Source organism: Aphis gossypii, chromosome 2 (genome assembly GCF_020184175.1).
Source record: "Aphis gossypii isolate Hap1 chromosome 2, ASM2018417v2, whole genome shotgun sequence".
Taxonomy (NCBI): Eukaryota; Metazoa; Arthropoda; class Insecta; order Hemiptera; family Aphididae; genus Aphis; species Aphis gossypii.
The window spans coordinates 27,806,665-27,948,977 of NC_065531.1; the positions used below are offsets into that span (position 1 = coordinate 27,806,665).

Consider the following 142,313-nt stretch of genomic DNA (forward strand, 5'->3'; position numbering starts at 1 on the left):
ATACAAAATACAATCAGAACATACCTATGACTACAGCTACAGGTAAACTAGAAAATAAGTAGGTAAGTCTAAAATAAAAATCTCCAATACTTTTTGTAATTAGGAAAAACAATTTAATACAAGGTTTCTCATAAATAGTTCATAGGTACTGAAACTCAATATTAAAAAATGTACAAGATTAATATTGAGTAAATATATGGTGAAGGAAAAAACATTGTGCAATTAAAGGATGCTACAAAAAGATAAATTATAAGGTTTTTTTTATTTTAAATGGGATTGTATTGTATGTTTTAAAATTAATTTGATAAATGCTTCAATAAATACAATAAGATTTTCATTTTTTTCTTTAAATAAAACACAAAATGCATTATATATAATTTTTTAACCTTGAAGCTGTAATATTAAAAAAAAACACATCAATCAACCAACATTAATTTATACAATTAAGGATGGTGGCGATGGTGCAATGGCTGTATATATGGGTATGGTATGGTTTAACATTGTTTAATGTTAAAAAAATAGAATTCTTAAGTCTATTTTATACTTTTATATTACACTTAATATGAGATTAAAGGTCTATGAAATATCTATATATTTTAGAAATTAAAATGGTTTAATTAAAAATAAAATTTTAAATTAATAGCTATAAAATATAAAAATAGGTACTTATATAAAAATAAATTGCCAAAACATAGGTCATTCAATAGTAAGTTATTTATATTCAAAATATTTCAATTGGTAATGTTAAATTTTTGAAAAAAATCCAAAAAATATCAAATTAACGGTACGTGTTGTATACTCTCTAGTATCTACACGAAGAAATATATACTAAACTTACCTACAATTTATTATTGGAGCTCATAGTTTTACAGTTTTCATTGAAATTATAATCATTTTAGACAAATATGTAATATGTATCTTTTATGTCTTGTATTTAGTTTTAACTAATTGACTGTTTGGATTTTGTTTTTAACTATTTTTTAATGTTTCTTTCATGTCAGTATGTCACCATATCACCCGCAGCATTTAATTTAGTATATATATTTAAATTCGGTAATAACCCACTTTCTTTTAAAAAGTTGACACAAGATTCATTTTTAAAAATAATGTTCCTGTAAAATTCACCCAAATTACTAATTTTCATAAAAACTCAAATACACAGTAAATTACAAATACGGACGCATTTTAAAAGTACCGAACACATACTAGACAACGAAGCATGTGTGAATACAATCATAAAGATAGTTTAGTGTTAAAGATAGAATAGGAAAATGCGTAGATAACCTTATTAATGTAAATAGCATACAACACATGCACTAAATTAACTATATGTTTTTTTTTATGAACAATAAATTATTAAAATTAAGAATAACAGTTTAAAACATATTTTTTTACAAAAATGTCAGTTTAATTTATTATTGTAAACATATTTTAAAGGTATCAATATAATAAATTATATTTAAGATAAATTATTTCCTAATGTTCAGTCTTTATCACTAAATTAATTAAATATGCCTTCTAAGCACTTGAAAATGAATTCTACTTAAAATTAAGTGAGTATCGTTTTATAAAAAATAATAAATGCCTAACTAATACATATCATTTACTTATATAATAATAATAAAAAAAAAAAAATCATACAATCTATAATAATTATAATACATTATAATTTTGTTAGGTTCGACAATGTAAATCCTTTTTAAATCGTTCAGCAAAAAATGTACTATTTAAAAGTGACAAAGAACTCAATTGATTTTCATTGCATATTTTAGCAAAGCATTTGAATTTATGTTTTAGAACCATTAGCGCTACTTCAGGTGCTAATACTGTGTATACATATTGAACGCTCTAAATAAAAAAATAAAAGTTATGTCATTACTCATCGTTTAATACACAAATAAATATAAATAATATATTTTACCTTAATTAACCCTTTAACTTTGCTGTCATATTAATACTTTCTTCTAATTTATAGTACATAGAATAAAAATCTCCAATTAAAAAAAGTAATAATGAATAAAATTAAATTGATACAGTTGCAGTTACAGCAATATATTAGTGAGGCAGTTAAAGGGTTAATAATATTTTAAATTGCAAATAAATTTACTTACTTTAAATTCATGATGTGGGATATTTAATACTTCCCTTATTTGTGAATATATCCAAACTTTCTGAACAGGATTAAATATTGTATTTAGCAAAAGTTTAACGACATATAAATGAGACTAAAAATAAAAAGAATAATAGAGTTAAATAATAATTTATTGGATCATCAATAAAATGGCTTTAAAGGCCCTTAAAAATATAAAATTGTATTAAGAAAGTTGTAAGTGATTTACCAAGGTACTAATTGAAATAGGCTAAGTTTAATATAGTGTTCAATTTAGTAAGGCACTAGGGCCCCAAATTTTAATTGTATCTATTTTGAATAAAAATGACATATTTACCCGATCTGGACGACGTTTAGCTATTCTTATTAATTCAAATTTATTTTGTTTTATAACCCTTTGAAATGTTGGTAGTTTTAATTCACGTATTACCTTATAACTATACATAAATAATAATAGATTTATATTATTTATACTTATTGAATTTAAAATTATAAAAATTAAATAATAAAATTCTTACACGTGATCAAGAGATAATTCAGAACTTGGTGTTTTTTTGGTTTGTTTTAACTCTTTTGTTTGTTCTAAAATAATAAAAATAAAATATAATTGATTAATAAGTATTTTGATATTTAAAAATTACCTCACTGAATTACATTTAGTCTATTGTTAAGTTTATGAATTTATTTACCTTTTATTGTTGTTTCTTTATTCTCTTTTGGTATTATACTATAACCTTTAAATTAATAAAAAAATTTTTTATTAAATAGTTTGCATAAAATATTTATATTTTTGCAATTTATTCTTACTTGAATAATCAGGTTTTCCGTTATCATCATCAATCTCACAGTCAACAACAGGTCCAACTCCTAGTAAAATAAAAATAAATTATAAAACTGTACAATTTTAATTGTAAATATATTCTTACCATAAGGCAAAAATGGTCTTTTCTCAGGTGATGATCTAGATTTTTTTGTTGATTTGATAACATATGCTACAAAATATAAATATTAATTATAATTGTTATCTGTAAAAACTAATAATTATATTATTTATAATACTTTCTATAATACCTAATTCATTATATCTCAAATTATAAAAACCAAAAATTCATATAAATTATGAAATTATCTTTTAATTACTTAGTATTTACCTACTATTATTCACTTTCAAGTTATTTGAACAAAAATAAAAAATGGAACCATACAATTGTATTTTATTTTATTAAAAACTATCAATTTCAGATATTATTAAAAATAGTAACTTTTCTATTGATTAAAAATTGAAATTAGGAACATTATTGGGATTTTTTAAAATAATAATGAACAGTTCAGGAGACAAAATGCAACGTATAAACTAATTTAATACTAATGTCAAAGTTGGGCAAGTTCACCAACCTTTTTAACTATTTTAAGCTAAGCTATCCTAAAAAAATAACCAAGGTAAGTCAAAGTTAATTTTAAAATATAAATTAATTTGAGTAATTAACTTAAATTACAAATTTTCAGGAACATAATAATTTATACAAGTAAAAACTTAAAAGTCAAGTTACTTTTTTAAAAAAATTCTTTTTACTATACTTCTTTTAACATTTTTCTCATAAAAAGAAAAATGACTAGTTTATATTATATATTAATATTATTATTACTATTTCTAATAAAGAGACTGGTTTTGTCCAGACAATTTGGGTGACCACAACAATAGAAATACTTATATTACTGTGCTAGCATAATATTTACAATTACAATATTGCTCAGTTTTAAAATGTAATGAAAAAAAATTACTATAGAAATCCCTAATAGAATTATAAATATAATTCACTTGCAAAATGCAAGATTAGAATGGAACCCGGCGTTGCTATAACCCAGGGGCGGCCAATTTCAAGGTCAATCATGTTAGAATTTATTTTTAGGGCCCTATATGTTTTTTAATAATTGTAGTTATTCAATAATAAAATAAAATTTTCTATAGAATTCAATCCTCAAAGGTGAAGTATATTTTTAGTAGATCGTGACCAAAAAAAGTTTGGCCACCCTTCCTGTAACTCATAATATATGATTGTCGCAATAACTTATATGTGGTCCGCAGTAGTCGTGATAACGCACAATTACCAATATTATTATTAATTGAATATTTTGTACCAAACTGTACATATTGATATACTCTTAGTTCTTCACTTTTTGTACACCCCTAAAAATATTGGTCTACCTAATTGTGCTTATGATATAGTTAACTATATTTATTACAATTTTCTGTATAAATATTATTAATAATTAAGTTAAAATATCCATAAAATTAAAATCTTTATAAATAATAACCTGCATATCTGACTTCATGTTCACCTATTTCCGGTTCTGCATCCCAATTCAATTTAGAAACTTTTTTTGTCATACTTATCTTAGTGCACAGAACCTGATCAAAACAAAACACAAAAACAAAATATAATAAAAGTAACATATATTTTTAGTACTTCCTCATAAAAAAATAATTAAGTTTATAATCGTGTTTATATTTTATTTGTTTAAATGTGTATTTTACATAATACTTAAGCATCCTATTCCAATCAAATATGTATTTAAAGATATAATGAAAACTTCAAGTAGTATTATAATGCAGTAAAGCACAAAAATTATTTTAATATAATCTATATTCCATAATAATAATGTATTCAAAATTGAAGTAAAATTAAAAATATAAAGCCATCAAATATAAATAACTGTAAAGATAGTTTATAAAAGTAACCCAATAAAGTTGTTTGATAAATCCTAAATAAAATACAAAACTTCATCAAATAGGATCATAACATGGGCATAGCTAGAATTTCAATCAGGGGGGGGGGCAAATTAAAACAAGATTATAAAAATGCCAATAATAATTAAATAAAAATTTGTTTTAATTCATTTTGAGGTACAGGGATGGGCAAGAGCCCCCTGCCCTACTCATGGAATCATAAGATATTTATACGGCTGATGTATTATGATCTAAAATTAAGTTAAATAATAAATCAATTAGTAAATTGGAATTCTCTTTGTTTAATTTTTAAATTTTTATAAAGCTTTTAATATTTTTGATATAATAAGCATGTATGCTTTGAAAAAAATACTCAATTTTTACTTACATTTCAAGGGACAGAATACAATTATTACAGATTGGTATTGTAATTTATTATGATGTACCAAAGTTATTATTACTATTAATCAATGCAGTTATAGGTAAATTAAAAATATATTAATAATATGCATCTCATTTCTTAAGATAAGTTATTCATACAAGTTATAATAATCAATAAATTTAATGATTTGTTTATCTTTTGACTAAACTTAGTATGTAGGTTATTTAAATATATAATATCAGTATTTACTTTATATGGCAATTAAAAATAGTCATCAGTCCTAAAAATATTTATAATTTAATAAAATGTAGTTAGTAGGTATTGCAATAAATGCAATATTAACTAAAAAATTATTCAACAAATCTTTTCATAATAAAATAAATTATATCTACCCTTGAAATTATTGATATCTATAACCAAAGGTATACTCATTAAATATTTATAGTAATATACCTGGTAATATATGCTCATGTAGATACATGATTACAAATAATAACACTCAATAAATAAAAGTACTTAAAAGTATTATACATTATAGAAATATATAATTTAACAATAATATAAAATAAAAATTTAATAGGTGAGTATGAATTTGAACCGAGTAAAACTTTAATCAATACATCAACTTCGTGCTAATATTTTTATATAAATACGAAATTGAATTTTGTTACATTTAGAACAAATTATACCAAATACAAATTAAATGAGTAGGTAGTTTATATTTTCATTTGTCAACTAAATTAAAAACAACAGTAAAACAAGCCACACATAATATTTTTTTAATATTATCAATAAACTAATAATATTGTACACTAGATTCTTGAAAACATTTTCATTGCAGTGAGAAAAATGTTATTTTGATATTTAATATTTATAAAAATACCTATATAGTAGATAGTAAATCTATAACAAGCACATATTAAATTACAAGGTAGTTACCTGAATACAAAAATAGAAATTTTAAATACTTAAATACCTAGGTACCTACTCGTATAAATAGGAATATTTTTAAAATCATTATTAATGCAAAATATGAACTCTACTTGTCTACCCATTGAACAAATAAATTTAAATACAATAAAATATCATTAGTCAAGTTTAAATTGATAAACTTTACCAAATTCAAAATAGCTTGATTAGTAAATTAAAACCATGTTTATTTCTTCACTATTTCAAATAAAATGAAGTATATCTACGACTATAACAGTAGTAAAGTACTTAAACACTATACAATATTATTTACTTACCAACTTAATCTTTAACCAATGAAAAACATATCATATATACGTTTTTTACGATATAGGTGTAAAATATGAACCTATATTATATTATAGTCGATGGTGTACTTTTGTAGATTACGAAAATCCGTCAAGACCCTACTTGATTCGTTTAGCGAAACAGAGTTAAATTGAAAAATCGTTAACTAAAAAAAAAAAAAAAAAAAACACTGACTTTGTATGAACTCAGAACGAGCATAAATGAGTAAAATCAATGATGGCTAAAGACTAAAGAGTAAAGACGTTATTTTCTATGCAAAATATTAAATTAATGTTTAGTGTTGTGCCTCGACAGTCGACGCGTTTATTGTTTACTGTTAACGCTGTATGGGATATACAGTAGTACACCCATTTCCTTATCGCTTTCCAAGTTAGAATGGCGGTTCGTGCTACTGATAACCTATAATGATTTTTTTATCTTTAAAATTTTATGTAATTTTATATAATAATTTTATAACTGTGTAGTGTGTACAATGGTTCTCGGTCGATGATAGGCCATGGGCCCATATTAAGCTGACAGACCGTCAGAGCGGATAACTACATCATAGCATCATAGACCTATAAACAAATGTATAGGCCTATGAACTACCTATGTACACAATAATATTACCTATAACAATTACTACCTATTATTGGCTACGATCCTATAAGGCTATAATCATACTTCATAGTCAATTCATTGAACAATAAAATTGTTATAATTTAGTATTTAGTATTTAATATTTAACCTAGGTATGAGGACATAACTAGGTGTATGACCAACGTCTACAGTATTGTTCTATGGCATATTATCTCTACGTCTAGAGAGCCTAGATAATAATATCTAGGCTTTCTACCTACGTCAAAATGCATGTAAACCGACATAGGTCCCGTATGCGTTTCCGAAACAAGTGAACGCGAAAAACTTTTTTTTGAAAAAGATCCGACTTGAAGACTTATTATCTGTTGAGAATGTATTCTGCGCGTTGAGGTTGTTGGTGTTTTAAGTAGGAGCACTGAATTAACACACAGTTCAGTGACGTAGAAGACATATTATTATTTTAATCGCCCATCCTTCGACTTTCCGAGACGATGACTGCTTGAAAAAAGTATATATATTGTATATTATTGTAAATTGTAATATACATAATAATATCACAGAATAGCGTCATTTTGGTTAGGTACGTCGGTTACGAGGGAAGGAGATGCTATGTTGACGTTAATTCTATATTTTGTCAGTTAAAATCTAATAATCATCACTTAAAAATAAAATTAAAACCAAGATAATGTCCGTCCGGATTTGATACAATATCTAAATAGGTACTATTTAAAATGTAACGTAAATAAACTATACCTACCTAAGTAAATAAAATTCATTTAATAGGTAAAATATTAAATAACCGTCAACCGATGATAATGAATTGAGTCCATGCTACTTTTATGTGTTTGAATTGAGTTCAACTTATTATCTTAATATCTTTGAATCGATTCCGTATAGATAAAATGTCATAAAAAAGGTCATGAACCTTGCACATCATAATACTATACCGGATACTCAACAATTACGGATAATCGTCAATAGCCCAGTAGTATTGCAGTCGTGCCGAATATTACTTCATGAACACACAATTAATTAATACTTATTAATTTTTTTGTTGTTTAGCCCTAACCATAAAAAAATCCTACCTACACCTCTGTTGTACTATGTGACTTCAAACTTATTATTTTATGTCAACACCGTCTCCGTGTGGCGTGTGTTGATGTAGCTGGTGTGTCTAGGTACATGGCCTAACTTAACTAGGTAGTAAAACAGCCAACAAGTATAAATCGAAAATAAACTAAACAATTTTTAAATATTTATAAATTACTATTTTGAACATAATAATATTGTCTTAAAAACGCAAAATAAATGTTAAAATCTGTTGATTTCTTCAAGGCTCTGCAATTATTTTTTTTTTAAACCAAAAAAAAAAAAAAAAATCGTTTACCCCTTATTATTAGAAAATAACTAAATATTTTTATTTTGCATTCCCCCTAGGGTACCAATAACTAAATCTGATGCATTTCTAAAAATCTATCCCAAAAATCTTTAAATATAAGAATATTTCTACTTTTCATAAAAGCGGTGTAGGAGATAAAATAAAACACACTTATCATTGTAAAAGTTAAATTTATACAACTATACATTCATTGCTACGTTTAGAATCTCCAATCTTAAAATATATACTATAAAAGCTATATTTTGATTAAAAACCATTACCTAATTATCTTTAAACTTACGTATTATGGATTTTATGTTTCACGAATTCAAATTATGTGCAAATAAATGAACAATTAATGTTTAACATTTTTAATGATCAAATTAAATATAGTCGTATAGGTTCATACCATAATACTTAGGTATTTTAGAGTTTTATGTTTATTTATTTATATAAAACTATTTACGTTACAATTCTTTCTTTTTCTATTCGACATTTCGAACCTGGTTGAAACTTGAAAGCAAAAGATTTATTATAAGTTATAAGTTATAACAATGTAATATCTAATGCTACTAGAATAGTAAAAAACTTAATAGATGTTTTAGTTTGCATTTATCAATTTAAATGTTGCTATTATTGATTAATACTACCTAGTACCTACTATTAAATTAAACTACTTTAAGTGTTAAAATTTATATCGATAGTTGTTATGTATTTTTCGTTTTACATCATGTTGTTGAAAAATGTTAATTATTGCAAAATATGGATACTTAGGCAAGGTCTTCTAAGAATTTTTATTAAATTTCTAAACGGTTCTTAGAAATAAACCAGTTTTTTTTAACTCGCAAACGATGCATACGCATCATTATCAATATGAATAATAATAATTACTAGTTAATAGCTCATTGGTATTATTAGGGAATTTTTATACTTACTTTATTTAAAAATTAAAAATCGAATTTCTTTAAATACATTTTATTTGCTAGTTTTTATAAGAAATCAAAATAACAGATATCATCATTTGTTTCTCTTAGAACAGTTCAAATTAATAATATACACAAATAAATGAATCGTCTGCAATCGTTACCACTAACCAGTTGATTAACAAATAAACATAAGTTTTCCATCCACTCGGATCCACTGATAATTAATTTGTAGTCATAATATGAGCCATGAGGATGTGACCTCGACTACTCAATGGAAATATTCTTAAGTTAGGTATAAAATATATATAATATTGTATTTCATGGTCAAGAACCAGTATAGCGAAGTGGGGTTTATTATCATAGTGTATGTGTGTGTCTGTGTGTGTTTGCTGTATAATTAACTAATTTAAACGAATCTACAATAAATTTTAGGTCTGTAGACTGTAAGATTATTTAGTTGATTATTGTAAACAAAAATATTAATAAACTCTTTGTTAGAATAAAATATTAAAACTATTTTATTAATGATGAGAAGTTATACAACCTTACAATATTTTTTGACGGTGTTAATATTATGTCTTATGAATTTGGGATACAATGCACAAATATTGGAATTATATGAAGGTACGATTACGTTTTAATATATATATTATATAGTTCAAATTACTAAATAATTATCGGAGATAGATATTGCGAAGTGTGGACCTATTGGCTTTAAATTTTAATGTTTATTTTCTTCAAAGTATATAATATAATATAACTATATAAGAGTTAAATATAATAAAATGCCAGTTCAAAAATTGTAAATTCAATACAGATTGTTTTTTTTTTTGATAAATCATAGGAAGAGATATAATATTATACTTTAATCTACTAAGCAAATTTTCATATGCCATAAATCATAACAAACTTATATTTCATGCGATACTTTATTTTAGATTCTTGAGTGGAGAAATGTATTTACCTACTGATTTTGTAATGATGAGTCATGAGTGTGTGATACTTGTGTATGTAAACACGATTTATATTATAGAAAGTACTTGTATTTTTAATTGCATTTTATTTACTAATAGTAAAGTGATAGCTAATATTTTTAAGAGGTCAAAATTAAAATTTTTTAGTATTTTCTAAATTAAAAAACCTATAAAACCTATCAGGAATAACAAAAATTTTTATTGTTATAAAACAAGTAACGATATACGTACTTGCATTTTTCATCAAAAGCTTCTATCAGAATTTTCTAAATAATAATTATAGGTACATGGTATAAATTTCAAAGTATTTTGATTGTTTTTTAGCTATTTATAGATTATAAATAGGTGCAATTTTTTTATGACAATTTCAAAATCTATATAATTAAACTAAGTAATATACTTTGTAATATATTAAAAATCGATAGACCGTCATCGTCCAGGTTAGGGATTAATAATAATTTATTACTAAATTAAAATTTTACTCAGATATTTCAATTGTTTGTACTTTACACTAAATTACGAGATACATTAGATACCTAATGTACAACACATTACATAGTGGTTACCCGTTTTTATATTTTATCTTTATTTATTGTAAGGATTTGTAAAGGTAAAAACTATTGGTTTTAAAGAAATATGATAACAAGTGACAATATTAACTAAGTATGTGTATGTTAATAACTGCATTCAATATATTTTTAAAAAAATCTATTTTCAAATTCTAATTTTTTTATTATCTCTACTATGTCTAAATTTAGATATATATTATTCTTGATTTCGTTTTCATGTAAAAGTATAAAAACTATAAAATAAAGATAGTTTAATTTTGATAATTTCAACAAATTGTCATCTGCAGGTTATACTATTTTCGAGATATTTGTTGATCACCTAGACGTTATAAATATTGTATTCAAAATTTAAATTTAAAAGACAATACACATTTACCCTTAGGAATGAATAAAATAGTGTTTATATTTTGTAATTTTGTAATTTTAGATTAAAGTATATTAATTAATTGACTATAAAAATAAACTGAAGTATTGACATATAGTTATTTTTGTAATATTCATTTATAGGAGATATTTGCCGCAAAGGCGATGGAAAATCTTCCAACTCCATTTGTCGGAACATTGAAAACTGTCCGGTAGCAAAGGAAGGACTTAAGAAAAATATTATACCACAATTATGCTCATTCAGTGGATCAGTTCCAATAGTGTGTTGTCCGCCAGAAAATAAAACCGTTACCGTTAATCCATCTACATCTACTTCTACAACCAAAAAACCAAGTGTGATGCAAGCATACTCAGCCACTGAAAGTATGTATATACTACTGATTACTATTTACTAATGTAATGAGTAATTTACTTAAAATATTATCGTATAATAATTTATTTTATAATTATTCTTTTATATTTTTGTTTCGTGCATATAGAGTGTACTGAGTATTCAGAATTAATTTATTATAAGATTAAAGACCCAATATTAATATCAAATCAGAATAATTACCTCAAAGTTAAAGATTGCTATGATGCCATTACTTTAATTACCAACGGCACAGAAGCTAAACCAAAAGAATTTCCTCACATGGTGATAATATTAAATAAATAATATTTATTTTTATTGTATTTATATTTTATAATTACAGGCTTTGTTGGGTTATAGTGAAAAACCAGACATCTATTCGTGGTTATGTGGAGGAACGTTGATAAGTAAGAATTTTGTACTAACAGCAGCCCACTGTGAAAAATTTGGCAGTAAACTTACACAGTATGCTTACTTATACATACATACATTATATTTACTTTATAAACTGTTATAAAAAACCTTTATTTTCAGGACATACGCACAATGGGTCCGCTTAGGTGATTTAGATTATAACTCGGAAACTGACGAGGCTAGACCTAAAGACTATAAAATAGTAGAACGCATAGTACATCCAAATTACAAACCACCATCTTTGTACAATGATATAGCATTATTTCGACTAGAAAGAGATGTAGAATTCTCGCCATTTGTACGACCTATTTGTCTCAATACAGATCATTCTTTAAGACCCCCATCAATAATAGCTACAGGATGGGGAAGAACTGAAGTAGGTAAGTTCGTTTTTCTATTCGAAATTTTATATAATATACATATATACATTTATAATTTTTAAATATAATAAAAATAAAAATATTTAGCTTCACTTCCTAGCTCACAGTTATTAAAAGTACGTATAGACACTATTCCGGCTAAAGAGTGCGATAAAAGTTTCTTATACCTGACAAATAGAAATAAAAAATTATCACAAGGAATAGTTGATGACCTTATGGTATGTGCTGGCAATGCAGAAGGTGGAAATGATACTTGTACAGTAAGTATTTTGTATTTTTATACAAATAATTAAAGTTTAACATTATAAACTTTTTTTTTATTATTATTGTAATTTATTTTTTACGTCGTTATAGGGCGATTCAGGTGGTCCGATTCAAATAAAACACAATACATACATGTGTATGTATTCACAAATAGGAATAACATCATTTGCGGGAGCATCTTGTGGAGAAAAAGATTCGCCTGCTGTTTATACTCGGGTATCGAAATACATATCATGGATTGAACAAATCGTTTGGCCAAAAATTAAATAACTATACCTAATGACTATTAAAATAATAAAACACATATTTGAATTAAATGATATTTATCTCCATTCAAAACCATATAATTATGTTCAATTTCTTTTTTTTATTGTTGATAGTAGTTGTGAATGATGTTAATACTTTTTAGGTCTATACTGACTATATCTCAATATCGTCTGTATCAATAGCATAATAGATGTAGAATGAAGAACTCAAATATATGTAGGTATTTTATTTAATTTTTTGTTGTTTTTTTTTTAATAATATAATCCATTTTAATCTTCCACCTATCAACTTTACCTAATAAACTACCTATATAGTGATAAATATAAACTACAACCATCATTTTCAAACATTTTTAGGAAAAAAAAACACATATTTTAAAATTTAAATGTAAAAATATAAAAAATAAATACGTTAAAATAATAAATTATTCAATAATAGTTATTGAAAATAAAAATGTGCGTGATTCGACAACATTGTTTACCGCACATAGAATTATAATAGAACGAACATTTATGTAGACTCGTAGTTGTATTGATCTATTCTATAGATTAAAATGTATCCAATAACCCATTGTTACATCAAACACGACCTATTGCCCATATTACAATGGACAGAAAGATGAACGATTAGCAGCAAATGAATAACTGAAAATAAGACAACTCAGATACTCAGATGACCCCACCTTTAGTCATAATCTGTGCACATCAATGTCAATTGCCAAGTTCAAGTCGGTCAGTACCCTTAACCGAGCATATAATAAAAGTCAACAAACGCAAAATCGTTTGAGAGTACCTACATAAGTCCGAGCCTAATATACATAAATTAAAAATCGTATAATAAGTGATAAATGATAATAGTTATAACTTATATAAATCACACAGATATTATCAAAAATTCTAAATTGATCATTTGTAGTTGCGTGCCTTTTGTATTTTTCTTTATGGTACAAAACATTTAGAGATGCACACCTCGTAAATACATCTTGTAAAAATAATAGTTTTTATATACATAAAAATTGTTTTCTATTGTTGTATTTTAATGGTATATATAGTATATACCTAATTACTTATCTATGTTTTGTACATGAATAAAATATATTACAGGTAGACTACACTAGTTTAACATAGTGACATATAATACGATAATATACTGATAAGTGATAGTGCGCAATATATTTAAAAAATATTATATATCGTTAAAAATAGTTACCTATATCTATATTTTTTAAATATTTTGTTATCTTACATCTCGATGAAAATAACTTTGTCATTTGTATTACAATTTATATTATTAAACAACACTTTGATGTTTATATAATTCGTTAATGTATTATTAAATATCTATAAAATGTACCATAAATGTATAATATAACATTAAATATTTGATATTATATACTGTTTAAAATGGCCAAAGTTAATAGCTATAATAAATTATGATTTATTGTTAACAGTAAATATTATTTAGGTTTTAGAATTTTTAAACCATATAAGTTTTGATTTGTTCCTCGGCATTTTAATTTAGTCAACCATTACATAACTATCATAAAGTAAATAAATACTATAATATAAAATTAAATTAAATTTTCAATATTTTAGTTAAAGTATAAAAAAATAGTAAGTAGGTGTAACTACCAACTAGTAACACGTATATTAGGGAGATGATAGTCAAAATGTAGCTAAGTGTATAATACGATATAGGTAATATTGTATAATACTAGTATACTACCATTGTTTAACTGATAGTAATATTATAGTAGGTACTAGGTAGATAGATATTATTATACTAAGGAAAATCACATAGGTAGAATATTACTGACTACCTACTGTATAAATGCAATGTTGTAAATTATAACTTATTTAAGTTATAATAAAAATAAACAATTATTTATTTTGTAATTTTGTATTATTGTGTCACATGTTTATAATTGTATAATGTAATGGCAATTTATAATTATTTTTACGTTTGCGGTCTACATTAGACATTAGTACAAGACAATTTTTTTAATTGTTATCTTTATTACAATAGGTACGGTTTATACAATAGTACTTTTTTATAATTAGCATAATTTTTGTTAATTATTAAATTTGTACATTAAGTTAAGAGAAAATAAGTTACTTATCCCTAATGGCATTTTCATTTTTGAAATTTTTCTATTCAAAGTTGTAGCACTATCAAGTACTATCAGTATACGACATTCGTAAAAAAACTAAAAATAAAATGTAAGCTGTACCTATGCCTATTTATAAATATAAAAAAAAATTAGTGTTGTCATTGAGTGGCCATTTTTATTATATTAACAATTAAAATATATTAGGTACAGTAATCACATGTGGCTAATTATAATGCATTATTATAATTGCACATGTGTATATTATAATTATTGAAAATATTACGTTTATAGATTGGATATAATATATTAGATATTAAAAATAAGAAAAAATAATTAAGAGATATAAAACACAAATTGTATACAAAAACAATATTTACTTTTATTTTGAATATATTTGAATTCAAATCAAAAGTTATTTAGAAGACCAATTTGGCTGTAACATCCTATTTTTGTATTTTTTTATTTAAAACTGTTACCTAATAAAAACCTTTATTTAATACACATAAGAACATCGTCTTAACAATATGCGTGAGTTAATCATAAAAAAAACTGAAATATAATTTAATATTACTTCAATAATACCTACTTTATATAGCAATCTTTATAAAGTTAAAACTTATTTCTATGTTGGATTTTTAATTTGCATACACATAACGCATGCAAACAAAAAATGTGATTAAAATGTTAATTCAATATACACGCCAATTATTGACTAGTCATCAGTCATCACGGACAATTCTTTTGTGTCGCCGGTAGATTCTTAAATTAGATTTTAAATCCAAATGAACCAAATGCACAAAAGTGTCATTAATCATAAATCATATTATATATAGGCACATCCCAAACCCTTATACGCATCGAATATTGCAATGTTCACGCGTCCTCCTACTCAAGTTCAACAACCGTCTCGAATATGTTGATGATGACTAGTTCACACCATTGTTGGAGGTTGATTGGTACGCCTAATTCATTGTCTTATGATAAATAATGATAAAAAAACCGTTGTAAATACTTTGAAGGATATATTGGGTCTTCGTGAACCACTATATAAAAGCCATCGTACAATTTGCATTCACGGTCAGTGTTCAACAAGAGGTTTGAAAATACACACTACACAGCAACAGGCATTACACACAATGATGATCCAAGTAAGCAGGACCATTTATATATTTCATGTATCTTACATATTTGAATTTAAGTGACGACGAGTGTTTATTGTATTTGAGTATCTACTCTTTTAATAATTATACCTATTACAATTTACGGTAATATTAAAGTATATATACCTATCGTATTTGTATAACTCTCGTAACTGTACTGCTTAAATTATAATAATTAAATTGTTAGTATACGAACCTCGTGTCTACTTAATTTAACGCGTTTATAAAATTACAATTAACAATACAAACGAAAAATACTCTTATTGCGTTTAGGTACTTTCAATTCTGCTGGTGGTTATATCCGGCATCCTTTGCAGTGGAACACAGCAAGGAGTATCTAGTACTCAAACTGGACAGACATTGCAAATTCAGCCCAATGTAAGAAAGTATAACAAACACACTGCCACGGAAAGTAAGTCTTTAAAATATAAATTAATAATTATTAATTATTATTTATTACATATTATGAAAATGTATGACCAACTTCCCATATAAAATTGTTTGTGTATAATATATTATATTATACTATAATAAGTATAAACATAATATGTAATTATGAAATCCATCATTTTTATTTGCTATAATCTAGGATACATATTCTATATATTTCATGTTTCAATACATAATGGCATACCTATTGGCTATTGGCTTAAAAATTATAGATACTTTAATATTTTCAATTATTTGTAGCTTGTAGCTACTCGTAGAATATTTTAATTTATCCAATTATTAATATTTTATACATAATGTGTATAGTACACATACATACATAGTTTATATACTATAGATACATATTATCTACTAAAGTACTAACTGACTTATGAAGTTAAAATATATATATTATTTAGTATTAATTCTAAATTTGATCTAAAAAATTGTATCAATTTCTTTTCTTTAAATATGCTATCAAAAAAATTTTAATATAAAAATAAAAATATTTTTTTTTGCACTAAAAAAAAATAAAAAATAACGCATCAAATATATCAGTTGATAATTTATTGACTACAATCATTCTTCCTGAGCGGTCGCTGTAGTAGACTTGTTTCTCTCTTTCTTCATTAATATTTTAATATCAAATATTATTTTATATTATCCATTTTATTTTCTAACTTAAATTTCTAGCGTAGGTGGTAGGTTGCAACCAATTGACACGATAATCAAAAACTACAATATTATAATTATTTATAAATTGTTCTTAACCTCGAAGCACAAAATAAACAGCTATAGGTTCTTAGGTAATATGTATTCAAATATCAAAATATATTTTATTATTTTCTAGTCATAATGATTAATTATTAATTTCGTCGATACTAAAATAAACTTGTAGCTTGTAGATAATCCAAGGCCGTACTCGTACCGGTTTTCTTCGGTCATTTGTCTAAGATCTGGACCTAAACTTATTTTTAAAGAGCCCGTACTTACAAAATAATTAAAAATCCTATAATGGACCTCCACCGTAGCTTAGGTAATAGGTCCTAACTCCTATAACCATTTTTAAAAACTTATTCGTTTATTAATATTGTATATTTGTATCAACGAGTCACGTATTATCGTATATAAATGAATTATTAGTTTTTTGTGGGTATATTATAATACGGCAAATTTGTTTTTAAAAATTTAAGCTTAACTATAAGGAAAGTAAGGGGGCCCGGGAAATTTAATTTGCCAAGTGCCGGTCAAAGCTGAGTGCGATCCTGCGCCGCTAGCGGGTGGTATATACTTAACCGAAAATGATCGCATAGGAATAGCATAATAGGTACTTAGAGAGTAAAGCGTTATTAACGTTATATTAAATATGATAAAAAATAAGTCATTGTAGTTTTATTAGTACACAAACTAAACGAACAAATCGCTGTTATCATTATTAATTTTACCTAAGTAAAAACAAACTACTATTATAACCGCGTTGTTTTCGATTATTTTAAGAACCTTGTACAACTGCAGGCTCACCGACGGGCACGCGAAAGGACAAACCGGACAACTATTCAGACTCGCAGGACTACGTGCCCATCGGCGGCGCGGCCGGTCCCGGATATCCTTACCCGTACCCGTATCCGTATCAACCGTTGGGCCCTTACCAACCGGTCGGCCCTTACCTGCAGCCAACCGGCCCTGTGCTGGTGCCGAGCGGCAATCCGTATCGGCCGCTACAACAGTACCCGTACGAACCGCAATACGCCGTGGACGGGGCTGCGCCGCCACCACTGCCGCCGTACAACTACGCGCCCTACTACCCCGCCGGGCCGCCGTACGTGGCGGCGCCCCCTCCGTACTACCCGGCCACACCGCAGCCGCTTTACGAACAGCCGACCGTGGTGGACGCGTATCGCTCGCCGCTGTACCAGCCGCAGCCGGCGGAACAGGCTCAGTTTTTCAGACAGCCCGCCGGAGGTTTGCCGCCGTACTACTCGTCGCCGCACTTCAGAGCCCACGCGTACAACAGACCTGCGCCGGCGTTCCTCCAACAACGGGACGCCGCGTTTCTCCAGCAACGGGACGCCGCAGCCACTCCCGCCACCGCCACCGCGGCCACAGGTACCAACAACGCTGAACCGCAGTACGAACAACAGCAGTCCGGACCGTTCGACGGCAACCAGTTTCATTACTGACGCGGTCGATCGCATCAAAAACGTTTACTACCTGGTAACCGCCGCGCCTCACGATAGACTTAGTTTGGTTCTATACATTATTCGCAATACCATAAACCATTATTGAACGTCTGCCGAGTGCAGCGCCGCCGTATATAGTATAGAATATCGTCTGAATACCTAAACAGTATCAAACTCTCAATAATAATAATATATTATATTATATTATAAACTATAAATAGTTCGATTAAATTAAAATATATTACAGTGTAAGTAGGTATTAAAGATGTATGTGTTTTACAGACATCAGACGTATAGATACTTACACAATACTCGGATTAAAGCTGCGTTTGTCTGTATAATAATATTCAGGACATCGTATATATTATTATAAACGCCGTTTCCTGAGTCAATAATATCGTATTATATTGGTTTAAAATATTTTTGTCGGTTCTATGCCACTGCATACAACATTTAGGGGTTAGCATTCATACATAACTATAAATAATGATATTTTATTAATTATGTGTTTTACACAGGACATTGTTATAATAAGAAATTTGCAATTATACGTATTTTATACATTCTTAGTGGCGTTTGTATTTTTGAAAATACAAACAATAATCGTTCATCGCTGTATTTTATAACAAATAATTATTAATTTAAATAGTACAATATTTGTTTACGTTTAAGACGGTATCATACGTGTAATTTTAATGTATTGTGATTTTATTTCTCCAATTAAAAATAAAAATACCATTTACCTACTTATTATATAGTTGTATATTATTTAAATGGTGTATACAATTGATATATTTTTGTTAGTTTTGTACAGGAATTTCACTAATCCCGAGTAATGTTGCACTTTCCTGTATTGAAAAGTAACTTGCGTGGATTAGAAGGGATTAGTATATTTCAACTAAAGGTATACTTACACATTTATACATCATTTTAGCTTTTATTTTTAAATTTTAAACATCTAACAGATTTTATAATCGTAGTTAAATATTATACATTTATCATAAGTTAATTTGACCCGACAAATTAAAAATATAGTTTGACTATTGTGAATCAAACATTCTATAATCACAGAACTCATTCACAGGAGTAATAATTAATAATGCCTATGTATTGTATAGGTGTAGTTTTTTCGTATAATATTATATTCAATCCGTAACGGTTTATGGATACAACTATACAAGCACATGAAATGTATAAAAATATTTTGTACATGCGTCGCCGTGTGAACACTAGCTGTAAACCCGTATGAAAATGTACAACGAGCTTTGACTTATAAGTTATAATAAAAACCCGTCATAAGTCATAATCAACGTCACACTGAATAGTATAAGTCTAAAATAATTAGTCTTTATTTGGATTTGACAACTTATTGCCTACTACCTACGTTACAGTTGTATTTATACTGCAATCATAATTAAATATGAATGCATAATTAATATATTTTACCCCACTGTCCACATGTGAAACAAAAAAATATTGCAGTCATAGCTCATAATAAATTTAGAGCCCTCAGTAAAATACTTAATATATTTGACTAATTTTATAATAATGCGTTTTTTTAAATATTTTAGTCATAGGTCTAATTATCATTAATATTATTTATCATATTAGTAATAACCAACATACAATAATATACTATTAAAAATATTGCAAAATTCTATTATTGTAAAAATTATAATATAATAGTTGTGTTTGACTCTCACACTATGAAATATTTTTTCAATGAATCTCTTAGACAGTTAGACGCACCGCACATTAAAACGTACTTTATTTATTATGCTTTCAAGTTTCAGAGAGGACTCGTTATTACCTATGGCTTGTTCCCCAAGGCAAGTATATTGACGTATTATGTTCATTAATAAATATTCCGTTGTCTTTTTAATACAATATCTATCTTCGAAACAAAATTAAGTGGCGATATCATTTTTCAAAAAATAAAAAATCTAGTCAAATTAAAAATAACCACAATTATAAATCATTAACGTATTTAATAACACAGCATAGCCTCTAATGTGCAATAGAAATCATACTATTACATAGTGATGTTATTTGTCTTTTTTTTTTTGTCAACACATATTTTCTGCGTTGTTGAAACGAATTAGTTATGAAGAAAATCTTATGTATTAATCATAGCAACCAGGCGCTGTAATTAATGTAGGTACTCGTAATAACACGATAACGACAGTATGTATGTACGTTAAGCAATATTTTTATAAACTAAAATACAACTAAAATACTGGAATGCGTGACACTTTCAATATCGTGGGTACTGGGTATTAAATTGGATTTAGTTGATTCTTAACGAGAGAAGTTGAAAAATAATATGTGATAAAATTATACTTGAAACTATTATTAATACACAACTTTTTGTCAATCAAAAATCTTGAAATATAGCTGTACAAGATTGTGCGCTCGCGCACGCAAATGCGCGTGTGTGTGCTTCCCAGATAACAATTTCTCAACATAAATATTCTGAGAACTTTATAACTAAGTTTCATCGATAATGTTATTTTTTTTATGTTCTTATAATTTTTTAGAAATATTTAAAATAAAATATTTTAAATACAACTTTTTCAAAATGTTTCAAATGTATTATTTTGAATTTAATTTAGTGACAACATTTAAAAAAAATTTAATTGATAATGTTGAATAACATTATTTTTAATATATTCTTACAAGATGCACATCAAATTAAATTTGTAGGTTAAAAAATAATACATAAAAAATATTTTGAAAATGACATATCAATAAAGTTAAATAATGTTAAAATAAAATATATTCTTTAAATGTTCTCCCGATCCTTTTTTTAAAGCAAAAAACATAAAATGTAATTTTAAATAAAAATGAATCATGATGTCCCCAGCCTGTCCAGCTAGGTACATGAAAACACGAGGTAAAACAGTTAATTGAATACAAAATATTGTAAAAAATTTACTTATAAATTATAATAGGTCTCGGATTCATATTTATATTTAAAAAATCTATAAATGTGTAAATAAAAAATTTTTGTATGTAAAAAAAAAAAAAATGAAAATATGGAAGTTTATAAATAAAAAGTGGGCAAGTGGGTATCGCTCTGCTGTATAGTAAAGATTGAGATTAGGTTACTATAATGGATGTGTTAAATTTGAATGCAATGGTAGGTATCATTTTATACGAATACGAAAAACGATTCTAAATGGAGATGATTAATATTTAATTGTCAGTCTATATAGGATATTATTATATTACCTATATTTAAATTACATAATTTATGTTTTTTTGATAAAAGTAATTAATTTTTAAGTATGATTTCGGACGAGTTGCATATTTCTTTACGGCAAGGATAAAAATATGTCAAAATCACTAAAATTTTATGGATTTCTCAATTTATTCATAATCCCAATGCAAATTTTCGCGATGCTTATTAACAAAAATTGTGATTAACGATTTTTGATTTTTTTTAGTACGATAAGTAAAACTCATAATAAACCTTGTATTCAATTTTAAAGATTTTTTGGATAGCCAATTTTTTTTATAAGCATTAAAAAAAAAAACTTTTATAATTTCTTTTGATAATTTAATCGTAAACAGGTAACGCTTATTATATAAACATTAGATGAAAATATCAAGTATTTCACAATAATTTGTTTTTGAGTTACAGCAAAATAAAAAAATTAATTTTGTCGATACCCTAACAGATAATGCGTAAAAATCCTGTTTTTTCGTTACTTTTTTAAGGTTTTTCCTCACGCTTTTGAAAAAAAAATTGAAATTTTTTACGTTTGACCCCTCCAGAGTACCAGCTAGATAAATTTTCTTTTTAAAGAGGGGCTGAAGTAAAGAATCAAAGCATTATTTCTACTTCAAAACGTAATGATGGCAGACTCAAATAAAAAACATACATTTTTGTAAAACCAATGCATTCCTCAGAATCTAAAATGCAAAAATAGTACGATTATTGCATAGAAGCTGATAAAACTAAATCTTATTCAGAATTTTGATTGAAATGAGATACTTAATCAAATTTTTATAGTTAAATGCTCTATGGTTTGATCTTCACATAGATTTTTACTGACCAACAGACTCCACTCGACAAAAGAGCTAGTGAGCTCAGTTTGCAATAATACCATATTTATTCCCCAATTTCAAAATATTGTATTATTTGATCTAAAATTTAAGTTTTCTTCTCCTATACAGTTATTTATTGATTTATAAATTGTATATTATTTTATCTTATAAGATTCCTAAAATTCTATGATGCGTTCGTGTAGGGCAGAGACGGAAATTCTGTGTACCTATAATAATATTCGGTTATTATAACATAATGATATTTCTATTAACTACCATTAGCTACTTTAGTACTAACTACTAATAGAGGTATCCAGAAAATATGTACAGCTCATTCCATACTATAAGTTCACGTATTGAGTTGATAATTTAATAGTTAATATCGCCTAGGCCCTAGACAATTATGATATTATATAACGTACGCGCGTTTCGCGGATATTATTTATCATACCTACCTATCTATAATTCTAATAGGTTTTGAAAATCCAAGAAACATTAAATTTATTTCATTTTTTCCAAATATCAGCTGTTATCATTATTCTGATGAATTATTTTGAACACGGCAACTAAATAATTACTCTTTGTGTCTACCATTTTGGTATTTGGACATTTGCTGATCATCGCGTACAGTGCAGTTCATCGTTCGTTACTATTAGTTTACCTCTACTCTAGTGTACAGTGCGCTTAATGCTTATATAGTTAAAACATATTTGTTTCAAACAGACAAGAAACAATAGATTGATCATTACAGACCTCAAACTTACGTAAGTACAACATAATTATTCAATTATTTTATTTTATTATTGTTTTTACATGTTCCCATCATTTTTATTACTATTATCTATAAATATTCAGTACCTGATCAATTAAAATCTGTTTTTTTACAAAATTATTATCTCATTCTCTTTATATATGAAATAGCAAAATGCTTTAATTTTAAAGTCCAATAAAAAACTAAGCCTCTAATTTAAATATAACAATATAATATATGTTTAATTTAAAACAATTTTTTACTTTACCAAATCAGTGTTTTATTTTTTCATGATTTTGATCTAATATGTGATGCGTGTCACAATTAAGAGGGTGTCAGCGTACTGTTTATTATTTCTTTCTCATTTGGCTCATTGGTATGTAGAAAATCGTATTTTTTTCGTTTTTAGTTATTTTTTAGAGTAAAATCACTAATTACAATAATGTTTAACAAAAATATTTTTGAGGATACCTATGATATATCGATTTATCTGAGTATTATCTTATTATTATCTTAAAACAATTTAAACACCGTACAAAACATGTACAAAAAAATTTACCTCCCTATATTTCTATTTTATTAAAAACAAGAAAATTAATTTTAAAATGTCAAAAAGTAAATGGTAATTTTATTCTTGTTGGGTTCTATCACTGGATAACCTCCCTCCTCATCATGTTATCATTGTTGATATTATTATTATTTTTGGTTTTATTCACTAATTTACCTAAATAATGCGGTATTATAATAATATGCCTTAGTATAGCATACATTGTAAATATTATTATTTTTTTTTAAATCTAAAAAAAAGTGTATGCAAGTTATAAAATAAATATTTAACACTAATTAAACAGTGTTTTAATAGGTACAATTAATTTGTGTATAAATAGGTATCTACATTTTATAATATATTAATATATAACATCTATGTAATAAAATAATTATAAATGTTTAGATCAATTAGATATTTAATAGGTACAATTAATTTGTGTATAAATAGGTATCTTCATTTTATAATATATTAATATATAATATCTATATGTAACAAAATAATTATAAATGTTTAGATTAATTAGATATTTAATATTTAAACTAAATTATATGCACCTAATTTATTTCATAAAGGTATCATAAAATAATTAAAGTACCAAGTAGACAAAAATTACTTATTAATATATTATGTAGGTACAAATAAAACTGGTCCAATATTAATGTAGTTTATTTTATTTTATAACTACATATTGATAAATGTTTTAAATTATACACTATAATAATATTATAGTAGTATTTCTTAAATTTTAATACTCCTACTACAAAAATTTAATTAAAGAGTTTAAGTTAAGCCTAACCTAACCTATTAGGTACCAATAGTAGTTTTGTTCAAAATAGATAAAAGCATACATGGAAAAAATGTTTAAACGAGATAAATCAGTAATAAGGCGGAGTGTGAAACGAGAAATGAATATAATTAAAAACTTATACTTCAAAAACACTAGTAGTACTAGTAGTGGTACAATAACTCATACAATAAATGAAGATCAAGTAATATTTACAGCTACAATTATTACTTAGACAATTAAATCAAATTGTCTGTCATCAACTAATACAGATTGTATATTATAGATAACATGCAATGAAGAAAATGAACTGCCTAACTCTGTATCGTCAAATTTGTCACCTCATTATTCAAATAGTGAACAAAACATGCTTCCTAACTCCACATCTCCAAATCTATTTTGTTTATATTCACATAAAGAAGTAAATGAGCTTCCAAGCCCAATATCACCTCTTTATTTAAATGACGAATTTTCAAGTAAAGATATGTTAGCACCAATGGAAAATAATTCTTTTGAAACTGACCTTGGTTATTGGGCTACCGAATGTAATGTTCCACAAATTACAGTTAACAAATTATTAAAATTAATGAAACGCTATGATATAATAAAAACAGAAAAATTACCACAAGATTGCCGAACTCTCTTAGCAGCAGGCCCTAAGTTAACAATGGGAAGTATCCGAAGTGTTACTCCTGGTCGCTATTACCATTTTGGGTTGAAAAATGGTATCATACAATTTTTATCAACTACTAATTTGACTGAAATAAATCTTGCTATAGGGGTTGATGGATTGCCTCTAACCAAAAGTAGCAACAGCCAATTTTGGCCGATATTAGCCTATATAATAGGAGCAGAAAAAATAGTTTTTCCGGTTGGAATCTACCACGGGTACATGAAACCAAAATGTTCAGATGAATTTTTATCAGAATTCATAATAGAATCTAAAGAATTATTAACTGAAGGTATTGTTTTGAATGGAAGTAGAATAAAGGTTGGAATTAAATTATTTATCTGTGATGCACCAGCCAAATCATTTATTTTAAATACTAAAGGCCACTCTGGTTTTTATTCATGTAGTAGATGTATTCAAGAAGGTGAATATTATGAAAGACGAGTTTGTTTCCCATACTCCAAAAACAAGTCTGCTAAAAAAACACACGAAGACTATTTAAATATGACATATGAAGATTCACATATTGGAACAATTTCAAAACTTGTAGAGTTACCTGGTCTAGATATAGTTCGTGCATTTCCTCTGGACTATATGCATTTGGTGTGTCTTGGGGTTACACGAAAACTTATTACACTTTGGATGCATAAGGGACCAATGCAAACTCGACTTCCAAGTAAAAGTATTCATGCATTAAGTAAATCACTTTTAGATCTCAAACCATTCATCCCGTCAGAATTTGTGAGAAAAACCAGACATATTCAAGACATTAGTAGATGGAAAGCGACGGAATTGCGTTTATTTATATTATATATTGGTGTTGTTGTACTTAAAGACATTTTAAATAAGAATATTTATACTAATTTTATGAGTTTGTATGTTTCGATATTGATACTACTGAGCCCCGACTATGAGTGTTATATAGATTATGCTGAATCATTGTTGGACTATTTTGTGAGAACATTTGATGAAATGTATGGTCGTCAGCATATTTCTCACAATATTCATGGTCTTTTACATATAGTTGACGACTATAGAACTCATGGACCACTGGATAATTGTAGTGCATTTCCATTCGAGAACTACATGAAAACACTCAAATCAAGAATTAGGAAACATGATAAGCCACTGGAACAATTAATTAATAGATATAATGAAATATATAATAATCAAAATATCAATTCAAATTTATCAGAACAACACTCAACAAATCAACAAACATTATTATTAAAATGTCATAAAAATGGTCCTTTAGTAAAAAATATTAATGGATTACAGTATTACAAATTAATAAAAAACTCCTTCAATTTAAATACTAAAGTTGATCGTGAAAGTTATATTTTGACTAAATCCGGAGAAATTATCAAATGTTTGAATATTGTAAAGACTCCAAATAACAAAATTATGATTATTGGAAAATCATTTGAAAGAAAAAAATCACTTTTTGAAAAACCAGTAGATTCAAAAATATTTAATATTTTCAGTGTGAAAAATTTGGATGAAAATTTGAAATGCTTTGAAGATTGTGAAATTCATAAAAAAATGTTATTCTTAGTTCATAATGGAAATTCAATCGTTATGCCAATAATTCATACTTAAACCCTTTTTCTAAAACAACATAATTTTTTTTTTTTAAGTAGTTTCATAGATCAATAATTTAAAATTTAATCAAATTCCATTACCTCTAAATTGCATTTTTCAATAATTTAATACAAAATTTACATGGGTACCTTTATGATATATGTATATATAATATGGTTCAAAAGCCAATAAATTTAGATTTATATGATTCTTATTAATTTACTATTAAAAGTTTTTTTTTTTTGTTAAAAATGTATTGTTATATAACTTTATCTACGGCTATGCATAATATTAATTTGGTGACATCTCAATAAACATATTATATTGTTTAAATTTAAATTTAAAAGGTATCAAGTAGTTAATTATGTGGATTGTTGTTCATTTCTTGGATGAAGACGCTGTCGAAACTGTGCCTGAAACATGGTATCACAGAAAAAGTAAGACGTGTGCATGGCCTAATGCAAAGAATCGGGCAAAAAAGTTAATCGAAAAAAGAGCATATCCAAATAAGTTGGAATATAATTGGTTGCCAGCGAGGATTTTAGGACGAAAATATGGTAAGATTTAAATGATATTTAAATAGTTTGTTATAGGTACATAGATAGATATATAAAATACCTATATATACATAAATAAATGTTTAAATATTTTTTTTTTAAATATAAAATTGTATAATGTATCAATATAGTTATACAAGAGGTAAATATTGTTTTTAGGAAGCTTAGAAGAAGCCCGAGCTAAGACAAACAAGGCCCTTATCCTTTCAGATTTATCTGCAAATGATGAATATATGAGCAAAAAAGTTACTACAAAAAAACAGTTTGAAAGTAGAAAAATAGAAAGTCCTCCAAGTTTAAAATCTAGTAAGATATATTATTTACGTTTAATTTTCTCTGCATTTTAAGACTTAAGTAACTATATATTTGCATTTAATACATAGTTTCTACATAACTTTGCAAAAAAAAAAATATATATATACCTATGCTCCTACAAAAGTTTTAAAAATATGAAAAATGTTTTTATTCAATAATACATTACAATTATAATTAATAACTAGTTAATTTGTTATATTGATATTTTATATTAATTTATACCTATATAATTGTCTTGTATTATTTTGTTAAATATACCTGCTATAATTTAAATAAATTGATTTGTAATAATTATAGCCAAAATAAATTGTTAATATTATTTATTTAAAAAATTAATAGAAAAAAGGAAAATGAATTATGACAAATTTATTGATGATGAAGATGAAGATAATATGATAATAGATACATATGACTCTGATAAAGATGCAGAATATAAATTACCCGGAGTTTCAAATGGTAAGTTAGATATAATTATTTATGTAACTTCTCATATTATTATTATTAAAATCTAGCTGTTCAGTTTTATATTATACAGTATGCTATGTAATTGTTTGTTATAAATTATTTTCATTACTTAAATTAGATTATTCAAGTCCAAAAAGTCCAGCAATGATTGAAAATGATAAAAGTGTTCATTCAAGTCCAAGCATTTTCAATTCTCCTATTGGGAAGTTTGTGATTGAGGACTATGTTTCTGATTCTCCTAATCGAAATGATGATTTGATGATTTATCCATCTCCAAAACAAAAAAAATCAACAATATTTATGTCACAGCCAAGCAGTCATCCAACCCCAGTGTTAAAGACAAATAATGTAAAAAAAAAGTTATTTTCCTCACAGCCATCAAATCTATCAGAAGGTATATAAATATAATATAGGTACTTTTCTATTTATTTATTAGTATCATATATTATGTATTAATCTGTTACTATTTTTCATGAGATAAATTGGTTTATGTAAACCTTTTTATTTCAAAATCACTCTGCTGATAATTTTAACTGTATCTAAGTATCTTATTAGAGACAGATATTGAAATTTAAATTAATTTTCAGGTATACAAACATTACAAACGCAACAAACTGAAAACAATAGTAATAATAATTCTTCTACCTGTAACATAGAAATGCATAATGGTGGTATGTTACTGTTATATATAAATATTTAAGCCCCCATAATTAATTTTAGAAGTATTATGTGGTAAATAAGTATACCAATAATCATACATCTATTAGTATTAATAAAATAGAAAAAAATATTCAAGACAAAATTGTAGTTTAAAGATCTAAATATTAATAGGTACAGACTTTAAAAAGTAATCTTTGAATAAAATTATACAGTGCATATATTGCAGTATAATGTTTTAAGTTGTATGCATACCAAAAATGTCCATGTTAGATAACTATTACTTAAAAAGAACAATATAGGTATCTTGATTATTTTTATAAACCTAAATTCTATTATTATGTAATTTTTTATATAGTTTGATTTTTAATTTATTAATAAATAATAATATATTTATTTTTTAGATTTTCAAAATCTTGTCCTGGCTTTATTAAATAAAATTAAGTATGAGATATCTAATTTGAGCTCAACAATAAATATACAACAAAGTACTATTAACGCATTTGATACATTTTTAAAAAATACTGGGCAAACAATTGCTTCTCAAATGTCTAATCAAAATTCTTCAATAACACTCGATGACATGTTTCCAATAAAAACTGAGGAGGAACTAGAAATTTTTGAAGAAAAAATTAAAGGAGATAAAATTTTTCGAAATACTGCGGTAATTTGACATAATTAACCTTATATAATTACTATATTATAGTATAATTAGTTATAAACTATAACTAATTATAATAACTCTTTATGTTCTATTTAAATTTGAAAAAGCACTTTTACATTATTATTATAAAAATTATTAAATACCTACCTAGGAATTTATAATGTGGTAATAATGAACATATTTAAATGCATTAATTTTTTCACAGACAGCAAAACTCTCTGTACTAATTGGTATTAAAGATATTGGTGATAGCACTAGGCGTTTGATGTCCAAAATGTTTGAAGATGAAGTACTTTGCAACTATTCGTTATTAGGATTCAAGAAAAAAAAGAATTTTTCACAACTATCAACCTACCGTTTACTAATTGGTAAGTAGAGAAGTATAATTAATTAATTTATACAATTAATGTTATATCCTCACAACATTTAAATATCAAATAATACAATTCATAAGTTATAACTATAAATCACATTTAACTTATTGAGTTCTAAAACAATATAAAAACATTAAAAACTTAAAAGTGGTAACTACAATTTTGATAATAATTATTATTTATTAATTACATTTTTAAAGAAAATTGTATCACAGTATTCGCAAAATAAATAAATTAAAGTATTATAACCACACTAACCAAATAAGACCCTAACAGACAACAGTATACAACTGCCTACAGTGCCTACTATTTTTATTTTGTGATAATTACATATTATCATTTTTATTACAGAATATTCTGTTAAAGTCACGACCACGGTCTTAGATAATATACAGGTTAGGTTAGGGTCTTAAATCATGGTATCAATATATAATATAATATCTTTAATTCAATGATAACTATTCTTATTTCTTATCACTCAAAAATACTAAATAATACTAGCATAGATTATAGAATAACTGGAATCTGGAATAACTGTGATGCTAGTTAGTACTTACTAGTTACTATTTTAATTTTAATTTATAGTATATTAGTAGTATAATTGGTCGGGATGTCATGAAGAAATTTATTCACTACCATTACCACCTTTTAACTTTTTAATACAACACCATGTTTAAAAGTTTGAAGATAAAGCTTAAAGCCAGCTATGGCTTTACACTTTTCCAACTTGCATAAACAATAATACAATAATACTTCAAAATTGCAATAACATAATTATTCAGTTAACTAGTATATTTACTAGGTATTAAACATTACCATTATTATACATGCTATAGAATAACCATCACTCATCTAAATTAAATTTATTTTATGCGAGGTGCCAACATTTTTCTTTTTAATTAGGTACCTACTATAAGTGTATATATATATATATATATATATATAAATAATAATTATTTATGTTTCAGACACCATACGACTTAATCCTAAGTTCCAAAATAAATTGGATAAAGAAATCGACGTGCCATTGGCCACTTGGTTATCGCATGCTAAGTTTCGACTTCAGTCTTCGCTTCCAAAATCCTAATACATATATGCAACATTTCCACATACCAACTATAGTTACTATATTAAATAATAATAAAATGCATACCTAGTACTTAAAAATCAAAGTTTTATTTATTCAGTTTACCTATTATATTTTGACAAGTTTCTTAACTATAAATATATATATATATCATACATTCATACCTAAACAAACATAAGCATAATAATATTATGTTCTACCTTTGCCATATTATTGTAGTGTAGGAGTAGGACCTTAATAAAATATCTTATATCAATATCTATCTATAATTAGGTAAAACATAATATTATAAGCCATATAATGTTTAACCTACCTACCTATTTGTTTAATATTTAGTATTTTATTTACTAAAAACATCACTAAATTATAAATATATTTATTGAATTCAAGTAAATAATGAACGTATAATTTAAATACATATTTCTGGAGAACATGCATAAAATGTTTAATTTACAATATTCTCAGAAAGAAATATGTATAACATTTCAAAAATAGTTAATTTTATGGTGTTCTTAAAACATTTTAAGCATAATATTTCAAACATGTCATATTCATAACATTCTCAAAACATTAAAAAAGCGGACCATTAATGAAGTGAGAACATTTAAATAACATTTGAATAATCTTATAAAACCTGAGTCAAAATATTGATATTGCTATTAAAATGTTGTGTTAAGATTCTCAGAATATAAATTTGTTATCTGGGTTGTTTGAATGAGTGCAAGTGATCCACAAGTATGTATGTACTTATACATATATTATATACGTAAACTGTTCGTTGACAAAATAATACCTATTTAACGTATTACAATGTTATGGCCAACTTAATAACTATTGACCAAAAGGTAATAATGGTCTTTTTTACAAATCAGTTTACGCCACCGTCACCGCCACGCGGTCTAGGGTTTAACGAAGGAGCGATACGTTCCTGTATGATAACACCTGCACATATTTTAATATCATAATGTTTTTTTTTCAGGCAATATAAAATTGTTAGATATGTAGTTTAATTATCGGGGTTTAATGTTCATAAGGAAAAATATATCAAATAAAATATGTATTAAGAAATTAAACATTTTTGAAAGCCTGGGTCAGTGCCCCCCCCTCGGAGCCGCGCCTGGTTATAACAATTAATAGAATAAACGGTATTAAGAAAGATGTTGAGTAATATTGAGGGTCAATAGGAAGTCACGTGACTATAGTACTATACCTATGTAGAGGATGGATGAAGTAAACAATTGACTAACAAAACTGCTTATACTTGAGTAAAATTGTATTCAGATTCCAGGATAGAAGTGACACACTACGATTTATAACTGATAGCTAGAGCACATACTATACCAAGAAACTATCCAATCAAAGATTTTTGAAAAGTCAGTACCTATATAGACTAGAGACCGACTTGAAACTTGAATTTAAATACTTAAAAGACTTACCTTTATCTTACACATGTGTTATATAGGTAGCAAATCTACATACTGAATTTGTATTGGTTATTTTTATAACAGTAAATTTATAAGCATGCAGTTACATTAGAGCAAATTTATAACCCATATTGATTACAGAAAGGACTAAAATTATCAGATTCAAATATCTAATTTTTATACATAAATTTGTTTCAAGTCATTCTGATTCTAAATTAACCAATTAATTTTTACTTTTTTTTTTTGTAAATGCTTTTTATTTTTTTCAATATTATTCTAGCTGTGATTTTTTTTATATGCTTATTATTTTATTGTTACAATAATAAAAAAAAAATGAATTATAAATGTAAAATCCCAGAATGCGTTATAGGTATTGGATTATTATTGTTTTCGTTATCGGCTTGTTTATTAAATATATTAAACATATTTATTGATCTATAAATAGTCTGCGGTACCTATAAGGTCAGTATGTCTATAACATCGATATTGATCATTTCAAAATTTAAGATTTAGTGTTGTAATTTGGAACTTCTTGTATGAAATATGCACCGATCACTTCAATTTTCAGAAGAATTCATTTTCTACGTATAAAAATATTCTGTCGGACAATAATATCAGCTTTACTACTGAAAATCTAGGAAAATACATGGTAGTTAATTATTGTTTTAATTTAAAGTGATATTTCAAATTTTTCTTATTCATTTTTATAACTAGTTCATGTTAATTTTTGGTCATCCTTTTTTTGCTTTTTAAAAAAAAATAAATATGTTTCTTTTTTGCTTTTCTAATTGCTTATTATGCTTTAAAATCCGAGCCCTAGTTATTAGTTATGTTTAGTCTTTTAATGTTTACCAATGATAAAGATGGCATTTGAAAACAAAATATTACATTAATTTTTGTTTTTAATTTTTTATTAACATTTCTTTTAAATTGCCTATATCAAACGCCTTATAGATTAGAGAATTATCGTTGGGCCGTTTGGCAGCGTCTTCACTAGGTACAAGTATTTTAGTATTTTACTACGACAATCGAAAATATATTCGTATGATATTTTTACAAGGTAAATAGGATTTGCAATTGATTTTCACTTGTGGCCAAATAATTATTTACATAATATTTGACATTGTAATATTAATTCCGTCATATTATATCATGTGGACTGCGCATCCCCTATACTATACCATACCATACCGGCAAACCATACTAAGTAGTAGGTTGCCTAGTACTAAAACGAATAAAAGATTTGTTATTTCATTTTTTCCAGTATCATTTGTTTTCTTGATAAACTTCTAAATTTCTCTCGCTATCAATGGCTATATAGAGTATGCAATATTTTTCTTTTCTAATAGGTAAATAATAATTTTGTTCCCAAAATTTGCAGTCTGCTTTCAAACCATATAAATTATAATATTTATATGCCCATGACCTATAATTTATATTTGATTCGTATTGACTATTTAAGTCAGTGATCAGTGATTTGTATTTATTCATTGACATTAAAATTAAACTAATGTCTCCTATAGGCCCTAATTGAACTCTAATTTCTATATTATATCGATTTCATCGTGTACTGTATAATATGTATCAATATATACATTATTCAATAACGATTATAGATTATAAACCTATAATATATGGTTATATCATAAATAATATACCTATTATGAATCCTTATTATTATCTAGGGTTACTATACGGTGTAATTCAAGGTTTATAGCTCGGACATAGATAATTGATAATTAATAAAATTAAATAATTTTTATGATTTTTATTAAATAATTAACTAATTTTACTTATTAATAGATAATTGACTATTATGTATATTTTGGGTGTAATTTTCATACCACTGATATGCAAAATAATACGAATTTGCGGTTCTTTTCACTGCTACTTTGGCTTTACGTTCCTATATATTATAGCCAAGTGCGTAATGTACGTAGAATTAATTTTATGCACTTCTAATGCTTTTAGTTGGAAACTTCGATAACTACTACTAGTTATTGAAATTATCGTGATTTTAATATTATCTATATGTCTATATCGCGGTATTTACGATTTTAGATGAAACAAAAACGTTTGAAATTTGTTTTTTTAATAATGAACTTAGCGGACTTGTACAATTTAATGATTTACAAATGCCAATTTCTATAAAAATATATAAATCGTTTTGATTATTATTTTATCATTCAAAATATGAGTAAATATTATATTTTAGAGTTTCAATTCATTTAAAAAAGATATTTAACTGCAAAACGCGGTTTTAAAATATTGGTGAGTACTATTACCTTATCAAAGACGTATGAAATAATCACCAAAATCTTATTCCTCCATGATATTTCGTCAGGGCTGCAGATAACACTTTAAACAGATGTTTATACATCGAGGTAATTTTTTACCAAACGCAAACACTGAAGCAGCAAAGCACATAATACCGAAATTCTTTAATCTTTACCATTGCCTATTTGCTCCTATTCGAATATTAATTTGATTTGTGCTTGTGATCATTTTCCTTCTCGGAAAGCATTTAATTGGATAACTACATTCGCCAAATTGGTAAATATAATTTAAGTAATTTTTATAGACATCAATGTTTTTTACTTTGGACAATGTTCGTAAATTTTAGTTGATAATGTGAAGGTCAATCTTTGGAATTTTGTAAAAGTTCAATTTATATAGTTGCGATTGTTAAATATTCAAATAACAATATATTGATTCGTAAGATATTCATAAATGATTAAGAATTATTTGTTTTTAAAAAAATGTTGCATATTAACTTATGTAACATATTATATTGTATTTCATTAATGATGTTATAAGTAGTTGCTTAAAATATCATACTTGAAATAACATTTTCAGGAATGACCAATGTGTGGTGCTTAAAAAAATCTTATGGATTATTAAATTATTATAAATGCAATAATATAAATTGAATATATCAGAAACTAAAGATTGATCAACACTTTTCTTTAGTTTTATGACGTAATTCTATCAATTGTAAATTTTCATATAAAACAACACCCCAAAATATAGTAAGTTATTTACTTTCTACTTACAGTTAATTGTAGAATATACCATACCATTTTTATATATTTAGGAATTTAATAATATAATACACCTTTAAAATAATCTTACATTTTTAATTTTTGGATAAAATGTTAAGATAAGGTCATTATAATTTACCTTTCAAACAAGGGATAATATTATTTGCAGTAATTATCTTAAAATAGTATTTATTTTCTTATTATTGTTATATTAATATTAATTTTACATCAAATTGTATTTTAGAACCATGTCTGCTGGAGCTGTAGTACAAAAAATAGCAAAACCACAATTACGTGGACTTTACGATAAGAAAACCAAGTTCCACCTTGTGTTTAGTGTTGTTTTATCTATTGGAGTTGGTTTGGCATACAAATATGGCATTGGTGAACCTCGTAAGAAGGCTTACGCAGAATTTTACAAGTAATTTATAAATCTCTTTAGCGTGAATAGTTATTAACACATTTAATCTTTTATTTTATAGACACTATGATGCCGAAAAGGATTTTGAAAGAATGAGGAAATTAGGACTTTTCTCATCTTGCCCTGTTGATGATTAAAAATTAAAATAACCTATGTCATAATGTAACTAACTAGTTGTTCTATGTAAATTTTTTTGATCAGAAGTCAATGAATACATTTTTGTATTGATAAAATATAATTAATTATTATGTGCTACTGATTGTATTCTACTATTTATGTGTGTATGTTTAAAAGCCACATTGTTTAGTTAATTTGTAGCTATACTTAATCACTGAAAGCATATTATAATACACTTCAATATTATAAAGCTAACAGTATAATTTACCTTTTTAAATGTCTCTACTGAGAAAACAATTGATATATGAAAATACTTGGTGATATTTATAAGTTTTCTCTTATTCAAAAAATAACATCCTCAGAATTCTGAGTATTGTTTTACAAATACTAGTTAAGCTACACATTGAGTGAGTACGACGAGATGATTGGATAATAATTACTAACCAACTAAAATACTATTATACAGTAGGTATATTTATTTATCACTTTATGGCTTTTGGCTAAAACTTAATTTGGCCAGTGCACACTGCACGAACTAAGATTTTGGTCAATTTGAACCATACGTTCATACTGAAATCATTCATTTATCGAATTTCGATTTTGGGATTTCAAGTCAACGTTATCTATCACCAATTAATAAATTTGAGATTTTATATGATTTTTGACAAGGTGAATTAGCGATAACGTCAGGTGCGCCAACTCATTAGAGCTGGAGGTAACAAAACAGTCATAGGGTTAAAAGTCGTTAGTCGTTACTATGCTGGATTTTTGCAATGGTGAGGTCCACTACCAAATTCGTCTTTTTTTGCTGTGCCGGGACAATTTGTTCAGCAGTAATAATTTATTCGATTATTGCATTGTTCTGTGCTTGTGGCGGGGTGACCGAACATCGAAAGCGAAGTAAACAGCATATTTTAATATTCGAATTTGCGTGATTTGCATCAACTATATAGCACGTGCAGTGCGACCAACCGGTCGGTGGCTACCGCCGATCCTTCCGGTTGGATTTTCCAAAAAGAACGAAACTTGATGAAGCGCAAACCTAGCACCTCCCCGAAATAGGGTCCATTTGTCCGCAATTTTTGGCACTAGCGAATTCGGTTGGGTTCGGTCGGCGAACGGGATCATCGGCCGCGGCGGCGTAGAACATCGCTACCGCCGGGACATTTAGCGCGTCGACACGTTGGCCGCACTGCGACGGGCAGTGATGTGCATTGCAAATGGCCGATCTTGTTATTGTTCCGTAGTCCCGTAGCGTTTCGCGATTTAACACGATAATATACCCCCGGACTCGCGAAAGCCCGTTGTCGCCGTCTTCATCGTCGTCCCGCACGGATAACCGTAGTGTTGGTGATCGCCGTCGCGTACGTATCGTTTGTTAATCGTTCGTCCGCCGAAATATAAACGTCTTCGCCGCGAACGCATCGGCGGCGTTTCTCCCGTGTGTGTGTGTGCGTGTGTACGTGAGTGTGTGAGCGTAGACCGCGATATTAATATTATTATTGCGACTTTCTGTGTGTGTGTGTGTGTGTGTGTGCGCGAAAAGTGTCCGATGTACAGAAATAACGTCCATTGGATTACACTCCGGCCGCCAGGAACAACATGTACGTAACAGATCGGTTGACACCGAGCTTTGTGTAGGGTTTTTGTTGGCGGCGGCGGCGGCGGCCGGGCGTTTCGGGTTGGCCGTTTCACCACTGCCGTCGCTCCCTTGGGCCATCACAAAATGGTGGTCGGGTCCATCGGACGACAACGTAGTCCGCCCATATAAAGGATTCGATTTTTCCGTGGCCGAGTGGCCGAAGGAACCACCTTGGCCACTCGACTTGGGGGCCCCCGGCCGCCCGCCTGCCATAGCCGTGTTATTATTATTATTATTATTATTATTATTATTGTGATGGTCGTACATAGTCGGGGCCACGTTCCTTAGCGGGGAGGAGAGGGGTTGAACATTTTTTCGAGTTTTTACGAGACACTGATCGAATTTGGAAATATTTATCGTGCTCACGGACCAAAACGATTTTATTTCAGTTTTTTTTCGTTGACTTGTGTTTCGAGACAAATGTGTTCGACACGCGCCCAACTGATGTCAATCCTAAACGAAGTCGATCCAACACTACTTAGTTAGTGTCGCGTTATTTCGATAATTTTTTTTTATCTCGCCATTCGCCAATAATTTTATCGTGTTTGTAGATTTATAGAATATAAATTAGTATAAATAATCATCTCTATTTGATAACCATTACATGATCATAATAATATGATTGTCTTAGTTGGTAAGTAAAGTTTATATGATTGTATATCTCATAACTGGCATGAACTAAGAGAGACCATTGCTTTACGATCGTTGTCTAATATGTGATTACGTATTTAACTATATTTATCGTAATCTATTAAAAATCAATAGTTTTAAATTAAACACTCAATAATTGTAAGCATTTGCATTTCAACATTGGTAGGTAGTAGAGTAATATTTAATATTTAGTAAATTTTAAATACTCTACTTGTTTAATTTGTCAGTGGTTGTGTTGCTTTCCATAGGTAACAGTTATTTGCGTGTGAATATCTTGGCTCATTAGGTATAGTTTCTTTTGTTAATACCAAAATGTTTCTTTTTTTTTTGATTACAAAGTCATGATTATCATTTAAATTATCTAGATAATAAAAATAATCTTAACTATCGATTCTACCACCCATGTCTATAATCAAATTAAAACAGAAATTATTGCATTGCTTAATTCTTCAACTGCTCATAATATTTTAAAATTTAATTTTTATTTATTTAGTAAATAAAGCAATTACCTATTTGTATTTTTAGAATACAAAATGTACTAGAAAATATGTAAGATTATATTATTATAATGATTTAAAATGCCTTTAAGTATGAGTGCGGCGTTCAAATTGTGACCACTGACTCAATTAAATAAAACTTAATAAAAAAAATGTTTAAAATTTGTGGATGAAGTATAATTTTCTATTGAGCAGTGATCTTGTATCCAATTGTTATATTCATAGGTATATAATAATTATATTTTAATAATAATTCCAATGCCCGATATTTCCATTTTCACTATAATATTTTAATATATATATTTCAATCAAGTTAAAATAAATCCATGTATAATACATTAAAGACTATTAATATAATATACGTTAATAACTATTCCTAAAATAATTTAATTGTAGATCATGACTAGTTTGATACCACCTATTTTATGAAATCTCTTTACTAGAAAGGTACCTAACAGTTTTATTTCAATTATTATTTTTCTAAAATACCACTTATTAATACCTATTATCAATAATTTTAAAACTTACCATCTAGGTATCAAGTAACCAGATGTTTTTTTTTAAATTACGTAATCCATTTTTGTTATTGTAACATACTATAATTTAAAAAAAATATATAGTTATAGGTAGTATTATCAAAAATATAATTTATAGGTATTTTTGAGGTGCCTATTGATAAATTGTTCCTTGATGAATTTGAAGGAAGCAACTTTATCATGAAGTTTAAAATAAGAACTCTGGCATTGTAATTCAATGAAGTCTCAAATCTCAGTTTTTTTTTTTAAACCCCATGACTGGCACTACAATAAAAATAATAATTGCAAAATTATAATTTTTTCTTAAACAAATTATATTTTAAAATAAAAATAAAATAACTTTTACATCCATTACATAAGGTTTCTTTGTAGTTGGTTCCTAAATGTATAACTTAACAATTTACACATCTTGAAGTTGAATCAACTTGATACAGCTGGATCATCCATGGTTAATGTTTATCGAGATGTTTATATATTGAAAATTTAAGTTTTTATAACCTATTTATATAACTTATTACTGAGTGAACCTATTCTAAAAAAAAAAATAATGAACACAAGTTTATTTTAATCTCAATAACTAATATTCTAAGTTTTATATCAACATAAGATAATATTGAACTTTTACTATTTTTTATACATTTCATTTGTCTGTATTAAGTGTTAGTTTAATCTACTTTAATCTTGATTTCTATTTAAAGTACCTAATAAAATAAAATATTAATGGTTAGGTGTACAAATATAAAATTGTATAAATATCCGTTTAAATATATATTTTTTAAATAGCTTTAAATGAAAATAAATTTTATTGCTGAATCGTACTTATAAAAATAAAATTATTTCTTTTAAGTACAATTGTATCTTGTGTGCCTAATATGAAATTAATTACTCATAGTTGTAAAACACTGATTACTTACTAATATTTTTTTATAATCAATTATTATAATTTTATTCAAAATTAATTTTAGATAAAAAACTTTTAGTAAAGGTAAAAGTAATTAAAAACTTATTCCAATATACCAATTGTTTGATTTTTTTAATACATTGCCTCGATTATTATTTATAAGTTATCCACCTAGGTACCTGTAATCTATTTTATTTTAATCTTTAGGTATGTACTTATTCAAAATAAGTTATATTAAATTCTTGTATTTAATAATTTTGGGTTTTATTATAATTACCTATTTTATTTTATTATAGGCATGGTCGCCCATAAGTAAAATTTTAGGAGAGTTAAAATGAATAATTCTCTGTAAAGAAAATAATTATATTATGGTAATATTTATTATTTATTGAGTTACAAGTTTTTAATATTTTTTATATCCAAGGGGGGGGGGCAAGTGCCCTATCTTGCTCCTCCTAATGGATGCCCATGATTATAGGTAGTACATATATTTTATATTATGAGATAAAAAAGTTAAATTTGCATACAGATAATATATTTTTTTTAAATTTAAGAACTAATATTTTATAAACCTCTATAAATATAACCACAAATTGATTTAAAAAGGTTAGTTATGCGGTACCTAGTTACTTTTACTTGTTTTAGTAAATTAACTAGGAATCTAAATATGTTCTAATAAAAGTATTTAAGTATAATATATATAATATACCTACTAATTAAAACAGAAAATTTCACATAAATAAATTGCTTACATAATATGATAATTTATTCCTATAGGTAGCTATCTTATGTTTAGTCTTTAATAGGCTCGTGTTTTTAAATAAAAAAACAGTTAAGCTTCATAATTTAGATAGGTAATTTAATTTTCAAATATTGTTAATTAATATCTAGTGAATTCTATAAAAAGACAATTATAGGATTAATTAAGCACCTATTATAGATTCTGAGTATCTATTATATTGGTTTTATATTAATATTTTATAAATTACCTTTTAGAGCAGTTTAAAACAGTTCTAATTTTCTCTTTGGTGGGATTTTTTTGTGGTAGTAAATTTAATCTTGTTGACTTATACTTGAAAAAGTCAATATTACCTAACTGGTAAAAAAAAAAAATAGTCTTTGGCAAAATAAATTTTGTGCTAACCTATGTATTTATAAATATTTGAAATATCTATCGATTTGGTTTTTTCTTTGTTATATGTATGACAAATTTTTTTTTCTTTTTAATTAAATTTACTAATAACTTAATATTTTTTTGTTTAAAGTTCATGGAATTTTTAATTTTAATGTTTATGATAGTTTTAATAATGTAATACTGAAAATTAAAAAAAAAAAAAATAGTGTAGTCACATATAATATTTTACCTAAGTGATAAGACTTCAAATTTGGATAAGATTGGATAGGTACCTAGGTATCTAATCAAATGTATAGTTAATGTTTTCTATACTTAAAAAAAATATATTAGCTGAGGAAACTATGTATAGTACAATGATTATACAATATGATAAATTTTCTTAAGTTTTAGTGTAGGTAATTGTAACTTATAAACTATTGCTTATTTATACCATTACCCTATTTTTATTATTTTATGTTAAGTTTGTATTATTTCAATAGTTATCTAAAGCTTATATTATACTGAGTGTCACATAATATAATATATTGTAACCCAACATTTCTGACACTCATAATTTAGTTAATAGTTTAAGTATTTTTTGGACTATTAGGTGGTTTATAATAAATAATATGATAAATGCAATGTGTTCAATAAACATTTATTCAAACTACTCTATTACAATATGGAACAATATATGTTATAAATTTATAATATAAACATAATAAATTACCTACCTATAAATACAACTATAGATAGGTACCTACCTTCAATATTTTTTTTATTATTATTAATAAATACATTAATATTTATAATGAATTATTGTGGATTACAATATTCAAGTATAATTATTTAGAAGCATCTACTTTAAATTATTTTATATTCTTTCATTTGGTAACTCTTTTATTTTTTATGTTTTAGGTTAAACAAATAGTTGGATTTAAACCCAATTTGTAAGAAAATGGAAGATCTGGTTATGGTATGCTTATATTGTTTAGGTCTAGTAAAATTTATATTAAATATATTATTTCTTAATTTCAGTGAAATGGCCGCAAATAGCGATGGTACTACTCAGCTGGTTACAACCATTGTCACATGCGAAGGGGATCTGAATGACCCTCAATTTAACCAACAGTTTGATAAGATTGTGAAAGATCTAAACAAACTTCTATTCCAAGGTAAATTTATAATTTTTTTATTAAAAAATGTCATTATTTTATTAAGTTTAATATTTTTGTTTTTCTTTTGTTTCTTTTTTTATTAGGAACTATACAAGCACCTGTAGATTATTTTAAAAAACCCATAGCATGCAATGTAGACTAGACATGAATGGTACTTACTTAAGATAAATAATAAATTAACATAATACAAGTTATTTTATTTTTCTAAAATTGAATAATTTTCATTTTTTATTTTTTTAGGTTCGGCTGAAGAGAAAGGGATTTATGTAAACAAACTTGAGCCATGGAATTCTGTAAGGGTAACTATAACTGTGCCACGAGAAGCTGCTACAAAGCTTCAGCAGTTGGCACAACAAGGGGATGCAGCTCTTTCCAGGCTCGGAATTTTGTCTGTCCAAGTCGAAGGCGATCAGGTTTGTTAAAATAATAGTATTTAATATATTATTCTATGAAATTTTTGTGCTTAGATGATTTCCTTAAGACTTGGCGGCAATCGGTTTGGTGGAGAAAGCCAAGAGTTGGTGTTAAGAACATCAGCTGGCCCATCAAATACCAGTCAGCCAACTGCTTCAGAAGAAAGTGCTGCAGTGAATTCGTTGATCAAAGCTATGGCGTCTGCAACATCTCCTGCTCTGCAGTCTCCATCGCCTCAATTGTCGACGCCCCAGTTCAAAAGCCCCAATGTAGTGGCTGTCGATTCTACCCCTTTGCCTCCGATTCCACCTTTGCCCTCCACGGCAGAACCATCCCCAAGACCCCACATATGGCCGTTTGTAAGCATGAACCAAGCTGCTCAGACCATACACAACCGAGAGTCAATGCACACGGGACCTCCACCTCCACCACCTTATCCAGGATCTCAAAATGGAGTGTATAAAACCCAAAGATCAGGGGATGCAAATGCATCAGTGCACTCAAGTCCATTGTTGGTTAATTTGTTACAAAACGAAGGTGCTGGAAAAATGCCCCCACCAATGGATAAACATAAGAAACCGTTAATACCTTCCCCAAATGTGGTGAAAAATCAAGATGGTTTTTCTGGTTCAGAGTTTACTCAGTCTGCGTTTGCTAATGTTGCTTCGGATGTTCAAGTTGTCCAAAGGTTACAGAAGCTACCAGATTCAGTTACCAACAGTGCTCAGAATCGAGTAGATTCCATTGGATCTCCTAATGGACCAACTGCTAGGTTGGTTAACAAACACAATGTGCCTTCCCAAGAGCTCTCACAAACCCAGAAGATTGTCGGCTCACCAAATGTACAAACTTCTTATGCTGTTAGGCATACCTTTTTGTCAAGCTCACCAATTACCCAAAACCGTTTACAAACTGTTCCCCAAAATGTCACTATCACTACCAATCAATTAAAACTTAACCAAGGTTATATCAATCAAATGAGGCAAGGTTCAAATCATCTGATGACTAAGCCGAATATTACTCAACAATTTATTCAACCTCAAATTAGGTTACAAACACAGTATAGCCCAGCAGGGTCGCATAAACCAATTCAGACCAATGCCATATTGCAACAAAGGACAGATTTGATGTCTACTCAACTGACAACTGTTAGCAGCCATGATTCTACCCTTATGCTAAAAGGTCCATCGGTTTCAAGTCAATCCCAAAATATCACTTCCAATAATTCATTCCATCCTGTACCTAATCAGATAACAAATGTTTCTCAAACCCCTTGTACATATAGTGAAACGTCTCAGCAAAATTTTAATAATCTTATACAGGGTACTCATAATCATAATCAGGCACAAACTATTACTGTAAATAAAAAACCTGATGTATCATCCAATGAAATCAGTTCGCAACAAAAATTGGTTACTCAGCAATCTTCAGAAAATACATGTCAAGAAACTCAAAAAAGTGTGGTAACTAGTCAACCGATAAAATCTCCACCTTTAACTTCTTCTGGTAAACAGCGGCAGTTTCTCATAAATCCGTTGACTGGAGATATGGAACCTATGTCTAGTGATAGTAGTTCGGAAAGTGATACAGAAGAAAAAATTAAAAATTTGCCAGTAGTAGATGATAGCTTTTATAATTTTTCTTCTCCGATAACAAATGATAGGTCCAATTCTGTATTTTCGGACGATGAGGATACTGGTTCTCCTACTTCGCGTCGTAATGATACTACTACTGATCAATCTGATTCTGAAGCCACTGTAAGATCAACAAACAGTGAAGCATCTTCTCGTCATCGATCAAGTCCATTACCTGCTCCCGCTGAAAAAATAAAGTTGCGGTTGAAGAAATTGACTGAAAAGAAAGAACCATATAAAGTTGATGTTTCATTTGGTAGTTCTCCTTTATGTAAAGTAGATAAAAGACACTTTGGAAATCCATCTACACCATTAGCTGGGTCTTCTGCTGAAGGACTTCGTGTACCACCATTACACATTTCATTAAGAGGAAGAAATGCTGCTGTTGTAATTGGTTCAAGAAAGGAGAAGAAATGGAAAGACTCTGATGATGAAAGTAAGAAATCAACAGGGTGTAAAGTAAAAACTAGTGTAAATCACTTAAAAGTTAAAAGTTCAAACCAGGACTTGTTAAAAATTTGTTCAAAACAAATAAAGCTAGAAAATATTGAAGAAGACGATTCTAGGGTAAAACTAAAAAGAATTGAAGAAAGTGTAGAGCCTGTATCGTCATCAGTTGATTCTAATGAACCCACCAGCAGTTACAATCCTGTTCTACCCCCTGGAAGGATATATCCAACTGAAGCTGAAGTGGCATCAATTTTAAGGTCTATGCCTAGTGATAAACATAACAAAATGAGCTTAAGCTTTAATAAAGTTAAAAAAAGAGAGTCGAAAAAGAAATGTTTACCTAGAGAAAGGACAGGATCTGTAGATAGCCCTAACTTACATAGAATTGTTGAAAGAACCCATTCTAAAACAAAAATAAACAAGAGTAATGCAGTTTCGCTGTTTAAAAATGTTGTGAAATCATCAGCAGTTAAAGAAGCAAGAATGCTTGCTGCTGCTACTTTTGGAAATAGAAACAATTTTCATGAAAAACAACGGGCTCTAAACAATGGACTGGATACTGCAACTCAACCTAGTGGATCACAATCAAATAATCAAAGACGAACTAGTGTTGATATACCATTTACAGGTAACTTATTTTTACTATATTGAAATTAATAATTATTTGATAATTGCTAATTATGTATTTATAATTTATTTAGGTACACATACATTGAATTCTTCAATGACAAAATTGAACAGATCTCTTAGTGGTCAGTCTAATGATACATATCTACCATCTAGCCACTTTTCCAATCACCTTTTACCTGGTCAAAAAGTGCAGGGACCTAATACCTTTCATAAAGATATGAATAAAAAACCATTAACTGTAGTCAGTCGAAAAGTGACTAATTCAAAAAGTAAAGACAGTAGAAATTCTAAACTTGAAAGTGGAGTAAAACGAAAAGAATTTCAATTAACTGCTAAACGCAACGATCATTTTATTCAAAAATTTGATGTTGATAAACCTAATTGTGTCACTGTTGGGTGCGTTCAAATAGAAAAACGTGAAGAACATCTAACACTACCTATTACAGATATTGATGTATCCGAAAAAAATTTAAAACAAAGGTTACTAGAAGATACTATACCACAAATTAGAAATGTTATGAGGATAGAAACTCCTACCATTGAAGATATTAAATGTGAACGTGTTCAAACTGAAACTAAAAACATGAACGGAAGTGAAAGTCCTGCTGGTCATGGTAACACTCAAGGAGAAGATTCAGGTATTGAATCAATGGATGCTTTATCAGAGAAAAGTCCTAACCAAGGAGAAAGTCCTTGTCGGAAAGATGATCAAACTGGTCAAAAACCGGCTGTTCCATTGAAACAAGAAGAAACTAAAATACCTGTTGCATCTATAGATCAGCAGACCACAGTAGATTCTCCTGATTTAGATGATATTCAGCCATTTCGTGTAACACCAGCTCTATATACATATTCTAATCCAGAAAAAATTAGAGACGATTCTCCTCCTGTTTCGCCTAAATTGGATATTGAAGATGTTTTAGATCCAACAGAACCACACCTTGTTTCTTCTTCAGAGACTGATGGAGATTTACCCTCTGTTAAATTAAAGAAAAGGAAGCGTATGGATTCTGAAGACAGTAAGACTGATTGTGATGCGCCTGTACTAAAAAAACCAAGTAAGTAACAGCTTTTATGGACCATAAACAACATGCAGGAAAACACTGAGCAGATTATATAATTTCAGTTAAATTTTTTTTAATGTTTTTCTTTTATAAAAAATATATATCTAACATGATTAATCTTGGTTTTTATTTATTTATAATAAAATATAAATTATTTTAATTTTTAAAGATATTGAAAATGATATGATTGGAAAATCGGATATAGTATCTATGAATGTTGCCTCAGAAAAATCTCTATTAGAACAACTTTTGATAGATATACCAATTGATTCCGATGGAGCCAAAAAATCAGCAGTTACTACAAGAAGCACGCGTTCTCATAGGTACTAAGCATATAATTTATAAATAATTTATTTCATTGAATAACTTTTTTTTTTTTTTTTACTGATAGAACAAATACGCGAGTATCTGTACAAGTTACCTCGGGAGCTCCATCTCAACCAAGCTTACCATCACCCACGCGTCGTTCTAATCGTAACACACATCCACCTAACAGAACGTGTGCTGGAAAGTCTTGTGATAGGTCTACACCTAGTAAAACAATTGAAAAAAAGGAGAAGAATGCACCTTCTACACCTACTAAACTTGATAAAACACCTCTCCGACCTCAATCAACAGCTGTTACTATTAACACTAGGGCTGCAAGTGCTTCAAAGCAAACAGTTACAATAACATCACCTTCATCAGAAATTATGACTGCTGAAGTTGATAAACAGACTACTAGAAGGAAAACAAGGAGCACATTGCCTAATAGTAAGTAAGAATTTCGATTATTGATTTTGATATCTATTATTAAGTTCCCTAATCCTGTTGTCAAATAAATAAAATCTTAAAAAAGAAAAAATTATTGTTTCATTGTTACGCAAATTTTAAAATTTAAGAGAATGTCACTATTTATTTTTCTCATCCATAATAACAAATTTATGTTCTGCAGAATCAATCTTGTGTTGTATCACAAAATAAAAATTTAATTTATAAAGTATCGTTTATGATCCTCTGTACCAATTGTGGCCAAGAGAGGTACAGATAATTGATTTGTACCAATAATCAAATAATGAATAAAAATATACAATAATTAGTGTGAATTTAAATATTTTATAATGTAATTATAAATAAAACATTGTATGTAAAATGTGTAAGAGTATAATGTTAAAATAAATATAGGTATATAAGTATTTTTAAAAGTGATGTAATTAATTTAAATTTAAAATAAATATACATTTTTTTTTTTTTTAAATCCGTTCAGTGGATAATTGACGCGCCTCTGTAATTATAAACCCTTTAAATAAAGATATAATGTTTTCAGTTTTAAGTTTTATACAATGTCAATGCACTGTAATATTACATTATTAAAAAAAATGAATAATTAGAAATTCGATGTTTTCGCCAAATATTTATATAGCAATTTTTGGATCATATATAAAATGTTGATGATATCAACCAATACTATGTATTAGAAAAATCATTTTTTCCAATCAAAAAGAATAAAGATTGTATAATTGTTTATAAATCATTTCATTATTTTTATTTTGTTATTAGTGGATCCAGAGAATGTAGCGAGACGACGGCGAGCGTCACGTGATGGTAAATGACATACACAACCGGTGCCGACGCCGACGACACATAATACTGCGTCATCTCCGGCCATCGTCGTCGGACCCGGGTAATCTTTATTAAGTTCTTTTTTTTTTCACATAGCAAAATATTGTATCCCGTTTTTCTGTTTGTTAAATTTAATGTGTTTGGATTCTATTAAGCTTACAATTTGAGGTATATATATATATACATAATATATATATATATACATATATATATATATTTATTTTTATTATTATTATTATTGGTATATCATAACATGTACGAATGTCTGTATCTGTATGTGAATGAATATATGTTTGTATGTATAATGTATATGTATATGTATATGTATATATATATAATATATATATATTTTTTTTATACTAAAAATGTATTCAGATTTTATAAGAGGTGTAGAACTATTCAATCCAGTTTCTCATATAATTTATTACTAAATATTTTTTATTCTTTTATTTTCAATAAATAGTTATTTGTTATTTTTATCATTGCTGTCTATATACTTATATATATATATATATATATATTTATACACACATAAATATATATAAATACTGTTGGTTGTTGTCTTAGGAATATTATTATTAGAGCAAAAATAATTGAGATACTAAATTAATTTTTATTTACAATTTGCTTGAAGTATTTTTTCCTTTTTTACATCAGTGTTTCTTGTTATGTAAATATTAAATGTAAAATAATGTTGGACATTTTGTTGCGTTTTCAAAAAGTAAAATAAAATTTAAAAAAAAATATATATATATATATTGAAATGAATATTCATAAATTTTAAATTTACACATGATTTTTGTATAATGTGTCATAGGTGTCTTGTGCATTTTGTTGTCCCTTAAACATTTTTATGTAAATATTTTCATGTAATATTAAGTTAAACATTCTTGTAAAATTTAAGTAAACCTTGTTACTCGTGTTTTTTTTCTTTTTTTTTAATGGGTGAAAATAATGTGTTTCTTCTTGAGCTTTATTATTATTATTATTATTATATTATTATTATTATTATTATTATTATTATTATTATATTATTATTTTATTTTATTTTATTATATTATTATTTTTTTTTATATATATACAATCTGATCGTTGATGACGATTAGTGACAATAAAACTTTAATCTAAACAATCTTAACAGTAAAAAAAGTAAGTGCAATAATTTTGTGTGTGTAAATAATTTACCTTTTTTATAGTGATAATTATTATGATTAGCTACACATTTTTAAAACAAATTATGTTAAATTTCCTTTTTTCTGTCATTGGTGCAATTATCACATGTACACTATTGGCAGCTTTAACGAAAAAATCAAATTTCGAAAATTAGTTTTCGAGTTTATTACATTTTTAAATTACATATTTTGTTTGCATTACACCTTCTTAATGATAAAAAAAAACTAGAGAATAAAAAAATTGTAATTGTTTAATTTTTTTATAGTAATTATATATGGTATTGTAGATTCTATTTATAAATAATTAAACAAAATTGATGTATAAATCAATATACATACATATGTACAATTATATATTTGAGACGACATATACACATTTTATTATTGTAAATAGTTGTTCAGTTTTAAGAAATATATATGTTTCAGGTAATCATATTTTATATTTTACTTGATAATTATTTTATAAGATCCAATATTTTCTAAGAAGAAATTGATATATATTGATACGTATCAGTTCAACATCATCTGTTTAAGAAGTTAAATATACAATACATTAGTAACACATACAAATCATCAGTATGTAACTGATACGTATACAATTTCTCTTCTTAAAAATCTTGATCTTCAACTATAATGGTAACCTTTAAGTTTTCTTTAATATTACTTAATCCAAAAATTTATAATTTTTTTAGATTATAGTAAGTCTAAAATATTATTTATTCCAAAAACTGTCCATCTAGTTATTATTATTAGAGTTAGAAACCATTTTTTATAAAAGACAATTATTTAAGTGGTTTAATTAATGCATATATCAATATTACCTTTGAGAGGAGATTTTCAGGAAGAAAATATTTCTTTATTGCTTCAATGGATTTTATTGCAAATTTAAATTAATCGTGACTTGTGTTGTATGTGCAAATTTCTTTCTGAATATTTTTTCAAATATCAAAATTTGAATTAAACATAGAATATTATCAGTATTTGACATTTGTATGCAATTTGATATATTTTTAGTTTAGTATCTTGTGTTCGAAATTTTATTGAAAAAATCCTTCAATTATTTATTTATATGATATTTTCTATCTTTTCAAATGGCTGTATTACAACGTACCAGTGGTGACATGGACCTAGGCAGGGGTGGAGGTGTTTCTATGGTTAGAGGTTATCCCCCCGTGACCTTTTTTTTTTATACTATATACATCATACCGATTATAGAAAAAATTAACTAGTTTTTTGGGGTGTATATATTCCCTCCCCTTCCAATGAAAATTCCTGTCTACGCCACTGAGTAGCGAATGCTGACTTTAAAGTATGGGTATTGTCATTTATCTTAATGTATTATACTTTTATTTAGTTTATAATTAATTAATAATAAATAATTTGTTTTTATTTATAAATAAATAAAAATTAATAAAATTTTCTAACACGTACGTGTAAATAATTATACTACTATACAAGTCATTGACGAAGCACAACACAATGATCATGTCTTGGGTGGTTAGTATCGCAGTTGCTACTTTGCTAGTGAAGAGTGGAGCGGATCTCGGTCACAGAATAACCGAAATTTCACAGGGATAACAAGCGTTGTATAAAGTTTGCGTTCACGGCTATCGCATGCTCTGTCAATAAATGTTACGATCAAGATTAACAGAAATAAATGGCATTTCTTGTATTTTTACTATTTAATAATTATGTTTCTATTCTTGAGTATACGGCGCGTTCTAAGCTTGACCTGAGAATTCGCCACTGGAACGTCTATAAAATATTACAAAGAAAAACACAGGACACAGACAGATCATATTATATAAGTATAAATTTCAATTACAAATTAAATATTTAGTAAAATATCAGCATACTATTAAGTATTTGTTATTAGTATTTTCATCAAAGTATTCTAAGCTCATACTCATTAGCTATTTAGCTATTATAAGCTTTTAATTCCCGTTTACACAGTGACAATTAACTTAAATAGTTACTCTGTCATAGTGTAAATCATTCAATAGAACAACAGTAGCTATTGTGACTTATTGCAGCGGTTACCAACCTGGGGCACGCGCACCCCTAGGTGTACGTGACATGATCTCAAGGCGTTCGCGAAAAAATTATTTTTCGTTTATTTATATTTTAAATTGATATTTTGGGGTACGTGAAATAGTGGTGAGAGAGGTCAAGATTCAAGGGGTACGTGAATGAAAAAAGGTTGAGAACCGCTGACTTAGTGCATAGCTAACTGCTAACTGTTCTCATTGAATTTCACCATATAAACTCGATTTAATTAAGTACCTAAAGCGGCTAAAGCTAATAAGGTTTACATTCTAATCGCAATCATATATGTATATCCAATAAAAAAGATTTATAGTTGTTAATGTCCTACTGTCATAACAATAAAGAACGGTGACCGGTGAGAACAGGGTAATATGATTTAACTCGACGAAAGAGGCGCAGCTGTATCCCTAAAGCCCGGACATTAAAGAGGGCTAGGGTGTGGCCAAAGTAACCAGATTCTATATATTTCACCTAATTTTTACTTAAAAATAAAATTAATCTGTTGTTGAACGATTGGTTTTTACTGTTTAATGAGGATCAAATAATCAATTACTAATTAGTTACTCTATCTTGTATTTTGTGAGTTGTGACAATATGATAAGATTATTTAAGCACTTGTCTATGACAATGTGAATTGAATCACTATTCAGTATTCACTATGTAATTTTTCCTAATGTATGTAATGATGTACACCCTCCGATTATTCTGCCAGTTACAGTAGCTGAAGCACTAAGCAAAAGTAAAGAATTTTCATCGATCAACCATGGCTTAAGATAAATTTTCAAGCTTGGGTTATAGAGTACACTTGTTATGGAACTTAATCTTACTAACTGTCAAGTCAACTAGATGATAAAACATGGGTAGGTACTTTAAGTTTTAATTTTAGTAAGCAAAAAAGCTAGAATAGCTATTGCCTATTTTGTAAGCAACTATTTTGATCAGGCACGTACACAAAAAAAAATTCTGGGAGGAGGGGTTCATAAAAAGATTTACAATAATCAATATTTATCGATGAATGATGATATAAATAAACTACAGTGTACTACAGTGTTACTACACAACTATTAATTTTCGGGGGGGGGGGGGGTGAACCCCCAATACTCCCCCCCTGTATGTGTGCCTGATTTTGATAATATAATAATTTGTTCTATATTATACTTACGTATTACACTGTATCTGTGTAAGCAATAATATTTTTGTTTGATGATTTTGAATACCTTATTACACATCAGTTTTAAATCTTTTTTTTTCAACACATTTTAATGGACGACGCTAGATATTAGTATTCAGTTTAATAATTTACATTAGAAAGTACCTAGCTCATAATATTTAGTGATTTAAACTATTTTCACAGATATGACAATCGTATGTAGACATAATATAATGTATTATGTGTTGTAGCTTGTAGGTCATCCTAAAAATAATATCTATGTACTAAGTTCTAAATTCTAATTATTTGGTTTAGCTCGTAGGTACTTGAGTACTTCGGATACCTACCTATATCGGTATCTGATTTAGGCCCGGTTTTTCAATCATCCAGTTATTCGACAAATAACTATTCGTCGAATAAACTGAATCAGCGAATTAATTTCCAAATAAAACAAAAATCGTTTACAAGTGTTTTTCAATAAAAATTTATCTTCCGAATACTGATTTAGTCGTTGATACGTAAGTATATTATAACATGTGATATGTCTATGGTAGATACTATAATTCGTTATTACCTACTAAGATTTATAATACGTATTATTTACTTACTTATTATTATCTTTATTTTGTAATTTAACCACAAAATACAAATATAATTTATTTAAATATTCTCTACATAGTGAATTCTTGAATTAACTCGATGTTATTAGATTAATTATTACATATAAGGTATAACCTTGGATTAAATTATAGGGTTAATTCAATACCTATTTAGATTAATTTTTAAAATCAAACTATATAATCTAGATTCTACACTATGGTCTTAGAATTAATTTCTTGATGCCGATTAATAATTTAATATCAATTAAGGCCTATGAAAGAATTGAGTTAATTGACTGATTGGTGAAGGACGGTGGCGTGCTGAGTGCTCATCACCGACATCAGTAGTTACTTCAAAGAAACTGATTCAGACGATTCAGTTCATCACCAAATGTATCCTCTCCGAAACTAAACAGTCAACCAAAAGTATAAAGTGTCAAATGTTATCCTTTATCCATATTCTATTTCACGGTCTTAGAAGATATTTTCTAAGGCCGCGCTCTATTTCAACTATAAACGGGAGTCGACCGTCGACGGCTATTTGACTATTTGAGTAAACTAATCAAAATATTAATATTACAATTATTTATTCGTAGATGGCGTTGAAAGTTGACCTCCGATATTGGTAAACATTTTGTTTTCAAATAATACCATTTATCATAACCACGGTAATTTTAGACTGTTCTTCGGGGTAAAAAGATAAAATGTTGTTTATTCCTCCATGAAAACCCCCATCGACAACACATTCGTGATTTGCAATTTTATAAAACAAGGTAATAACTATTTTAATGTTGATATGAATTAAAAACAGTTTTAAAGATTATTACTCAACACTCTTCTTGGTTCTTTCAGTTCTTCGTTTGTACTACGTAGAGTGAATTTGATTTCAAATTTAAAAACTTATCGTTTAACCAATAATATGTAAGTAATATACTATAGGTAATACCCAATTAATTTACTTGCATCTTAGATTTTTGTTATGTCTCATTTGTTAAATGATAGTATTACCATAAAAATGATATTTTATTAAAAATGTAGATCAAGATGATGGACAATTTGGAGCCATTGACCACCGATGGGGGTCGTATTGTGAAAATGGAAGTGGACTACAGTGCTACATGCGATGAAAAAATTGCTATTGCTGAGAGTTTGGCAGCTAGTGGTAAACTACAAGAAGCATTGGATACATTACTCATGCTTGAAAAACAAACTAGAACTGTAAGCTATTCTTCTCTTTTTATACCATTACAACTACATATCTGATCAGTGATCATGTATTTTTATTACTTATTAGTATTTATACTTTCAATGTACCTATGTACATTGTATCCAATGTACTTATTTTATACCTTTATAATATTAAGTAACTTAGTATGTCACCTATGTCTTATAGACATCTATTTTAAAAGATTGTTATTGGTTTAAATTTATTGAGTTAACATTCATATTTAAAATACTAAAATACGTTGGTAGGTATGTCGAAATATGCAAAAATTGTATTCCTTGAAAATAATTTTAATCTTACCTAGAGCATTCTACAAGCATTACAAAAAAAAAACTTGCAAATGTAAGAATTTCCGAACCCTAGTTATGACCTATGTTTGAAAGCCTCTGATGTTAATATATGTTTTATCATAAAAAGTAAAAACTTGTTTAGATAATAAATTATATAATCATTTAATTACCAACTTTTAATTAAAAATAAATTTTCTAATATATTATATTTTTTAAGGGATGTGATATGGCTTCAACTAGTCGAGTTTTGGTTGCTATTGTAAAATTATGTTTTCAAGCTAAAGAATGGGCATTACTTAATGAACATATTGTTATGTTAACTAAAAGAAGATCACAGTTGAAACTTGCGGTTGCAGCTATGGTCAGAGAATGTTGTACATTCATTGACCAAACACCGGATAAAGAGACAAAATTGAAATTAATTGAATCCCTTAGAAATGTCACCGAAGGAAAGGTAAATAACTCAGTTTTTATTTTAAATTAAAACAATCTGATTGTACAAATTTAAATGTTGTATTTTTTAATTATTTTAGTTTATTAAAACTCTAATATTGTGTGTATTTAATTTAAAAGTACAATTTTTGTTTTCGTTATTTAGATATATGTAGAAGTTGAAAGAGCTCGTCTAACACAGAAATTGGCTCAAATTAAAGAAGATGAAGGTGATGTAACTGGCGCTGCAAATATTATTCAAGAATTGCAGGTGGAGACTTATGGTTCAATGAAAAAACAAGAAAAAGTTGAACTCATTTTAGAACAGATGAGATTATGTTTGGCTAAGAAAGATTATATTCGTACACAGATTATTTCCAAGAAAATAAACACAAAGTTTTTTGATGATGATAAACCTGAAATACAACAGCTTAAATTAAAATATTATAAGTAAGTATTATTAAATTTAAATTTTTAAATATTTATTGTTTATCATTAATTCATTTTGCAGATTAATGATTGAGCTGGGTGAACATGATGGTTTGTACTTAGATATTTGCCGCCACTATAGAGCTATTCAAGTCACTCCTGAGATTAGTGCTGATGAAACAAAATGCAATGCTGCTTTGCAAAATGCAATATTATACCTCATATTAGCTCCATATGATAATCATCAGTCTGATTTAACTCACCGAATTCTTGAAGATGAAACTTTACAAAAAATACCTAAGTACAAGTAGGTATTTTTATACTTAATGTATATATCATATCTATGTCCCTATTGTTTTAATTTTGTTATTATGTCTAATAGATCATTTTTGCAACTATTTACAACCATGGAATTAATTCAATGGAAAGAATTGAGCAAGGATTATGAAAGTGAATTGAAATCTGGGTCTACGGCTACAGATGTATTTTCAGAGGGCACTGAAAAAGGAAAAAAACGTTGGGCCGATCTTAAAAATAGAGTTGCTGAACATGTATGTATTCAAATCCGTGTTTAAGTGTAATATAAATTTTATATTAATATTTATAGTCCCTCTCACTAATTATTGCTTATAGAAAATTATAATTGTTACTTTTATTTATTTTTATGTATAGAATGTACGTGTTATGGCCAAGTATTATTCAAGAATCAGAGTTATTCGAATGGCTCAGTTATTAGATATGACTTTAGAGGTTAGATGAATGATATTCTTCATTATTTTAAATTCAAATCATTTTGCCATACTAAATAACTAAATATTTGTTTTAGGACACCGAACAATTGTTATCTAATATGGTCGTAGATAAATCTGTAAAAGCAAAAATTGATCGTCCTTCAGGTGTGGTTGAGTTTTCAGTTGCCAAATCTGTTAACGAAGTATTGAATGAATGGTCATTTGGACTCAATGACCTCATGAAGCTTGTAAATAATACTACTCATCTCATCAACAAAGAACAGATGGTTCATAAACATTTACTGTCTCATTAAAAAAATAATTAACATTTTGTAAATTTCCCCAAAAACACAAATTTAATAATAATTTAATTGTTATATTAATTACGATTTATTATACTCATCCAAAAGTTTTTTGCTCGTTTTCAGTTTAATAGATTGAATGAGTATAAACAATTTTTATTTTTTACAATAACTATACACATTAAACATTGATAGGGGCGAATAAGGAGAAAAATACATATTAATGAGTGAAAAAAAAATTGTGAATATTATAGGAATAAATTCAATATAATATAATATAATTAAATTAATAAGTGCTTGTTATGTCTAAGTACGGCTGGCTTTAAATTATTTTGTTGTTTATAATCCTGCAATAATTATTCTAGGATCCTCGATGGCAGCTTTAATTTTGCGTAAGAACAATACAGCTTCACGTCCATCTACAAGCCTATGATCGTATGTTAAGGCTATGTACATCATGGGTCTTATGACAACCTAATTAATAAAATAAAAATAAATTATCAAGAACAAGAAACTGCAACAATAGTTTTACCTGTCCTTTTACAGCAATAGGTCTTTCAAAAATTCCATGCATTCCCAAAATAGCAGATTGTGGTGGGTTGATGATTGGTGTTCCCATTAGAGATCCAAAGACTCCACCATTACTGACAGTAAAAGTACCACCGTCCATATCTTCAACATCAATAGCACCTCTTTTTGCTTTTTCCCCAAGAGCAGCAATTGTTTTTTCAATATCTGCATAATTCATGTCTTGTACATTGCGCACGACAGGTACTAATAAACCCTATTTATAAAGTGTTATACATTTAAAACAATTTTTCAAATTGTGCTGTTAGTATTTAAATGTATACTTTGGGAGTTGCTACAGCTACAGATATGTCTACATAATCTCTGTAGATAATTTCATTGCCTTCTATTACAGCATTAACAACTGGTTGATCTTGTAGGGCATAAGCAGATGCTTTTAAGAATGCAGACATGAAACCTAATTTCAAACCGTGCTTCTTTTGAAAAGCATCAAGGTTAGTTTTACGGAAGTCCATGATTGAGCTAAATTAGAATTTTAAATTGTAGAAATAAACTTTTATAATAGTAATGCTTTAAAAAGTTGATAATTACCTCATGTCTATCTCATTAAAAGTGGTCAACATGGCATTAACATTTTGAGCATCCTTCAAGCGTTGGGCAATACGTAATCGCATACGATTCATTTTAACACGATATTCTGTTCTAGTTCCACCAATTTCTTTAGTGGGATCGGCTGGTGGTATTTTAACAGTGGCAGTTGGTTGTTTTGATATTTGAGGGGCAGCTGCAGGTGGTGCAGCTCTTGGAGGAGGAGGTGGTGGCGGCGATTGTTGTGCCTGTGGGGGTGGTGGTGGTGCAGAAACAGGAGTAGCTACTGCTGCAGCCGCAGGTGTTTCCGGTTCTGCAGCTTTAGGGGTATCTTCAACTTTAGGAGCTGCTTTGGCTGGTGCAGGTGCTCCTTCTAATAATTTATTGAAACATAATATCTGTGACTTCAACTATAAAAAATTATCTTTACCTGTGATGGTAATTGTACATAAATCTTGTCCAGCTTTAACAGTAGCACCATCTTCAACAAGTCGCTTTTCAATAATTCCATTGACTGGTGAAGGAACAGGAACTGATGTCTTAAAAAATTATTAAAAGAGCAGTTTAATATTATTTGATATCAATTTAAAAGAATAATTTATATTATAAGTATTTTCTCACTTTATCTGTTTCGATTTCACAAACCACTTCGTCTACTGCTACTGTATCTCCAACATCTGTAAAAAAAAAAATAGTAATTTTTCAATACACATATTTCATTGAGTTATACACGTTAAGAGTTATTGTGCACAGCTACTACAAGCCAGGTTAGTAAAGTTCCATTTCTGTATATGATTTATTTCACAAGAATAATTTAATACAATTATATTTGATCAAAAATTAATTACTATCATGGCATGTTACAATATACTTACTTTTTTCCCATCTCATGTCACCTTCTGACACTGAATCGGCAAATGCTGGTGTCTTTAAAACATGTTCTTCCCCTAATAATAAATATAATATACTATATTATTTACAATATATGTAAAATTTATATGTTATGTTTTTCTTACAGAGAATTGCGCTTGTTTGAAAATAACGGCATTGATCAAATGACCGTCTATTGGATGAACTATAAAGCGATATCCTGAGAAAAATAAGTATATAATTAAAACAATGTAATGTAAAAATCTCTGCTGGGTATTAATAGAGTACTCACGGACAAGAAGTAGCAACTGTTGACAATCTTCTCGCTGGACAGACAGGTTCGAACCTTTGGTGGACTCTATGTGTCTCGTTTGAAACCTGGTGGTGTGATAAAACAGAGGGAATGAAACAAGAAGATAAAATAATATATTAGTTCAATGCAGTCGATTACTAGGGCTTTCACCTTTTTGGATAGTAATCTATCCGCCGTCAACATCACATAACTTACCTGAAATTGGGCCGTCCGTCTGACGGCTGCGGTAGTCTTCAGGGCATTCTTGGGCAGACTTCTGACGACGTGCAACATACCGTAGGCCATTTCGGCTTACAGTGATCAATCGCGAAACGCGTTCGGGGAGAGGAGAAAAAAAACCGTGGACCGTGTTCGTCACGTCGTTGGCCTTTGACTTACCTCTGTGTGAAAACGGAGGGAGGGGGCCGGATAGAGATGACGAGGTCAGTGTTTTCGTCCGCTCCTGTCTCTCAGAACCTCGGCGAGAGATAAATAATTTTTCGGGTCACTTTTGTCGTAGTTTGTGTAGCAGCGGCAAGCGAGAGGTCAGTGTAATCGACGACTAGGACACAAGAGTAGATAACAGTCGGTGATAAAAAAAACCTAACACATGTTTCGTGCACTCTGACACTCTTGACTTATTTTGTTATATTCGCGACATGGCTGCGCGGCAATTACGAGTGAATTCAAATCGAACGAAGTCGGAAACTTCAAAAGATACGTAAGTACGTATAGATACGCGATGTAAAAACTCAAAAAAATGACGATTTACGAATAACGACGATGGCGAAACGGAGAGATTAATCGACATACAGTAGTTACTCACAACGAATGTAAATTACAAACACTTTCATAGCGATTGTTCTTCGCGATGAAATCAATCGTCGTCGCCATACCTACTACGAAATATAAATATAATTATACAATAATCATGACTACCGCTGAGGTTTTGCACTATTATTATTATTACTCTGGCGTTGACCCGATAGACCGTTTAATCGTTGTTATTATTTTTTTTTTATTATGATTAAATTAGACTGTAAAAGAATAATAATTAGTCTCGACAACGCGGGCATATCGCAAGCTCAAAAAAAAGCGATTAAAATAGCTACAATTATACCTATATACACATTCCACCCTAATTATATCAATTATATATATCATATGTACTATATTATATGTAGTTATATTACATACAACATGTAATAAACTGATTAACAATAATAATAGTTGAGTATAGAACTAGCAATAGTATAGGCTCGTTTTTAGCCTTTATCTTTACTACAATATAAATTAGAGTTTATGTATATTATACTTAATAGTGTATGCATATTACATATATATATATATATAATGAAATTAACGAAAAATATCTAAAAACAATTGCTATGTATATATGCGGTCATAATTTATTAGGTACAATCAATCCTACACACTCCACGATGAATAATTAACATAAGATAATTAAAACAATTTTCTTATAAAAAAACTGAAAAAATGCAACCAAATTTATACCTAAACTATACAATAAAATACCATTTATTAATACGTTACATTTTTCAATTAATAAGATAATTTAATATTTAATCATATACCTATTAAATGCTTGTATATTATAATTATATATTTTATATAATTTGATTTAGAACTCTTGGGCCTCTACACGAGTCTTCTTTGAGGAACCCATCAGAATTCTTATGTAGGTATATGAAATTAAATTAAATAAATAAAAATATATTTATGTCTGATAGAATAATTGGGTGTACATTTTTATACATAGGTTATAGGTACCTACACAGAAATGAACAAAATTATTGTCAATCTAATTCGGCATCAATTATTTTATTTAAGTCATTCAAATATTCAATGTAAAATTATTCAAAATTCATTCAAACAGCAAGTAACAATTAAATATTTCTGCGATTAATATTCTTTTGAATTTCAACAAAATAAGAGAAATCGTTTGAGGATAAATCGCTATTTTACGTTATTTCCAGTCTACACCTTTACACTATAATACATAATACTATATATTATATTATAATACACTAGCTGCCACCCGCGTGCTCCGCCCCCCGTGAATAGTTGTTTGCAAATTGTGGGGCTGTTTCTTTGTTTTATAATCATTTCGATTATAAAATGCTATAAAGTGTACATACCTTACACCAATAGTTCTCAATCTTTTTTTATTCATGTCATCTTAGACCACCCTAACATCAAAATAATAAATAATCTTAGCTGTATATTTAAAAATTGTTTATTATAAAAAAAAAAAATAAAAAAAATAAATACAGTACACAGAAAAAAACGTTCAAAACGTCAACGTATATCAATATTATTACAAATAGAATAATATGATTTTTTCGCAAGAATTTATTTATTTCTAATTTTTTTTTTCTTTTCTCGTTGATTTTTCTAGTTACTCCTAAGCTGGGTCCATGTCACCCCGGTTGAGAACTACTGCTTTACACCTACGCAAAATAATAATAATTCAAGATGTTTACAAATTCTCATAAGTATACCTACTTATAGATAATAAAAACAATTTTTTTCTCACAATAATATCATTTTTCTTACACCCGGGAAATATATTGTACCTAATAATATTATAATGTCGTTAAATAAATAACAATAATAATGATTATTAAACAACAACATTGCGCATTATGTAGGGTTTCGCATCATACAGCCAATCAGCGCTCTACAGTCAGTAGAGTAAGTAAGTATAGTAAGTCATACTATACAACTTTTCTATAGGTTATTATTATTAGATGCGTTTTAACCTATCTTAACTACCCTTCTCTCAAGATCAAGTACGACAGTCGTAGTTAGAACCCAGTGATCAATACTTCTAACCACGTAAGACCGTTCAAAGCATCGAGCCGTTGTCACATCTAATATACGTCGACAGTAATAATTGATTCATCGTCGATTCTATATACATTCTAAGGTAAGTCGGGGGGGAATTGCTGAATTATACGCTTTAAATTATTATTTTAATATATTAAAATATGTAATACATATACATCGAAATTCAAATTCTACAGGAGAGACACAACATTTATTTTGTGTGACTTATTATACTCACTTTTTGAATTAAATGAAATATAGATAAAAAAAAATAAACACATCATTACTTATAAAATCAATAAATTCATTTCTTTGCTTAAAATCTATCAATTGTAAATAATTAAAAATATCTTCAATACACAGCTATACAAGTTTAGCCACATTAAGTAATATAATATGAAAATTAAGACACACCATACAATTATTCAATTATACATATATTTATAATATTATAAACTATACTAATAATAGGTATCACTGTTAAGTGTTTATTAAGTCAACGAATAATAGCTTTCAGATGGTCAATGGTAGCTATTCTTAGTTGTATTTCTATGTTTTCGTTGGTTATTTCGTCTTTATACATTTTTTCTTGTTCTTCTGAGTGCATTTTTTCCAATATAAGTATTTCATTTCGTTCATGTATCTTTTTATTCAGTAAATAAATTTCATTTTCAAGTTTGTTGGTTTTTTCTTTAGTGTTCTAATAGGTAACGTAAATAATAAATATACATAGCTAGTTGTTTTAGTTTTTTATGTTTAAAATTATTTATTTATTTTTATTAGTAGTATGGAAAAGAGAGTTCTAGCCACTCATCCTGCTGGCTCATCGCTATACCGCCTTGCGCATCCCGATTCAAACACCGCATCCCGCATCCCACCATCGCCGCCGCCCGATCGCGTACGTGCGCGACTTGTATTATCAGTTATAACATGTTATCATTTGTTATCATATACGTATGCATACAACTAGTTATCATTTGTTATCACATACAACCAGTTATCACATGTTATCAGTTATCATTTGTTATCATATATTTGTTACTTGTTGAACTACTTTACATTTTAAATAGGCAGGGTAGACACAGTGTGCTAATAAAATGATAATATTCATACCTAATGGCATGAATTGTATCTTATTATTGTCGATACAGTTAAAAGGTATAATGGTCATTATAATGTACAGGTGGTGGTTTTGTTTACTTTACCCTCGACGTATATATATATATAACTCTCGCACGGCATACAAATCGCCACCGTATTGTCATTACCAGACATCACTTAAAGAACAATTATAATCAATATAATAATTGTCACAGATATTGACACGTCAATCAAATAAATACAACACCATATTGTCAGTATAATAAATAATATAATATAGTAATATAGTAATATAATATAATATAATAATATAGTAAATAATAAATAATTTAACACATATCGAGTTCTATTACAAATATTAAAATTCGATATTAACGTTAAATCATATTTATCTAGATTGAAAACAAAATCGCGAATACAGGTTTCGTTTGCTACCTTTTCCAATATATCGATTATTTCGTGTTTATAATTATTCGGTACAACATCGCGTAATAGTTTAGTTTTAAGACCAACCGCTATCTCCGTGCACAGCGTTCCAAGGTTAACGGATGGTGATTCGACGTAAATTGAAAACGATTTTGAAAATATTTCGAATAACACGCCGTTCATACAATTAGTAACGTCATCGTTATCGAAATAATGTGTGAAATCATCTGAAACAAAAAAACAATGGAAACATGTAATCGGAGAATACTATAAATAATTACACGTTATTATTAAACGTTTAAAAAATGATAACATTTGATATTTAATGACACGTTTAAAAAATGACTCGTATTTCATTTATCAAGGTTATCGGTAACGTGATATTTTTTTTCTATATTTAATCTCGATATAATATTTTTATATAAAAATATTTATGCGTAAATAACGGATATCGACGATAATAAACGTGATATTTTTTTTCTATAATAAAATTTGATATTATATAAACATACCATTTATATTGACGCCGTCCCGATTTGGTACAGCATTTGAATGTCCGGTGACGTCTTCGGTATATATCTGGTGAAACTCCAAAGCAGTGACTGGAAATGAATTGGAGATACACTTGACGAATGCCGATTTCAAAGACTTCATTTTCCACGTTATTGTACGGAATTCTTCATAATCGCAAACATCTTTGACGTAAATGGCTCGAGCTACGTCGTCTACTAGTTCAGCGTTGAATAGGGCGTTATAATGCTGATGCGCGGATTTGTAAACTTCTCCAGACACGGTAGCGTAGGTAACGTCAACGGAAATCAATTTCTGATAATATATTAAATTATTTAATATATTATAGCATTGCTGATTATGTAACGATTTAAGTTTATGCAGAAAATCGTTAAGCATAAGGTGCGTATCACGATTGATGATGACGTGCGTGGTTATAATGTTGTTTGCAGACATGATGATTTGTAAAAAAAAATAATAACGAAACACGGGGTGCGATGTATTCACGTGTGGAAATCGACTAAACGACTAAATCAGTGTTGTACCCGCACCGGTTTTATAAAATGTTGTGGCGATTCAGATATACAGACAATTGGAGCAAACTAGAAGAGACAAGTTTACCACAGAAAGAAGAATTTTATAGCACATTAACAGAGTCAAATATTGAAAACGCAGATTACGAACACGCAAAAACAGTATGGGACCACTTCAATTGTCGATCACTCGGTGAATATTCAGATCTGTATCTCAAAATTGATGTCTTATTATTGGCTGATGTTTTTGAAAATTTCCGTGATCTGTGTTTGAGCACATATCACCTCGACCCGGCATTCTACTACACAGCACCAGGTTTCAGCTTTGACTGTATGTTGAAATACACGTCTATGAAACTTGAATTACTCTCTGATTATGATATGCTGTTGATGATTGAAAAAGGTAAATTATAAAGCGATTGTTTATTTATAAATTATGTTTTATTTTTTTTATTAAAGGAATTCGTGGTGGTCTAACTCAAGCAAGCATGCGTTACGCTAAAGCAAACAACGAAAATACCCCAGATTACGAACCGTCAAATCCTAAATCATGGCTGATATACCAAGACTGTAAGTATATTTTTATAATTTCCTTTAATCAGTTGATAATATATTTCAATATTTAGGTAATAACTTATATGGCTGGGCTATGTCTCAATACATGCCATATGGAGGTTTTAAGTGGGTCAAACCATCACTAGACGGTCTAAATGATTTAAACGAAACATCTCCCATCGGCCGAATATATGAAGTTGATTTGGTTTATCCGGCAGAACTTCATGGTCATCACAATGATTTACCCTTTCTGCCTCAAAACAGTATTCCACCAGGTTCTAAAGTGAAAAAACTTATGACGACACTAGAATCAAAGAAAAATTATGTTATACACTATCGAAACTTGCAGCAAGCTATAGCCAACGGTCTCATAGTTGAAAAAGTAAATATATATATATACACTTATTTAGATTTTAATATATTAATTTTATCATAGGTGCATAGAGTAGTACAGTTTAATCAGTCTGCTTGGCTAGCTGAATATATCAGTCTTAATACAGAGTTGCGGAAGAAGGCAGTAAACGACTTTGAAAAGGACTTTTTTAAGCTGATGAATAATGCTATTTTTGGTATGTTATTATAAGTTATAGTAAGGTTTTTTTTTTAATTAATTCCTGTCGTTTATCCAGGAAAAACGATGGAAAGCATGAGGAAAAGAATTAACATACAACTAGTGTCTAGTGAACAACGTCTCCAGAAGCTGATAAATCGTTCAACATTCAAATATTGCACGACATATAACGAAAATCTAAATGCTGTCTCATTGGAAAATAAAATAATCGATTTTTGTAAACCTATTTATATAGGTAAATTTTCACTTTAATTTTTTTAACGGTAGATTTTTATTTTAATATATTTATTTTCACAGGTTTTGCCGTGCTAGATATTTCAAAAACATTAATGTACGATTACCATTACAATGTCATGAAAAAACACTACGGAGACAAAATCAATCTCATGTACACTGACACTGGTAATTTTGTTTAAACTAATCTCATTTTTATATACTAATTTATAATAATTATTTTAGATTCACTGGTGTATCATGTTTTGACTGACAACTTTTACAAACATAAGAATATAACCGGTACGTGGTGAGCTGGTCATTTACGTGTTTCGGACGGCTTGATTCGGTCGCTGGGTGGGAGAAACGAATCGCCACAACATTTTATAAATTAAACCGGTGCGGGTACAACACTGATTTAGTCGTTTAGTCGATTTCCACACGTGAATACATCGCACCCCGTGTTTCGTTATTATTTTTTTTTACAAATCATCATGTCTGCAAACAACATTATAACCACGCACGTCATCATCAATCGTGATACGCACCTTATGCTTAACGATTTTCTGCATAAACTTAAATCGTTACATAATCAGCAATGCTATAATATATTAAATAATTTAATATATTATCAGAAATTGATTTCCGTTGACGTTACCTACGCTACCGTGTCTGGAGAAGTTTACAAATCCGCGCATCAGCATTATAACGCCCTATTCAACGCTGAACTAGTAGACGACGTAGCTCGAGCCATTTACGTCAAAGATGTTTGCGATTATGAAGAATTCCGTACAATAACGTGGAAAATGAAGTCTTTGAAATCGGCATTCGTCAAGTGTATCTCCAATTCATTTCCAGTCACTGCTTTGGAGTTTCACCAGATATATACCGAAGACGTCACCGGACATTCAAATGCTGTACCAAATCGGGACGGCGTCAATATAAATGGTATGTTTATATAATATCAAATTTTATTATAGAAAAAAAAATATCACGTTTATTATCGTCGATATCCGTTATTTACGCATAAATATTTTTATATAAAAATATTATATCGAGATTAAATATAGAAAAAAAAATATCACGTTACCGATAACCTTGATAAATGAAATACGAGTCATTTTTTAAACGTGTCATTAAATATCAAATGTTATCATTTTTTAAACGTTTAATAATAACGTGTAATTATTTATAGTATTCTCCGATTACATGTTTCCATTGTTTTTTTGTTTCAGATGATTTCACACATTATTTCGATAACGATGACGTTACTAATTGTATGAACGGCGTGTTATTCGAAATATTTTCAAAATCGTTTTCAATTTACGTCGAATCACCATCCGTTAACCTTGGAACGCTGTGCACGGAGATAGCGGTTGGTCTTAAAACTAAACTATTACGCGATGTTGTACCGAATAATTATAAACACGAAATAATCGATATATTGGAAAAGGTAGCAAACGAAACCTGTATTCGCGATTTTGTTTTCAATCTAGATAAATATGATTTAACGTTAATATCGAATTTTAATATTTGTAATAGAACTCGATATGTGTTAAATTATTTATTATTTACTATATTATTATATTATATTATATTACTATATTACTATATTATATTATTTATTATACTGACAATATGGTGTTGTATTTATTTGATTGACGTGTCAATACCTGTGACAATTATTATATTGATTATTTTATAATTTTCGACTAGCGTGCGAACAGATGTCTATTTTATCCTTTAATAATTGTTCTTTAAGTGATGTCTGGTAATGACAATACGGTGGCGATTTGTATGCCGTGCGAGAGTTATATATATATATACGTCGAGGGTAAAGTAAACAAAACCACCACCTGTACATTTATATAATGACCATTATACCTTTTAACTGTATCGACAATAATAAGATACAATTCATGCCATTAGGTATGAATATTATCATTTTATTAGCACACTGTGTCTACCCTGCCTATTTAAAATGTAAAGTAGTTCAACAAGTAACAAATATATGATAACAAATGATAACTGATAACATGTGATAACTGGTTGTATGTGATAACAAATGATAACTAGTTGTATGCATACGTATATGATAACAAATGATAACATGTTATAACTGATAATACAAGTCGCGCACGTACGCGATCGGGCGGCGGCGATGGTGGGATGCGGGATGCGGTGTTTGAATCGGGATGCGCAAGGCGGTATAGCGATGAGCCAGCAGGATGAGTGGCTAGAACTCTCTTTTCCATACTACTTTTATTATATACTATTCTGTATTTGGTATTTTATTTTATATTATTTATTGAAATGTGTTAGAATTTGTGTTCATATAAAAAAAAAAATAATAATAATTTAATCCGAATTCGTGGAGATATACTATTTATTGTTAATTATTTCTGGATTTTAATAGTTAACAATATTCAAAAATTACATCGATTGAATTCGTTTTATTCTTAAATGTATACTCGCATTTGATTAATTATTATTTAATTAAATTTTAATACATCATCGTTTTCAAATTTCAAACAAATAATTATTCTATTTTTTTTGCTTGTTTTATATATTATCATAAAAATACTTACAAAAAGTACGCATGTTATAAATAAACTAAAAAACACTGTCTATGAAATATCAAAATAAGTTGAATATTATTCTTCAACATCCAAAAACAAAAAAATCTTACACCTATTATTATATTCTATAGTCATTAGTCTAATTAATAAAGACCTGCATGATTAGGTACGGATTCAACAAAATTCAAACCGTTAACCGAGCCAAGTTGATTAGTTATAGGTTTATATCATTGTTCATTGTTATTAATTGTTATTTGATAAAATGATGCGGTAAAAAGGTTATAAAAAAAAGCCAAGTCGGCTTCTCTTTTATTTTAAGCCATAGGCACTTTATTATTGTATCATTTATATGTATGTTTAAAACTCGCTATGCTTTAATTGGGGACTTTCTGACGAATTTAAATCAACAGGACTAGTGTGGTAGTATATTAATAAGTTGATGACAATATGTTTTGATAGATGTATTGTTTATGTAAAAATGTATTTTAGTCTACTTAATTATTAAAAAAGAAAATACTCAAAAAATGGAATATTCTCTATTTGCCAATTTATGAAAAATTGTATCTGAGCCGATCTATCAAAAAAGATTACTGGATTGAGTGCAAATTTTTAGCCCGTACAGGGTACCTGCAGGTCTTCACTAATTAATCTATAATCTATATATATATAATATTTACCTTAAAACGTCTTTTTGCTATATCAATTTCATTTTTTATTATTTCCAAAAATGTGTTGTTGATATTTTTGTAATTTACAGTCAATTTCAAATCTTCAATTTTTAATACTTCCTCGTATTCTCTAATTACTCGCCAAACTCTAAGCCATTCATTTCGAGCGGCTTGATAATCACTTAAACCTCGTCTTATCGAATCTTTTAAATCTCTATACATCTCACTTATCACATTTTCCAAACGCATTTTGATTAACTGTATTATGCGTTTTTTTTCATTAACAATCATTATCTTAAATCTAAAATTACACAATAGTTTAGATATTGTATGAACATATTATTATAATAAAATAAAAAAATTAATTATTTAGAAATTGACTGGCTGATAAGTTTTAAATTTGTAAAAGTTAAGTAAGTTATATTTTGTCTCTGGGTTGATTTTTTCAGGTGTCTGAATATTAGCATTATTAAGTAATTAACATATTATAACCAGTTATATTATAATAATTATTATTTTCTTTTTCTTTTTTTATATTATTATTATAACTTTGTTTGTAAAAGTTTTCGTTACAAAAATCATTCAGAGTTTGACAACAATTTTTTGTGTATCCTAGAATCTACGATATTTTTACTTTTGCCTTAACACATACGATTATATATTATTAATGTTTTCAATTTGATAGTTTACCTATATCTGTATATTATTTATTCAGTTTATTGCAATTTAAAAGTCATATTCGATAAAAAATTTGCATATTATATAATATAATTTGTATAATAGGTATTAGGTACCTACCTACCTAGTTAGTAATTCAAATACTCATAAAGATAATGCTTACGGTTAAAAATATTAAAACCTATTCAATTTGATCTCATTTTAGGCATTCATGAGAACCATAAAGACGTAAACAACAATAATTTTGTTTTTTAAAAATAAAGTTTATACATATGCTTACATTTTTACCACACACGAAGGATACTGTGTTAAGGGAAAATCTTTAGATGTTGGGATCATTTTAAGTGCTTCCCGTAATATCATTTCAGATATATAGCTTGAACAATTTATCGATGGATGTAGATATAATTGCATTTTAGGCATTGTTAATGACTTTTTGACTTCTTCAAAAAACCGTTGTCTGGTTTCAATCTATTATACAACAGGTCTTTTACATCATCTATACGCTCAATAATAGCTATATACAACAATCAATAATATTATATAAAAGCATGATTATTTGTAAACAAAATATTGACTATTTATGTAATTCAGTGTATTGATAAATTATAAGCTATTATAATTGATATATAAAAATATTTAAAATGTAATGGTCATGATTAAAAATCGTACTTCAGCTATAATAGCTTTGACTCGTTTTTTTAACATTGATAATTGATTAATTCGACGAAACACCGCAGTGTCTCGTATACCCTCAGCTATTAAATCTTCCACCAAGAAAAATATCAGTCTTTTAACAAAAGGATCTTGACATTTGGTCCCGTGTAGATTATTCTGTTCGTCAAGCATTTCTTGTTTGATAGTGGTGTACAGCGTGCGATAAAAATCACCAGCACGTTCCCTGATGTCCGGAGTCTGTCGTTCAGATAACACATCCCATATTTTTTTTGTTAAAATGTCTAGGCCTTTACTTGCCTGCTTGTCCATTATATCGAGCTCGATTCCTTGCGAGTTCTCTGTTAAAGGAGAACTCACTGGTAAATCTTGAAAAGTAGGAATTGGACTTTTACTAAAGAACATATAAGTATTACACGATTACTAGCTACTTAAGTGCCTAATTTTTAAACAATAACTAATTCTGAATTTCCGTCAATTTCTCATATATAACTGTTGTAAAAACATGATGTTTTTTTCTAATTTACTCTAGTTAAAAATTGAATAAATCACTTAGATATTTTATAAGTAAACAATTATTGTAAATCATTAAATTATAAATTATTCATCCTCCACTGTATAAGTTTTTTTACAAATAAAAAAGGTGGATTCGTATATTTTTATTAATTGAATGTGTTCTGGAAAATTTATTAGTGTACCAGTGTGGCAGTGTTTAGATTCTACATAGATTTCTCTTAAGTCTTAAGAGGGCCCGCGTTCGTTGTTTTTGTCTTACAAGTGCGTGATATACCAAATCTATGCTCAGCAGTCCACGTTTAATGACTTAAATAAACTTAATATTAGAGTGAATTGACTTATTATGAAACTTATTGATATGAACTTTATCTGTGTTTGTACCTATGTTAATATTTTACTATAAATCTGTTTTTAAACGAGTTATTTTTGAACTGCACTATTTTATACGAAGTTATACGTGAACTGCTGAGCGTAGATTTGGTATGTAATATGTTACACTGTACGACAGAGATAACAATAAATACGAGTATAACGTCCTCTTAAGTTTAGTATTAAAAATATGTTTTAGGTTTATTTGATTTGTTATGTATAATAGTTGAATATTTTTTTTATATATTTACATAGTTTCTCCTCGAGAATTCAACCACAGCGGACCTGTATCTACATGTCCAATGGTAACAGCTACATATCCAAATATTGTAAAGCCTTCATCTAAACTTTGAATAGCTATATATGTCCGCTCATCCGATGAAATATGATTAAGTTCATCTAATGGTAGTTCCTTGTTAAATAATTTAGGAGTTACGTTATAGTCCATTAGTGTATCCGGCTCTCCGTAAAATGGCAATTCGTCAAAGGCTTCTAAGGGTCTATTAGGTGGCATTCTTGTAAATGGAGCTTGTAACTTCCCATCATATAAATGTATTATTAACTGTGCCAAATACATATTACGTTTTATTGCTTTACAATTATTTGGATGAGGGTTTTCCATTAGTTTATTAATCCAAGCCTAAAAAATTGCCAAACATACAAAATTTACAAATTATTTTGTAGTTAAAAATTCATAAATCATTGTCGTTTTCATTTTTTATCCAAGATTTGAAAATTTTGTACAAGATTTTTTTTTAGTTTTTCTACCTACAACAAATTTACCGGAAAGTCACATTAATTATTAACGACCGTTTGAAGTTTGAATATTTTTATATTTTTCGTTGTTATTCGAAAAGGAATAAAATTAAATGGATACTTGAAATTTTCATCAAACGTTAATATATATTATTATTTATCATTTATATGATGAATACCTAGACTCTAGAGTTATATTAAATAATTTGTTATAACTCAAAAAACATTATTTGTTAAGACTTAAAACTTTTATATATATTATGAATTTAACTATTCATATGTAATGATTTTTTTCAAAATATATAGATTAATTTTTAAGATATTATTTATTAATATTATTAACTCTGTTGAACGATATTTACAGTAAGGTATTATAAGTTCAAAATTTAATAACAATGTTATAACTTGTAAATATATATTATTATACTAATTAAATATTATTAACATTTAACAGTAATAATTTGATTATGGACGCTGCTTTTGGGAAATAATAAAATTCTGCAATATTAAAAGTAAAATAAATTACTTTAATAGTTACTCATATTAAAAAATATATCATCAAGTATAATATAAATGTATCTTCGCTCAGAATTATTTTTCGTTTACAATAACGTATATCATTGAATTATTTGAAAACCTAACTCACTCAACTCATAATGTACAGCAGAGCTGTATGATCCACTTAATCATCTTTTTTTTTAAAAATTTAAAAATTTTTAATTGGCACTCAGTTTGAAAATCACTATACATCGCCAAATACTAAATAATCACTTTCTAATATCTTAGGATATTTTTAGTAACAATATAAATAAATAATCTATCTAATAATATAAAATATACTTTTATATTCTTCTTTAAATGTTAAATTATACTTTTATAGGAACCTATTAAGTATACCGAGTACCTGAACAATTGTTTTATCCATACGTTGATTGAAATTGTCAAATGCTCGTTTTATATGCGAAATATACAAGAAGAAATGTTGAGTAAGTATATCAGATGTTATATTTTTACCTATTTTGGGCAATTCTTCCATACTCGACATGTTTGATTTCAAATATTTGTATTAATGTAAATAATGTTTAATTTATAAAATAATATATTTTTCTTTTTTAATTTCAAACAAAAAATTCAATTAAAATAAACTAGAGGTAAACTGCAGATTGTTGTTTAGGAAACGGAATTATTATATAATATATAATATTATACAAAATAGTTCATGACGTTGTGTGCTGGTATAATATTTCATTTATTAAAGATAAAATAAAACATTATTAAATTAATAAAAACATCAATAAAATTAAGATAAACATAATACTAGTAAAAAAATAAACAATAACATTCATGGGAAATGTTCAAAGAAGCATTTAATGAAAAATGTAAAAAAAAACACATGTGTTAATTATTTTGAATTATTAATAAATCCAAGGCTAAGCAAGTTAAATTTATTTTTTTTTAACTCGTTAAGTTAAGTTAATACAAAAACATTTTTGGTAACTCAAAAAAATTTAAGACTCAAGTCTTAAGTTACTTTTACAAAAAAAAAAATAAAGCTTGAAAATAAATAATAATTAATATTCAACTTAACACTAGTTAAAAACTAAATAATCGAAAAAAACTTAAATTTATGTAATAAACATAACTTTCTTTTCAACCTATTTTGTGGCCCCTATTTAATGTAATCTTAAAAGTACCTAGTTTATATTCTACATAGTTTAAGTATAATTGTGTGGTTGATCAATTTATTTATGTTGAACGTAGAAAGGAATAATTTATTATTGTATTTTTGTTTTTATTAACGAATTAATAAGTATTATATTTGTAATGTGAACAGTATTATAATTTATAAGATTATGTATTAGTTAGGTACGATTGAAAGTTTTAGAATTTAAGACTTTTTTCTATTGTTGTCATTGTTTTAGTATTGTTTTAATTTAACTATCACACCACGATGTTCGGCATTTGTTTTGTTTAATAATCCTTGTTAAAGGATTGCTTGTGTTGGTTATCACATTAGAAGCGAAGATCTAAGCTTAAGTATTGCAGTTTTGTTAATTACTATAATGTTTGTATGGACTAATAACTATTTAAAATGGTTAATATTTCTGAACATTGAGTATTTGTTAATAGAAATAAATATACATCGTTCATTTTCATTCACGATTAAGAGTAACTAATTAAAAAATAAACAAATAACATAACTCGTAAAATGATGCCAACAAAATAAAATATATAATCAATACATTGAGTTACATGACACTTTTAGAGTATTACCTTTACAAGTAAAAATAAAAATAAACAATACTAAAAATCATTTCTTATTAAATAAAAATATACATCGTTCAGTTTTAAGTCTAAAAAGATAACATTAAATAAAAAATGTTAATCAACTTAACTTATTTTTTTTTTAATTTGTTAGTGCATGCTTAGCCCTGTTAAATACTTATAATGTATAGTCATAATATGTTCTATTTTAAGTTATAAATGTTTTTAGGTAGTTTATATGGTTATATAACTTTTAAATATTTTATTTTCAATTATTTTATTCTTTTTTTTTTTTTTTTTTAGGCCAAATCAAATACTCAAAGTTTGATTATGTTACCATATAATACACTTTTCTTCTGGATTCATAGGTGTTCCTATTTGACAGTTAAATACTTTTGAAAATTCTTCAAAATTACTCAGTGGTCCATTTACTCTAAACTGGGACGGTGAATGTAGATCTTTTTCCATTTGTAATTTGAGAGATTCATCTGTACTCGATGAACACCATACCTAAAAAATAAGGAATTATTTTAATAGATTCATTTTGTTTGTTAATTTTTCACACTCACTTGGGCAAAACTGACGAAAAACAATTGTTGCGTGGTAAGATGAACAGCAGGCAAACGATTTGGTTGAGCTTTCTTTTCTTTAAGTAACTTGATATAAGCACGGTATGCAGCTTTAAGTCCACCGTTGTCAGCAATATTTTCTCCTGGAATATAATTGTTTATTATGCAATTTATTATTTTATAAAAATAATTAAATTTTAGAATACCTAATGTACGTTTTCCATTTATATTATAACCATTGACTTTATAGTTTGAATATTGTTTGATCATACAATCTGTCGCTTCTTTAAACTTGTTTACTGTTTTATTATTCCACCACTGATGTAAATTTCCAAAGCGATCAAATTCTCGACCTTTGAAATTAAAAAGAAATATATTTAAACAAATATCTTTTAACATAATTAAAAGCTAAGAATTATGATGCCTTCAGTGTGGTATAAGGCTATAACTTATAAGACACAATAATCTTTAATTATAAATTATTCTTTATGATATAGATGAGTATTAGATTTACCTTCATCATCAAATGCATGGGTAAGTTCATGTCCCATGACAACTCCCATAGCGCCATAGTTTATAGAAGACTGTTGCAATTGATCGAAAAATGGTGCCTGTAAAATACCTGCTGGGAAGACTATTTGATTTTTGGTTGGCGTGTAGTATGCGTTTACTGTTGGAGGGGTCATACTCCACCTGAAATAAAATCGATTAATTTAGTTGTTATTAAATTAAACGTTAACGTGTGTTATGTTTTTACTTTGAACGGTTAACAGGTTGATCGAGCTTATATAAATATTGCACTAAATTAAATTGAATAGCACGTAAGTTGTTTTCAAAATATTCGTCGGAACGTATAGTCAAGTTTTGATATTTATCATCCAATTGATTAGAGTCCATTATATAATCTGGGAAACCTAAAATATTTCCACAGTGAATATTTTTCGTTTATAGCATTTAATGTGTTTATATATATTACCAATCATATCTGTTATAGCATCTGCTTTTTTTTCGGCTTCTATGAGTGTTTCTTTATCCATCCATTTCAAATTTTTGAAATTATCTTTAAATGCTGTTCTTATTTCATTGATCATATCTTCAGCCTACAAAATTTAAAATATTTAGTTTCTGATTTCTTTATTTCAGTTTATTTCTATATACCTATAGTTACTTACTAGTTTTTTCGACTGTCCGTGGAAAACTTCGCGGACATATAATGCACCCAGAGCAAATCCCAATACGTTGTTTGTATCGCTAATACAGTACCGCCATGGTTGTTCGCCACCTTCTGATCCTAATAATGCTTTTCGTAGTCCCTTATATGCGTCTCGAAAAACTTTTGATAAATAAGGAGTAACAGTCCTGACGGTTTGCCACACTAGATAGTTGTTAATTACCCTATTGTGTATAAAATAATCAATAATTAGTTAACTTTCTACTTTTACGATTGAAATTAACATTTTTAAAATTTTTTTACGTCTTATTTTCCGGAGATTTACTGTACTCGGTAATTAATGCAGAAAGGTTCGACATGAACGAGGGTGAGTATACCACGACGTTTTCCTTAGATGAAATCTTTCTATCGACTAATCTAAAAGCTGCATTGAAGTAGAGATTCCATTGAATCTATACAAACATTTATTAATATTTAGTAATTATAATTTGCAAAAAGAGAGGAGTTTAAAATTTAAATTTATATAAATATAAAAAAAAATGATTTAAAAAAACTTGTACACTTACGAATGGAGCTAAATTTTGTAATTCGCTAATAGGCATAATGTGATAGGCCTTTTCTTCATCGCGTCTATTTTCATCGGGTTCCGTAAACATAGCCAAACGTGTTTCAAATTGAATAACTTCTTTCATCTGAAGTCTTGTTGAATTTGGTTCACCACCCAATAATGTTCCAATCTAAAACCTCAAACATAAACGATTCTAATTCAATTAATGGATAATATTAATAATATGTAAAGTTATAATAACAAATAAGTAACTTTTAAGTATAATTTATTATTGATTAGTATGAAACAGTAATAAAAAAATAGATATATATTTTCACATAAAATAACAAAAAAAAAAAAATTTGTATTCTTAATTGAATTAAAAATGAATCACAAAATATATGAATAAATTATAAGCTCACCGTTGTCATATAATCTAGATATGTATCTAATAATTTTTGATTTGCTGTAACGTTCAAATAAAAATCTCTAGTAGGTAATGTCAGTCCACCTTCATCGATCTGCACAACACACACACATAAAAAATATAATTAAAATTAATTTTTAAAATTGAGAGATTTGTAAAGCATCTTTATAATACAATTTATTTAATTTATTCAAATTCTACTTCTAAATTTTAATCTAATTTTCAAATCTAGTTACTTAACTATATTTTAAATTAATTTTTTTTTTATATATAGTTTTTAAGAAGTCTTTATTTCAAAAGACAACTCGTCGCATGTTTACTGTGCATTATAATCAGATAATGTTTACAAAATGATTGATGTTTATATTTATTTTATTAATAGAAATTTGAACTAGAAGTTTCTGCGTTATTAAACTTAATGCAATAAAGTCCACGATAATAGGTTTAAAAGGTATCAGGGCTATAAAGATAGTAAACTTGTAGTAGGTACTAAATCAATATTATTTTAGTATAGTTTTTTTAATTTCTAAAAATTGTCCAAGTGTAATAAGTTAAAATCTTTCTATAAAAAACAAAATTGTTGGTCTCAAGCGATTCCAGGTTTTACTGTATTAATAACTTATAAGTATACGCGATAAAATAGCACTCTTTTATATTTTATTTGTACCTACTTAATGCCATCATTTTAAAACATTTATTAGAAGTTGCATACAGTTATACAACTCAAAAACTATTTGTTCAAATTTTGATTAAAATGCATCAATATTCTCAAAAAAAAAAAAAAATGGTACGTTTATTAATTTACACAAAAGCCGGTTCTAACTAAAAAAAAGTATAAGTTTGTATCACGCCAGTAGGTAACCACAAAATACTCCTTAAATTATAAACAAATCTAAGCACTTTCAATAAAATATTAAGCACACTCATAGTTTCCATAAATCAAAATTTAAATATACGCATTATTAAGTGATTAAACGGAGAAGAACTATAGATGCTAAGTGAATTACATTGTATTCTATAGGAACTTTTGGATTCACTATAGTTGTACATTTTGTTGAATACTAACTTGAATTACGTGCCTGCTTGAATTTCTGTCATCTTCACCAACCATCCAATAGAAGAGTCCACCCATATTGAACCGATTATGAACTGTTTCTAAAGTTCTTTGTAGTTTCCACGACGATACATTCCATGTTCCGGATATGTTCCAGCCACCAATGTCTTTAATAAGGTTCTGTAATGGTGTGGCACCTAATGTTTCGATTGTATTATTTGGATCCATGCAAGCCGTAAAATACATTTTGGCTTTGAGTTCAGCTTTGCTACTAGTGTTCATAGGAATTGCTTCTATAAAAATAATATTATCTTATATGAATAACCTAAAAATTTACGTATTTACTAATTTTTCATTGTTAAGAAAATATAGACGTCTCGTGAATAATAATAATAAAAAGATCAAACACCAAATTGCAGCATCAGTTGGAATTGGTTAAAAGCAAATAATTATGGACACACATAATAATTAAACCATTTTTACAAATTCGTAATAATTTAGGTCAGTTTTAAAATAATCTGCATTTGGATAATTTATTTATTCGTTTATACTAAATTTCCTTATTACATAAATACATGACTGGTGTGAATTTCCATTACAAATTTCAACTGATGTTGTAAGTCTTTAACTTAACTTTGAAGAACCATACGTGTACAAAAAAAACTAATTCTAATGGGCAATGAGTGAAACTGGTCATGACTCAAGTAGTAGATCAACATAAATGTGAATAAAAATGTATCAAACAGAAAACATGCTATATCTTAAAAAATAATCATTGATTCACTCTAGTCTCGGGAAAATAGGAAAAATCATAATATATATCGTTTAATACCGAACTGATGAAGGTTAATTAAATCAATATTTAAGGTCAGACAAAACAATACTTGGTAATTTGATGGTATATAAAGTAAATTAAAAAAAAACCGCCGTGGTACCTAGTGCGTTTTTAACTATAAGTTGATTGTTCATTTCCAACTCATTAAACATGCCCCACATAGATCTGCCGTCTGGCACCGGATTTGCTTTTATCCATTGACCACAAGCGTACTGGTAGAAATCCTGGCAAGGATCGGATTTTGTGTCCATACTTTTGATTATAGCCGCTGCCGTCGTTACGCACGTCTCCTTCATACAATAATCTGTGGACAGCCAATTGATTATGAATTATGATTTATGAGTTTAGTAAAAATCATATGTTCAGCATAATTTCGTTGTACATTAAAATATACCTATGTATATTTACTGTAAAACGTCGTTACACTCGTGTATCAAAAAATATATGCATATGCGTTTAACGGCACTTTAAATCTTACCTTGTCCAGTACTAACAAAAGAATCGGTGTCTTCGTATATGTCAGGAATTTGGTGTGTGGGGGGATTACACTTTTCCTGACGCACCGGTAACATAACGATGAACAGCAATATCACGCCATTTAGTAGGGTTAAGGCGAGAAGAACTTTTTCCAACGACGTTCTGTTTTTCAATCGAGACCAAATATTTTTAGGTTTGCCCTGTTAAATATTATTTTTTTAAATTATTATACCAATATTTAATGTATTATTTGCAATATTTTATTCCATATAATCTAATTATTACTGTATAAAAACGGATGTGTGTGGAGGATGCTGTTACTCCTTCTGTCAAATGGACCGAGCCCATGCTCGACGTCTCCTCTTCGAATACTTTATGTTTGTAATGTGCCATCTACACAAAATCGTTTAAAATCAATGAATACAATCATAGCGTATCGTGTATGTTAATTTAAGATAAAATTATTCAAATAATCAAACTACAAATAATAATTAGGTACTATAATAATAATAAATTATAAGTAGGTAATCATTTGTTTTTATTTGTTAATTATTATTATTATTAGAAACACAGTAGAATTATGATCATAATATGGTTAATTTATTCTGAACGACCAACTGATATTCTTTAGTTTGTAGTTATACCATCGTCCATTATTGGCCATTGCATACCCTTTTTATATGAATATTTAGCTAGGCGTCAATCGTAGTTAGACTTTTTTTATTTAAAGCCAAACTTATGGAAAATCTTATATTAAATTTTCAATTCTTATCTAATTTATACAAAATATTTTATGCATTTTTAACTACAAAGTATTTTATAAATATTTATGATTTTGATGAATTTGGTCAATATTTGAACTTTAAATGCTAATAAATTGTGCATATGTATTCTTATAATTTTTGAATCACTATAAGACTAACTCATGAAGAACTTTGTATTAAATTTTCAATTATTTTGACTTAGTTAAAAAAATGTTATCAACATTTATAAAAAAAAAATGAATATTTCAAGTCGTTTATTATTAGCCTTGAAATCAGCGAAATAAATATTTTGAAAATTAAATTATGTAAAGAAAATGCCAATCTAAATGACTGTTAAAATTTCAACTATCTACGATTTATACTTTTTAAATAGTAACAAATATTTAAAATCGTTTGATGATAAATCGTTGTTATAGTATTTCGTAAAAATTTTAAATTCATACATTTTTCCCTAAAATGTCTCTCGGGTTTTCTCTATAGTTATTTGAAGGAAAACTTATGGAGAACTTATAGTGTTGAAGTTTTTTAATCTTAGGTTGAGGTAATTCGTTTTTGAATTACAACAATATAAAAAAATTGATTTCGTCGAAAACTGGTTTTGTGTAAAAATTCCCGTTTTTCCCGACGTTATTGAAAATTGCTGAAAACTTTTATATGACCTCTATAATGCACCAAGGATATTCAATTTTCTACCGAAAACCACCTCTGAAGTTTTAAATTGAAGCATTATTTCAAAAAGTTATCGTTTACACAAAAAAAAAACACACACACACACACACACGCGCGCGCGTCATTCTAGAATCAAATACATTCATCACTCTGTTCATTGTTCAGAATCTAAAAGGTAATCATCGACCGAGATTGAATTTTCCCGTTTTTGACGCTATCGTCTTTCTGGCCATGTGTTCTAGTATATATGTGTGTATAAGACTTTATGTATGGTCGTCATGACGGCTATTAAGTACCTATCTTATCTTAACTCATAATATATTATATAGGATTATATATTGTTTAAACGTGATATATAGTTATCGACGGTTTTTTATTCAGTGCATAGTAATTATTCAATGCTTGAACTGTTTAAAGTTATTATTTGTATTCTGTATAAACGATATTGATAGTCGAGTAATTGGTCCGAGTTTAGTAGCCGGTAAGTAAATGCAATAAGAGTCTACAGTCGTAGTTTTAACGTCGTGTCGGTGACAATGACGTATTATAGTTCATGAATATATAAATCGCTTCCTTAGCGAGCGTTTTATAATTAAGTATATTTAAATAAAAGCATTGAATCGATCATTATACAGCTCGCTTATTTTGATTTAAAAATAATAAATTTCAACCGAAACGGTTATAATAAAGCAACGCACATTATTACCTGTAATGTGAAAGCATCATTACACATATATCGAGTATATATTTTTTTCAGAAACTAAATATTATCTTTTCTATAACGTTATATGATTTTGATAAAATTAATTTATATTTGGTTTTATCACTAAACTATATTCTGATAGAAATCTTTAAAAATAATAGTTTGAAATTTAAATTCAATTAAACGTCCTTAGCAAATTTTTAATTTATTGTACTAGGTGATTATTCAGAACTATCAATTAAAGTACTACAATTTTAAAACCTAAAATTTCCCACTTACACATACCTCTTTGAAAATATTTTTCCTGCTTTAGTGTATTTTAAGAAGTATCGAAACCCCTTAAGTTACATTTATTTCGATTTGCTGTTAAAAATATCCTATATATTACCTCGCTAAGCCTAACATTTCAAAACTTAGGTCAGAAATTTAATCCTAATAATCTCATTGATTATTTATTAATATATTATATCAACCATCTGAATCATTGTTTATTAATTATTATTATTATTATTATTTATTGTACCATTGAAATAATATTTTTTTTGCTCATAAAGTCATAACCATCACGGATGTATATGACTTCAAAGATTATTCATTTCACAAAATATTAAAAATTACTGAACTATATGGTATATATAGTATTACTATAAACAAATAATAAGCAACTAATTAAAAATTCGGTTCTTTATTATTAATAATATTATTTATTGGTAAGATTGTATGAACCAGACTTGATACAAAACCAAGTTGTACCAAGATATAAGAAGATGTATTGTGTTTTAAAAATATATTACAACATGTTTAATAATAGATTATTTTTAATTAAAACGAGACAAGTAAATACAATGCAAAATTTGATTAAATGAAGTACCAAGGAAAACAAATTTATAACTAAACAAAGACGGGTTAGTGTTGTAATAGATACAAGAAAGTATAAAGGTTCTTATGGCTCATTAAGTTAATAATTAGTAGAGCAAAAATGAAATGAAAACATTTTATTTGATAAGATATTATTCGAAATAATTATTGAATTGTGTTTGAAAATTATTAGTGGGCAATCAATTTTGTTGAAGAGAAGTTTCTGTAGAAAGTCAATACTAATCGAAAGTTTGCGAGGTCAGCTAAACTAACTAAATTGAGTTTATGGAATATGGGGTCATAATCTTGTGGTGGGTTATCAATTTTGAGTGAAAAGCTTTATGTTTAGGAAATTCGTGTTGAATTTTTTCCAATTGTCTATAGAACTTTTCAGCATTGGCTATGGAAATTCTAGAGAACTTAGCCATATTCAATAATTGATTAAACAAGTGCATAATAAAGAGTTTTAAATAAAGCATATAATTTAATTACTTATATTTGAATGTAATGCTTTATAAGTAACCTATACTATTTTAAAAGCTTAACAACAGGCATTTCGATGATTGAAATTTTATTTAGTGAAAGATATACATTAAATTCAAGATCGCGAATGGTATTGTTAGCATGGAACAATACTGAACCTTGGATAGTATAACTTAAGTTGATTAGGTTAAGGCATCACTATAAGTCATAGTTTAATATTTAAAAAATAAAATTATTCAACAGAAGACATAAATTATTGAATCAAGTGACAATGTTAATAAGATTAGAATATTTAAAATTTGTTATAGCAACCAATGGTATCAATACTCAAAAATATTTTGATAAAAGTTATTACGAATATTACTGGTTATTGATTACTGGTTAGGCAATAAAATTAACATGTTTGCGTTAAGCAGGCTTAACCTGTATACAATTTAATGTAAGTATTTGACGTTATTAAAAAAAATTCAAACATCTAAAATACAAAAAAAAAAAAAAATGAATACTTAATATTTTTGTCACAACAATTATTTATTTATTTATTTTTAAAACTAGAATAAATAATTTTTATTAAATATCAGTTTAGTACTTCATACAAAATTATTAATATTATAATTATAGAATTATAGAAGTTAGCTAACACACTGTTCACATTAAAACAATGATAAATTACATGATCAAATTAAATTAATTAGCTTAGTGTGTTTATCTATAATTAAAAACAAAGTCTATTAAAACTATATATATATAATTAATACGTTTAAACATGTTTATGTACATGTATATATTAAGCGGAATTAATTTTAAATTTTAATGCATATTATTCACTGTAAATCCAATACTTAATAAGCTAAAGGTTATTTTTTGGTTAAAATAATCAAATAGAAGTATAATTTTAAAATGTATAAATAAATGATAACAATTAAATAATATGATTATTCAAAAGACCGACTTCAAATACACTATAAATTATAGAATAATTATTGTTAATATAAGATTATTACTCATAATGGAATTTCTTAAAACAATAATAATCTCTTTTATTTATTTTTTTTTAAAATAATAATAGCTATAGTTATCAGTATTCATTTCTATGTTTAATATTACTTATAATAGTATATTATATTTTGCTAGGTACTTTTTAATACAATTCATTTTAAATTTATTTTATTTTTGATATTTTAATTTTTTCACTTTATATTAGATATTGTAAAATGTGAATAAACTGCTATTAGGTTGATACTAATAAGCTATACATTCATCATGTAAATATTTAATAAATAACAAATAATCATAATATTAAGCATTAATACAACATAAATTTAGTTCATAAATTGTAAATTCTTATAAAATAAAGTAAGTAAAATGTATTATAAATTTATTCAATAATATTTCAAAAAGGATCTAAAATCCTAAAATTAGGAATTTAAGTATTTGGGTATCATCTGAAGTTAGTTATGATAAATGTCAAAATTAAATAAAACCACATATACATATATTATATACGTTATATTAGTTAGATATAATCATAACTTTATGAAAAATTAACCATGGGGTTGGTGCAACTCGATATATTATACAATACCCATTATACATAATATATTATTTATATCTTGGGATACAAAAATAAAACGTATTAAGTGGCTTTATTGGTGCATGTTATAAGTATATACCTTTAAATGTATTGCTTAAAAAAGAATATTTAAAACTTAAATAGTTTAAGAATATAATTTATAGATCGTGTTTTTATTTTGAAAAGCGAGTTGTTGAAAGACATAATTAACAAACTGACATACATCATACATATTATTTACGCGAAATACCTATATACAATATTCCGGCTGTCAAAGATAAATATTTAAAATATTTATTGTTGTTACGTTAAATGAAGTTCAAAAAATTCAATAGTGAGAATAATTGCTGATACCTATCCAAATTTTGTGCGTATAGAGCTTCTAAATATTACATGATGTTGTATCTCTCTATTCATAGTTAATGTATCTACCTACATAAATGTGTATAATATACACTGTTTGAGTTCAAATCATGTTTTGCATAGTAGCAAACAATTATCAGTCATCACTTAGAATATTTTTTTATTTGTATGTGTTAAAAAAATTAATCTATTAATATTTAAGTAAAGTTATTTTTTGTACAGTATTTTAGAATATAAATACTTCAAACGATGTCTCATCCAAAAGTTATATAAAAAGATTTAACGCATAATCACACAAGATCTATATGAATTATATTTTAATTTTGATTTTTATTTATAGTGTACACAAATACAAATACACAATATAGGTAGATACCTTTATAATATAATATTATACCTCACCTTATAAAATATTAGAATATTATAATACTCTTAAACGTTGTATAACATTTGCACATAATAAATAATATTATATGACAAACTGTTATGTAATTCGCAATAATTGTATTATATGTGTATATATAATATAAAGAAAAACACAAAATTATATTTCAATACGATCAATTTTTACGTCAACTAAAAATATATTTGAACAAATTAATTCCATCAATAAACATAACGGTTTTCATAAATTATTTTAAATTGTATGCTGTGGTGATAATTCCACTAATTAGCTAAAATTATAAACACAATATTGACATTGTAATGTGATTTTTGCTATGACAATAACACTAATTGACGTGGTATGATACAAGCCTTATATAATATTATAAGGTAGAAACGGATGTAAAAAAAATTGAATATTCGTTTGTGTTCTTTTAATCGAATTGATGATTGCATGAAAGTTAGTTAAAACACTTTTGAATAAAATATTTATTTATAAATATTTTTCTTTTAATGAAATGGATAGTAGTAATGTACAAGGAAAAAAAACAATATATAATAATATAACTGCATTTTATTGATGATTAACAATTCTTAATTCTCATTCTTAAATAAAAAATATACAACTTCATTAGATTTTTTTACGCTTAAATACGATTCAAATACTTAAATAGTTTTTCAAAAATTGAAAAAATGTAATTTTATATTACAAACATGCGTTATTATTTACTATTTAATATACATAGTAAATTAACCTGTAGGCCGTAAAGCTAACAGTATAGTACCTTTCTGTATCAACGTGGTACTTAAATAAAAATGTTTGGTTCAAAATTTTATTTTCCCTACGTAACTAATTTGATTCCTGTTCTCTTGTTATAACTTAAAACAATTCATACAAATGATTTTTTTTGGTCAGTTGTATGAGTCACTAAAATAACGTGCGCGTGTCAATATGTTTGTCATAACTAACATAGAGAAAGATAGGGTAGAGTGGGTAGACGCATGTCAAGTTAAAATAAACGTGATAATAATGTGTTTCTGCTGTTTAGGTATAATATTATTAATTAAATTAATCGACTGCAATACGTAACAAAAGCTGAAGAAATTATTTAAAAACTGTAATTTTATGACTTTATCCTCTTTAGATTAGGTATACAATTGTTTTATAGGATTGATCGAGTTAAAATCTTTAAGTACTATAGTGCTACAAGCATTTAATTGTATGTTGTCTAGAAACTAAGTACTTTCTATTTTGTTGGTTAAGTTTATAAGTATATTCACCAACACAATCCACCAAACAATTCTAATCCCCTTTTTTAAAAATGCAGTTATTCAAAATCCGGAATGTTTGAATATACTAAAGACTTCCTATATAGTATATACATACTCTCAAATGTTTAGATTATTTGAACTTATTCATTAAAGAGTACCTTTCAGAGATACATCTGTTTTTCAAATAAAACCCGCCTTTTCCCCTTTTTGAATAAAAATTATTTTGTGGGAAAATCTTCTCAAATTGATGACATATCAAAATAAAATTCGATTAAGTAATTTCTGAATTATAACATTTTGTGTAGGTACCTACTATAGATGATTTATAGGTTCATATGATTTTGGGTTTATAAGAAATGGGGTCTATATGGTGATAGGTGCAGGTAGAAGAAGAAAAAATAGGTTTAGAAGAATTTTTTTTAAGGGGGGGGGAAGAGTTATAGCTCCCTAATCGTCTTTTGGATACGCCACTCTTCGATCGTATCATTATTTTATCATTTTGTATCGTTTAGTAGGTACAAACGATACTACATGTACTTACTATATAATTATTGTTTGTTTAAAAAACGTATCATAATATACTATATTAGTATATGTTTAGATTTTAAATATGAGTTGTGTTCACTAAAAATTTGTTGATAATTGTGAATTTAATATAGGTGTATTAGCTGGTATACTGGTGTAAAATTACATTTGAAATTTTTTCTTTTTTACTCGCATCATTATTCTTATCAATGAGTAATACAATAAAATATATAAGTTAGAGGTTAGCGGCATGGGCAATCGCAGACATATTTAGTAATTTATATACCGGATTACCGCCTGCCGGCAGAATTATTATCAAAGATACGCGATAAGGAGTAAAATTTCTCATAACGTGCCAAGCGATAATAAAGAGGGCGCAATGAACGCCAGCGCTATTATGAAATATTGTCAAGGGCAGTAGCGTCTATGGTTTTGTTGTGCACTTGTTATGCCTGTATTTTTTATACATATAAAATCAAATATTATTTTCTAATAACATACGTCCTGACATCCGGTACACTATATGAAACCAATCTAAATGTTTGAGCAGGCAATAGCTATATAGTATATACCATTAAGCATGAGAAATATTATCATATTTATACAAGAGCGATATTAAAAATAATAACAATTGATTTAGAAAATATATTGAGCTTTCAAGCTTAACTTGAATTTATTAGAAGTAATTTGTTTAATTTTTAAATTACCTAACACTGCTGGATTATTTCCGTCAATGAACGGTAATCTATGTGTATAAACGCTATAATAGTAATTACATTATTATTTTTAGTAGTTCACATGTGTTTTTACAAATGTGTTATTTATAAATTTGAATAAAATAATAAATAATTTGTAGTATATTCAACCTAAGGGAGGGGGGGAGATCTTGATGTACTTTATCTGTTCCTAAGTCACAAAATTCTTATTAAACGTTCGTGTAATTAGCCGATAAATTTATAGATATTCCAAACGTATGTATAAGCAAACTAAATCCCGCTCCTAAAGTTTCTCATCAAAGAGTACTTTGATGTTTATTTATCACTATATATAGTATAGTAAAATTAATATTTGAAAATCACTTTGTAATCGCAAAACGATATCGAATCACAAATATAGTAATTATACCTATGTATTGATTATTGATATAGTGCTATGAAACGGTCGTCTGCCTGGTTATAGCACTACAGCAAACATAATTTTATCATCGATTGGTTTTTACTTTTTAGGACGGAAATAAACGTTTACTGATTGTGCAATTCACAGCGTCGTAACTTAGAATGGTCCAATAATGTCATAACGATACAACGGATGCTGTCAGAGCAATATATTTTTTTATTATGTATGTGCATTGTATAATAAACTATGAATATTATAGAAGTAGTGTAAATATTGTAGTATGTTGTATTAAGATAAAAATACAATTCATTCGCTAAGCCTGTACAGCTGAAATTGAACTACATTCAGATTATGAACACGTATATCGCGAGTGCTTTAGGTAAACGTAACGCAGTTCATTAATTTTGTTTTGATCTTTTATAAGATTATTGCCATATTTGATTATAGAGAAATGCTCTAATAATCGGTTGTATTAGGTCTACGTAGATTGTGGTATATTATTAAAAAAAAAAAAGTGATTTATCCGTATTCTGGACACGCTGCACGCTGCTAGTAACATAATAGGTATTATTATATTCTACGCGGGATAAGCTAAATTAAATTTGCGTCTTCGGACATGTTTCGTTTTCAATACAAACATAGGTCACAGGGTAACAAGTCTCGAAAGACGTAAATATAAGAAACTAAAAGTTAGCAAAGTCGGAAAACATCGATATACCTATCATTGTTAAAGTACTTAATATTATACCACGGCGGCGTAGCGCCTGCGGGTTGTATACCGCGAGAACAATAAACAGTCAGTCGTATGGCCTTTCAAAACTTTTCTAATTTGACACTGTAAATATTATTATTTCGTCTCGCGCCTATATTTATTATGTTTATAATTCGAAAACTCGCGACATATATATAAATCGGCTCCCAGACAAGCACAGCACTATATCAGCGCGCGGTGGCGTTCTCGTGAAGCAGCCCTTCTCCCCAAACTTTCTAGGTCGCCGTTTTGCGCCGAATGCTATAAAATGTATAGGTGCACATTCGAGACATATGCGCGCGAACACAGTTTTCCCGGGTGAGGTTCGCAGTCAGACATATTATTAATAATACCTAAGGGTTGAACACCGCGGGGGACCGAAAACGTCAATCGGCGTGTGTTCGAGTCCGTCTACAACACGACAAGCATATAATATCATAATAAAATATCGCGATGTCCCCGCGGATCGCATTATAATATTATCGTTACCCCAGAGTTCGGAGCACCTCTTCCAAAAGCTAATAACGTGCGCACAGTATATATATTATACGAAGTGTTCGTGGCGGAGGAGGGGTGACGTTCACAGGCCACGCGCGCTCGACAAACAATAAAATATAATATAATCGTCGTCGTCGTCGTCGTATAATAATATCGGCGGAAAAGCGCGAATTGACGGCCATAAAACACGCGAGCGTTATGGCCCGGCGCTTACGTTACGCGCGTCTATAGCATTTCAAGCGTGTAATCTATAGTAAAGTAACCTATGTATATATATATTTAAATTATATATTGTGCTGAGCGTATTTTACCTTGGACGAAACGTCGTGTGTGCGTCACGGGATCCGGGAACGAGCGGAAGGTCGGGACGGTCGACCACTTCAACCGCGGCGAATCGTCGTCGTCATAGTGCTGCGGGCCCACGTCGTCTGCGGCGATCAGGTGGTAGCTGCGGCGGTGACGGCGGCGGCGGCGGCGGCGCCGGTCGTCATAGCGTCCGCGATTATCGTGTCACGCGCGCGCGAGTCGGACTCTCCGGCCAGGAGCGGGCGGCGACCGGTCTCTCGGCGGTCGGTTGTTGAATTTGAATTTTGTTTTTCGACCGCGGACCGCCGAACTGACACTAACAGCGGCGGCGGCGCCGTCACTTTATATTAATAACAATAATAATGTTATATTGTATGTACCGCGAATTTACGACCACGCGGCAGGAAACGCGCCGACTACCGCGTTGTGTGTAGCGCCGGAAATTCGACTTAGAGGCGTATATTATAATATTTGTTATTTTATACTAATTGAGTTTTCGGCGGTCGTGCGCGCAATATTTTTTTTCCTCCTGCAGCCGAAACCACTACACTGCCGATTTTGGCTGCACGACTCGCGTGCTCGTTCGCGATTATTATTATTATTATTGTTATTACTATTATATATATATATATATGTGTATATTATAACGTATACGCGCGTGTGTGCAGTGTATATAGTTTTAGCAGCAGCAGCAGTGGCGGTAGTGTCAGTGGTGGCGGTGACTGGTGGTGCGATATCGGCGGCTGCGTTGGCTGTGCCGCGCGCGCGTTCGACTCGCCGCGATCCGTCACCGGACCGATATTGATCCGCGAGCGAGCGGTTCGCCACTACCACCGCCTTTGGCCCGATTAACGTGCGCGCTTTTTTTTTTTTACACTATTTTTTGTTGTTTTTTTTTTTTTTACTCGTTGCTATTTTTTTTCCCCACTTCGACACCCACCGATGCCTTAACGCGGATTGTTTTGGCATTTGTCCCTGTCAAAAACGTGTAAACTCGATTATTATAATATATACATATTCGTACGCGCACCCGCAGCATACGATATTATTGTATCGTGGAGAAAAAAACCGTACTTCAATACGTTCGACGTGCGAACCGCCATTACGCCGTATAATATGCTTAGCTTTTATATTATAAGTATACAATATTATAATATTTGCGGTTTGGCGCACACCGTATACACTGCGTGTAGTACGATTTTAACGAATTTACGGTTGCGCGTAAGTGGCCACTTGAAACGAAAACGGCGGTCTCCTAAGCGCAGCCTTATTCAAGCCGTCTCTCCCAAAAACGAACTATAGTCGTCTTATTGTATTTTTTTGTTGTAATATTAGGACCAGTGTTGAATCCAGAAAATTTCTTTGGGGGTGGCTCACTTTTTTTTTTCATTGGTGAATGGTGATACAGTCAGTAGATAGTTCCTATATACCTATACTGGCAAAACGGTATAAAAACATTGATATAAATAAATTATATTTTAAAACCTAACCTAATGCCATTAGGCGCTGTAATCGTAACGAGTATTGCGCATTTAATAAATAGGTACATTTTGTTAAAAGTTGTATTTGTCAGGGGGGGGGGGCATTCGCCCCCCTGAAGTATACCTGGATTCAACACTGATCAGGACGAGTCTATAGGTTGGTTGACGTTTTCGACAAACTGCGTATTCTCAGCTCGGATACAATTTAATATACTACATTACATACAAATACTATTACTGTGGTCTTATAATTCGAGCAGATGATCAAAAAATGCACCGCAGCAAGTAGAAGAAGCAGACGGTTTTTTATATGCACTCAAAAACCCTAAAATATGCTGCAGTAAAGACATATACTAAACATTTTTTTTTCTAATCGTTTAATAATAATAAGTGTTAAAAATAAATAGTACCTACCCAAAAAAATGACGACGTCAAATAAGATACAGACTGCATATTATATTATGACTCAAATATTTTCGATTCGATTTTCATAATCGATCCGCAGCCATTTTTCCAGTGAGTGGAAGTTTTAAATAATAAAATGATATAATAATTAGTAGTAGTTTTAATAACATTTATTAAAAACAAAATGTGTAAAATGGCTCCAAAATATCAAAAAATATCCACATATAGGCTACATAATATGGCTGTATGTATCATAACTCGTAACATGAAACAAATTTGTTTTTAACTAGAGCCTTTTCTTACGCTTGCACATAGCAAATATGCAAATAGTAGAAATCTTCTACTCTAATCATAATATTTTTATTATAATAAATAAATAATATTATTTTAAATATTTTTGTTGCGTGAGTTCTATGAATCCGGATGACTGTTAAGAATATAGCTGATAAACCTACTATATAGGTAATATAGAATCTATAATACCCATATCTCACATAGCATTTATACTGAAGGTATTGTACATTTGTACATCTATATAATATACATAGATATTTTGTTATCTACTTTAAAAATGATTGCAATTTTTGAAAATATTTTTGACTTCTTCTCCCCTTATCTCTTTAAAAACCAACCGCTAGGAACCTTTTAACCTTTGCTTTTTTTGCTAAATATAAAAACATTATTTGCAGTAAATATTGTTAGTAATTATAAATATATTATTATTATTTTACAATCATATATATTTATATTAATTATCATTCTTATGATTTGCTAGGCCCAATCCGAAACCTAATAAATTTACAACTCGTTTATTCAAATTCAAAATACTTCAAAAGATTTATATTGTATGGAAAAAGCCATTACAATTAGTATAATAATACTTGATATCAAATCTCCAAGCAGCAAATTAATGCTACACGAGTAGAATAAAAGCTTAAGGATTTTTTGAAAATATTACAATACATCTTGGTTTTGTACTTTTTTCCTACCATATTTTCCCTATTATAATAATATTTTATAATTATGCTTGACAGTTCTTTATTTATTTATTACTTCTAAGATATTTCTTTGTCATTATTTCTACATGAAGCATTACATTTTGTGCTGTGAAACACTGAAACAATATGGTTTTAAGTATCAATTTTCCAATTATTTTCATCGAACGCGATTCAAACCCATATCTAAGTAAAAAACGACGAGACCACTTCCTGCAGTCCTGTTTCCTCCCACTTCCTAGGATGACTATGCAGAGAGTATGAAATTCTACTTAATCTATTCAGTGGCTACACGTGGCTGTATTATCGTATAATATATTTTTATACGTTCTATTATTAATATTATATAATAGGTATGACACTTTTAGAATTACGCTTTATAGTTTGTCACCACTAGTTTAAATGACAATAAAACATACTCTATTCGTTAATAATTATTATTTTCCTCACGGTGCCTAGCTCGGGTCATGATATATTATAATTTATATTGTGATATATTTATAGGTACGCAAACCATTCATACCGGATGCAACTTGACAGTGCGATCTACATGCAATTGTTCGTTATGACTTAGAACGTTTTTTTTATTTCTTCCAGTCAAACATTTACAAAAGACGACTTAAAAATTAAATCATGGATACCTGCATTATTATCCAGTATTTTATTTTTATTTGTTAACTGTAATGCGTATTAAACCCCTGACTGTTTATATTTATACTAGATAATACATTATGTATTATATTCCGATTCTCGTCCATTATTTACGAAAACAATATAAACTTCAAATTGTTTAACTTGGACACCAATATGATTACAATTTCAAATTCCCAGAGAGAACAATATTGTTCAAATATCACATGCTCTAAATGCCATAACGCAGTTATACGAGTTGTGTGACATAATCGAGTGTAAGCCTAGTTAAATTTATTATTTACGAATTTAGACCGTCTAGAATCTAGGTAATGTACACATTGTATTGGATTATATATTATGTCCAAACGATTATACGATCTATACGATACAGACGATACAGTTTGTTCACACACTTCGTTATATTAATTTTCCAGAAATTCGACATCGTCGCTATAAATGAAAATCTATATCCGTATAAAAATGTCATAACACTCATAACTGTTGCCAAATGCCTAATCCCCGTATACGCGTAGGTGTCTGCGTAGTTTTACGGTAAATAATTATAAGCCTTAGATTGAACACAGTTATAAATCAGTCGCATAACCGATAACAATCATATGATTTATTAAAAAGTCAAACTAAAAACTGTGTTATACCCACCATACACCCATTTATAGCTATCGTATACATATAGATTATTATAATAACAAATATATATTTTATTTTTCGGTTCTAAAATGCGAAATTTACCTTTTGTATAAATATTGAACTATTCCCTCGTGATAATATCGACAATTGAACATTATAATATAATGGTTTAAAAATACACTACACACACAAGTAAATTATAATAACGAACCATTTGGCATTTAAATAATTTTGTAAATGTATAAATTCTAAAGTGTACCTTTATTGTAATAATAATATAAAATAACAAATAACAATATACATCAATATATTCATCTATCATCAATGTTTTATGATAAATAAGTAATAACCAATAGGCATAGATAATATTAATGTAAAAATAAGCGAGTATATTATGTTGAATAAGTATTAAGGTATCTAGTCACATGTATTATATATATATAGGTAGTAGGTACATTATACATATATTACAGCTAAGTGTACTTATTAGATTATGTTATAATTGTTGTTAGTTGTACTTAAAGTTGACGGTGCTGTTGTTGATTTTTGAATCTTGATCTTGAATTTTATTTTTACTATGAAACAAATGCTTTTTAATAACCAACATTAAATCTTCTAGTTTGATCGTATCATCTTTATCATTTACAATTCCCAATGACTTGATTAAGTTGGCCTGTATAACAAACCGAAATTTCATAATATTAATATCGATCAATATTCATCAGCATGAATTTTAATGCGCTAAAAACTATAAAATATGCATAAATGTATTATACATCACTCATATCACTAACAATTAGTGAAACATGCACTAAAAATGTTAATGAATATAATATTATCTAATTATGCTAAAAAACTTCATAAAACAAATCTATAATATTATGTATTTATGACTTAGAATGCACGAATAAATACATAGTACATATTCATAAAATATTAAAAATATGTATAATATAAATAATTATAAATTATAAAAGTAAATAAATAAATAAACCTCATAAAAAATTCACCTAATATGCAATAAAAACATTAACAAAATATTGTTTTAATATACACATTGGTCTAAATATATGCGAAAACAATTTTGGATTTAGTATGTTCGTCTTGAATCAAATTTGCAATTCATACCTAATTTGAATTTAGAATTTATTTAGTTTTTCATAGTTATTAAATTCCCAGTCCTATTTATTAAGAATTCAAAGTAAACATAATAATAAATTGACTGTAGTTTGTAAATAATAATTATTACCTTCTTTGATGTCCCAATACATTCTAAAAATTTAATATATTCTTCTTTTGAAATGTCACCATTCTGGTCTTTGTCAACCACCTATGTGGAAAACAATAGTTTTAATTATTTTTGCAATAATAGTTGAAATAATTCAAAATCAATTTATACAATTAAAAATATCTTTTATGTAAATACAGATACTTAAAAACCTAAGGCAAACTATATTGAAATTTATTCAAGTAAATTTATTTTGTATAAATATTGAACATTATTAAATATTTATATCATTTAGTTATATTTAGTAGAAACTAAAAAATACTTACATGCGTTATAGTAAACATAAAAAGTAGTTTATACTGTTTATAGTAAACTTAATTATTTAAATAATATTTAAGTTTATAATTTATGAAAGTTATTCAGAAGACCCAATTTAAAAAAATGATGTTATTAAATATTAGAAAATGCAACCATATTAACAAACGATGTATAATTTTTATTTCAAGATAAAAAAAATTAAACCTATATATGATTTTTATAAGCAAATTAATCGTTATTCCTATACAGTATACCATTAAACATAATGTTGGTGGATGTAATGCTCTCTACCCCTTATACAATTTACCAATAACAAATATATTCATGTAAACACTATAACGTCAGTCGTTAAAGTTTCGTACAATTACTTATTAGTGTATATGTTAGTACTATCCATATTATAAAGTGTATAACTTTAAATTAATTACTTACTTATAGGTTATACAAAATAACTTTTATTTTTAATTACTTTACTTATAGTAAGTTTGGACATCAAATAATTCTGTAATGATTGTAATTTTATAAATGCTTAATAATCATAAGTTTAAAGTAGTAGGTATACATAAATAATTATCTAGAAAATACATTGTAGAAAATTAGTTTGGGTATATTGCAATATGCATAATTTGTCAAAAAACGTGGAGCCTGTTTAAGCACTGGCCCTCGAGGCCCGGCGTGAAGCCTACCCAAGGGATGACTGGCGCAGTATATTAAAATGTTTTACTAATTAATTACGTACCTTAAACAAGTATGGCAAAAGTTGAACAACTTCATCTTTTAGACCATCATCGTTTTGTTTTACATACTGAATATACTTCAAATATTTTTCTACTGTAACGTAATCGAATGGATCAATGCATCCCCAATGTTTGTACCATAAGTTCTATAATGAAATATTTAAATATTAAGTGTAAAATATAAATATTATATCAAGTAAATCATATTGATAAATATCTTGTAAGTTTTCAATTTCAATACGTGCATTATGACAAATAACATACAGTGAGGGGGTGGGGCAGAGGGGACCCAAAATTCTGGGTATAAACGTCCGGAGGTGAAGGTAGTCGTTCCAGCCATTCAGCCATTCATACAAAAAATTGTTAATTTTGTTATACTAAAATAAGCTCACCGATAATTTAAAACAATCCATGAAATTTGTCTAACATAGTTTATTTTAAGAAATATCTTACTTAAAGATTTAAAATATACGATATAAGATAAGGCATTGTACAAGTGTAATTGCCCATTGTGTGTTCTAATTGTGCTATTCGTCTCTGAAGGTTATGAGCGTTATGGATTGTTTCAATGATATTGCATCGATAACGACTGACTACCTTATATAGTGTGCTAGTAAAACGATATCCAAGTATCAAAGGACTTAGGAGATTAACTTGCGGGTGAAATTCAAAGTTTAAAATTTATATATTTATCCACTTTTGGAGGAAAGACACTTGCCTTGAGATCTTTTCAATGCCATCAAAACTTTAAATCTGAAAAATGTATTTCCTAACCTAACTGGGGCTTTTTTAGTTTTAATTTGGAAAATAAATTTACATCGCCACAGGACAATCCTTAAATGGTTTGAGAAATCGAATTGCTAAAAAATATGGTCTTTGAGTACACATTTTAAATTCTAATAATCAGAATTTAAAATTTCTTTATCTGATCACCCAGCATTCCAATGATATAATATGATAATTGAAAATATGTAATCATACATGTTAATTAGTAATTTATAATTTTTAGTCGTACTTCGATAACTCTCGTAAACATAAAACTTTGTTCATCCGTCATGTCGTTCAATTTTGAAAAACGTTCAGTCAGCTCCTTTAAATCTTCAATAGATACAACACCGTCATTGTTTACATCCAACAGCTCGTGATAAAGAGTCAAATCTGATACCCATTTAGTATCCGGTTCCTATTAAAAAATATTAAGTAAACAAAAAACATATTTACATAAAACCACAATGCGTATGTTATATACGCTTACGAATATTTACTATTTTATAGGTGTACGAATAATTATCTACCATCTAGGATACATTGTTGAAGGGAAGTAAGCAAAGAATAAGCAGTACTAGCAAGTCTAGAAATGGTAATTTTCTATATGGTATGAGTGGTATGATATTAATTGTACATATACATAGGTATACCTATAATTTACAAAATTAGTGAATGCGTTAAAAGTATATTTGAGTTATATAATTTTGATAATACGGTGAGAAATAAAAAGTAGATATAAAATGTATGTTTGAATATTAACTTAAGCATTTAGGTTATTTTTAAAAGAATATTTTTATTTATAATAAATTATTATCATTATTCATAATTGTCTTTTATATATTTACTTTTGGTTTTATAATATATTTGCTTGGAAATTCCATCAAAGTTTAAACAACTTCCATGTTTCATAAATATTATTTACTACTTAAAAAGATTAAGATAACGCGATAGTGCGATCACTCATCTCAACTGTTTCGCGCAATTTATTATGCATAGTAGGTTTAGTCAAATTGATCACAGTGTTTCATAGACATAATTTCATAATTTTTGAATGCAAATTAAATATTACTTTAATTTTTACAGTAAATTACGCATTTAATTGTCAATGCATACAACTATATGGGATGCAAATTCATACCACTCTCCCACAAATGACGCCTTTTGCGTGTTTTATTAATTATGACTACATAGTTAAAATTATGATAGATGGTGCATTATATTATATGAGTAAAAGCCAACAATTTTGACTTAGGTATTACTTTTTACAACAGTTTTACTTGCACACCATTCGTGTATTCGTAAAAGTATGGTAATTAAATCATATGCATAATTATTACAGTTTGATTTGTATTTTGATTTTTAAATTATTAAAAAGTTCCTATAAATTAAAATATTAAAAAAAGCTTCAATGCTTTGACCTAACATGGATTATATTGTTTTTTAAAAAAAAGAAAAAAGGTCAACAATTAAAGTCATGTTGAATGAAATACAATGAGTAGTTTTAATATAGGTAAATATCTATACAGCTATACTAGACTATGTGCATGACAATAATAACTGATGTTACTATTGCACCTTCTAAATGGCAACATTGTGATTTTTACAGAGTACACATATTTAGCCTATAAGTAAATTAATATTTTTTTTTAAATAGTGTGTATAAATAAATAATAATTTATAAAAAAAAATACTGAAATTTTTAAAATTGTATAGTGATAAATACTACATTGATTTTAACCGCATAATACTATAAGTTCAATATAAAATAGTGGTATTGCCATATAGGCTAGTACCTACCTTAACGTATTATTGTAAAATTAAAGTATTATAATTATAGGTAGGTACCCTCTAAATGAAGTAGTTAAATTATTATAATAATATACAAGCTAATACCGATAATGTATATTGTATATTATTCTTACTGTGGTTGTATTGTTCTTTTCCGTAGATTGGTCGTTCTCGAATAATTTTCTGCTTATTATAAACTTATTTCCACTATAAACAGTTTTCACACAATATTTGACTGCAGCGGGTCTCTAGGTACGACAATAAACAATTTTTTAAATTAAAAGATTGTAAATAATTAAAATGGATTGGAAAAAAGTTTCAGAATTGTTTAGGTACCTACTTATACTTTATATGGGTAGATAAACATTGTCAAGTGGCATACTTAGACCTACATTTTGTGATGGTTTTAGATCAATATGACGTTGGGATACCTTATCTGACCAAAAAAAGGAATTCTAGAAAAAAATATTACATCAAAAAATCACGAGGAGAAGCCTATCTTGTTAGTTAATATCTAAATAAACTACCTTAAGAATTTGAAATCGTCAGTTAATATAAATGTTTTATAGATTGAATTAGGTACTATTTTCAGTATTTTCCATTAAAAATGTTAATATAATTAGTAAAGTCTTAGCATAGAAAAAACTAAGAGGCAAATAGAATATATTAAAATTTAACATAACACCTATACCTGTTTTGTAGATGGAAACGAGCAGTATTAACACTGAAACTTGTGACGTGTTTTATTCTATTATTATGTATTTATGTACATATTATAAAAAAATTACAAGTCATATTGTATTACATAGGTAGCAGGTATAATATCGTGACGCATAAACAACACTATTGTATTTCTACTTTATTGTTATCGACGATTTAATATGGTCTTATGATATCGTATGTTTTTTTGCTGTCAACATGTTTAATGGCACGTGTAGATAAAAGTCCTATAGTTAATGGTTAAAAGCTCAAATAAACAGTTAAATCGAAAAAAAAAATATCAGATTAATGTCTATATAAATAATTTATTGGTACCTATTATACGTATATTGCACTTAAATATTCATACAAATTTATATCCTGTTTGATAAATGCAAGATCTTGGGTAGGTACCTGCAGGCTGCTGCAGCAGTATAATACATTCAGCATTTGCAGTTAAATTTTAAAACGGTTTACATTATTGACGACGTTACGTTATTTCAATTTGTAAGAATAGGCACAAATATATATATACATAGGTATAATATGTACCTATTAGTAAAATGAAAAACGTGAAAAAGAAGAAAACACCGAAATGATCGGAGCACGACGCTGTAATATCCGGTCGAACTGTGTAACGTGTAACTGGATAAATATAATAAATTCTATTTAAATTCTAATAGCGTTTCAGCAAGACAAACGACTAAAAATCGAACCGTTGCCGTCCCGAACTCACGTCGATGAAAACGAATTAGATAGATATACGATATACATGACTTAAAATACCCATAACCTCCTCACAGGGGTATCTATGCAAATTTGATTTTTTAGCAAACACTTACACGGAGTCTCTGCGTCAAAGAGATGGCAATTCTGGCCGTTTAAGACGAGTGAGCTGGTTTTCAAAAGACATATTTTGACATAATATCGCATTTCAGAACATTTATCGTTTATTTCCCACTAGCCATTATGTCGATCGAATGCCGATTTCTGACCGACGAGAGGCAATCATCGTAACGAAAAATTATTAAACATAACATAACTTATACTTGGTACCGTGAGTTTCGCTTAATGTTATCACATCATTGGTACCTATAACTTATAATTCGTTTTGATTATATTAACTGGTCAATGAAACATTTTTATTTTTATACAATAAATTATATGTATACCTACTTAAAATTTAATTTAAATTACATGAAAAACACAAGTAATAAAAAAATATGTTTAAAATAAGAAAAAGTTACTATATACATTTTAAATAGGACTTGAATGTCTTCTAATTTGATTTCTATATTAGTCTGAAACTAAAACCTAAATACATGGTATGTTAATATGTTATGCAAATTTTATTCTCAATCTTCCACGTTTTGCTTATGATATTTTAAAATTGTATTTAAATATGTAGGCAGGGAACTTTTAGAGTTGATGAGGATATTTTTAGAAAACATTTTACCAATTTCAAAACATATATCTTTATTTTTTTTATTGATAAATCTTTCAGTTTTCAGGACAAAAAATATTGAACTCGAATAAACACACGGAACGACTTGATATGTCATTAATATCTCATTAACGATGCGACGTACAACGATAACCTATACCTACTGATTTGTTCTAAAATTAAATTGATTTTATAATTTAAATCAGTTTAAAAGTCATGAAATCGATAAAAAAAATGCTTACAATAAGTGATTCAATTATTCGGTATTTCGTGATTCTAAGGTCAGTTTTATATTTTAGTAACATAAAATTAAAATTTTGTTTCGGGATTTTTTTTATTTATTTATTTCAATAACGATTAATTCTATAAACGTGTGAACTCACTTTATTTTTTATAAAATAAATCTACCTCATAGTGCATATACCTATGAACTTGTTTTATGTTTATAATAGGTAACTGTCCTACCTATTTGCCCACATAACACTATAGGTTATGAATGTTATGATTAATAACATGCGGGAAGACTTTTTTGTTGTTTATTTTTTTCGTTTACAATACTGTAGTATTCATAAAACATTATACCCTTACTCCTTAGAAGGGTTACAAAAATAATATAATATGTGAAATATTTGTAAAATGTACCAAATTGATGAATTAAACACGGTGAGTTATATAATGCTATATGTAAGAGCAACAGCATATTTTTAGTATTAATGGTTAGATCACAGAATAGATGAAACTATTCTGTGATCAGATCGTCTCCTTTCCGCGTCCTACAGAATTTTTGTAATTTATTGTGTAAGCACATATTTTTATTGTATCATTTGCATCTGTAATAATTAAATTGTCAAATAAGTAGTGAATAATATTATAAAACTAGGGAATTCACTTTGCTGTATTATAAAAGTTTCAGACTTTCAAGACCTATGTAACTCGTCATAATAAAAATATGTTCATTATATTTTAGTTATTATACAAAGCCAAACATTTAATCATACAAAATTCGAAAAAAGAAATGTAAGAAGTCAAGTATCTATGCATACCTATCACAAAAAATACAAATATTATATCACAAATATTTTGAAGATAAATGCATACCTACCTATTAAAAATCAATATTAATATTTAGTGAAAATTTTTCTAGTTATTAGGTTTTAAATTTTTAAAAAGAGCTGGTTTTACGAAAAAAATCCAATTATTCCCTTGACACATGGTGACAAATTAGATAAAAAACAAACAAACGAGATTTAAAAAATGTATAAAATTATAGCTGGTTTAACGTATTGGATTTTTTGATACAATATACCAGATACCTACAGAATTCATACAATGTATGAAATTGGACTATTTTAATAATTAAATACCTACAGGCCATAACTCATTGTCCATTATATATTTTCATTTAAATTAAATGATGTTATTTAAAATTATCTATTTTTCATAAGACTTACCATATGAAATACAAATCTTGTAGAGTTGAACATTTTGTATAAAAAATTATTGATTAAAATTATTATTTCTATGTGATTATTTATAAGAAAGCAGACCACCAATTGGTCGGTATGACTGTAAAGAATATGATAGGTAAATCAAGAAGAGATGTTCATACACATGACATGTTGTTATTTATTTAGATTATGGAATAAGGTACAAAAAACATAATTAATAGTTCACTTTTATAAAATGACTCAAATTAATTTATCTAAGCTAAAAACATGTCAAAGTGCATAAAATAAATACATTAATCAGTTATTTATTTAATAAATACTGGACTATGATTACATAATCATAAAGAATATAATTATAAATTTGTGTAGCTTCTTATTTTTACTGAAAACATCAAACAATTATAAATGTTAGTTAAAAACGATATAATTGATATAAGTAAATGCTTAATTTAAGAGGTTCGGTGAAATAGTGGTGGACTATAAACTGTTATAAAAATATATATTTTTTTTTAATAAACAACTTTATCAATTTATTTACAGGTTATACATTGAATAAATTTGAGAGAAGATGGATAATAATTAGACAGTGATGAGAAACCTCACAATAAAGTTACTCGTAAAGTCGTACATGAATAAAATACTAATACCTATATATGTTATAAAATACTGAGAGATCTCTTGAACAGTCTTAGATATTGAGCGCTTGCTTGGATTGTCTGGAAGTAATTTGTAGTTGGGAAATCAACTACAAAATTAACTATCAATTACTATCCTTTCAATAACCTTGCATTTTTGAGTGAAGTCTTCGGTAAAAAACGGCTGCAGTCTCTTTAATAATGAAAACTTTGCCTTTGTGTAAATAAAGGTTGGTAACATGCCGTTTCATGTTGGCGACCTTACGGAGATAAATATAAATGGATTGAAAGCTTGAACCTATATTTTCCTAAGATTTGAAGCTTTTGCAGTTTTGCAATTCTCCAGAAAGCTATGCCGCAAGACCAGATTTGTTGAAAAACAGTTTTGTTTAAACGTAACGATTTGAGATAGGTACTCATCTTAGACTTAGTGATGAGTGGTCTTGACTCTTGATAGATGTAGACAAGTATTAAATTGCTTCCTTTTGCTTTTGAAATGAAGTCTAGGGAGTCAGCAATAAAATCAACAATTCTATGGAGTTGGTTAAAAATAACCTAGCATGTTTTTGGAAAAAACTAAATTAGAATTCAAGTGTGGCTTTTGTTTTTTTTTTCGTAATATTGATCTTTGAAAAATAGTTTTTCAAGAACATTTTCAAGTACCTACTGGAAAAAGTCCTATTGGACTGTATGACTAAATATGATGTTTATATATAAATTATAAATCATTATTATTAAGAATAAAGAACATTGGTTTAGTATTAAACTAAAAAAAAATAATTTTAAATAATATAGTAAATTAATAGTTGGTACCATCTAATGTAGTTTATTAATTATCATTAATTATTATTTAAATTAGGTTCATATATATTTCATTCAAATGTAAAACTAGTAAGTTAAGTAAGAAAAAAAATTAAGCAACTTTTAATATATTATATAACAGGAGTGGCCAAACTTACTTTGGTCACGATCTATTAAAAATATACTTCACCTTTGAGGATCAACTTCCATAAAACATTTTTTTTCTATTCAATAACTATAATTATTAAGAAATATATTTGCATAAAGTGTACAATTTAGAGGTTCCCAATCTTTTTGGTACTAAAGACCATTTGGAGAACTTTCAATACGTTACGGACCACCTCAATTGTATTCTTTATTTTTCTTATATAGGTGTAAGAAACAATTTTTTTCGCACATTTTAGAATTTAGATTATAAATAAATAAAAAATAATGTTCCTTATAGCAGGCTTTTAATAATGTTTATAATTGATCATTTTTTATTAAAGTTTAAAATAATTAACAATTTAACGCAAATTACTATTCTAAAAAAATATACATCTGCCGATATAATCATATCTTAATGTACAAACAAGATAAAATTATCGATTGAAATAATAACATAAATTTCAATGTATAATATAAATTTATAAATACACGACGTACTAGACAATGTTCAGTATTTGTGTTGTCTCAAAAGGAAAATCAAATATTTAAAATATTTTTAAATTATATAAATATGGCTCGCGGAACACCTCACAATGTCTCGTGGACCACCAGTGGTTCGCGGACCATAGGTTGGGAACCAATGGTGTATATAAACATTCAACAAGTAGGTATTATAAACAAATTACTAAAAATAAAGTAATAATTTCTAAAATCTTATTACTTAAGTCTAATTTTCTTAATTTTCATATACGTGAGTACGTGACCCTAAAAATGAATTGTAATATGATCGACTTAGAAATTGTCCGCGATTGACTGTTTGGCCGCCCCTGATGTATGAGATACAGCAATACAGAAATTGGTGATATAATAGTCAGATATACTATGATATAATAACATATTATATTGTAGAATGATAAGACTATAACTAAAAAAATAACTTATATTTAATAATTTAAATATAAATTTAAAAATATTTGCAAATATGTTTAAATAGGATTATGAGGTATAGACAAAGAAATAAAACAATATTGGCAATATAAAATAAAATTTAATATCAATATATATATATATTTTTTTTGGTAATTTTAATAAAAATAATAATACGTATAAACTTTAAAAATATATAGTTTTAACAGTCTAAATATATCAGAAAATAACTTAGGCTATTTAATTTAACCTAATTTCATTAGGGTAATGTTTTTTAATCGTATTATATAAATGTTATAAAAATAATGAACATATTAGGTAATTAAACATTTTAAATTGTGTATAAATATAATAAATAAAATAATAATTATAATTTGACTATGGTATAAGTAAATATAATCAAAATAATGCATAAATATTTGTAATGAGATTGTCTTCTTATATTATAAATGGATAACAAGATTACATGCGTACATCAATGGGAGGTCACATAAGCCAAAATATTAATAATTATATAATAAATCATAAACAAATGTATAGTCAATTTATACACATATATTAAAATTTAATGAAAACATAAATTCACCTAAAAATCATAACAAATTTGTAAAAACGTTTTACAAAATAGTTTTGGTTCAATTTCCTTAAAAAAAATATTGGGCGACAAAAAAAATTATAGCTTTAATAAATAAAAAAAAAATCACCAACATTACTTGAAGTTTTGATCATATCAATTTATAAAAATATAAAATATACATATATTTTAATTTTCAATAAAAATTTGAAATAATTTAATGTGGCTATTAATTTAGAGACAATACATACTGATATGGGTAGTATAGATTTTATGTCAGTTAAGTTAAAGAATATTAAGATTACAAAGTCACACAAAAATATCAAATATATAATTTTACATATTAGGATTCATATTAAAATAAATATAACAAAATCTAAATTATATGCTTGTATGATTGGACCTATATAAAATGGCAAACCCTTAACAAGTTATTGAATTTGTTTATGTGCATTTAATATTTAATATTATCACAAATATGTAAATTAATCAGCTCATAGAGATATGTTATAATGTAGAACATTTTAAATTTCTATAAAAATGACTTAATCTGTAAATTTTCAAGACCTTTTAAATTAATTTTATAATCTAAAAAACACCCAGTTATATTAATATTTTGATTATCATTCATACATTAATTAATTGACAATATGTTTCGTTTAAGATATTCCAAGATTTAAATATTTGGTGATAAATTAATGAGTATAATGACACTTTATTTTTTATATTGAATGTTACGTTATAAATACTTTGTGTAAATTAATTTTTGTTCTTGGATTAAATAGGTAATATATAATTATTAAAGATGATATGTACTCTAGAATTATTTAATAATTAACTAAAATTATATGCCCAAACTTTCCAATTGTTAAAGAAAAATTGAAATAATATTGATTTTTTAACAAATATTTATGGATTGATCATAAATTATAGTAGATAATTTAACATATAGACTATATTAATGTATTTAATATTTATATAATTTCGTATAATTTCAACATAAAAGCCCCAAGTTATATAAGAACTACAATTGAAAGCTTTGATTGATCTAAGATATGTAAATGTTAAGAGCCAGTAATTGCTCAATTATTGCATAACTTAAAATATGTGACAAGTTAAGCATTGTGTGATCATAATTAAGCACCCTATAAATATTTAATTTACCATATTTTGTCTACCAAATCGTCGTTCTTGCTCAGCACGTTTTCTAGTCATTGACAAAGCAGCAGTTTTCAAAAAATCTACTGTTTTGTATGGGTATGCACCATCAATTATAGAATAATCATGCATTACCAAAGTGAATTGACTGCCTACATTGCATGGTTTTTTCTTAGTGGTTGCTTTTGTAGTTGTTCGATTACCTACTGTATATTGTTTGTCACAAGATTCAAATTCTAGATCTAAATATTGGATATCATTGAAACGACTTGCTTCAGCTAGATATCGTGAGTTTGATGAAATCTTATTGATTTGATATGAGGATACCTAAAAAATATAAATAAAATTTTAATATTAAAAAATAAATTGGAATAATAAGTTATAAATTATTTGAGCTTTGTGTATTTATCTCGTCATGAGAACAAAAATTGACCATTGATGCTAATTTTGGCAGGTATTTACTTATTATAAAATTAAAAATTAAATGCTACAATTCCCAATACTCCATTAGTGATTAAGCCTAAAAGAAAAATAAATTTGAAAAAAAAAATAATACCCAGTTAAAAATTATTGGTATAAAAAAATTAAAGATTTATTGATCACCAGTTGAGTAACTCAGTTGGAGAATCCTTAATTGTAAAACAAAAATCTCAATATATTTGCAACAGTCAGTTTTTGTTCTAAAATTAATTAGCAATTTCAAAACTACAATAAGAAATTAAGGGTTAAATTTAGTTTGTATGTTATAGCCATTTAAGGTTTTTAATATACACTAAAATGTTGTACAAGGGCAAAACACATTTTTACATTGTTTATTTATCCGAGCTTTCAGTAAGTCTGCTGGTTCTAGATATTATATGAGTATCTATGTAAAGTTCAATTGACTATAATTTCCAAACTAAGTTTAATAAAAATTTAATAATTTATGATCATGGTTTTAAACTAAAATTATTCAGTCAGTTACAAAAATGAAAAAAAGAGTTTTTCTAAAATTGTTTTTTTATTTTAAATTAGGTACCTTATTTTACTACCTATAAAATATTAAAAAATCAACTAGCATTTTAGCATTTAATTATATTAGGAAATATAAATATTACTTTGTCTGAAGCTAGTCGATCATCAGATGCTGAATGCCGCCTATGGATTCGAGGTTCAAAACTTGTAGGAACAACATTGGGTCCTATACGAGATTTCTGACGGCTCAAACTACCCATTGGTGGTGGACATAATCTTAAAGTACTAGTCGTATCTAAAAAATAATGCATGTTAATAATTATATAAATATAATATATAAATAAAATATGCATATATTTACCAAAAGAGGAATCTTGGTTTTTTTTAATTTGAGTAGGTTTTAGCCTTCGGTTTACAATAGGTGGATTAGCTAATGGAGTCAATGGCGAGAGTTCAGCAGAAGTATCAGAAAACTTTCTGCCAGGCTTTAATTGACGATTAACAGCAGGAGGGGTTTGTTCTAATGAAGCAGAACTTACATTGGCAGTTGCAGAAGGAGAATTTATAAAACTTGGAGATTCTGATTCTACAGTTTTACCTTCTTCAACTTTTGGTCCACAGTCTTCCACAAAATCATAAGTGAAAATATTACCAGAAACTTGACCTGGGGCTGCATTTGTATAACAATGTCTACGATGTGTCCTGGGCTGTGCTTGAGGTGGTGTCATTTGATGGGACCTTGGAAAGTCATAAGTTTCATCTCCTGTTATAGGTTCAACTAGTTTATCGGTTTTTGTTGAAGTTTCTATTAGGTGAGATGGTTTTGGTGGCCTTGGTGGTGCTGTTAAACACCCCTCTGGTAATATTTTGGTAAACCTTCTATTGGCTGCTACTGGCAAGTCTGGCGAGTTTTGAGATAAACGAGGGAACGTTTGCCAATTGACAGATGGCCGACTCAAAGTACTACCATTTATTGATTCATCATCAGTAAACACTGATTCTGAACCAGGACTTGGTGGAGGTGATTCTGAAAGACGCGGCGGAGGTCTTATACGCCGAGGTAAATCATAAGACTCTTCAATAGTTGAACGAGGAAGAATTGGAAGTAATGGCTTTCCAGATATACATTCACTTATAGGAATGTAATGGCTAGAAGATGTGCTCGTTGGTGAATCGGGAGATGAATGTTCTTCATCATGTTCTTCAACACTCAGAGGAAATGGTCTACATATATTATTAACAGATGGACATTCAAAATCTAAAATAAAATAAAGTTAAATGTGAGTAATTAAAAACATCTAATATCAATTAAATACTTACCAGCATTTTCATCAACTGTGAATGGTTTAAGGCCACAAACGTGACATACAAAATCAACCCATTTATTCATATCTTCTTCTGATTCTGCTGCCAAATAATATGTTCTTTTTGGTGTTTTTATATCAAACATGTAATGATATTTTGATTTGCGATCTTCAAATTTTAATCCCGCATCAACCTAATAAACCAAAAAAAGTATTTATTTTTATTAAGTTCACTAATTTTTGACTAGTGTATTTAAAGTAAATACTAAATATCAATTAAATCTATGGATCATTTAAAGCAAATAATAAGTAATACATCTTACTTGTTCACATTGATCTAAATCTATCCGACCCTTCATTTTTCTGCGACTTTTATCTGTATAATAAGCCAGGAAATATTGACCAGGTAATTCACCAGAATGGCGTAACACAAACCATCTTCTGCGCCATTTCTAAAGTTTAAAATTTTTTATAATAAATCTTGTTAAAGTAAAAATATTATAAACAAGTAAAAGATATAAAATAAATAAATATTATCCATTACTAAAAAGTAATAACCATTAGGTCATATTATGGTACTTATAATATTATTATACTTATAATATGTATTTACATTAATCATATAACACAGCATAAAATATATAAAAATATAAGTTCTTATAGAACTTTTAATGTATTAAATTCATTACTAAACATATTTATTACTATCAAATGATTGATAATATTTAAGTTTTTTCCAACATTATTGAAATGTAAAAAATAGAAAAATGATATTTACTTTTTTTTCAAATTTTTAAACTGTATAATTTTTAATCAATAAGTACTGTTTAATAATAATGATTTAATAAATTGCCCGAACAAAAATATTTTTATACCTAATTTAAGTTTTTAAGATTCCAGATATCTATTTCTTTAGTGTACCTATTAGTAATGTTTTCCAGCTTCAGCAAGAAATATGCAGATATTCATTAAAGAATTAATTGACTTAATTGTATTAAGTAAAAAATGTATTAGAACATTAAAAACATAAAACAGACTTAGTTCTGACTTTAGTTAAAGAAAAAAATCTTTAGAACCAATTATTGGTGTATGCGAATCTATTGTTCGACGTGAGAAAAAACATCACAAACAAAAACAACAAGCGAACAAGGAACAATTCATTTTATGGTAAATATAGGAATACTAATAAAAATAAAAGTAAATAATTGAACTTACCAATTTAACACTGACTGCTTTCAGGACTCTCTTTGCAGGGGGTGATTTTGTCAACCATCCTTCGTGTACAATTTCCAGATTTTCAGAAGACATGGTCAATCGAGACCGTTGACGTTCAGTCCCATTTGTTATTTAAACATAACTACATGTTTTGATTGACACAATAACATGTCACAATTTTAACGCAAAGAACGCAAATTCTGAAACGAAAAAAAATAAAATAAAAAAAACATTTCTTGGAAATTTCTGACGATATCAATATTGGTGTTGGTCACAATGTAAAATTACAGTGCAGTCTGATCAGCTGACTGTAGATAACGAGTAAAGTTTGGCGACATTGTGACAATGATAACCATCACCGTTACAGTTGATAGCATGATCTTAAAAAACAGACTAGGTACTACTACAATTACTGTGCACTGTGCAGAACTGTCTAGTTAGTTGTCCGTGTTCGTTAGAAGCAAACATCCGCATCACAACCCTTAGAAAAGAGATTAAAGAAGACCTTATTTTCCAGACAAACGTGGAGGCTGTTATAACTGTTAAATAAACAATTTTGAGTACCCTATAATGTGTAACGTATAGTAACCCTGCGATTGTGTATGTGTGTAACCAATTACCATCGCACGCCGAATACTTATAGATTTTAATACAAATCTAACCATGTGCCGTATGATATGTATGTTAGTCACTGGATATCTTTGCTTCGTTTAACGTGTTTTTTGTGTGATTATTGTTATTATGTAAATCGAGTTTGTTACGAATTTCTTGTACGGCTATTGTTATATATTATTTATTTGTACTTTTTTGCGATTTTTCATTATTATTGTGTGTATATTGCTTTTCTGAAATGTCGATCCGACCAGATATTAATTCTCAAACCAAGAAAACCATTTATAACGTGTACAATTTTTTTAAAACGTTGGCCAACAAAAAGGAACAGCCAGAAGTGGCAAATTTTTTCCGAAAATGTCAAGAGAGGACGGCAGAGGCTTGTGCGGTGAGTCTGTCTACTGTACAGAAAATTTGTAAAGAAAGTAAAATTATATCTTTTGATGTTAAAGAAAAATTAGGTGTCGGAAGTTCTAAGGGCATTAAATTTCGATCACCTAGAAAACATTATAGTCGTGACAAACCTATTACTAAACTTGACGATTTCGAAAGTGAAGAGGTCAGAAGGTTGGTCCACAGCTTTTATGATAAGGGAGAATTTCCAACAAGTGCAAAAATATTAGAAGCATTGCGAGAAAAAAATAATTATGAAGGGTCGAAATCATCAGTGAAAATCATTTTGAAAAAACTTCATTTTAAATTCAAAAGGTGTAATGACGGTCGTAAATATCTAATGGAACGGTCGGACATAGTAGCTGCGCGCTTAAAATTTCTTCGTAAAATGAACAAGCTTCGAACAAATGACGATACTCGGCCAATAATTTATCTAGACGAGATCTGGGTTAACCAAAACCATACTCGGGGACTTATTTGGCAAAACCAGGAAAATATAGAGGGTTCAAAAGTATCTACAGGGAAAGGCAATCGCCTTATTGTTTGTCACGCTGGGTCTCCTTCCTTTGGTTTTATCAAAAATGCAAAATTAATTGTCCGCTGTAACTCTGGCAGTACCAAAGGTAATCATTCACAGATGAATGCTACAATTTTTGAAAAGTGGTATTTAAAGATGTTAAAGAACTTGGAAGAGCCCAGTATTATTATTATGGACAACGCGCCATATCATTCATCATTACTAGAAGATTACCCGAAATCAAATAGTAAGAAGACGGATGTTCAGCAATGGTTGCGTGAAAAAAATATAGACTTTTCTCCTGTAGAAACTCTTGATGAGTTACGGGCGAAAGTCAAACTTGCGATGCCGCGTGAAAAAATTTACAAGTTAGATCAATTGACACACCAAATGGGACATGAAGTGGTAAGGCTTCCACCTTACCACTGTCAGTATAATCCCATAGAATTAATTTGGGCACAATTAAATGGGCGATTGGCTGAAGAAAATTCTACAATTAAAATTGATGATATCGAGGCACTTGTAAATAAAGAAATTGACTCAGTAACTGCTGATGACTGGGCCAAATATGGAGAACGTTGCGCAAAACTTCAAGAGGAGGATTTTCATAGAGCAGTACTGAGGGACGAAGTATTATTAGAGCCAATAACTTCATCTATTTATCCAGACGACAACAGTTCGAGCGACGATGATGACGACGAAGACGATGAGTAGATTTTTATGATTATTATTAAAATTCGAAAAAAATTGTAAATATTTTGAATGTTACTATTATTATTTTAAGTTTGATTATGTGATAATAAATTAATAATGAATGTGTAATACAGAACTTCAGAAGTATAAAAGTTATGTCTTTATAGTAAAGGCCCGTTTCATAGATGCACGTATACGGTACGGGGTGGTACGAGTACGGAGTAGCTGTGAAACGGGTCTATATCATGCATGTAAACGTGTTTGAAGTTATTTTGCGCGGGAAAGTATTTTTCGTAGCCCCCAACAAACACAGCCAACTGGAGCGCGACGGTCACACTTCTAGTTTCGGTGTCCGAACTTTAATCCTAACTACTAAATTCTTAGTATTTAACGAATCTGCGTTAAACGTAAGTAGAAAAACGGTTACATATAAAATTCTTCATGGGCGTAGGTAGGAATTAATTTTGGAAGGGGTTTTGGTCTCTATATTATACATTAAGTTTAATTCACTATGTTTATTTTAAAATTGCTTTATCTTTAATTTCGGGAGGTGTTTGAACATCCAAACCCCCCTACGCACATGAAATGCAGTATCTAGTAACAAGGATTAATATATAAATTTGTGCTAGTAACAATGCATCTGACGTTGCAGCTTGCAGGGAAAACGTACATTAAGATCGTCGCACCGTATTCTAATCTCTATAGACCATGAGATTATAAACTAGGTAACAATAGTTAGAAGTATAAACTCAATCGACTTATATGGTCATGTCGAGTAGACTTATAGCCAGTAGCCACCGTCGTATCATCATTTTTTTTTTTTAAGGTATTCGCTCTTAATTTATACCTAAACGTACATCGTGATTAAAATAAGTAAGTTTATCTTAAATCATGATTTAGGCTTTATATACCTATTATGTTATTGTGCTAAATATGTTTTGCAAGTTGTCAGGTATTAATAAAATTATGAGCACTGTTTGAATTGGGAAAAATTAGAAATGAGATGCAATACCAGAAAACTAAAACTAAAAGGGATGCTTGTTATTTGTTAATTTTTTTATAGAATTAGGTATTATAGTCAATACTATAAATAAATCCATACGTGTTTCATATTGTAAATTGTTAATTAATAATAGACTTTCTTATTTCAGATAATTTAACATAAGGTACTTCATTATTTATAGATTCCTATTGAAGTATTGAATATTGGTTATATCATTCAATTTTGCCTTACATAAAAACTTGGTTTCTACTTTCTATCCTATAGGTATAAGCTGAATATGGTATGGCCATGTGGATTTATTTAAAATGATCAAAACAAATCACTTGTAATATCAAACAGCTACCTGTATATACATTTTACATACATTTTACATACATTATAATATATCTATACATTAATTTATACATTTACTTAGGTACCAGCAATGCTCTATAGTCTAGTATTGTTGTTTAAAATTGTTACCGGTACTTAAAAAATTGATAAATCGATTTGTTTTATTTATGTAATTGCAATTGTTTTAAGTCGATTAAAAGAAAAAAACAAGATCACCGCTGGTTGTACACAATTTCATTTTATTAAGTCACTGTATTTTAACTTTGATCATTTTCTTCTGATATTAAACCATAAAAACATTTAAAAAACTATATTACAATAAGTTAACGTTAAGAATATATTTTTTTCAAAACTATTGAATATTGTAGGTACCTAATACATTAAAAACGTCTGTATTTCTTGTCTCTTAAGATAAATAATTATTTAATTGGTATTTAATAAATATTTTATTGTAAAATTCTAATATTATCGTATTGTGTAATTTTCCTCGCCACCTTTAAATGTTAAACGACATAAAATTACGTCGTGCATGTCGTTTATGCTTATGAGGTATTGAGGTATTACACGGGGCGCGTTTTTTTACTGTGGTGTCCCCAGTGGCCCAGTAGGCCTAATCCACATCGTAATTCGTAAGCGAACGTCAATCGACTATAATAATTATTGATAGAGTTATTATCAAAATTAGTAACTGCACTTAGTACCTATAGTATAAAATGGTATACTTTTAGTTTAAAATGTGTTCCATACATCAATATAAGTAATTAATACAAGGTAAATTGGTAATTTAAACAAATAAATATCGAATTACACATTTAATAAAAAGATGGTTGAAATAATTTTAGTTATGTCGTAGCACGACATTCGCCCATTTTCAACTTACTAGTATTAAATAATGTTTGTTTTAGATTCTAATGAAATAAATGAAGCTACAGGTGCTGAAAGGTTATTGGTCAAATCGTATTAGGTTACAAAAAATCAAGTCTAAATAATATCTACCTATATTTACAAAATATAAGTACATAAAATTGTCTTACTTGGATGAGGTACTTATAGTTTAAGTTAGCTGTATATACCAAGATTTACATAAAAATAATTTCTTACCAGACTTACCATCACATGAACTTTCGATATATTTTTTAAGTGTACATTTAATTAGCTGTATTGTATAATAACATTGAAAAAAAAACTAAAAAATTGAGTATAGTTTTGAGGAAAGTGAAAAAGAGTTAAGGAAAACATTTAAAAATTATAAATACGAACAATAATCGAAGAAATATAAATATTAATCTAATATATAAAAATCTCGTATCACAATGTTTGTTACCAACTCCTCCGAAACGGCTGAACCGATTTTCATGAAATTTGTTGTGTTATTAAGTAGGTTTCAGAAAGTGATGTTAACTATTTTTCACACCCCTATTTTTATTTTAAATGGTGGCTCATACATAGGGTTTTTTTTAACCTACGACGATTTTTTTTTTTTATAGATTTGCTGTTGGTTACCAAACATATTAAATTATTATTATTATTATTTTTTTTTTGGCTGTTCGTGGCCAGAGTAAAGTGTTATACCTACATAGCCACATATAGGTAGGTACCTCATACCTATGCAAAATAATAATAATTTAGAGTGTTTATAAATTCTCATAAATATATACTTATAATAATAAAAACAATTTTTTTCTCACATTAATATAATTGTTCTTACACCCGGTAAATATATTATATAATAATATTACATTGATTTTAAATAAATAACAATAATAATGATTATTATAAACAACAACAGTGGGCATGGCATTCTGTGGGGTTTCGCATCATTGCAGCCAATGAGCGCTCTAGCTTATTATACTATTTTTCTATTGGTTATTATTATTATTGGATTCGTTTTAAACTTTTCGAGTCTCAACATTAAGTACGTCAGTCACTCAGTCGCTCTCAGTCGTAGTCAGAACGCAGGGATCTATAGGTACTTCAAATCCCTAAGGTCCGTTCAATGTTCAAAGCACCGAGCCGTTGTCACATCTTATACATATATAGGTAGATACGTCGACAATAATAGTTGATTCATCGTCGATCCTCTATACAGATTCTAAGGTGGGTCATAGGCGATTGCTTAACTACGCTTTAAACAATTATTTTAATATATATTGCAGTGAAACTTCTATTTAACAAAGTTTCATGGGGAACAAAAAAAAAAAAATCGTATTATAGAGGAATTCGTTAAATAGAATTAGAATTTATTTATTTATAATTAAAATATATAGGTTTATAAAAATTAACACATTAAGTAGGTAATACATATAAAAGAACATTTTGTTTAAAGTCTAAATGTAATACTATGTTTTAATAAAATCATAAATATATATTTAAATTACTAGCTAATTTTTAACTTTTTAACCGCAAAGTTTTTATCTATCTATATGTTTTATGATTTAAGTATTTTATATTGAGTGTAGCACCATATAGTGGCAGTAAAAAAGGTAACTTAAATCCTTAGCTAATTAAATTTAAGATTATAGTATCATAGTCACTTATATACTAAACTACAACTTATTTAGAGTTTTAGACACTTTAACTACAATAATTAATAAGTATAAATTAATAATTTATGTGTGTGTTGCATACTTGCATCCGATGCGATTGCCGATTAGTGTCCGCGGACCAAACCTTCACCCTCACGACGGGCCACTAGCCCACGACCGAAGACCTCTCCATATAAATTGTACGAGATCCGTATGTGCTTATTTCATCTTTTTGCCAGATGTAGTATTTACGGTGGAATAATCGCATTTACCATTAACATTAATATTATTTATTTATTAGTGTATACTGTATAGGATTGTTTAAAGCTTACGATTCGTCTATATAATCATATAAAGATTTTTAAATACATTTAAATGATTTTACACCATCATTAGCATAAACATCTAAAGTTCGACTATTTATACCCGGAACAACATTAAAATTGATGTTATTTAATTTAAAATGTCGAAAATTGGTTGTACCTAGTTATTATTCTAAAGTAGTGTTGGATAAAAATATCCAGAACTGAATATAGAAGGGAAAATAGAACATTTTTTATAGAAATCTCGAGAAAAATTTGTTTTTGCACGTTTTAGCATTATAATTGCAAATTTTTTTGGTGTTGGCTGCACAACAAATAAGGTCCGTCAGAGAAAAAGTTAAGGAAACGCTGGCTTAAAACATTAAAACATGAATTTTAAAATTAGGTAGGTATGAAAAATAAATAAATATAATGTATTAGTTTTAAGGCAATGATGTTCCCTTTTTATATCCTGGCTGAAAACAAAAAAAAACAGCATGATTATATTGTAGGGTCAAATCAACAACAGTATAATACACATTTATAATTTAGTATTAATGCGCAGACTAGATAAATCAATGAACATATTATGTTACTGTTACATAAAGTAGTGTATTTTTCATGTTGAAATGTTTTTGCGGTTTTCCTTTCGTTTATAACCTAACCTATCATATATCATATTATTACATAAACTAATGTGTTTATCATGTTGCAATTACTTTGCGGTTTTCCTTTTTTCAAACAAAAATCGTCTTCGATCTACGACATAACAATATTATGATTTACAATAATAAATTATCAGAATAAATATTTACGTACAGTTATAACACAAGATAGATTTCTTGCCATAAGAGATTCGTGTTAAAAAGGCAAAGAAGGACTATGCAAGTATGTACAAAATTCAAAATGTATAATGATGATAATTTTTAGGGTAACGTACAGTAATTCGGGGCCCTATTACTTTCGCTCAGCTGTCCGTTCGTCTGTCACCAGACTGTATCTCACATTATATCAAATTAGTAATTATATGTACCTACACGCACTGATTTTAATCTTTTTTTTTTTTTTTTAAGGAACAAAAAAATATTGACAATATCAAAGTAATTCTTAAAGACTTGAGAAACATATCAACAATCATTGACAACTATGAAAAAAATTTAAATAATTCCAGCGTCACCACGCATGACGTTAATGCGATGGCTGCTATAAAGATACCGTATGATTATGATTTTATTTATAGTACTTTAGAGAAAGTATTTAGTGAAGCTAGCTTCATCTAAGTGGTTTTATTTTTACTATTGCCGATTGTTATGTTGAAATTGTTTGTCTGTATTTGAGATCCATTTAATGCTATAGTTTGATGATTTTTAGTTCCATTTAAAGAGTTCGTGCACCCCCTTCATTAAATACTTTTTCTAAAGTACTATAAATAAAATCAAATACATTATTATATATATTATTATTATTTTTTTGTACAATACTGTAAAATTTTCTATTTACTGACAATAAAGTGTTTAAATAATTGATATTAAACTTACTATGCTTAATGTTTATTGTTTGTTTGTATGATATGTAAGATATACTGTTTAATGACAGTATTGACTATTGAATGTTAATACCTATGTTGCATAGACCTGATAATATCTATTATCAGGTCTATGAGCCCAGTCTTCAAATTGGGCGCTAATGTACGAGTAACCATGGAAGAAATCATATGAAACTGTAATACATATCACGTGATACTATGACCATAGTGACTAAATTGTGAGGTTATGTTTTTAGAATTTAATCTTTTTGTGATTGCGTCAAGAATTCAGGATTTGGAATTAAATCTCAGGTAATATTCATTTAAATTTCTTTTTTTTTTACCTTGTAATATTAGGTAAATTTTATTTTGTGTAACTAATAGAATATTTATTATTACCAGTTTCATTATATACGAACAAAAATCAAGAAGATTTGTCAATTTCAAATAGGTATGTAGTCTGATTGATGTGAATTAGGTATTTATTTACTCTAAATTGAAGACAAATTTTAATACTATGCTTTTATTATTAGATAAAAATGCCGTTGTCGTGTCGGTTTTATGCAGAACGCTATCCAGAAATTGACGATGTCGTCATGGTCAACGTTCGTAGTATTGAAGAGATGGGTGCTTATGTACATCTTCTTGAATATAACAATATTGAAGGTATGATATTGTTATCAGAATTGTCCAGGCGACGTATTCGTTCCATTAACAAATTGATTCGCATCGGCAAGACTGAACCTGTAGTTGTAATTCGTGTAGACAAAGAAAAAGGTAAATTATTCTTTTTAAATATGATAATTCTTTATACTTAAAATAATACTTGTATTTGTATACATTTTAGGTTATATTGATTTGAGTAAAAGAAGAGTTTCTCCTGAAGATATAGAAAAATGTACAGAAAGATTTGCTAAAGCAAAAGCTGTTAATTCGATTTTACGGCACGTTGCAGAACTTTTAAACTTTGAATCTGATGCTCAATTTGAAGAGCTATACCACAAAACAGCTTGGTTTTATGAAGAAAGAACTAAAAAGAAGTCATCAGCTTATGATTTCTTCAAACAAGCTGTTCAGTAAGTTGTTTTATTATATTTTTTAATAATTATAAGGTTTTTTAGTTCACTATCATTATTAACGCCAAGTAGGTATGCCCAACCCTTTTTTCTTCAATAATATAACTATGTAAAATCTGATAAATAAAATTCTTAAATATACTTTTACAGTAGTTTAAAATTCTTGTTATTTTTCGTACTACTTAAAGAGTATACTATGGAAATACAAATGTTGATTTTTTTGTTCCTTTTTTATTTTAAATTATCTAACAAATATTTCTGAAAATGTTGACTTCTCAAAATTTGAGCCAGTTGTTTTTTAGGTACCTCATTAACTTTTAATACCTACTAAGGATTATGGGTTTGGTAAATATAGAACTAAGGAGATTTTAAAGTGCTAATAATTAATGTTAATGTCTCATCTATTCTTTGTTAAAGTACTTCTCCAAATAAGTAAATACTAGATTCAATATTACGATCTTTTTTTTTCTTAATACCATTATTAAAGACTTCTATTCTTGTTTAAAAATTTTAATAACTGAGCACCTACTCTTTGAATTTTAATGAGGTAGATATATTAAAGTTTTGAAAAAATTATCCTTTATATGATTTACAGTAAAAAAAAAAAAAGGTTCTTAATTACAAATATGTATTTATATTCCCACAGTATACTCTTAACATAGTAGATATAAAAAAACTACAATTTTAAGGTATGGTTTTTAAGAAAAATTAAAAATTATAAAAATTATAGTTTGAATAAATTCATCATTAAAAGAATAAAAAAAAACATGGGAGTAAGCATAGTTTGTGAATCATTCTGTATGTATAATAAAATAATACAATTTTTTTAATACATTTTGGTTAATTAATTTGTTAGCATTTAAAAAAAGTAGTAGTATTAAGTTTTAAATTTTAATCTTATTTATTTTTTTGTTTTGTATAATTTATTTTGCCAATATTTTATGACAAATCTCTGATGTAATATAATAACAGTTCCTATCAATTATTTTTAAAAGTTTAGGTAGATTAAGCTTTTAGTTTTATTGTTATTCATATTTATTTTTATTTTGTTTTCATTTAGTAAAATAAATTATTCAACATTATTTTGATTATTTTAGGGATCCATCTATATTAGCTGAATGTGGATTAGACGAGAACACTCAAAATGTATTGCTTAATAATATTAAACGAAAATTAACTTCTCAAGCTGTAAAAATAAGAGCTGATATTGAAGTTGCTTGTTATGGATATGAAGGAATTGATGCTGTTAAGACAGCTTTAAAAGCGGGTTTGGCATGTTCAACAGAGGAACTTCCAATCAAAATCAATCTAATTGCTCCACCATTATATGGTACTTATACATTAGTTTTTTGGTACTTAATCATTTGTACAATATCTTATAAAATATTTAAAACTTAAAAATACAAAAATTACTTTATAATTGATCATGTATAATTAACTTGTTTATTTAGTCATGACAACTGCCACACCTGAAAAAACTGACGGTTTAAAAGCATTGCAAACTGCTATTGAAGAGATTGATAAAACTATTCAAACTCTTGGTGGTGTATTCAAAATCCAAATGCCGGTAAAGCTATATAAAATATACTTAAAATAATTTTAGAATACATTTTTATAATCTGTTTTTTTTTTTAAATATTACAAAATACATTTAATTTTTTCTTAACAGGTGTACTGTTCTATTGTATTTTAATACTCTATTTAAATATAAACAATACATTATTATCCGCTATTTCATGTAATTTCATATAAAATTAGTAATTTAATATTTTTAATTTTAACTTTTTTAGCCGAAAGTGGTTACAGCTAGTGATGAAGCTGATTTGGTGCGGCAAATGGAAAAGGCTGAATTGGAAAATGCTGAAATTGCAGGTGATGATGATGAAGAAGATGAAGAAGGTATGCAAAATGGTGATGTGGATGTAGATGATCAAGACGGAGGTGAAGAAAACGAAGAAGAATAAAAAATCTAAATAATATTTATTGATAATTGTAATATCTTTTTGAAATAATATATTAAAAATAGGATTTTATGAATTTATTTATACTGTATTTTTTACTTCCTCAATGCATTCAGATTACTTGGTTACTAATTTTTTTCAAAATCATAAGTTTACAATGATTGTTTATTTAAATTTGTATTATATTAATTATTAAAGTTATTTTTTAATTTATCAATGAGTGTTACTGACTACTATATGATAATGAAAAATAATATTAACATTAAACACAAAATTAAAAAAATCAAATTTGTTTAATTTTTTCATAATTTCTACATTTTTAATTTTTTTACATATTTATTTTTAAAACTCATACACATAATAATATTTTTAGGTTTTATTTTTTTTAAGTTTAAATTTAGGTATTACAATTTCGAAAATTGAGTAATTTTCAATGATGTTGTAAATATAAGAAGTATTTTTTTATGATGGCAATCTGTTGACTGCGCTTATTATTGGAATACTGTATCAATTTTGAAACTGGCTTTAGTTTCTTTCATAATTTAGTAATGGTCATGAAATTAATTATAAGTCATTATTACTTTATAAATGATATTGAATTTGTGTGTGTTTTCTTATGGAATTAATTAACACGTGTTTATAATAACTTTGTAGGATGGATTATTCAGCTGCTCAATTGTAGATATAGACAGGAGTGCCGGGGTAACATATTTTTGCCACCCCTACCACTTCAAAAAAAAAAAAGTAAATAATAATAATTATAATTATTTAAGTAAATTTATTAGAAATTATTCAACACATTTTTTAGGTTAATTTTTTTTGTCTTTTACACCTTTTAAAATAAAAATTTACAATAGCCTGCCTGCTTGTTTTTTTTAACAAAAATATTGATAATATTGTTTAATTAAGTTTTGTTGTAATATAATTTTTAATATTTAGGATTTCCAATGTATTTAATCTTTCTTCTTCGATATTTGATTGTAAATATTATTTTATTCTTTTTAGAGCTGAAAAACACCATTCAGTGTTTGGTAAGTACCTACCTACCTAACATTATACGTTTTATGTTACGAATATACGATGTGTATAATAGACGTATAGGTAATTATTAGGTATATCTATAACACTTATTTGTATATTGAATAATTTTTAAAACTGCCTTAGCCCTTAATTTACGTAAACACGACAGTGAGTTTTCAAACTTTTTCGTATTTTTTATTAATTGGATAAATCCAATATAAATCCATTCAAGTATAATGTAGGAAATACTTTACAAAAAAAAAAAAAAACGGCCATTATATCAATGGTAGGTACTAGTTTGATACCATCTGAAATTAAAAACTATATTATATTATATTATTGATCGTGTGTATTCTCAATTTTGATTTATAATTCGTACCTAAGCTAACTTAATCTGAGAATAACGTGCGTACTAAAGTATTTAAAGTGTCAAAAGTATAAATTGCAGCGGTAGTGGTAAAATTATATTGTCTTTCGTTTCACCACAACAGTAAATTGTGTCAGCTACATTTTAACGTTACCACTGCAGTAAGTATGTATCAGAAGCCCCAGATGATAGTTTTTGGGGTTTAAACTTTAAACCACTATCAAATTGATTTTCTTAATTTTTTAACCTTATTTTTTTTTTTTAAATGAAAACTTATTTATTTATCAGCCACTTAAAATATAATTTTGTTCATCAATATTTGACAAAAAAAAAAAGTATAATATTAAGACCATCTTAATATTATAATGTTAAAAAAATAAAAATCACTTCAAAAACCAAATCAGTCATAGCCATTTTTTTCCAAAAACGAGATACCACTGTCCATTTTCTAACAAAAAAAAGGTTGGTTTTTATTTTTCTCCACATTATTTTCGAATATAATTATATTTATTTTCTTCTAATATTTTAGTCAGTGTTGTATTGTTGCGTTCCGTATTATAAAGATAGAGCAGATATTAACCAGTAACCTAATATAACACAATCATGGTTTCGAAAAATTCAAAGTCTGGTTTAGTTCAAGATTATAAAGAAAAAAAATTCTGAAAATGGTTCTTAGATTATTTCTAGGTATGTAATTACAAAAAGTAAAATAATTATTCATATTATGTTTCATTTGTTACTGAAATGTCCTATAATTTATTATAAAAAAATATAAAATATTATATACTATTTTATTATTTTATTTATTGCAGAAAAATTGAAAGTGGAGGGAAATGGTCAAGAATTATTTTTAATTTTTTTGGACGAAAACGGACAGTGGAGGAAAACGGTATCTCGTTTTGGAGGAAAATGGACTCGCCCACAAAATCCTGGGCAAGACCCTGTATGCGGGCGTTAAAGATTAACCACAGTGCAGTTAAGTACTTATATTAACGTATTTTTGATGAGTATTAGGATAATGCGTAGTCAATACCTAATTATAGGTACTTCCGATTTGTCAAATCGAATTAACTCTTACTCCGGGACTTAATGTAGTCAATGTAGATAAATATTTTTCGTACTCCTGGATTAAATAATGACACGTTTAAACAGCTCAATGTCTCAATGCGTATTAATTTATTTTTGATGTGTATCTATTCTATATTATTTAACTCTATACCGTATAATAATAATAATTAAGTATTATTATGGTATTATTTATGGTATAGAAATGGTGCAGTATTATTATTACGTCATTTCTATATCATGGAATTAAATACTTGGTTTGAAATGAAAAAACGTTCGTATTATTAGTAGGTATTTATTACGGTATTTAAAGACCGTTCTTTGATCTTATATTTAATTTCAGTAGATAGGTACCTAGTGTAAATCGATAATCAATTGAGTTAATTTGCATTTATAAACGTGGTAATAGAGAAAAAAGTTTCAATAATATAATAATACATAGGTATACGTCCAATAATGATTTGTATGTAGTAATAGTAAATTTATAGTATGTGTCAGTATATTTATGTACGTGACCTATAGTTATTTTGTCTAGCTATTGGTTTAAACTTTAATAACAATAAACTATTATAATTGACGAACCGTGAGATTACTGACTAAATGTGAGTAAAACTGTAGAATTTCAGATCTATTCTGTTAGTTCACTTTCATATTTTTAATTTGCTGGTTGATACCTATAAATAATATTTAGTTGTGCTTCTATTCATTTTAGATAATATTATTTGTGTTTAGAAAATATTATCCAATTATTATTAGAGAATTTTTCATAAACTCATAACAATAACTTTTCAAATTGAAGTCGCTACGTTTTTATATGATGCCATGTTATATATTACATGTTGGTATGTTTGTGTTTATTAAACTGTAGGTAGGTTAAAATTAAGTGAAAAATTCATAAGTGGGTTATACACATCTCTTCACGGTTTTTTTTATTATTATTTCTTTGATAGATTTTAAATTGTTTTTCATCGATTTATATGTGTCACATTTATTTTTGTCAATAGACACATCGGGTGAATTTGATAGATTGTTATTAAAACTTAATAAACTTTCATTATAGTCGTTATAAATACCACAACGATTACCGATATAATAAACTATAACTACTTGTCTTTTTAATTCATAAATATAAATTGTATGAATATTTTTCATATAAAACTGGTTGATTTCATAATTGCGTTGCATTCTTTTAACATAACTTAGGTACTTATGATTTGCATTTTTAAACAAAATATCATCATTACACACATATTTCTTTTAATCATTTAATTGTTCAGATAATATATAACTTAAGACAATATTTAAAAAATACAAAAAGAAATATGTGGTTTTATAAATAAGAAATAATAAACTAAAAAAGTTTTTTTTCATGTGCCTATCTATATTATAACGTGAAATTGGCTGAGAATAATCAATGAAACATATTTATTATTATATAAAATTTATTTAAAATAAGGCCTTTCTGGTTCATTGAATAATTATGTATGCATCACGCTTACAATCTTTTTAAAAAAAATTTACCCGATGCTCGTATTCACCGTTCATTCTTAAGTGTTGCCAGTTAATTTAAAATGAATCTAAATTTAAATCAAATTGATAGGTAGGTAGGTATGTAATTTTTATGTAGCATAAACAATTAGTTACAATACTTTTTTTGGAAACAGTTTATTTCATTATTTATATACTAAATAAAATGGAATAATATAGTTATTTCTCAGAGCATACCTTTTCCATAAAAATAAATAAATACACGTTTTTAATTATTTATTATGGGACTTTAGTAATAAATACTTAATATTAAGTGTTAAATCGACTCATTTGTCAATATTAATAATTAATGTAACAATGTAACCTAAATTATTGAAATAAGAAGTTTGTTACGATTATACAAATGGTACAATTTTAAAACATAATAGGTATATTTAAGTTCTAAACATTGTGAAGATGTTGGTATACAGTAGATGTAAAGTAAAAAATGATGCTTAGAATAGTCACAGCTGACACCAATTTATATAACTTGATTAGATGAAAGTAATTTTAATCATTGAAAGTATTAATCAAGGATTTTAGTTTTCATATTTTACAGTAGAACTAAAAATGTTTTAACCATTAAATGTATTATATATATATACATGTGCTTATAGTATTTAATATTTTTTATTGCTGAGAATGAATTATGGGGCTTTTATAAAATCAAAATTCATAGCTAATTATAATTTTTTTTACAGTTAGTATATGTTTTCAAAAATATACGAATGCACTGATATTTTTTCTACTAATTTTTATCGCGTTATTTTTTATTTATATTTGTCTTTATCATATTTAATTCTGTATAAAACCGTTTGATTATAAAATATCATTATTATTATTAAATGAATATTTCACAATTGGAAACGGTATACACGTTTACGTTGTACATAGCTCACCGTACTTATAATAATGTGAATACTATATATAGTCACAATAACTAAATCTACAAACGAATTGTATCAGAAAAATAACAGACATAATCGAGCAACATAAAATCAGTTACCATCGTGGGTATAGTTTTATCTGTGAGTATATTTTCCAATTTAAGCTGAGACACCACACCAGCATTATTGTATCCGTCTTATAAGTGTGTAACATAGCAAATCTACACTAAGAAGTTCACGTTAAGCTTCATCTGTTATAGCAGAGAATTAACCTATTATTTATAACGGGTTTTTACGGCAATTCCGTTTTTCAAGCAAGTTATGAGGATTTTTAAATTATATCATTTTATAAACGCAAAACTCACTAAAAATTGAATTATCGTAAAGAATCCACGTACGAATACAAATATATTTTTTGCCATTATGTTTTATATATTATTATATTATGTTTTTTTAAGCGAATATATATATTATCTAACTAATTTTGATTTGGCATTAGATATAACATCTAGAATATATAAATATATTATACATTTAATATTATAAAATTCCTAAGCATTTTGATATGCAATTACTGAAGTTTATATACATAATATTGCCAGTAATAAATTATAATATATTGAATGAGACGAAATCCTTTTTGACCAAAATCGTACTATTTTTTTTCGGTTAAATCAAAAAGTTTATTTTATCTTTTACGATATACATGCACATAGAAAGGTATTAAAAATTTAAGTCTTATTAAAACTAATTAATATAAAAATATACACCTATTAAATAATTATACTGTCATTTATAATTTGATCGATGATCGTTAGGGTTTGAATTGTGACAGGCGACAGCAAATACCATATTATAGGCATTTATATAATTATATCAAGACTAATAAATTAGTGTATCATTAGTATTGCACTATCGTGATTCTATCTGATACACTGATTATGTAATAAATTATTGTAAGAAATAGTGTATATTATTTATGTATCATGTAATTTTTAAGCAACTTATATATTTTCAATACTTTTCTATGTACCTAATGTTTTTTTCTAAAATAAGTAAATATTTAGCTTTGCGGGTCAGTCGAAAAAGGAAGTGTACGATTTTGGTCGAAAACTGTTATGCCCATTAAACTACACATCGGACACACGGGTAAGTACCTACTTCATCATCATCATAATAATAATATAATATTATTATATGCACGTCATAACGGTCATGTCGTATGGAGGTTACGCGTCAATGACCCGAACTGCGACGGTGATACTATTATTATACATGTATATATTAAACGCGTGATACACGCAAGTGGGTACACCGGGCATCGACCGGTTTTACGCGAAGTAGGAGGCTGCGGCTCCTCCAACACACGTTCTGCGAAATCTCCGCGGAAAGATCCGCGTCCGCACTTCCACATCCTCCTCGTCTCCTTCTCCTCTCGATTTTCTTCGTCGTCGGATCTATACGACGCGGTCGCGGACCTGCAGCTATAAGGAGACAGAGCACTATTCGTCCTTGCACCGCGGTCCACCGGTCCAGTTAGCGCAGTTCCTCCGGCGTAACGTCTGCAGCGAATCCCGTCACGCCGTTACCTATATATAGTCCGCGATCTCAGCACGGTCGCTTTTACACGGATCGACAAGACTTATCGCGTATACGTTCCGCACATATAAGACATCCTGCGAGATTTGCAGCGGACCTATACACAGGACCTCCTCTGCGATTCACATCAGTCCCGTCCATCGCCATCATGCGCCGACAATTTTTCTGCAGCGGTTACCTGTTGGCGCTGACCACAGCGGTGGCATTGACGGTCGCCGCCCCGCAGACCGCGGCCCCCGCCGAATCGGCCTCCGAAGACGTGGTGACGTACGATCAGCGGCAGAACGGCACCGAGAACGTGCGGATCAGCCTGAGCGATCTCAAAGTGGTGCTGGCCCCGGCCGACGGGCTGTTCCAGATAATGTCCATGGCCGGTGCACAGTTGCTCAACTCGGAGTTTGCCGCCGCCGCGTCGGATCATCGGCCGACTGCAGTCGAGTGCACCGGGTTCAAGTGCAACAACCGGCACAGGCAGGCAGCTAAAAAGTCAGTGTGAATATAAAAAACAGTATTATAACCTTATTATTATCCTTATTTTATTATCCGCGTTGAATATATAAATATATTTGAATTAAAATAATATCATGCACGCGTATCATTCGGCACCATAATTATTATTATTAATTCATACGATAAATCGAGCCGTTTATATTTTTATGTAAAAATATGTACCTAATCACGAGTGTGTATAGTGTACACCATTTATCGGTGATAAATATTGTGTACTTAAATGCAATTGATAATCGTGAGTGTGTACGGGACTCTGCAGGTATTATACGAATTATGCACCTGACATTTAAATATTTCATCGTCACGGATCCCCCATGACGTATATTGTACGTAGTATGTAGTGTTAACATACCATAAATCATAATATGTATATAAATATTTAAATATCAAACATAAGATGATATCTGTTTAACTGACAGTGGGTATACATTAATTTTGAAAAATAAGGTTTTTACAAACAAGTAATAGGTACATTAGGTACAATGTACATCTAATTTTACATCGTTATGATTTTTTTTTTGGGAGATTCTTTGCGAAATTCGTGGTCTATTAGCTACTTAGTCTAAAGCTTTAAATGCTTATATATGTATAAGTATACTACGTATACAAAAATATTCTCAGAAAAATAATTTAAATTTTTTTAACACATTTTGTGAAATTAAATAATTGGCCATGATTCACGAGATACAGTATAGGTACTATAAACAATATAATAATAAAAGAGCTACCTTCTGGTACATATCGAATTACAAAAATAACGAAAAAGGCGTACGGGCAAGGTAGACATATATAGACTATGATTAACTAAAATATTTTACGCTATGTAATAATATATAAAGATGCAGGTATAGATACTTTTAATGTAGTTCATTCGTTGTTTTATAACTTGATACTTGAAATTTTCTTTTTGGGAAATTAAAGATAAGTGGAGTTTTAACTTTTTATAATTCCCTAATTCTTTTACTCTTGTTTGGTGGCGAATAAACCATTGGGTATATCAGTTATTGAAACGAAGAGGAACTTTAAAATACGGTACTTGTTTAATATGTATTTGATTAATACAAATTTACTACATATTTGTGTATAATAAACCTAGTGTATATTATTATTGTAATTTGTAATTCATATGCATCACGAAACATATCAATATTTTATAAACAAGAACGACATGGTACTATATATAGGTACTATACTCCGAGATGCAGGTAATATTTAGTAATAATAACCTGTAGCAGATTAATATAGGAGTTAGAAGTAAAAGTGTAGAATTAGTATAAGCAATCATACAAGCTAACGGGTTGTAAATTAATTATAAATTAATATTTTATCAAATTAGGTTCTTTAGAAATCATTTAAAAATATTATATCTAACTAAATAGGTATTGTTTTCATAAACATTTTAAATTTATTTATTACGTTGTAGTTATACGCATAGATACGAAATACCACTGCAGGTTTCAATATATTATATTATACTTGAGACGATCCAGTTTAAAACAGTTATATTCACCTATTTCACAAATCCTAAGTATTGAAAAGAATAGAGTTCTCTTTGTACAGACAATTTAAATTAACTAAGTAAAATGACAGACATAAATTATGATATCTATAAATGGTTTCTAAATAGAAAATTATACTCAATCTAAGAGATTTTTACGAAAAAAAAACAATTTTATAAATTTAAAAACGTATGCTAGTATAATTCGAAATTTATTAAAGAATAAAAATGTGTCCTAGTTTCACTAGAGTACACAATATCTTAAAATATATTGTTATTTTTTATTATAATATGACTTTTGTGTCTTGTATACATAGCTTTGGTGAAAGTTATTAGATTCTTTTTTTTTTTTATTATTGAGATAAGTCTATAATATAAATACGATAAAAGTGTTTTTCATTCGTATTATTTACTATAATATTATATTCTTAAATATTTATAATTTTCAATAGTTCAGAATTTATTTATTTGCTATTTTTAAAGTTTATTATGATATTTGGTTCAATAATGATTAACCATTACTTTACATAACTATAGCTACTATAAATGTTCTGTATACGTATAGTGTCGTATACAGTGTTATAAACAGTAGACGTACGTACAATATACTCATAGTAATACTTACAATAGTACCTATCTATATATGCACATGTCAAATATTTATAAAAAATAAAATAAAACCTATTATTTATTTATTTTTAGGAATCGTTTCAAACTATCGAATCTTATAGCACCATTATTAAACAACCAAGCCGAACAGAAAGTTGCAGAAACAGAAAGTATTAGTGTCAACAACAATACTAATTAAACATTAGCTTTTAAATACTATTTACAATATCGGTTCAAATAGTTACAGTTAATATCAATACAAGGACGAATAAAATTATACCTATTTCATGTACGATTTAATACATTTAAATTGCATGAATACTTTTTAAACCTAAAATATCGTTGTACGTTACATGGTATATTTAATAATTTCAATATATTTTGTATTTAGCATTAAAAATATAAATTGTAAAAAGTTACGTACCTAAACATTAAGTATACTTAGTTTAGTAATTTATTTGTAAATTTGTCACATTTAGTATCTATTATAAACCATAATTAATATTTAATATTAAACGCAGTTTTGTTCAATACAAAACTTTAAAAAAATTAAATTTTTTGTGTATTTGATTTAAATATATATACCTATATACATTTTATAAGGATAAAAAAGGAAATTTTTCTATTTTTTCTTTACATATATACATGTGTCAATTCTGTGAGTAAATAGAACATACATACATAAAATATATTAATGTAATATAATAAAATAATTATTGGGATTAATAGTTATAAATATAGCCAAACACTTCATATATTATATTATTTATTTATTGGTTAGGGTCCTATTATAATTTACAAAAGTATTATTCTGTAAGACTTTTAAACCTAAGAAGACGTTACACATATCCAACTTACAACTTTACAATTAGTTGGTTCATTAACAAGAAAACAAACTAATGTAAACAATAAAAACAATAAGAAATAACTTATAATAGTATACATGCTATATATAATAAGAGATACAAAAAGAAAAAAATTAAATAATAATAATATTAACATTATATCGAAAATAAAAGAAATGCGGGGCTCATATTGCCAAGGCATATCATCCTAAGAATCAGCTGGTTTTTAATATAAAATTATACACATTATATAAATTAGATACTTATACAAATAAATAACAACAAGACATAGGCACGGACTAAGATTATACTAAAAGTTTAATAAAAAAGATTAATAATAATTTAATATCTCAGCCCGTGGACATAGGTAATACAATAAAATATAAAAATAATTGATAATAGTTTCTGATATGACTATTTAAAACAACGGAAATGCCAATCGTTTTCAATAGTTGTATACTCACGACAGGTAAAATATCAAATAATAATACATCGATTATATTGAGCATTTACTATTATTTAAGTATTATGTAGGTACTTACATGATATTATATCGATAGAACTAGTAAGTAACTGTTTTTTAAAATGAGTTAATAGCGTATATGGTGTGCGAAATTATAATTATGTATTATATTTTTTATATACTATAATATGCACGAGATATTTTCGTTTTGTTTTTTATTTGTTATTTCGGTATAAAATAATGATTTGATCATAGTACCGTTTGATAGTTTTTTTCTCCATCGCACGTATATTGCAGTAGATTGAATATTTTAATAATAGTTATACATATTATTATTGAAAAAAATGTTGATTTTTCGAAGCATGACGAAGGCTAGAACAGTTGTTATTGAGGGTTAGCTGTGGCCTGGCAGTACTGGCGACACAACATTGGTCGGTACGTTGATGTGTGGATTATTATTGAATTGCGTTCCAAGACGGGCAGTATTAATATAGCAATGGAAACCACATTGAGCTAGTTGTTATTCAGACTTCTCAACTTCTGTGCAAGACATAGTGTGTGTTCATAACTCTATGGTTGGATTTAATCCTAACTGGTCGTATACTGTCTAGTCGTCTAGAACATAAACAATTAATTGATTAATAATAGTTTAAAAACTTAAATAAAAAGTCACTAAAAATTTTTTTAGCAGAAAATTTAAAATTCAATTATTAAATTGTGTGTGCTAATGTAATAATGTATTATAGAGCACATTTCAATTGCTAAAAGCCTAAAACATTATTTTACGAATAAACATTTTTTTTTAACTATTTACATTTTTAGTGCGTCCTCTATAGTGTTATTCATTACCATTTACTTTTATTCAAAACTCAATATATACCACAGGTCAAGAATATAATATATGTAGAACCAGAATTATGCGGATGTATAATGTCAAGCTTAATATTTATTAGATAATATTTGTGTTTCCTGTATTAAAAAATTATAATATATTAATATCCATTTGACAACATTGTCTAATTTTTCCAACGAAGAAAACACGGATAAATTCTTTATAACATATACGCACAAATAATTGTCGATTACAATGACCTAGATATCGAAGAGTAGGTATAGAAGCATAATAGTAAATAATAATATTTACAAAAAGTTTGCGGATAGGATACAGAATTGCTGCAGGGTATCTGGTAACTCGATTCACTCAAATTACCGCAGTCTTATCTGGAGGCATAAACGAGTTAATATTTAATATTTATTATTATCAATTAATATTAAAAAACTGGTTATCAAACTAATTTTAAATAATTCACTATTAAAAGTTATAATTTATAATTTATAGATTATTATATTATTATGATATTATTATAATAAAATATTTTTATAGATTTTTGCAATTTTTAAGGGCTTTTTTCAAATTCTTGAGTTTTTAACCTTCTTTTCTACGACAAATAATTTAATAGGTGATTTATTCAGAAAATTAAAATCAAAGATCGAATTAATATAGTTTTTAACTATGTGTATTAAGAATACTCAAACTAGCAGGATTGAAAAATCTCAAGAATTTGAACATATTTATTATTAAAGGAAAAATATTAAATTTACATCATGCTATTGGCAATCATCTTGTGTATAAATTATAATTAAACATATATTTATAATAATAATTTATATTATTTGAGTTCTTACGATTATTTTTATTATTTAACTATAAAAAAAAAACCACCGTAAAATATTAATTTTTTGTTTAATACTTAAATATTGTATACGATGTATACAACAACATGATAAACTATTAACATATTATTATTGTATAGATTTCAAATTAAAAAACGGTGTTTTAAAAATTTCAATTTGATATTCGAGTAACCGTGATCCCAATTATTTTTCATTGCTATACGTTTAAGGACATCACGTTTCAAGATTATATATATTTTTTTTATCCGGTACGCTGTTAAATTGATTCAAAAACTATTTTTTTTTTTTTTTACATTAAACTGTTTTGGCAATGAATTTACTATTACTTATTAATTTGTATCTTACCGTCTACATTTGAAAACGATCAGCACGTTGTTATCGTTGATTCAGTAACGTTTTCGATCTAATGTAGTGCACGCTGAATGTATAACTATTTATTATGTATAGCAAATAACCATCTTAAATGTTGACGACGATGTGTTTTAAACATTCTAGGTATTTATTATGTATATAGTATATACATATAATATATTTTATTATTATATACCTATATACACAATTACGAGAAAGGGAAATATGGTACTTGTCGGTATCACAGTTATATGGTTATTATATTGGTGTATAATATAGCCATATCGTTCAATAAAAACTGGAAATAAAATATTGTACAAAAAAAGTGAGTGGTTATTGACCTTCGTTGTATTTATATTCAAATAATTTATGGGTGTTTAATATGAAAAATAATTTTAAATAAAAAGTAAAGGTATTTGGGTAACGTTGCAAACATAAATTTAATCCAATAAATAATGTACACAAAATAATATTATATCATACCTTATACCTACATGGCTATATACAATATGTATAGTGACATGTATTATTATATAAATATATATTAGGTAGGTAGTTTTAATTTATCCTAATAATAAATAAATAAACCGAGTTTTTAAATGTTTGAATAGTTATAGTACCTGTCTACAGCTAATAATAAAAATTAAAAAATTTAATAAAATTAATACCAAAACTGTAAAAAGTAATTAAGTATACACAATATATTCGAATTGATCTAGATACTATTTATCTAGCTCAAATAATTCAGATATAATATTTATCTGAATAATGTTAAACCCATTTTTAAAACACACAGCGTAGTAAACAACTTTTAAAAATCTATTCCTTCAGTTAATCTAAAATATGAATAATAACTAATAAAAATACAAATACAAATTTACAATGAAAAGTAACACAATTTCAATTCTAAAATAAAAATAAACTTAACTCCAAAGACTGAAGACAATAAATAACACATGTTATACACATCAATTATGTGATAATTGATATTCTTTATCAGACCTTAAAAATTTTGTGAATGTTATAAGTAGTATATAAAATTTTCAAAATTATACGTTATATGGTAATTTATAAGATGCACGATATCCAGCGACGTTAAATAAATATAGTATTGAAATAAAAAGAATTCATTTATTTAGCCTATAGAAATTGATCAATAAGTGACTTCAATTTTTATAACTAACTATTTGAATTCAGTTACAAACATAAAGTGAGGTTAAATATTTCTACAATAAAATAAGTAAGTTATTTTTTTGATTGAAATAAAAATGTACTAGATAGGAATAAATATTTGGGAAGAAAATACTCAAGTTATTTCATTCTAAATATTCATAACTTTTTTTTAATTCATTAAGCTTTTGATTTTTTTCTCCACTTTGTATTAAAAGATAATATTTCAAATAAATGTATCTACATACATTTTAGTAATATCATAGGTAACTAGGTATATTTAGTTATAATTAGAGTTTGGATTTTAAAGCATAATTTAAGCAACAAAAAAAAGATTTGAATGTCTTAAAAATGCAAAAACGAAGCATGTTTATTTAAAAAAAAAAGCATGACCAAAAATTAACACGAACTAGTTATAAAAACGAATAAAAAATTTTTAAAAATGTATTTAAATTAAAAAAATAATTATTTACCGCATGTATTTCCTTAGATCTGTAGTAGTGAAACTGACTCTATTGTCCGACAGAATATTTTTATATACAGAAAACGAATTCTCTACATCCACTGAAATGATCGTTGCTACTTCATACCAGATTTTTCTAAGTACAACACTAAATTTTAAATTTTGAAACGATCGGTATCGATGTTGTAGGCATACTGACCGTAAAGGTAGGTACTGCAGGCTATATGTAAATCGATAATCTATAGGTACGTTTAATTATATAACAAGCCGATAACGAAAACAATAATTATCTAATATAAACATTTAGTCCGCATTCTGGGTTTTTACATTTCTTATTGATTTGTTTGTTTTTATTACAATAGCATAATAACATATAAAAAATCCATGGCTGAAATAATTAAAAAAAAGCATTTACATAAAAAAAAAATCAAAAAAAAAATTATCTGACTTATTTGGAATCAGAATGACGTAAAATGAATTTATGTATAAAAATTACTAATTATATATCTATCTCATATATAAAAAAAGAAGTATATGCTTTAAAATCCAATCCCTATATATTAATATAATGTATACAATTGATATAACATTTTAAGACTTGGTGTTTAGAAGATATTATGAGTGATCACTATAGAAAACACCGCCGTAACCTCTCAACTGGCACTTATAGGTATAAGTATTTCTATTCGACATAGTATGTTCAGAAAATTAGTATATAATAAACTACATCAAAGGTTTTTTGAAAATAATGTTTTTAAACATTATTCATTAGTTATTTGATAGTACGTAAATAACACATTTTAAATTTGGGTTAGGTACTACTTTTTTTTTTTTTTATAGAAAATCACTGTAAAAACTTGTAAGTCAGTCTTTCCTATAACACAAAAATATAGTTTGCGGAATCGAACTAGCCATATGCATGTGCGCGGATCGTCACGATTGAAAACACTTACAATATACCTATACACGCTTAAAAGTTAAAGCGTTTTCGGTTCGTCTGTACTCTGTTACCATAATATGAAGGGTCCAATGCAACAACCAGATTACTCCCTTTTTTTGAATAATGAATAACAGTAAGTTAGCCTATATATAGGTAACTGCCCGCAATTAGTATTTGCCATTACGTGTAACCCATTTAGTCCAGATCTACGGCTCAACATTATTCGAATCTTGAACGTTTTTTATTATAACATAATATTTAAGTTCCATGCGATTCGTGCAGTCTCAATGGGCGCCGTGATCGTGTACGACGAAGTATTAATAAATAATTAATAACGAACAATTATTTTGTTCTATGAACCTGTTCAAACTATTCGAAAATACTTAGTTGCTTGTACCTATACCTATATAATTTTTATACAATTGCAGTTTCAGGAATAGATATTATAGAAAGACTATACAAAGTATAGAGTATAAGTAAACCTAGGTACTGATTTGAATATAAAACGGGGGAGGCGGTGGAGTCGTATGTATATAGAAATAATGTCTGGGTCTTACCTAAAAGAAAACGTTCTACACGCCACTGGACCGTTGATCCGACGGTGACTCATAATAAATATTATATTATAATAACTAAGTGTCGGACGACACGTCAGACGAACTGCAGTTGGGCGCTCGCTGAGCCGGCAAACTCGTCGTACACGACGTGCTGGAGCACTGTCCTGGTGGCGTTGTCGTAACGGAACGCGTCCAGCCCGTCGCCGTGCGGATTGCCCAGACAGTATTTGAAGAACAGGAATATGGACAGCGAGACGAACAGCACGGCCAGTGCCGAATAGTCGGCCATAATAATACGTCCGGTGCGTTTTACACTGTTCCGGGGCGGGTGCGGTGTACTCGCGTGTGTGTTATATTTTATTGTGTACGCACCACCTGTGCACCGCACTGGAGCGATGCCGACAGATCGAACCGATTCCGCGAGTCGGTGTACCGTCGTTCGACGCCTTATAACGATATTGTCGGATCGTGTTTATATGACGCGCGCGTTTACATCGAGTGTGCGCGTGTGTGTTTGGACGTTTACAGCGATTCCAAGCTCGCGGCTGCAAAGCGTATCCTCTCTCCCGTGCCGACCGACTGACCGACCGACCGGCCGACCGCGCGTACGACAATATTATTATTATTATATAGTGTGTATTATACGTCATTATTATTATTATTATTATTATGATTGACCGGGTATGCGGTGATTTACGCGCGGTCCCCACCCTGCCCACTTAAAAAACACGCTAAATAATATAATACCTAATAATTATTATTATTATTATTAAAATAACACTCGACATTGATCGCGGACACTGTTATTAAAGGATTTCGAATGTCAACCACTCGTCGTCATTGATAATAATTCAATGGACTATGGATTTTTGTTCGAACCGAATTATTATTCAGTTCCCGTATGGACAGGGTTCGCGTCTGCAGCAATATAGTAAACATACGCACAATACAATAATACGAGTATATTATATTACGAATACGCGGTGATTTTTTCAAAAAAAAAAAAAAAAATCACTGTTTTGAAAATTGTCAAAGGTTTTGAAGATTATTTTTGAACATAATATAAAGTAGGTATAGTTAACACATAACATTTTCCAAAAAAAAAAAAAATATGTTTTTTTTACCTAATGTTTTTAGTCGATATATCATATATAAGTATAGTTGAATTCTGTACGACAACAAATTTTCCCGAGTAACAATGTAATATTCCAAATTTCAAACGAAGGGGTAACTAAATATAAGTTAAAAATACCTATTACTCATTTGGAATTCGATTTTCATGATAATCATATTCTACGTGAACATTGTAATGTATACTATTAGGAAGCTAAATATTAGAAAAAAAAAAATTAAAACGATAAAAAATGTAATTGTTTGTTTGAGAAATGTTATTTTTTAGTTACTTTAATCAAGTAAAAAATATATTCAAATTTTAAAATAAATGTCTATGATTGTTTTACGTTAAAAAACCACCCTGTATATGATATATGTCTTGTTGATATCATTACCTATTGTACATCATTACGAACGTAAGTATAATAACACCGTCGACTAAGACTTATTATGGTTAAAACTTATTGTTCTGGTGAAAATATTATTCATCGTAAAGTACTCCGATTTATATTAACGTCTCTGTGACGAATGCGTCCGTAAAAGTAACTTGCAGGTTTCGATATAGATATGTGAAGCATTTATTATATTATTATCTTGCGCACGTCTAGACTGAAATTGAAAACAGTTGTTATACGTTATACTTATAATAATATATATGCTATGCGAGTATATAACCAGGTGGGTACCTACCTATAATAATGGATATTAATTTAACATTTATATTATACATCCCGGGAACCGTTACACTGTTATAAGTATATGGTTTGTCAGCTTTCTTTTTTTATGCCGATAATGAGAAAATCGATATATATAATGAGTCCTATGATGTGTGTAGTGTATACATACTAACTACTCTATCTTATTATTATTTGCGATAGTGACTTAATGAAGATGAGTCGCTGACTATTTTAAACGTAGATGAGTACACTTTGTTGGAGGTGAGCGATTAACTACTTTATACCTACCTTTAATTTTAAGTCTAAACACGATGATAAAAATTAAAAAATTATAAAGAAACATTTTAATACTATTTAATCAGTTAAAACTTTCAAAATGACATTGATAAGGAGTAAGGACATAAAGTGAACACCTAACCTATGGAAGAAAAATACGGTTTTACTTAAAAAACATGTTTCTTATTTCCGTAAAAATTCCAACAAAGTTAAAAAATTTAAATAACATAGGTACTCTTACTTGTTTTTACAATCTTACATTATAGCCTTTGGGTAAAAGATGGAATTACAGAGAACATTATCTTGATAAATTAAAGTTAATCAAGACTTCTAGTCCACCAAGTCTCAAGAAAAATAAAATAGTACCTATTTACTTATTGTAAATGAAATCACCAACAATTCGAACTTAAACGCTATTAGTTAAATCATGAAAAATTAATTTTTGAATTATTTATCTTACATAGTTTTTGATATGTAGGTTAAAGGATCCCATAAATATTATATATAGTACAATTAAGTACAATCCATCTATACTACCTATGGATAACTCAAGTTGAGTCTCAAATTTTAAAAACAGCATAAATTGGGTCACGATGTATTTTATCAAGTACACGAGTTAGATTTAGTATATTAGTTTTACTCAGGTCCCAGAAAACATCACGTGAAAATTGGTTAGACTGGCTAGAGTCTCCAACATTTTTTTTTTACATAAAAATAACGGCAATTGATGTAAGAATGATAAAAATATAAAAAATATTATTCAATCAGCAATTTTTTTTAAAAATTGTTTTTTTGTTGTTGTAATTTTGATGTATAAAATTATTATAATTATATATTGCAAATTGGAGTAATTTTAGTTTAAAATGTGTTTAAAATAGCTTAGATTCCAGTTACGTAGCTATCAAGATTACAGATAAAATATTACCAATATACTTATTATCAAAAAAACACCGTGGACATAACTCATGTTTAACCTAAACGATCTAATATCTCGGGACCCTACCTGAAGTTTTCACGCATAGATTGCTTCTGAATTGTTTTATAAATTGATTATCTTTCTCTTCTCCACAAACTGCTAGTCTTCATTTCAGTAAAATAATCGTGAATAATTCGATGGTGTATCAGTATGTTTATCATAGTACTAAACATTTATTTATTTATTTATTGTAATTATAACTATACAACTGTATAGATTTATTAATTTTAATATCAAATCAGAATTTGATATTTAATTTAAATGAATGTTATGCAATTAAAAATTATACCATCATCAACAATGCTTTATGATTGGTCATACAATATGTTATAATATATATATATGCGTGTGTGTTAGTACATGTTTGAGGAGAACGAATATTTTTTAATTGGCCCGCGTGCAAAATATATCATAATGAGATGGCTATATATTTATAGATAGTATAATTATAGTTCCATACTGTAAATCCAATTTTATAAAAATATTATCATAATATAATGTTTGCTGATACGAGTATATACACATTTATTCATCGTCGTAGTTCTAATTTAAACGATTGGTAGACATAACAATAATACCTATAATATGTAGTTAATTCGATGGTTAAATTGTCGTGATTATTTCTCTTTTTTCATATTATTTAAAAATTTTCACATATCTATACAGCAATGGGAGGATTTTGGATGGCCTATGTACAACAGGATTGAAATAAACCGGACTTGCCACAATGAATTTCACAAAACGTATTTTAACAATTTGACATACATCATTTCGGCCCTAGTTTATTTTATTCTCTTTTTATTTAATAATAATAGTTTTATTAAAATAAAACTCATAATATGCGTGCGCATTATAAATTACCGGTTTACGTTTTATTTATGATATTATAATATGTATATCTACATGTGTCAAAAAGAAATAAATTTTTCGGATGTTGCCTTGAAAACAGAGCTAGGTACATTGTACATAATTGTAAGCTACAGTGTCCTTCTATGTCTCGCCAAAATGCTAATTGTTGAAAAAAAAATCTCTTGCTTACATCACTAGAAATTAGAATAATAAATTCAATAACACGGATTTACAACCGTTTGCGTTCTCGTGTAAATATTAATATGGCTCAATGTACGTACGTATAGGTAAATTGTATATAATATATTGGGGTAACGGAGTAAATATGATTTTTAAAAACGTCAAATAAATAAGACGAGATTCCATGATTATATTTGTAAATTTTATATTTAATTAACATTTATCGTTAAATTAACCAATGAATATAATGTTTGTTATTTGTCTTTGTATAAATTGTATGCATATTTTAAGGATCAGACAATTATTAAGTTTCGTAGTTAAATTATAAACACAAAATCCTTTAATACGTTTAAATAGGGTTTAAAATCAATACTATTATTATCTATCCTATATTTTTCTAGAAAAATCGTGGTTAAATCATTAGAAAGTCATATTGCAAAGACCAAGAAACGGATAATATTATAGTAAATATTATTTAGGTTGAAAAAATTCGCAGAACTCCAACTATCAGAAGGAATAGCGTACATTTAATATTTGTATCTGATAGGATTTTCCTACACTTTTAAGTGCCGAGAAGAATTTCACAGATTTGGTTATTTATATATAGGCCAGTGTCTTATTATAAGCCCTTACTACATTACCTTAATTGATCAGTTTTATTTTATTTTATTTTTACATTATTACAACACAGAGATATATGTGTAGCCGTGTGGGTGTGTATAAATACATATATATTCATGGAATATTTTATGAACAAGTTTTGAGTGAGAATTACTTTGTAGGCAAGTTAATGTTAAGTAGAGCCTTTTATCTACCTTAACTCTAAAGAATAAGTTAAAAATAAATTTTATAAAATGGTAAATATTATACGTTTACGGAAAAAATATTGTAAAATAAGTTATAATGAGATAAATATATATCGTTCAGTATTTCTATGACAGAATAACATACATTTAAACCATTTAATATATATATTTATATGCAATGTTTTTAAAGTATTCAAACTTACATAGTACGTATTATGTATTTGGACTAGGTAGTTTCTTATTTAAATTTAAATAAATACATCACTGTGTACAGGATGTAGATAAATAAACATGATGAACAGCAAGAGATAACTAAAATTTGATCTGAGATATAAAAATATAATTATACTATAAAGGTTATATTATGTATCTATTGTCTATTATCTTATTATATAAGTATCCTTAATGACTTAAAATATGAGAAATATACGAGTATTATATAAGTATGATATAAAACAGTATGTTCATTAAAAATTAAAAAAGTTGATTAAATTAAATCATCAATAAATATATACATATGTTAAAATTCAAAAGTTAAATTGAGGCGTTAAAATTATTTAATTGCACGTATTTGCATTATTATAACAAGTTATAACAATTTTGTTTAACCTTGTGAATTCTACGATTATATGTACTATATAAAACATTAAACTATTAAATAAATTTCAGAACTATTT

General features: G+C 27.6%; 16 protein-coding genes across 22 annotated transcripts; 10 read left to right on the forward strand and 6 right to left on the reverse strand.

Moving 5' to 3' along the window:
* Positions 1-532: 532 nt before the first annotated feature.
* On the reverse strand, positions 533-6,829 carry LOC114130809 (uncharacterized). Of its 3 annotated transcripts, none has more exons than XM_027995874.2 (9): positions 6,468-6,829; positions 4,427-4,520; positions 3,037-3,102; positions 2,918-2,977; positions 2,800-2,844; positions 2,629-2,692; positions 2,448-2,547; positions 2,112-2,225; positions 533-1,848 (listed from the first exon to the last, which is right to left on the reverse strand). In XM_027995874.2, the coding sequence occupies exons 2-9, from the start codon at positions 4,497-4,499 to the stop codon at positions 1,675-1,677; spliced, it is 696 nt and encodes a 231-aa protein (XP_027851675.2). In that variant the 5' UTR covers positions 4,500-4,520; positions 6,468-6,829; the 3' UTR covers positions 533-1,674. The 3 variants fall into 3 exon arrangements, with proteins under 3 accessions (XP_027851675.2, XP_050057270.1, XP_050057271.1); XM_050201313.1 differs by lacking the exon at positions 6,468-6,829 and adding an exon at positions 6,338-6,390; XM_050201314.1 differs by lacking the exon at positions 6,468-6,829 and adding an exon at positions 6,160-6,271.
* A 2,966-nt stretch (positions 6,830-9,795) lies between these two features.
* Positions 9,796-13,215, forward strand: LOC114130805 (venom protease-like). The gene is made up of 7 exons (XM_027995868.2): positions 9,796-10,005; positions 11,432-11,671; positions 11,788-11,942; positions 12,001-12,122; positions 12,192-12,451; positions 12,539-12,711; positions 12,806-13,215. The coding sequence occupies exons 1-7, from the start codon at positions 9,906-9,908 to the stop codon at positions 12,983-12,985; spliced, it is 1,230 nt and encodes a 409-aa protein (XP_027851669.1). The 5' UTR covers positions 9,796-9,905; the 3' UTR covers positions 12,986-13,215.
* Positions 13,216-16,092: 2,877 nt separating this feature from the next.
* On the forward strand, positions 16,093-19,614 carry LOC114130819 (uncharacterized). The gene is made up of 3 exons (XM_027995883.2): positions 16,093-16,240; positions 16,526-16,664; positions 18,179-19,614. Exons 1-3 carry the CDS (start codon positions 16,229-16,231, stop codon positions 18,859-18,861), a joined length of 834 nt encoding a protein of 277 aa, XP_027851684.2. The 5' UTR covers positions 16,093-16,228; the 3' UTR covers positions 18,862-19,614.
* Positions 19,615-23,505: 3,891 nt separating this feature from the next.
* Positions 23,506-31,433, forward strand: LOC126550275 (uncharacterized). Of its 2 annotated transcripts, XM_050201477.1 has the most exons (9): positions 23,506-23,675; positions 27,595-27,804; positions 27,964-28,110; positions 28,459-28,575; positions 28,703-28,978; positions 29,172-29,255; positions 29,646-29,905; positions 30,111-30,273; positions 31,248-31,433. In XM_050201477.1, exons 2-9 carry the CDS (start codon positions 27,612-27,614, stop codon positions 31,364-31,366), a joined length of 1,359 nt encoding a protein of 452 aa, XP_050057434.1. In that variant the 5' UTR covers positions 23,506-23,675; positions 27,595-27,611; the 3' UTR covers positions 31,367-31,433. The 2 variants fall into 2 exon arrangements, with proteins under 2 accessions (XP_050057434.1, XP_050057433.1); XM_050201476.1 differs by lacking the exon at positions 23,506-23,675 and having other exon boundaries at positions 27,503-27,804.
* A 3,741-nt stretch (positions 31,434-35,174) lies between these two features.
* On the forward strand, positions 35,175-36,507 carry LOC114130776 (cytochrome c oxidase subunit 6C). Its single transcript, XM_027995832.2, has 3 exons — positions 35,175-35,343; positions 36,076-36,252; positions 36,314-36,507. Exons 2-3 carry the CDS (start codon positions 36,080-36,082, stop codon positions 36,387-36,389), a joined length of 249 nt encoding a protein of 82 aa, XP_027851633.1. The 5' UTR covers positions 35,175-35,343; positions 36,076-36,079; the 3' UTR covers positions 36,390-36,507.
* Positions 36,508-37,575: 1,068 nt separating this feature from the next.
* On the forward strand, positions 37,576-50,222 carry LOC114130821 (uncharacterized). 3 transcript variants are annotated; one of them, XM_027995885.2, is made up of 9 exons: positions 37,576-37,973; positions 42,629-42,686; positions 42,749-42,885; positions 43,129-43,301; positions 43,356-46,014; positions 46,088-47,074; positions 47,250-47,403; positions 47,472-47,837; positions 48,620-50,222. In XM_027995885.2, exons 3-9 carry the CDS (start codon positions 42,753-42,755, stop codon positions 48,660-48,662), a joined length of 4,515 nt encoding a protein of 1,504 aa, XP_027851686.2. In that variant the 5' UTR covers positions 37,576-37,973; positions 42,629-42,686; positions 42,749-42,752; the 3' UTR covers positions 48,663-50,222. The 3 variants fall into 3 exon arrangements, with proteins under 3 accessions (XP_027851686.2, XP_027851685.2, XP_027851687.2); XM_027995884.2 differs by having other exon boundaries at positions 37,577-37,973; positions 47,472-47,833; XM_027995886.2 differs by lacking the exons at positions 37,576-37,973; positions 42,629-42,686 and adding an exon at positions 42,972-43,039 and having other exon boundaries at positions 47,472-47,833.
* A 4,083-nt stretch (positions 50,223-54,305) lies between these two features.
* On the forward strand, positions 54,306-57,385 carry LOC114130771 (26S proteasome non-ATPase regulatory subunit 12). The gene is made up of 9 exons (XM_027995822.2): positions 54,306-54,422; positions 54,502-54,570; positions 54,688-54,867; positions 55,382-55,618; positions 55,763-56,046; positions 56,108-56,332; positions 56,408-56,576; positions 56,698-56,775; positions 56,852-57,385. Exons 3-9 carry the CDS (start codon positions 54,694-54,696, stop codon positions 57,068-57,070), a joined length of 1,386 nt encoding a protein of 461 aa, XP_027851623.1. The 5' UTR covers positions 54,306-54,422; positions 54,502-54,570; positions 54,688-54,693; the 3' UTR covers positions 57,071-57,385.
* LOC114130770 (dihydrolipoyllysine-residue succinyltransferase component of 2-oxoglutarate dehydrogenase complex, mitochondrial) lies at positions 57,307-60,148 on the reverse strand. The gene is made up of 10 exons (XM_027995821.2): positions 59,553-60,148; positions 59,337-59,422; positions 59,191-59,264; positions 59,050-59,121; positions 58,796-58,851; positions 58,605-58,713; positions 58,178-58,547; positions 57,910-58,108; positions 57,591-57,842; positions 57,307-57,532 (listed from the first exon to the last, which is right to left on the reverse strand). Exons 1-10 carry the CDS (start codon positions 59,640-59,642, stop codon positions 57,398-57,400), a joined length of 1,443 nt encoding a protein of 480 aa, XP_027851622.1. The 5' UTR covers positions 59,643-60,148; the 3' UTR covers positions 57,307-57,397.
* A 2,454-nt stretch (positions 60,149-62,602) lies between these two features.
* On the reverse strand, positions 62,603-73,470 carry LOC114130796 (uncharacterized). 2 transcript variants are annotated; one of them, XM_027995857.2, is made up of 6 exons: positions 73,241-73,470; positions 71,832-72,220; positions 70,693-71,089; positions 70,301-70,491; positions 69,352-69,643; positions 62,603-62,886 (listed from the first exon to the last, which is right to left on the reverse strand). In XM_027995857.2, the coding sequence occupies exons 1-6, from the start codon at positions 73,379-73,381 to the stop codon at positions 62,683-62,685; spliced, it is 1,614 nt and encodes a 537-aa protein (XP_027851658.2). In that variant the 5' UTR covers positions 73,382-73,470; the 3' UTR covers positions 62,603-62,682. The 2 variants fall into 2 exon arrangements, with proteins under 2 accessions (XP_027851658.2, XP_027851659.2); XM_027995858.2 differs by having other exon boundaries at positions 73,351-73,462.
* LOC114126850 (uncharacterized) lies at positions 64,242-67,732 on the forward strand. Its single transcript, XM_050201078.1, has 8 exons — positions 64,242-65,159; positions 65,216-65,326; positions 65,383-65,693; positions 65,748-65,880; positions 65,941-66,117; positions 66,180-66,284; positions 66,342-67,043; positions 67,331-67,732. The coding sequence occupies exons 1-7, from the start codon at positions 64,787-64,789 to the stop codon at positions 66,407-66,409; spliced, it is 1,278 nt and encodes a 425-aa protein (XP_050057035.1). The 5' UTR covers positions 64,242-64,786; the 3' UTR covers positions 66,410-67,043; positions 67,331-67,732.
* Positions 73,471-74,873: 1,403 nt separating the features above from the next.
* On the reverse strand, positions 74,874-90,661 carry LOC114130798 (endothelin-converting enzyme homolog). Its single transcript, XM_027995860.2, has 15 exons — positions 89,952-90,661; positions 79,967-80,074; positions 79,683-79,881; positions 79,305-79,508; positions 78,382-78,662; positions 77,311-77,409; positions 76,908-77,078; positions 76,645-76,793; positions 76,343-76,565; positions 76,147-76,270; positions 75,928-76,084; positions 75,685-75,863; positions 75,377-75,523; positions 75,171-75,313; positions 74,874-75,111 (listed from the first exon to the last, which is right to left on the reverse strand). The coding sequence occupies exons 2-15, from the start codon at positions 80,072-80,074 to the stop codon at positions 74,935-74,937; spliced, it is 2,361 nt and encodes a 786-aa protein (XP_027851661.1). The 5' UTR covers positions 89,952-90,661; the 3' UTR covers positions 74,874-74,934.
* Positions 90,662-94,373: 3,712 nt separating this feature from the next.
* LOC114130816 (sarcoplasmic calcium-binding protein) lies at positions 94,374-99,662 on the reverse strand (the record flags this gene model as incomplete). The annotated part of the gene is made up of 6 exons (XM_027995881.2): positions 94,374-94,781; positions 95,358-95,438; positions 96,394-96,537; positions 97,407-97,574; positions 99,082-99,195; positions 99,639-99,662. Coding segments are annotated over 6 exons (696 nt in total), but the record flags the coding sequence as incomplete, so codon positions are not given.
* A 5,487-nt stretch (positions 99,663-105,149) lies between these two features.
* LOC114130775 (protein daughter of sevenless) lies at positions 105,150-110,494 on the reverse strand. Its single transcript, XM_027995831.2, has 6 exons — positions 110,254-110,494; positions 109,362-109,490; positions 109,055-109,232; positions 108,096-108,992; positions 107,878-108,029; positions 105,150-107,107 (listed from the first exon to the last, which is right to left on the reverse strand). The coding sequence occupies exons 1-6, from the start codon at positions 110,344-110,346 to the stop codon at positions 106,778-106,780; spliced, it is 1,779 nt and encodes a 592-aa protein (XP_027851632.1). The 5' UTR covers positions 110,347-110,494; the 3' UTR covers positions 105,150-106,777.
* A 111-nt stretch (positions 110,495-110,605) lies between these two features.
* LOC114130763 (uncharacterized) lies at positions 110,606-112,620 on the forward strand. Its single transcript, XM_050200690.1, has 2 exons — positions 110,606-111,253; positions 111,318-112,620. The coding sequence occupies exons 1-2, from the start codon at positions 111,223-111,225 to the stop codon at positions 112,487-112,489; spliced, it is 1,203 nt and encodes a 400-aa protein (XP_050056647.1). The 5' UTR covers positions 110,606-111,222; the 3' UTR covers positions 112,490-112,620.
* Positions 112,621-118,396: 5,776 nt separating this feature from the next.
* Positions 118,397-121,273, forward strand: LOC114130804 (eukaryotic translation initiation factor 2 subunit 1). The gene is made up of 7 exons (XM_027995867.2): positions 118,397-118,468; positions 118,559-118,607; positions 118,690-118,933; positions 119,004-119,232; positions 120,330-120,562; positions 120,684-120,799; positions 121,023-121,273. The coding sequence occupies exons 3-7, from the start codon at positions 118,696-118,698 to the stop codon at positions 121,194-121,196; spliced, it is 990 nt and encodes a 329-aa protein (XP_027851668.1). The 5' UTR covers positions 118,397-118,468; positions 118,559-118,607; positions 118,690-118,695; the 3' UTR covers positions 121,197-121,273.
* Positions 121,274-127,479: 6,206 nt separating this feature from the next.
* LOC114130792 (uncharacterized) lies at positions 127,480-130,829 on the forward strand. Its single transcript, XM_027995852.2, has 2 exons — positions 127,480-128,144; positions 130,369-130,829. The coding sequence occupies exons 1-2, from the start codon at positions 127,807-127,809 to the stop codon at positions 130,472-130,474; spliced, it is 444 nt and encodes a 147-aa protein (XP_027851653.1). The 5' UTR covers positions 127,480-127,806; the 3' UTR covers positions 130,475-130,829.
* The last annotated feature ends 11,484 nt before the right edge of the window (positions 130,830-142,313 follow it).

Coding starts and splice junctions, on each gene's coding strand:
- LOC114130809 (XM_027995874.2), bottom strand. CDS start 4,499: ATGACAAAAAAAGTTTCTAAATTGAATTGGGATGCAGAACCGGAAATA. Junction 2,693..2,799: donor TAAAGAAACAACAATAAAAG/GTAAATAAATTC, acceptor TTATTATTTTAG/AACAAACAAAAGAGTTAAAA. Junction 2,548..2,628: donor GAATTATCTCTTGATCACGT/GTAAGAATTTTA, acceptor ATTTATGTATAG/TTATAAGGTAATACGTGAAT.
- LOC114130805 (XM_027995868.2), top strand. CDS start 9,906: ATGATGAGAAGTTATACAACCTTACAATATTTTTTGACGGTGTTAATA. Junction 10,006..11,431: donor AATATTGGAATTATATGAAG/GTACGATTACGT, acceptor ATTCATTTATAG/GAGATATTTGCCGCAAAGGC. Junction 12,452..12,538: donor ATGGGGAAGAACTGAAGTAG/GTAAGTTCGTTT, acceptor AAAAATATTTAG/CTTCACTTCCTAGCTCACAG.
- LOC114130819 (XM_027995883.2), top strand. Junction 16,665..18,178: donor CAAACACACTGCCACGGAAA/GTAAGTCTTTAA, acceptor GATTATTTTAAG/AACCTTGTACAACTGCAGGC.
- LOC126550275 (XM_050201477.1), top strand. CDS start 27,612: ATGTGGATTGTTGTTCATTTCTTGGATGAAGACGCTGTCGAAACTGTG. Junction 28,979..29,171: donor GCCATCAAATCTATCAGAAG/GTATATAAATAT, acceptor ATTAATTTTCAG/GTATACAAACATTACAAACG. Junction 29,256..29,645: donor CATAGAAATGCATAATGGTG/GTATGTTACTGT, acceptor TTTATTTTTTAG/ATTTTCAAAATCTTGTCCTG.
- LOC114130776 (XM_027995832.2), top strand. CDS start 36,080: ATGTCTGCTGGAGCTGTAGTACAAAAAATAGCAAAACCACAATTACGT. Junction 36,253..36,313: donor GCTTACGCAGAATTTTACAA/GTAATTTATAAA, acceptor TTTATTTTATAG/ACACTATGATGCCGAAAAGG.
- LOC114130821 (XM_027995884.2), top strand. CDS start 42,753: ATGGCCGCAAATAGCGATGGTACTACTCAGCTGGTTACAACCATTGTC. Junction 47,075..47,249: donor GCCTGTACTAAAAAAACCAA/GTAAGTAACAGC, acceptor TAATTTTTAAAG/ATATTGAAAATGATATGATT. Junction 47,834..48,619: donor AAGGAGCACATTGCCTAATA/GTAAGTAAGAAT, acceptor TTTTGTTATTAG/TGGATCCAGAGAATGTAGCG.
- LOC114130771 (XM_027995822.2), top strand. CDS start 54,694: ATGATGGACAATTTGGAGCCATTGACCACCGATGGGGGTCGTATTGTG. Junction 55,619..55,762: donor GAAATGTCACCGAAGGAAAG/GTAAATAACTCA, acceptor TTCGTTATTTAG/ATATATGTAGAAGTTGAAAG. Junction 56,333..56,407: donor CAAAAAATACCTAAGTACAA/GTAGGTATTTTT, acceptor TATGTCTAATAG/ATCATTTTTGCAACTATTTA.
- LOC114130770 (XM_027995821.2), bottom strand. CDS start 59,642: ATGGCCTACGGTATGTTGCACGTCGTCAGAAGTCTGCCCAAGAATGCC. Junction 59,423..59,552: donor GACGGACGGCCCAATTTCAG/GTAAGTTATGTG, acceptor TCACACCACCAG/GTTTCAAACGAGACACATAG. Junction 58,109..58,177: donor TTTAATGAGATAGACATGAG/GTAATTATCAAC, acceptor ATTCTAATTTAG/CTCAATCATGGACTTCCGTA.
- LOC114126850 (XM_050201078.1), top strand. CDS start 64,787: ATGTTGTGGCGATTCAGATATACAGACAATTGGAGCAAACTAGAAGAG. Junction 65,160..65,215: donor GCTGTTGATGATTGAAAAAG/GTAAATTATAAA, acceptor TTTTTATTAAAG/GAATTCGTGGTGGTCTAACT. Junction 65,881..65,940: donor GATGAATAATGCTATTTTTG/GTATGTTATTAT, acceptor TCGTTTATCCAG/GAAAAACGATGGAAAGCATG.
- LOC114130796 (XM_027995857.2), bottom strand. CDS start 73,381: ATGTCGAGTATGGAAGAATTGCCCAAAATAGGTAAAAATATAACATCT. Junction 69,644..70,300: donor CCTTCGTGTGTGGTAAAAAT/GTAAGCATATGT, acceptor GTGTAATTTTAG/ATTTAAGATAATGATTGTTA. Junction 62,887..69,351: donor TAGCAAAAAGACGTTTTAAG/GTAAATATTATA, acceptor GTTACCTATTAG/AACACTAAAGAAAAAACCAA.
- LOC114130798 (XM_027995860.2), bottom strand. CDS start 80,074: ATGGCACATTACAAACATAAAGTATTCGAAGAGGAGACGTCGAGCATG. Junction 79,882..79,966: donor CACACATCCGTTTTTATACA/GTAATAATTAGA, acceptor AATATTTAACAG/GGCAAACCTAAAAATATTTG. Junction 75,314..75,376: donor AAATGGAAAACGTACATTAG/GTATTCTAAAAT, acceptor ATTATATTCCAG/GAGAAAATATTGCTGACAAC.
- LOC114130775 (XM_027995831.2), bottom strand. CDS start 110,346: ATGTCTTCTGAAAATCTGGAAATTGTACACGAAGGATGGTTGACAAAA. Junction 108,030..108,095: donor AAACCAAGATTCCTCTTTTG/GTAAATATATGC, acceptor ATTATTTTTTAG/ATACGACTAGTACTTTAAGA. Junction 107,108..107,877: donor ATCGACTAGCTTCAGACAAA/GTAATATTTATA, acceptor TATATTTTTTAG/GTATCCTCATATCAAATCAA.
- LOC114130763 (XM_050200690.1), top strand. CDS start 111,223: ATGTCAAGAGAGGACGGCAGAGGCTTGTGCG. Junction 111,254..111,317: donor GGACGGCAGAGGCTTGTGCG/GTGAGTCTGTCT, acceptor TTGATGTTAAAG/AAAAATTAGGTGTCGGAAGT.
- LOC114130804 (XM_027995867.2), top strand. CDS start 118,696: ATGCCGTTGTCGTGTCGGTTTTATGCAGAACGCTATCCAGAAATTGAC. Junction 119,233..120,329: donor TTCTTCAAACAAGCTGTTCA/GTAAGTTGTTTT, acceptor TGATTATTTTAG/GGATCCATCTATATTAGCTG. Junction 120,800..121,022: donor TATTCAAAATCCAAATGCCG/GTAAAGCTATAT, acceptor TAACTTTTTTAG/CCGAAAGTGGTTACAGCTAG.
- LOC114130792 (XM_027995852.2), top strand. CDS start 127,807: ATGCGCCGACAATTTTTCTGCAGCGGTTACCTGTTGGCGCTGACCACA. Junction 128,145..130,368: donor CACAGGCAGGCAGCTAAAAA/GTCAGTGTGAAT, acceptor ATTTATTTTTAG/GAATCGTTTCAAACTATCGA.